Source organism: Molossus molossus, unplaced genomic scaffold, assembly GCF_014108415.1.
Source record: "Molossus molossus isolate mMolMol1 unplaced genomic scaffold, mMolMol1.p scaffold_m16_p_4, whole genome shotgun sequence".
Taxonomy (NCBI): Eukaryota; Metazoa; Chordata; class Mammalia; order Chiroptera; family Molossidae; genus Molossus; species Molossus molossus.
This window is the reverse complement of record NW_023425377.1, coordinates 38,277,885-38,413,750: the sequence shown is the minus strand read 5'-3', so window position 1 is coordinate 38,413,750 and position 135,866 is coordinate 38,277,885. Positions and strand designations below refer to the sequence as shown.

The 135,866-nt window shown below is 40.5% G+C and overlaps 2 protein-coding genes across 3 annotated transcripts; one reads left to right on the top strand and one right to left on the bottom strand.

Annotated features, from left to right (window-relative positions):
* The first annotated feature begins 70,807 nt into the window (after nt 1-70,807).
* SMAD5 (SMAD family member 5) lies at nt 70,808-119,094 on the top strand. 2 transcript variants are annotated; one of them, XM_036240830.1, is made up of 8 exons: nt 70,812-70,914; nt 74,901-74,983; nt 84,828-85,401; nt 91,175-91,426; nt 93,481-93,600; nt 113,611-113,832; nt 116,530-116,786; nt 118,507-119,094. In XM_036240830.1, the coding sequence occupies exons 3-8, from the start codon at nt 84,999-85,001 to the stop codon at nt 118,648-118,650; spliced, it is 1,398 nt and encodes a 465-aa protein (XP_036096723.1). In that variant the 5' UTR covers nt 70,812-70,914; nt 74,901-74,983; nt 84,828-84,998; the 3' UTR covers nt 118,651-119,094. The 2 variants fall into 2 exon arrangements, with proteins under 2 accessions (XP_036096722.1, XP_036096723.1); XM_036240829.1 differs by lacking the exon at nt 74,901-74,983 and having other exon boundaries at nt 70,808-70,914.
* Nucleotides 119,095-132,224: 13,130 nt separating this feature from the next.
* SMIM32 (small integral membrane protein 32) lies at nt 132,225-133,490 on the bottom strand. Its single transcript, XM_036241581.1, has one exon. The coding sequence runs from the start codon at nt 133,065-133,067 to the stop codon at nt 132,756-132,758; it is 312 nt and encodes a 103-aa protein (XP_036097474.1). The 5' UTR covers nt 133,068-133,490; the 3' UTR covers nt 132,225-132,755.
* Nucleotides 133,491-135,866: the final 2,376 nt, after the last annotated feature.

The window sequence follows — 135,866 nt, the reverse complement described above, 5'->3', positions numbered from 1 at the left end:
AACATTCCAGCCCCCTCCCTGCTCCTTTTGTGTCCATCTTAAAATGGCATTGCCATCAAGGGCTAGTGTGGCCATGGCATCATTGCTCCCTAACTGTGTGGCCTTGGGTCTCTGTTTCCTCCTCTGTAATGGAGATGACCGTCACATCCATTTCACAGGTTCATCTTAAGAATGAAACAAGATGACACATTAACATGTTTGGGACAGCATTAGGTATCCTCACTCTCATGCTAACTAAGACTGCTCAGGATCAAAGCAGCTGAGAGCCCTTTTTTGTGTCTTTTCCCAAAGGCAGCCCCCTTTCCTAAACAGGGCAGTCTTGCTCTCCCGCACTTCACTCGGCCAAGGCTGACTCTCTCCAGCAGGCGGAGCTCATTTCACTTAATGGACCCAACGATCTAAAGATGGTGCTGTCTGCAGCACCACTGCTGGTTTGTCCTGAACGGGGAACAGAGCAGTGGCCAAGCAGACAGCCTCCCTTACAGACATTACGTGTCATCCAATAAAGGCATTCATTCCATGGACAGAAGAGAATCATTCATCAGCTAATGGTGATACCACCTGCCTATCCACTTGAGCTCGGAAGGACAGCCCTGTGGTTCTGTACAGATAGTGAAGAAACCTGCGGGAGTGGGGTCCGAGGGATGGGGCACATAGGAGCTCCCAGAGTTGGGAGAGATGAGAGTTGAAAGAGCTAACCTGGTAAGTGGTCAGGCTTCGAGGAAAAGGCTCAGGAGAAGGTGTCCTGAGAGGTGAGGTGTAGCCTGTGTGCTCCTGGCCCATCACATTCCTATGGCTGGGCCTGCTCACCTGACCCAGTGGCCACCCGGGCTCGGGTGCCAGTGGTGGCCTATCTGAACACGGGGTATGCGCAGCTTTAGCCCTCGAAATGTACGCACCTGGACTTTATAAGACATCAGAACCCAAACGATAGCATTTAAAAAAAAATCATCACAGGATTCCTTAAAAATGCCAAATCCCTTCTATCTGTCCCTTTGACCTCTGTCCCGCCCCCACCCAACTTCCCCAACAAGAGGGTCTCCACTCTATTCTCTCAGCTCTCCCCAGAGAGTCTCCCATGTGACTGCCATTGTCCTGCCTTCTCCCAGCCAAAGAGGATCGATTTCCCATTCGGGGGTCCTAAATAGCACCCCTACCCATGTGTTTTTTCTGGAGACTCAGTGGGCTAAGTATAGATGCTACCACCTGGAGATGGACTCCCAGGGTTAAGGGATCAGCCGCTGTTTCGGGAGGTGGATTATTATTGGAGAGAGGTGTGTGCCTGCCCTGTACCCCCATCTGTCAGAAGGCCAGAGGGAGGTTGCCTGGCCTTATCTGAGCCCTGCCCACTGAGCCCCAACGAGCAGAAAGGAGAGAAGGGAAAGGGGCTCCGCTTGTCCCCTCTCTCTCTGCTGTCACTCTGGGACCACCAAACCTCTGGAATGTGAAGAGGACTACAAAAACCCTCAGTACTGGGGTCCAGGACCTCCCAGGCTGGGGGCAGGGGCTGTCTAGACCTGGTCTCACTGGCCAATGACAGGCCAGCTCAGCTATGAGAACAGAGGGCAGGCGTCTGCACCAGGCTATGACCCTAACTAAGGGTATGATCTTTCTATTCCTGACATTGGTCCTGCGAAATGGGTGGGCGCTAGTAGAACTTGCATTTTACTGCTGTGGAAATGGGAGCTTAAAGAGATAACGCTATTTGCTTGGACACAGAACAGGAAGAGCTGGAAGACAGTGCAGGCCATGCAAGCCTGGACCCTACACTCCTACTCTTTCTGCCCCACCACCCAGAGTCCACTGAGGAAGAGCCCAGGCAGCCCTGGGTAGGTAGGACATGAGTGCAGAAAGGACTTAAAAGCCACACCCCTCCTGAGAAGCCCCAGCCAGCCTAGTCTCTGCTTGCACAGCCTAGACCGCAACTTGTTTATATGCTGCTGGGGGAAAACATGGACACTCCAGCCACATGAATGTCAGGAAGGAAGAGAAGGGAAGGGGATTCTCACGCAGAGAAAAATACCTCTGAAACCATAATTCAAAGTCATGCTCTGAGAAGTGCTGTCTGGAATATTGTGCTCAGAAATTTTCCAAAGCCAGGAGAGAGGGTGACAGAATGAGGGATGGGCCCGATGCCCTATGCAGAGAAGTCAAATGGGGCCACTTCTGGCCATCCCTGCCCAGAGGCAGGTAGTTCAGAGAATAAGTGGTGGGGCAGTGGGAATCTGGGACAACCCCTTACACACACACACACACACACACACACACACACACACACTTCTACAGGCCGAAAGCCCAAGACAGCCTCAAGCACGGATAACTCACAGCATCATCTCCACCCCAGCCAGCTGCTTTGTCCCTGAGCTGGCCATCAGTGGGAGCTCACACTGAAACCTGGAGGATGGAGGCTGAGGAAGACAATTTGGGCTGAAAGAACAGTCTGCATAGCCTCCGAGGCAAGTGCTAGAGAGATTCGTGTGACTGGAGTGGAGAGAGTAGAGACCATTCCTTTGGTAAATGATCTGGGAGTCAGACAATGCCAGCTTTGTAGGCTCTGGTAAGAATTTTAGATTATTCTTAAGACAGTGAGAAGCCACTGGCGGGTTTTAGTTGTGTGAGAGAGATGGGGACGGGGGTAACATAATCAGATTGTTTTAATATGGTAAAATATACATAGTATGAAATTTATCATTTTAACCATTTTTAAGTGTACATCAGTGGTGTTAAGTACATTCACAGTGTTGTGCAACAAATCTCCAGGATTCTTTACACACTGCGACACTGAAACTGTATCCATTAAATACCATCTCTTCATTTTCCATCTCCTCCAACCCCTGGTAATCACTGTTCAACTCCCAGTCACTGTAAATGTGTTACTCTTTTAGGTACTTCATATACATGAAATCATACAGTATTTGTCCTTTTGTGACTGGCTTATTTCACTTAGAATGCCTTCAAGGATCATCCATGTTGTAGTGTATATCATAATTTTCTTCATTTTTAAGGCTGACTAATATTCCATTGTGGATATACCACATTTTATTTATTCATTCATTCATCAGTGAACAGTGGATTGCTTCTACCTTCAAGCTAGTGTGACTAATGCTGCTATGAATGTGGGTGTGCAAATATCTGTTCAAATACCTGCTTCCAATTCTTTTGGGTACATACCCAGAAGAGGAATTGCTGGATCATATGGTAACTCTATTTTTAATTTTTTGAGGAACTGCCATACTGTTGTTCATAGTGGCTGCACCATTTGCTTTCCTACCAGCAATGAACAAGACTTCCAATTTCCCCACATTCTCATCAAAGTTGCTATTTTTGTTTTTGATAATAGCCATTCATTTGGAGTGATGTCTCTGTGGTTTTCCTTTCATTTTGTTTTCTAGTGACTAATGATGTTAAACATCTTTCCATGTGCTTATCAGTCATTTGTATATCTTCTTTGAATAAATAAATATTCAGGTCTTTTGCCCATTTTTGAATTGGCTTGTTTGTTGTTGTTTGTTTGTTTGTTTGTTTAATTTTAGGATTTCTTTATATATTCTGGATATTAATCCTTCATAAAATATATGATTTACAAATAAGTTCTCGCCTTCTCTAGGTTGCCTTGTTGCTCTATTGATAGTGTCCTTTGAAGCATAAAAATGTTTAACTTTGATGAAGTCCAATTTGTCTAATTTTTCTTTTGTTCCCCATACATTTGGTGTCATATGTAAAAAATCATTGCCATATCCAATTTGTCATAAAGATTTTCTCCTATCTTTTCTTTTTAAATGTTTTATAGTTTTAGCTCTTACGCTTAGGTCTTTGATCCACTTTGAGTTAATTTTTACAGATGGTGTAATGTAAGGATGAAACTGCATTTATTTGCATGTGAACATACAGTTTTCCCAACATCATTTGTTGGAAAGACTGTCCTTTCCCCCAATGAATTATCTTGACACTTTTGTTGAAAATCACTTGACCATGTATGCAAGGGTTTATTTTGGGGCTCTTTATCCTATCGGTCTATATGCCAGTCTTTATATCAGTACCACACTGTTTTGATTGCTGTAGCTTTGTAGTTAGTGTAGAAATCAAGAAGTGTGCATCTTCTAATTGTGTTCTCCCTTTTCAAGATTGTTTTGGCTATTCTGGATCCCTTGAGTTTTATGAGGGGCTTTTCTCTTTCTATTAAAAAAAATAGGATTTGGTGGGCATTACATTGATATTATATCTTACTTGTGTAGTATTGACATTTAAAATTTTTTTTTCTTTATTGGTTTAAGAGAGAGAGTAAGGGAGAGGTAGAGAGAGATAGAAACATTGATGAGAGAGAACATCGATTGGCTGCCTCCTGCATGCCCCCCACTGGGGATTGGGCCCACAACTTGGGCATGTGCCCTGACCGGGAATCAAACTGGTGACCACTTGGTGCATGGGTCAATGCTCAACCACTGAGCTACACCAGCAAGGCTAGTATTGACATTTTAATATTATATCTTCCAATCTATGAACATGTTTTCCCATTAATTTGTCTTCTTTAACTTCTTTCAACAATGTTTTGTACTTTTCAGTGTACAAGTCTTTCAAAGAAACTTGGTTAATTCCTAATTATTTTATTCTTTTTGATGCTATCATAAATGGAATTGCTCTCTTAAGTTCCCAATATGTTTTTAAAAGATTGTCTTGGCTTCACTGTACAGAATAAGTTATGGTGGAGAATAGGAGTGGAAGCTGGGAAGCCAGCTAGGAGGCTGTTGCAGTCATCCAGGTGAGACATAGTAGAGGACCAAGGTGGTGGCACTATAGATGGAAGGACATGGAGGATTTGAGATATATTTGGAGGTAGAAGAGGCAGGACTTGAAGATGGGGCAGAGAAGTGGTATAAGAGGAAGGGAGGGTTCAAGGATGACTCTAACATTTTCAACTTGAATAGCTGGCTTAAAAGGTGGCACCATTTTTTCTAAAATGCAAAAGAATGGGTCAAGCTTCCAGTAGAAGAAAACTAAGAATTCTACTTTGAATATTTGAAGTTGAGGAAGACCATTTAACATCCAAGAGGGATGTCAAGAAGGCTGTTAGATATCCAAACCTATTGCTCAGGGAAGAGGTCAGGCCTGAGATAGGGTGTTAGGGAATTATCAAATATAAGTATTGTTCAAAAACAGTGATGAGGTGAGACCACCGAAGAGAGAGTGTAGACAAAGAACAGTGCCTGGGACAGAGCCCTGAGCTGCTCTGTCATTTAGAGGCCTGGTAGAGGAAGAGACACCTGCAGAGGGAGGGTCTGAGAAGTTGTGTGTGGATTCCTGGAAGCCAAAAGAGGAGAGCCCTGCAGGCAGGAAGGAGCATCAGCTGTGTTAAATTACTGATGTGCCCATTGGATTTGGCCACACGAGTGTCATCAGTAACATTGGCAAGAGCATTCTCAGGGGAGGCAAGAGGACTGCATCCAGAGAGTGAGGGAAAGAGGGATGAGAAGGATAGATCTAGTGGTTTGAGTGCTTAATGGGTGTCATTTTCAGGGATTGAGAGCCCTGTAGGTAAACAAAGAACTGGAAATAACCTAGCCGTTCAGTCTTACCTCACCCTTTGTGCCTGGATCAGGCACTCCTCTCTCCATCCCTGTGCATCCATCATCACAGCCCTAATAACTTCAGTGCAGTAGTTACCATTTCCTGTTGGGCTTCCCCTGCTAGGGGGTGAGCTGCTCTTAGGTAGGAATCCTGTCCCTTTCCTTTGTGCCAGCGCCTAGCATGGAGCCTGGTCCACAGTAAATGTTCAAAAAGTGTTACCCCGGAGACTGTTTTTCAAAGAACAAATAGCCCCTTCATTCAAGAAGGTGGGCTCAGGCCTCTGGCTCTCTGAAAAGGAAGAGGAGGCTTCCCAGACACTTTGGGGGAACTTTGTGCATGTGGGATGGAGGGAGCCTGCTCCAGTGTTCTCAGTTTGCTTGCAGGAAAGCAGAGTGTCCTTGTAGGCATCACCATACCCAGGGCAGCCTGCCAGCTCTGCTTCTGACCACTTTGACTAAGAAGACTCCCCAGCAGCAAGAGGGCGCCCATGAGTCAGCAGACCTAGGGTCAAAGAGAACACCTGGGTCCAGAGAACAGACAAATGGCTGCTTAATCACACTGCAGAATGGGTCACTTTGTCTTGAGCAAGTGACCCAAACCTCTAGCCCCTTCAGAGAGAAAGTTTCATGCTCAGAGAGTTTTCCCCCACTTCCAGGATCCTCATCGTCCAGCTCTGTTAGAATGAAGAAGGTCTGGGATTTGGGAACAGCAGAGACAGAAGAAAAAGCCATCTGATTAAATATCCTCATTTGGGCGGAAATGAGTTTTTGAATGAACAGATGGAAAACCACTCTCTCCCTGATCACTGGGACCAGTGAATCCCTATGGCTTCTTGGCAACAGCTCCTAAATAATTTGTTCAAAGAAGCCATCTGCATGCAGGGACCTTTCCCTGATGACAGGGAAACAGCGTTGTGGAGGAGAAGGCTTAGTCCCAGGGCAGGGGAGGGAGGGCAGTGGAAAGCTGGATGGAGTGTAAGCACCTTTGTCCTCAGTTCTTCCGTTCTGCAAGGGCAGCCCTCAGCACATGTCTGACGATGGAGAAGGAACAGCCTCTACACTGCCTAGTCGCAGCCTCAGAACCCAGCCCTCCTTTGAGAGACACCACTGAGAGTGGGGATTCCGAATAAAACCTAGGATATCTGATCCCAGCTGGGTAAACACATAGATATCTACAGTGCACGGTTCTGATGACTGACCGTTGACCCTTGAGCCCTACTCTAAATGCATTTCACACAGACCTGAATTTGGCAAAACTGCCAACTTCTTGAGTGCAGCAAGCAAATCGCCTGCCCCCAAAGCATCTAGCTTAGACACAGAGTAGGTCAATAAATATGGAACGAGGAAACCATCAAACCGCAGCACAGTTTCTGAGTCTGCAACAGGCCTCGATGGCACAGTGGCAGCCTGATAGCAAGAGCGGAGAGAGAAGAATCACATCCAGGTGTGACATGGAAAGGCCTTCACACAGAGCTCAAGGGCAGTCCACCTCGGCGAAAGTATCTTGGTGAGAGTCCCTGTGGATGCAAGAGTGCAGGCCAACCTTTGGGCCAGAACACAAAACATTTTCCTTTTTAATTGTTTATTATTATTATTATTATTATTGATATTTAGAGAGAGAGGAAGGAAGAGGGAGAGAGAGATAGAAACATCAATGAGAGAGAACATCAATCGGCTGCCTCCTGCATGCCCCACACTGGGAATCAGGCCCACAACCTGGGCATGTGCCCTGACCAGAAATCGAACCAGCGACCTCTTGGTACATGGGTCGACGCTCAATCACTGAGCCATACTGGTTGGGCTCACAAAACATTTTCAACATGGCAGAATCCATACTGGTGGGAACCCCTGGGCACTTGGGTAACATGGGAACACTTTTATTTGTGGTTTATAGTTTACATACTTGGAATTCAACCAGGAGAAATATCCTATAAATAAAGTAAATCTTTGAAGGTACTTATCAATAGCCTATACCTTTTTTGGAAATTGTGAAATTTATAACAGTGAATAATTTAAAATCATTTTGTCACCTTTCTAACCATATTTTCAGCTTTAGGAAAATCATACTTGTGAATTTAGTTTTATTTCCTAGTGTGCTTATCATTTTCTTGTTAAATCCAATGTGAATGTGGTTTATTCTAAGATGGGAATTCAGAGTCTTATTGAGTAATTTTACCTCCAGATTTTTCTCCCACCTCCAGGAGTTCAACAATTAGTTCCATCCCCATTACATTGTTCTGCTTTCCCGGAGATATGTTTTATTCTTAGTCACATCAGCCTGTGTCTTGGGGCCACATTTTCTGTTCCTTTGATTTACATATCTGTGCTTGCAACAGAACCACACCACTTAAATTGGTGTTAATTTAGTATCTTTTAACATTGCATAGAGTGTGATTCCTTTGCTTTTGAAGACAACTTTTCCCTTTTTACAAAATTAACACTTTCTCCATGAAAAAGCTTTAGAGAATATACAGAAGCAAAAAGAAAAAGTTAAGATTACCTATAATTCTAACAACCAATGACAACCGGTGTCAAATTATCGGAGCTGATTCTTCCAGATGTTTTTGAGGAAAGTGTGAGCATACATAACATATTGTAATCTTTTATTGTGCCAAAATAAATTATTAATAAGTTTCAAAATAAAAACAAGGCAGGCATTGTGGTAGGTGAATTTTAACTTGGCCTCCATGAACTTTGCCCCCTAATTTAGTCCCTTGATGGCAAAAGGGAGATTATCCACCAGGTGGGTCCAATCTAATCACACAGTCCTTCGAAAGCAGATTCCCCCCCTCTCCCCCCAGCGGGTGGCAGAAGAGAAAGTCAGAATGGTCTGAATACTGAGAATAGCTGGATGCAAAGTTGCTTGTTTGAAAATGGAGGGGGCTTCTCAGAACAAAGAGCAGCCCCCTGACAGCCAGCAAGGGAATGCGGACCTCAGAGCCACAGCTCCAGGGAAATGAATTCTACCACCACCCACAAAAGCTTGGAAATGCTTTCTTCTCCAGAGCCTCCAGGTAGGAGCCCACCGACACCATGATTTTAGCCTGGGAGACCCTGAGCAGTCCACCCAGAATTCTCATTTAGAGAACTGTAAAATGATTAATAGGTATTGTTTCAAGCCACTAAGTTGTGGTAACTTGTTGCACAGCAATAGCAAACTAATATAGGCATTCCATCCAGTGCACAATTTTTAAAGCACTTTTATTATCTTTCTAATGGTATTTTCAACATTAGGAAAATTATATTTGGCAAGAATCCTGTGAATTTAATTTATTTCCTTCACTCAGTCTCTGCAGAGGCCTCTGAATTGCCCTCACTCCCCAAAAAGCCCGAGTCCTCCGCCAAGTGGGGTCTCTGGAGCTGGGAATTTAGCCCTGCTGTGTTTCTAGGAAGTGGGGTGATTCCCACCCCTAAAACTGTCCCAGACCCATCAGAGCCCTACTGAGAGCTGGGGGTGTGGAACTCCCACAGATTGGCAATGTCCCTCAGCCACAGACATTCTCCCTGGTGGGCTAGCTGTTGACCAGGGCATCTGCACACACCTGGGCACTACATTGACTGACAAAGGATCGCCAGCAGCTGCACCTGTGAGGCTCAGCGGGCTTTTGGGGAACAAGTGTGTATCTTTGCATTTTAACACGTGTAAAAGTCTGAGAGTTTCTGTCATATAGCAGCCAAGGGTGGCCATAGGGTTGGCTGGTGAGAGAAATTGGGTCACAAAGGGCCCCAGCGTTCTTCCAATCCCACTCTCTAGTACCAGTCATAATAATCAAATTCCTTTCTTATTAAAAGTCTCATGCTAGGTATTTTATACTCACATTCTTATTTATTATCTTATCATTGTTCTAGTTTACAGAGGGAGAAACTGAGGCTCAGAGAGGTTGTGTGATTTCCCCAAGGAGAGATCATTAAATAAGTGATGAAGCCGAGGTTCTGACCCATTTCTGACTTTAGACTCTTCTAACCGCTACCGTCTTGGCCGAGGGAGGCTCGCACCCAGCAACAGCACACACAGCCGGCAGTGCTTCTCAGTCCTACATGTGAGAATCCTGTGGGGCTTTTTAAATTCCTGAAGCCCAGACCTCAGTGCCAGAGATTCTGATTTTAATTGGTCTTAAGGGACTCAGACCTCAGCAGTTTCTAAACCTCCCCAGGTGATGTTAAAGTGCAGAGCAAAGGTTCTCTAACACTGCTCTGCATAAGAGCCCCCTAGGGAACCTTGTTACATATGCAGATTTCTAGGCCCTACACTGTGAAATTCTGTTTCGGTCAGGCCTGGGGGTGGGGTGAGGAGAGACCAGGAATTTGCATATTTGCCCCCTCCCTCTGTGCTTTTCAAATTTGTCAAAATGAAGATTCTGATTTACTAGGTCAAGGGTGGAGCCTCAGATTCTGCATTTTATTTATTTATTTATTTTTATTTTTTTATCCTCACCCGTGGACATTTTTGCATTTATCTTCAGATAGAGCGGGAGAGAGAGGAGGAGGAAGAAAGAGAGAGACATCAATGTGAGAGAGACATTGAGTGGTCGCCACCCACATGACCTCAACTGGGGCTAGGACAAACTGCAACGGAGGGGAGGCTCGTGCCCTTAGCGGGAACGAAACCCGGGACTCTCCGGTTCGTGGGCCGATCCTCTAACCACTGAGTCAAACCGGCCAGGGCCAGATTCTGCATTTTAAACAAGTTTCCAGGTGACACTAATGGTACTGGTCTTGGGGCCACACTTTGAAGGGTAAGTGTCCCAGCAGATTTGGAAGAACTGCCTAGACCAGTGTTTTTCCCAAAGTGTAGTCCTGGATCCAGCAGTATCACCTGGGAACTTGTTAGAAACAAAAATGTGGATGTTCCCCCCTGAGACCTACTGGATTAGAAACTTGGGGAGGGTGGGAGCCAGCAATTTTAATAAGCCTCCCAGGTGACTCTATGCAGGGGACAGTTTAAGAACTGCTATTAGAGGAATGGGCCACATCTGCTGGGCCAGAGCCAGCAGGGGAAGGGTGTCTGGCTCTCAGTCTCTGCTCTGGGCTCCATATCCAGGAGGCCAGGTCAGGTTGAGCAGGAAGCAGACTAGGGTCCTGCCAGCCACATCTGGATCCCCAGCATGAATTCTCCAGTTTCCTGACAAAGTCAGGGGCAGCCACGTTGGTATCATTATGAAGATATGCAAAAAGCAGCATTCTTGGAGGAAAGCCATTGACTTTGTGAATTTAATGAGATCTGGCTCAGCCTTTTCTCCAGATGTTCATTTATTGGTTCACCAACAGCTGCCAGGGAGATGCAGTACAGAGTTTGTTGGGTTGGGGTTTTTCCCCTCAATTTAATGCATCTGTTTCTGGAGCTGAACCACCCATTTCTAGAAAGCAGTGGGATTTCCTTGGCCTGGGGAAATAGGAAAAATTAGCACCTCCCTGAAAGGCATGGGTACAATTATCATTTTGAACATTCATTCCTTCAGTACATGTGTATCGAGTGCCTGTGTATGCCAAACACCGTGCCACAAACTGGGGGTGCAGGGGTGGGTAATTGTGTTAGTTGATGGCATGTTAACTAACATATGTATGTGTTAAAATTTTTTTAACTTCCATGGCTGCAAGTCTTTTTAAAAGAAAGGTTTATTAAGTCATAGCTAGCAAAAAAAGAAAACAAGTCATTGGATATGGAGTCTAAACCACTAGCAGCATGGCTCAGTAGGTAAAACAACATGTCCATCATCCTAGAGTTTTGCAAGCATTTTTAACAGGGAGGAGAAAGAGGGAAGCTATGGTGAAAGGATTTGCATTGTTGTAGACAAAAGGGAGTGGAGACGGTGAAGCAGGGCCAGTCCTGCGACAGGCGCAGGGAGTCTCCAGGAAGCAGTGTTGGCCACTGTGGCCAGCAGAGTGGGAAGTTCATGTGCAAATAGGAAGCAGAGGCCCCTGGGGCTTGATGAAGCCTCCTTGGAACTACTGGCTTCTCAGCAGGGGTCTTTGGGGGCTTCTGAATGGTCTCCTAAATGCAGAGCTCAGAATAGCTGTGCCTCTTTGAGCTGTAACCCCCAGAAGCCTGAAGAGATGGGGTGGGGGTTCAGTTCCAGATGAAGGCAGAAAGAGCAGAAGAGAACAAGAGCAGAGAAGGGGGCAGAAGTGGCCCCTTCTTTCCTGGAGAACAGGCCCAGCCTTCCAGCACTCTACCTCAGGGCTGGGGGGTGGGAGGGTCCATATGAGGCTTACAGTCAGGCACAGCTGTTCTGCCTGGCTCTCCATGGGAGCTTTTAAAAACCAGGACATCGGCAAGATGAGCCACGCCACAGATGCAGATGCCCCACCCCACCCAGAGGTCTCTTAATAGCCAAGGGATGAGCTAGTCACAGAGAAGAGAAGCTGATAACTGTGTTTCAGATCTGAAACAAAGGCAGGATAAAAAACAAACAAACAAACAAAAAACACACTGATAGCCGTGGAAGGCAGAGCAGAGGACAGTACGTCTCCACTTCATCCTCTGCCAAATATATGCCTTTTCCACTGTTCAGTATTTCCTTCCTGAAGATGGGGTGTGTCTCCAGCCATCCTCCCAAGATTCAGATTTAGAGATCCAAGTGAACTCAGATCATCTCCCCATGCTCTTCAGGACCAGCTAACTTCTGTATCCTGATATGACCTCAGTAGCTTCAAGCATTTCCTTACTTTTTTCATAATAGAAAACTGGAAAGGAAGATCACTGTGCTGTGAGAAGAAAACACTGGAGGATGCTAAAAGAAATCAGGAAGCCCAGCTGGATGCTGTCAAGGAGGCTAGTTGAGAGGCACAGTGGGCATGGTAAGTGATTGAATTAAGGATACACTTGAGAAGTAAAACAAAAAGGACTTGTTAGTGGATTAATTTGGGGGAGTGAAGAAAAGGGAAAAATCAAAGATAGCATCCAAATTTCTGATTTAAGCAATCAAGTGGTTGGCACTGCCTTTTTCTGATGGGAAAGACGGGAGGAACTGGTTTGGGTGGGTGGGTGGGGGATCAAGAGTTCTAGTGAATCAGGTTTGAAATGTCTCTCTCTTTTTTTTTTCTTTATTGATTTTAGAAAGAGAGAGGGAGAGAGAGATAGAAATATCAATGAGAGAGAATATTGATTGGCCACCTCCTGCATGCCCCCCACTGGGGATTTGCACTGGCGACCTCTTGGTGCATGGGTCGACATTCAGCCACTGAGCCACACCAGCTGGGCAGGTTTGAAATGTCTAAGAAATTTCAGGTAGGTAATTAGAAATGGAAGGTCAGAAAAGACCTGGCTTGAGATATACACTTGGAAATCATCAGCATACAGACAATTCAATGCCTTGGATTAAATAGGTCTAGACTAGAGGGAGAGAATAGAGGTAGGATAGTCCTATTAACTCTTGAAGGTCTGAAAGAGGAGGAGTCAGCAAAGGATGCTAGTAAAGTGTGGCCAGTGAGTGAGAGGGAAAGCTGGAGGGGCTGAGTTTTAGAGGAAAAGTGTGGCCGAAGTTGCTGGGGTGGAATAAAATAAGGAAAGAGAATGGACCATTAGATTTGACCTGAGGTCACCTTGCTAAAAGCCAGTGGCTGGTAGAGAGAAAAGCCCTTTTGGAGTGGATTGAGAAGAGAATGGAAAGCTAAGAAATGGAGACATGCTTTGAGGTGAAAGGGCACAAAAAGGGGATGTTGTCAGGAGGGGGGATGTGTTGGAGGAGTTATTTGTATATGTTTAATTTGTTTTTGGAAGAGGGAGACCACATTCATTTCCCAGGGATGGATCATAAGGCAAGTATGTGGGCTGATGGGAATAATTCAGTAAGAGGCTGGTGATGCAGGAGGAAGTTAGGGGCTGGGATCAGCAGCCTGGGGAGGGGTGGCCTGCGATGGATGCCTGACATTTTCCCCACTAGAAATCTTAAGAAAGCTAGTGAAGAGCTTAGGATCCTTGCACTGGCTTTGGTGGTGGGAAGGCAAGGAAGTTCTCCTGTGCTTTCACAAATTAATGAAATATAAGGCAGGGCCATCAGTTGGGGAAGAGATCTGAGGAGAGGAAGTATGGAACAGTTGCCCTAAAGTTCTTCTCAAATGCAGATTCCAGCCACCACCCAATGATCCTGACTCAGCTATCTGAGGCAGAGCCTGGGAATCTGAAGTTATAACGAGATCCTGGGGTGATGCCTGTGTGGGGAGGGGGTCTTCCTCCAAACCACATCTGAAAGTGTTGTTAGAGAAATGTGTAGATGGTCTTTCTCCATTGCTAGTGGGAGTGAGGTATCCCTGTCCCCCACTGGGGGGGGGGGGAGGGTCAGGCCCTAACTCTAAAGAACAATAATTTTCTGAGACTTGCACAGGAGGATGAGTCATTATTATTTGTGTGGAGTTACATCCCTGGGTTTATAAAGTCCCATTCCCCTTAATCCAGTCCTGGAAAATGTGCAGCTGGAAATTCAATAGAGCTAGAAACAAGAGTCAAAGTCTAGAACTTCTTTTCCATGATAAAACTGACTCTGGTTTAGCATTAGGCATTGCAGTCTGTTAGTCCATTGTGTGTGGGGTCCACATGGCTGTGGGCCGCGTGGGAAAATACAGGAGCCTGAGGGTCCTGCAAGCCAGAATCAGGAACCAAGAGAGCAAGAGAGAGAACACGTTTGTTTAGAAGCTTAATTATCTTAAATCTTCCTGAGTTTACAGTGGCCACGCCTACTCTAGCCAATGACCTGTTCCCAGGTGTGACTGACAGGCAAGTACCTTCCCTACGTTACTCAGACTTGACTGGGCATGTGTCTATTTGGCCTTCCCTGTGCTCCTTTCCAGTTAATTAATAAATGGGTTAATTACAACAGTATCAGAAGGGTTGTTTTATTTTACATTAAGTAATCTGTGTTCTTTATGGAAAATTAGAAAATGAGGGTTGAGCAAAATGTCAAATGTAATCCCCACCCACTGCTAATATCTCAGCTTCAAAGCTAGTCTAGGTCAAGTTTCCTTCTTATTTAGTTCATTTTCTCTCCCTTGAAAGGTTCAAGGTCTGGCGGTACTGGTGGGGCTCTTCTGTCTGTGCCAGATCTCTTTTCCCCCTAATGAACGTGTTTGTTCAGGGGTGATTTGCTGCTCCTAGTACCCACTTGAGATCCTTGCGTGGGAGCAGAGGGGCTGTGCAGACTCTGAGGGCCTTGTCTGCACCTGCCAGCTGGAGATGCAGCAGGGTGCTGCCTGAGGCCTGGACACCCAGCGTCCAAGGGGTTCGCAGGGTCCGGGGTCTCTCTCTCTAGCTGTGGCATGGCTTCATGGACTGCGGGCCCCCCAGACTTGAGCCCAAGCTGGTGGGCTGAGCAGTATGCAGTGAGGTGGTTGGGGTAGCGCTATCGCCAAGACTCGGAAGCATGAGAAAACGTGACGTGATCAAAAGTGCATGTAGCATCTCCAAAACTAGGTGGGGTGAATCGAAAGGCTGGATAGCTGGTCCGAGATCTCCAACTGGTTTGACCGTCAAGGGCGTAGAGTAGTCAGAAGCTTAGCGGGGTTCCCAGGCCCCGCCCGCAGTGATATGCCCTCTTCCAGGGGCACAGGATTTCCTACCCTGAGAACTAAGGCTGCTCCCCACACCAGACCGACCTTTTGGGAAGGAACTTGAACAGTCTTGACATTGGAACTCCACACACAGGAATCTAATGTGAAAAAAACCCTACGACGTGCTTGATGCGTGGATACAGCAAGGGGCGAGGGTGCCTGCCCTGGTGCGGTTTCTATTCTACAGAGGAACCAGGGTAAAAAACAAAAACAAAAACAAAACATAAAATGTCTGGAAATGTGCAAATGCTGTGGAGGAAACGAGGCCGAGAGAGGATGAGAGATGAGATCTCCTTTATATTGGGAGAAAGGCTTGCTGAGGAATGTTCCAGGTGAGTAAGCACAGGCACAGGCTATGAGCAAGGGGGAGACGTGGGGGTGGGGGGTAGGGGGTGGGGTGGGGTAGGGAGGTTGTTCAAGGACCTGAAAGAAAAATCGAGGGTGGCTGGAGAGTAAGTTAGTACTAGTTATGGTCGAGTGAGTAGATTCTGTGGACTTTGGTGCACGCAAAGAAAATAGTCTCTAAAGGTAAAATAGTAAATAGTAAATGGCAATGATTTTTAATAAAGTTCTGGAGCCTCTCTCCTTGTACTAGTAATAAAATCCAAAAGCCACACCCCGACCTGCGTTTCTGGGGCTCTGACCTTGACTGTGAGTTTCCTGCTGCATGCCTTTTTTTCCCCATGGAGTATCTGACCTTTGCCCAAGAGTACTCAACAGATTAAGTAATTGGGCAAAATCAAGAGCGACAGGGCACATACTTAAAATCCTTAAAGAAAGGGAAATTATACAGAATTCAGAGCAAAGAATTTGGAACAAAAGGGTCAGAAAGCACCCGCGGGTCTCGAACCCCAGGGCAGGGATTAACATCTGCCATGACGAAGTAACCGCTTGAGCTAAAGCCGACCCGGGAAGCAGGTTGCGATCTTAGCCTCTAAACTATAGTGGAGTGACGTGAAGGGGCTGGGCTGCATCTGCTCCACGCCTCTGAGCTATTTGCGTCACCAGTCCCGCCCGCTCCCTGCCTGGTGTCCCGAGAGCTTGTCCGAAGAGTAGGGGAAGGCCTCTGTGTTCCCCTGCTCGCTGAAAGGGACCGGAATGCGGGCGCAAGGGGAAAGCCAAAGTTGCAGGTGAGCACTTCTAGGCCACGGGCCCTGGTCAGGTAACCAGGTGGCAGAGACCTCTCCTAGAAACTTTTTGGGATGTCCCTGAGCAGATGAGAGTAACCCAAGGCCCTCCATAACATGGCTCAGGAGCAGCCAGTGAGCTTTTAAGGGCTGAGACCAGCTCTTTTCATCTTGTGTCAGGCCCTGATCTGTGCCCTGAGGTCACAGGGTTTATGATCAAGTGATTTTGGGGTGAGGAAGTGGATGAATTAGTGAATGATTGTCAGGGCACTGAGGCCCAGGATGGAGCCTGCAGGCTGAAGACTTTAAAGCCTCATAACTCAGGGGATATTCCACTTCAGGGATAAAGTAGGGTCAATGATTCCTCCCAACCTCCTTGTATATACTTCCTTTGGGAGGATTCAGGAGCTGATGGAGACCTTACCTGTACAATTGCAACAAAGTGACTGGCACTGCAAGGATAATAACGTCCCCATCATTGGGCACATACCACAATACCAAGCTCTGGATTAAGCATTTACCTATTTAATGGCCAGAACAACTCTGAATTTGGTAATGTTGCTCTTTTTTGCAGGTGAATAAACTGAGACTCAGTTTAAATAATTGAAATGTTAGAAATGACAAAAAGTGACACAATTACTCTCAAGAAAGGAGAGGAGTAGCCTGGAGGATCTGTCTGTCTGCCTATTTTGCCTTAAAATAAGTCTAACACTGAGTAAACTGCACTACACAGAGCTTGTCCATTTTGTTCTTTGTGTTTCCTTCTACCTAACACAGTGCCTGGTGCACAGCAGACATTCAATACACATTTAAGTGAGCAAGTCACTGACTGGGGAGAGTAGAACAGCATTATACTAGAAACTATGCTTTATAATCCCCAACCTGGGTTGAAGCCCAGCCCATCCACTTCCTAGCTGTGTGACTTCAACCTCAAGCTTGTTATAAATAGTTTTTATATTCATTTTGTGAAACAACCACCACATGAAAAATTAAAACCCATATAGGCAATGAAAGCCACTCTAATCCCAGCTACATACCCAGACCCTTCCCCAGTGGTAACAGCTATTTTTAAAATGTTTGCTTTGTTTCCTTCCAGTCCTCATTCTATAAATGTACATATTAAGGTAAATAAACCTATATAGCTTTATTTTGTTTATGGCTGTGTTTTGTTTGATATCATGGGACTACACTGCACTAGCTTTGTGGTAAATTCTGCAATGTGTCTGGGAGATGTTCCCACAACAAAGTCTGGGATCTCTCATTATTTATAATAGCTTCCCATGAGTACATAGGCTGTGATTTATTTTGCCATTTCCCTGGTAGGACTGGACATCGAAGTTTCTGTTTTTTCCACTAGTTTACAAATAGTGCTCCAATGAACATTTTTATACAAGCCTCTTTATGAAAATGAACAAGTAGAATAAGTATTTCTTGAGGATAAATTTCCAAAAGTGGAATAGCTGGACTGAGTAGCATAGACACTAAAACTGTAATTGCTGAGTTGCCATCCAAAAATGGGCCTACTAGTAGTATGTATGTGATGAAGGCCTGGGAAATTATACTGTAATGATGTACTTCATTCAGGCCAGGCACATAGTAGGTTCAGTAAGCAATTACAATAATTTCCCCTTCTTCTCCATTCCCAGCCTTTGATCTGTCGGAACCCTGGCTTTGGAGCCTGGAGCCTGGTTTAGGACTGAGAACTGGCCAGCAGGAAGGCAAGGGTGCATCCCAGGCACTCCCCCTGGTGGGCAAATATCCCTGGACAGTAAGAAAATCCCCCATCTTCATAAACCCTAACGCAGATCACATCCATTCCTTCTCAGAATGCTGAAAGACCTCTCATTCTTAGATTCCAACCTAGACTCCATTCTCTGGGTGGCCTGGTGCCCCTCTCCTCTTCCCTCGTTCTGTTGCAACCACATTGCCGCTAATGGTTCCACAAGCATGCCCTTTCTAGCTCCTTCACTATTTCTCACATCTCCCCACCCTCCAATCATTCTTTAACACTCAACTCATATGCTACCTCCTTAGAAGGGCTTTCCTTGAACGCTGTCTTAAAGGCCACCTCTCTACTCTCCATACCCCCACCTTCCTCTTTGTCACATTAGCCTGTGTTTTTCAGCCATTAGCAAGTATACACTTAAGTAAACCCAGACATTTTCAAGGGTGGCAGAGCATAGTGTCCTGGGGTAACCTTTAGCCAGAGATATTATCCTTAGTGCCCTGGTGTGGAGATTCATCAAGCAGAGCAGGGCTCCCAGTGGATGGTAACAAGGAGTTTGTTGGTGACTGGCAGGAGTAGTGAGGATGAGGGAGATTCCTGCTTGTTGTGGGGTGAATGAGACGTGGAAACAGTGAGGGTGTTCATCCCTTTCTGGAAGTTGGGCTGTGGAATGAGAGAAAAGGCAAGGGTGGTCAGGGTCTTCAGGTCTGGGGAGAGATTTGTTTTGTTGTTGGTCTCCAAGATAAGAGCCTTGAGCATGTCTAAATGCTGTTGGAAAGAAGGGAGTAGCAAAAAGAGGTTGAAAACTCACTACAAAGTGTGTTTTTACCAGGATGGTTCACACAGGAAAGTTTTTAGGAGGGAGAGAGGTTAGAGTCATATGGACAAGGATTTTAGCTGATGGTTACTCAGGATTCCAGCAGGCTTCATGGAGGTAGTGTGTTTTAGTCCAGGGCCAAAGGGGCCCCTGCCCTATGCCTAGTGCTTTAAAGACCCCTGCCTGCAATGCTCTCCACAGTGCAATAAGAAATTGTTGAGGAACCAAGGAAAAACATACCCAGAGCTCTTCTAGATTGTATTCCAGGTACCCAGAACACTTAAACCACCTGACAGAATAGCCCTGAGGGTCTTTCAGGGTTAAAAGGTACTTTTTTCCCCCAGGGATTCCTCCCAAGAACAGACCACACCCACGGGGAAGCTCCATACTCTAACACTGCACTAGAAAAACTCATTACAAAAAAACACCAGACCATTATCCTTCATGAACACAGACACAAAAGTTCTAAACAAAATTTTCACAAGTAGAATCCAGCAATCTATTAAAAATATAATATGTCATGGCCAAGTTGGTTTTATCCCAGAAAGGATTGTTTAACATTTGAAAATGAATCACTATATTAAACTAAACAAACAAAAAAAATACCACCACCCCCAAGAACCAACAAAAAAACATAGCATTATAACAACAGATGCAGAAAAGTCATTTAAAATTCCAGTATCCATTCCTGATGAAAGAAACAAAACAAACAAAAAACCTCTCAGCAACTTAGGAATAGCAGGGAACTTCCTCATCCTGCTAATGAACACCTACAAAAGGCCTACATCTACAATCATAAGTGTGAAAGAATAACTGGCTTCCCACCTACCCAGACTAAAATCAAGAACCAAACAGAGATGTCAGCTCTTTCCACTTTTATTTAACATTATACTGAAGGTTCTAGTCAGTATAATAAATCAAATAAAAAAGATAGAAATGGGTTACCCTATTTGGAAAGGACGAAGCAAAACTGTTCTTATTGGCCAAGGACACAATCATCTCTGAAAATCTGATGGGATCTACTAAAAGCTACCATAACTAATAAGAGAGTTTAACAAGTGGCAGGATACAAGATCAGCACACAAAAATTGATAGTATTTCCATTTATAGCAGTAAATACCAAAATTGAAAAAAAATTTAAAAATTAGATGAAAAGCACTAAAAGTTATGAAATACTTAGGGATGAAGATGGCAAAAAATGTTCAAGATCCACAGACTGAAAACTAAGCATGGTTGAGACAAATGTTTTGTTGTTGTTAATCCTCACCTTAGGATATATTTCCATTGATTTTTAAATAGAGTAGTTGGCTTCTACATGACCCTGGCTGAGGCTGGGAATTGAACCTGCAATCCAGGTATGTTCCCTTGACCAGGAATCAAATCCAAGGCCCTTTGGTCCACAGGCCGACACTCTAACCACTTAGCTAAACCAGCTAGGGCTGAGACAAGTATTTTTTTTAAAACTTAAATAAAAGTAGAAGCATACCTTGGCCATGGGTCAAAATACTTAATATTATTAAGCTGTCTCCTAATTGTTCTGTTAATTCAATACACTCCCGGTCAAAATTCCTTCTGGCTTTTTAAATTAAAACTTGACAAACTAATTCTAAAATTCATATAAAAATTAAAGGACCTAGATTAGCCCAAACAACTTTGAAAAAAGAATAAAATTGGAAGGCTAATACTACTTTATTTTAAGACTGTAATAATCAAGACGGTATGATAGTGGCATAAAGACAGACAAATAGATCAATGGAAGAGAATAAGGACTCTAAAATTAGCCCCATACTTAAGTAGACAACTGATTCTTGACAAAGTTGCAAAGGCAATTCAGTGGAGAAGGTGTAATTTTTTTTCAATAAATGGGGCTAATGCAATTGGTTATCCACATGCAAATAAAAATTTGAGCTATACCTTTCACCATACACAAAATGGAGTTATAAAACAGACGGACAACCAAACAACAAAAAATAATGATGGCTCATAGACCTAAATGTAAAACCTGAAATCTGCAAAACTTCTAGAAGAAAATCTTTTGACCTTGAGTTAGGCAAAGTTTTCTTAGCTATGTGATAAAAAAGCATGATTCATAAAAGATACAAAATGATGAACTGAATTTCATCAAGATTTAAAACTCTCCTCTTTGAAAGATACTGTTAAGAGAATAAAAGAAACCATGGACTGAAAGAAAAATCTTTGTAATCATATACCCGATAAAGGGCTTATATACAGAATATTAAAGAACACTCAAAACCCAAGAGTAGGAAAACAAACGGGTCATTAAAAGGGAGGGGGGGCAAAATTTTGAATAGACATTTCACCACAGAAGATATATGGATGACAAATAAACCCATGATAAAAAATTCTTGGATTAGTAGTCTTTAAGGAAATGTAAATTAAAATCACAAAAAGATAGCCACTACACATTTATTACCGTAGCTAGAATGAAAAAGACTAACTACTCCAAATGTTGGCAAAATTGTGAAAGAACTGAAACTCTATTACACTGCTGATGGGAACATAAAATGGTCCAACCACTTTGAAAGGAAAAGAGTAGCAGTTTCTTAAAAAGCTAAAAATATACACGTATGACGCAGGCATTCCACTACTAGGTATTTGCCCAAGAAGGCATATATAGAAACAAAACCTTATACATAAATATTCCTAGAACCTTCATTTACAATAGCCCCAAACAGGAAATGACTTAAATATGTATTCATCAATAGGTCACTGGATAAATAATCTGTGTTATACCTCTATAATGGAATACTACTCAGCAGTAAAAGGGAATGAAATATTTGAGCATGTATCCATGCATCAACATGGATGAATCTCAAAATAATTATGTGAAAATAGAGGTACATACTAGTGGTTGCATTTATAAGAAACTAAAAAATGTAAATTAATTTTGACAAAGCAGAACAGGGGTTGCCTGTGGATGGTGGGGGTGGGGTGGGAAGTATAGGAGAGTAGAACTATAAAGGGGGGATCTTTGGGGAGTATTATATGTGTTCTCTATCTGATTGTGGTGGTGGTTTCATGGGTGTATACATATGTCAAAACCTATCATGTATACTTGATTATATGTCAATTCTACCTCAATAAAGCTGTTTAGTATTTAGGCCCATAGTAGATGGGCCTCCCTACTACTATGTCTTTTGCTCCACAAACATTAGGAGCAAGTATAGTGATAGGACATCAGTGGATAAGGGTTAAACATTAAGAAAGGTAAGAAATAGCCTTTGGGAGTGTGTATATGTGAGTGGAAAAGAAACATGACATTTTTCTCAATTGCCCAAGCACCCATAGGTTTCAAAAAGTCACCAGATAATATAATAAACACCAAGTATTTATTTAGAACCACCATGACCCCAGCTTTGAGTCAGATTCTTGACAAATATATACAGTAATCCCAACAAATTTACAGTGTTCTGACAGTGTAGGAAGCTGAGGCTCAGAGGCCTCAAGTCATCTGTTCAAAATTGCACAGCAAAGAAGTGGCAGGGCCAGGATGAGTGAGCCTGAGTGGCTGAGCTTGCTCCCTCTCTCCGTGGACCCCTCCCTGCAGCAGCTCCCAGCTGGGGCTGCAGGCCTCTGTCTGCAGGTGGGCAGCTGTTGAGACAATAGGCCAAGCCTATCCAAGTGTTCAGCCCTCCAAGGTTAGTTACTGTGCATAGAGCTATATATAGCTGACTGTTGGGAAGAAAGAAAAAGTAAGAGTTACTTTTTGGAGGCTCAGATGATTTAGGAAACTTGAAAGGTCCTGAAGGCTTCTGCAGACCAGGACTGAAAGGTCATTGGCTAAGCACAGATGGAGTGTGGTTTCTTGGCAAGGGAAGAGGTGTCCTGGCCCAGGGAGATGTGACACTTTTCTCTGCTCAAAATAGAGACTGGCGTTTCCTGAGTGGGAGACGGCTGGATTTAGGAAAGCTGACCCCGCCCTACTGTTGCTGGCCTTTGGAGGGCCTGAAGCCCTGTTGGAGAGTGGGAAAGGGAGCAAACACCCAGGGCCCCTGGGGGTCTCAGGCTGGGGTTGGAAGGTGGCAGACAAGGGCAGTGAGATGGCTGCTATATTGCTGATGGGGGAGGGGGTGGCTCCCACCTCCGTCTGGGAGAGAGGGGAACAGGAATGAAACTTGAGGACAGGGAAGAGTTTCCAGGGATAGGCCAGTCCCTGCAAATTGTGATCGTGGGGGTGTTGCTGAGGCTGCAAGTTGCTGGGCATGGAGGGAGTTGGTGGTTCCTGTGCCAAAGTGACCAAAGGAGGGTCCAGAAGAGGAGGCAGAGGCCTGACAATGACCTTGCAGTGTCAGTGAGCATTCACAGGGCATTTTCTAACTGGGTGAAAATCAGCAGTGCCCTTGGGTTTAGATCCCACAGGGTATATAGCTCAGTACCGGCTCCATGGTGAGCTAGTTTGCCACACTGTTGCAGACCTGGGTATTTAATCTATGAATACTCCTAACTGGTTGGTAACTATCCACTGCCCAGATCGCCTAAAATGACCCCTCACTGTACAACCATCCCTGCCTCCCTGATACCTCTGTCCTGTGGTAATTTACTTCTCACTTCTACAAATTTAACCACCAAAAGTTTAATGCTTGGCCTCTCTCTGGTTGGCTTTGTGCCAGGGTTGTTAAAAATTTGAATATCACTTTGGCTGGATTCAAAGAGTAGCAGTAGTCAATTAATATTTGCTATGTGCCAGACAACCACTATTCTAGATCATTTATCCACATCTACAATAGCAATAACGATAAGACAGCAACAGCTGACAAGTATTGGGCACTCATTAGGTGCCAGGCACTGTGCAGAGTGCTTTGCACTGATCATGACATGTTAATGCCCACCAATTCACTATAACCCTATGTCGTAGGTTCTTATACTATCCTCCATTTTCAGGGAGAAAAAAAGCTTCAGGCAACTTGCATTGGGTCACACAGTAAGTAGCAGGGCCTAATTCAAGCCCAGGACTTGCTGACTCCAAGGCCTGTGCTCTGGCATTACTCTATACTGCGAAAAATAATACAAAAATGCTCATAAAATTAAAAACCATGGTTCTAATATATAAAACACCTCTTCCCATCCAATCTGACAGTCTAACATCTTTATTAGGCAGTTCCTAAAACTTTGCTGCTTAAGTGTTTCTAATATATCCTTTGAATTTGATGGGTACCATTTTCATACTGTAAAAGAAAACTAGATTGTGCCATGAGCTGCTCAGTTAACCTGGTTGAGCAGTGGCCAAGAAACACCCTGTACAGAAGATACAGGTGAGTCCTAGGTGATGTCTGCAAGACACTAATAGGTCTAAGGAGCCTTCCTCAGCTCCTGCCACCCTTTTGCTTTCCAGAGCTTTTCTCAAAATTCTCCTTCCTGATTTATTTTTTTATTGCTGTGTTTAATTCAAAGCAATGGCCATTAATCTATGCAGTGTTTCGTTGGCAAGCTCATAAAAGATGCCCTGTTCCTGAAAGCAGCTTCCTTCTGATTACGTTCCAGGAACTGCCCAATGTTTTAATGGCTGGACATGAACCTGCACTCATCCATTCAACAATTATCTAGGGAGGGCCAACCATGGGTCAGGTACTATTCTAGATACTGGGGACAGGGCTATGGAATAAATAGATGCTGCCCCTGCCCTCATGGAGAATGTAGTCCAGGGAATGAAAGAGATATTAGACACACAATTATGGAAATACAGCTAACTGTACAATGTTTTGTGGTACATGTTATGAGACAAAAGTAAAGAGCAAAATGAAAGTTGATGTTAGATTTTAGATTGCATTGTCAAGGAAGTAGGAAGAAGGAATATTTCAAGTAATATTTAAGTGAATACATGAAAAGGCAGGCAAGTGAAGAAAGGAGAGAGTCTCAGAAGAAAGTTCTAGCCCTGGCCACGTAGCTCAGCTGGTTAGAGTGGCGTTCTGATATGCTGAGGTTGCAGGTTCAATCCCCGGTCAGGACACATACAAGAATCAACCAATAAATGCATAAATAAGTAGAAATCAATTCAATGTGTGTGTTTCTCTCTAAAATTAAGTTAAAAATAAAAAAGAAAGAAAGTTTCCAACAGAGGGAACAGCATGGGTGAAGGCTGTGGGATAAGGTTAAATTTGGCATTTTTGAAGTCACAAAAGACAAAAACATGGTGTCTGGAGTTCAGTAAGGAGCAAGAAAGTGAGAGAGGATGAGGCTGGACAATGGGAGCAGAGGCAGATTTTCTACAAACAAGGGTCTCTAGTTAAGAAGTGCAAATGAAAAACAAAAAGATCAAGCCTACCTACACCTAAAACAAAAATGCTGGTGAAGATTTGGAGCCTGAAGGGGGCAGCGGAACTATCCCCAAAGAATATCTTTTGGTGTAATAGATAAACCACTTGATGATGGTAAAAGGGAGCCCCCAAATCTCTCTTTATTCATAAGGAGAGTGAGAAGGGTAGTTGCTTTCATAGCAAAATTTGTGTTGAGCTAAACTCATATCATACTGGCAAGGGAAAGCATTCTTAATTAAAGTAAAACCAGACAGGCTGTGTTAGTAAATGTGTCCTGAACTTAGAGGGGCTGGGACATTGCCTTAGTCACAATTCTTTTAGTTAGCAGTGACAGAAACCAACTCTAATTAGCTCAAGTTAAAAAGAGAATATATTGAGCCCTGGCCGGTTTGGCTCAGCGGTTAGAGCGTCCGCCTGCGGTCCGGAGAGACCCGGTTTCGGTTCCCGCTAAGGGCATGTACCTCGGTTGCAGTTTGTCCCCGGCCCTGGTTGGTCGTGCGGGTGGCAGCCACTCGATGTGTCCCTTTCACATCGATGTTTCCCTCTCTCTCTCTTCCTCTCTCTCCCTCCCACTCTGTCTGTACAAAAAATGCAAAAATGTCCTTGGATGAGGATAAAAAAAAAAAAAAAAAGAGAATATATTGATGTAAACAACTGGAGAGACTAAGGAGTAAAGGAACAGGGTAGAAGGGTTCAAACTTGTCATCGGTTGTCTGTCTCTTTTGGTCTTTCAGGCTTTCTTCCTTAGGGATTTACTCTTACATGGCCTTATGCTACTTCAGATAAAAGAACTGGATTGTTGTGTGAATTCTGAGTCTCAACTTGGATCATATACCCATCCCTGAACTGACTGCCAGGAGAACAGAACAGTCTGCCCAGATCAATCTCACCCAACTATGTAGATCAGAAAATAGGAGTATGGAATGCCAGAAGGTAGGGTTTGTTCCCCAAAGGAATACAAACAGACTCCTAGTACCTAAGATATGCAAAACTTGTCCTGCCTCCACATGTAGAATTTTATTGTTTCATTTATTTTTCTAAATTAGAGAAGAAATAAGGTGCCCATAAACCTACTTACCACCTACTGTTAATATTTTGCTGTATGTCCTATTAATCACACACACACACACACACACACACACACACACACACACACACTCTTAGATATAGACATATTTTATTGGCTTTGTTTTCCTGGTAGTCATTTGGTAGGAGAATTTAGCTCAATTGTATTAACTTCTAATTTTTCCAAGGAAACTTAAACTGGTATTCCTCAAATCAGTGATGTTTCACATGAAACTTTTGTTGACATTTCTCTTTGTTAACCTCAGCTTTTAGTCACTTCTATCTTTCTTTACATTTAACACTGATATTAATATCCCCAGTCACCTTCTCATCATTGGTGTCGGATTCAACTGTAAATGTTATTATGCACATATTCCCAAATGTTTTTTGTGTCTTTTAGCTTACCTTAGCTTGCAATCTTTATTTTCTGATTTAAACTTAACCTGGGGTACTTTCCCCCAGTAAACACTAGTGTACTTTGATTCCTTGCATATCCAGAAGACTAGTCTTTGTATATGAATCATACCTTGGCTGGGTATAAGATGCTGGGGATCTGGTTCTTTTCTTTCAAGATCTAGGTGACTATTCCACTGTCTTCTAGTTTCTACTGTTGCAGATGAAAAGTTTAATACCAATCTGATTTATTTTCCTTTGTGAGTAAGCTTTCTCTGTGCCTGGAAACATGTTGAATTTTCTCTTGAAGTTTGAATTCGAGAAACTTCACCAGGATAGTATTAGTTTTTTGTTTTTTTATTTAATGCAAATTGGAAGTTGATAAGACCTTTAGTCCTAAAATACAAATGTTTCTAGAGCTGAGCATTTTCTTTCATAATTTCTTTAATTGTTACTTTTCTCCTTCTATGCCCTTGGCAGTAAGGATCACCTATAATTTGCATTCCAGATCTCCCAGAGCTACCCTTTATGAAGATTGCCTTGTACCCATGATTTGGTTTTTACCTCTGAGTGTCTGTGGTGCTTCCCTCATTTGATTTTCCAGAATACAAATTCCATTGTAAGCAATAATTGTTCTCCTCTTCTAGTTCCTTGGTTTGTTTCTTAACCAAAGTTTCAGGTCATATTTGAAGTTTTCAGTTTTAGCGATTTCTTGCCCTCCAAAGGTGCATAGTACCTGTTGGGGACTCTGCTCCCCTCCTTAAGATGGCTGCAAACTTTCTTTCCTCATACTGATGGTTTTGCTCCATTGTCTTCTGCTTTATGGTATTGTTCAGAAAAAGTTTGACACAGCCTGATTTCTATTCCTTTGTAGGACACCAATTTTCTTTCTTTTGAGTGACTAGAAAGTCATGCTTGTGCTGGTGCTGGGGTAGCTCCTTTCTTTAGTTAAAGAAGGTGACATCTAACAAGCAGTGGACCACACTGAGGACAGGTAGAAGTCCCCCATGATCACTTTTTTCTACCTATGGCTTCAGTAATCGACCTTTGGGATTTTTCTGGACTGTTACTGATGGAGAGTCCTTCTGATGTCTAGACCCACTGCCCAATAGTCTGGTATCTAATATTCTAATGAAATATTCTTATAGTTCTTTATATGTTTGCATGGATATTCTGTGAGAAGATGGTGTGGGGGGAGTAGAAATGATTTCGGATAGTAAATGAGCTTCTTTATTGCAAATGTAAATTTTCTCTCTGTTGTTTTATTTGAAAGCTTTGGGGAGCTCCAAGAATTAATGGACACATCAGAGAAGCAGGCTTCAAAAGCATTATGGTTTTAGTTCACAAACAGATATTCCAATAAATATTTATTGAGTGTCTACTATGTGCCAGGCTTTCATTGTCCTATTTTTTAAATTTTCATCTGTTCTATTACCTTAATTGCATTTTATTTGAAAAATGGCTTCTCTTCCAAAAGAAGTTGAGAAAAGAAAGATTCAGGGGGGCTTTTGAAAACTGTTTAAATTTACTAGTTTGAATATGTTATAAAAGCATTTCCCCCTATTTTAAAATAAGAGACCTAATTTGAAGATAAACATTAAATATGAATATTTGTACATATATCTGTTTTTTTGACAGTTTATGGAACTCAGTTTACTTATTCCCTCTGTACTGTTTGAATTTTTACCCCAAGGATGAATTACTTTTATAATATAAAAAAGTACGAGTTTGTAAAAAAATTTTACACATACACACAGCATGCATGCACGACTTTTCTCTCTGACAAGTCTCCCTTGTTAGTGAGTCTTCTACTCTTTGGAAGTCTTGCCTTCTGCTCACTGCCAGATGCTTCTGTGATCTCCTCTGAACTATCTGCCCACTGGTGCAGGGAGCCGTATCCAACCATTCCGATGTGCTGTTTTCCTTTTTCTAGTGTCCTAACACTGCATCTCTTCCAAAGATATACAAGGGCACGAGGAAGACTGCAGGTGAGGGTTTTAGAGCCATTCAGAGTTCATAGGTTGAATACCTTAATAAAAGCTTTCAGAGATGTTTTTTATGAGAGAAGTAAGTTGAAAACTATACCATGTAGCCCTGGCCAGTGTTGCTCAGTGGCTAGAACATCGGCCCTCACTCCCAAGGGTCTTGGGTTCCATTCCTGGTCAAGGACACATATCAGGGTTGCAGGTTTGATGTGGGAGGCAATCAATTGATGTGTCTCTCTCTCACAGATATTTCTTCTTCCCTTCCTTCCACTCTCTACAAATCAATGGAAAAATATCCTTGGGTGAGGGTTAACAAAAAAGAAAAAAGAAAAGAAAAATATACCATGTCATATTTTCCCTGAGCCCCACTCCTCATGACTGGCATGGAGGGTTGCTCATTGTAAAGCATTCGGTTATTCTGTCTCCTTCCGCAAGTTAATTTACCTCAGGAAGCCACCTTCCTCCATAAAGAGGGGGAGCCAGGTGGGAACAATGGGGTCTTTTACATTCTCAATAGTATGGTGCTCATTAGCTAAATGCTGACTCTGTTGAGCTCTGGAACAGAACATAATATCCTAAAGCAAGGTCATGGCTGTAGCAAAGTGGAAAGAAAGGGGGCCCTCACACCTGTGTCTGAGCCCTGGGTGGGGAAGGAGCCAGGCTGGAGAGTGTTGGGCAGGAGGGGTGCTGGCCAGGTGGCCTCCTCCTCCTCTCTTGGGGCTTGTGCTCAGAGGGCATGATGAAGGAGGGAGAGAGGGCAGCACTTAAACCTTCTGGGCCAGAGGTGCCAGAGTGTTTTACAGACCAGTGCTGTTTGGATCTCCATGCTGTTTTGATCACAACGACCTCTATTAGTAAAAATGTTTGGGCACATCCTCCTTATATAAATTATGATATATTAACTATCTTATAAATTACAAAGTCAACATTTTAAAGAATGAAATTTAAAACTAGATATTAGCAGAGAAATTTAAATATAAATATAAGACCATTTGAAGTAGGGGCAGTCCTACGTTCCCCACCATTCCCAGAGGAATCATGACATGATCCTTGTAAGTTGCAACTTTAAATACAAGAAAGAAATCTCATACCAACCCCTACTTCTAATTTTCCATATAAATATTTGCGAAGGTACAGAAAAGGCCCAAGGCTCAGACTGCATGAAGGACAATCTAGAAACTGAATTCGGGAAGAATTTTCACCAAATACAGGGCTAATGGAGTAGAATGGAGTGGGTGGGGGATGACGATCCTGCTTCCTAGAAAGAAGGCAGAGAGAATCTTTAGCAACCTCCGCTTTTATCCATCTGGGGTTCTGCAACAGCCATAAAATCAGGTAGACCTTTCAGAAAACCAGGAGGCTGCCTCTGAGGAGCTCTGAGGATGATCATTTCTCACTCCCTCCAAACCCACATGCTCTCCATCTATCCAGAGACTGCAAATCACAGAAAGAGAGAGGGCAGGGAGTTTGGGAGTGGGCAAGAGAGGAAGAGGATGAAAAGTGTGGGGCATTTTAAAGGGCTGAGGTCCCAAGGTCAATGCTTTGACAATAAGGAAGAGAAGAAATCTTCACAACAGCACCTGATGAGGGTTTGCGTTCCTCATCTATCCCATCAATTCAACCCACCAGAGGGCCATGAACTGGGACGTAGGAGAAAATTCCCCTTAGGACAGGAGAAGCACATGACAGGAGTGATATTCCGGGCCTCTATTCCTTACTATAATCAAGCTTTTATGATTTTATAGATTTTTATGTTGGAATTTTCTAGTAAGATATTTTTCTGATAAAAGGTTCTGCTGAAAACCATGACAGTTATTCCTAGTAAACATTGGGAATTGGGTCATGAGCTATTATATTATGACCACCTGCTCTACTGGTGACTTCTTGATAAGTAGGGCAGAGCAATCAACCTGCTCATCTGCCTCCACAGTTAGTTCTTTCTGTGCAGAACCAAGTGGAGAAGAGGGAAACTGACAAGGGACCCTAGTGAAAAATATAGGAACAAATAACAAATAACATCTTAAAATTCAGAGGAAGGATGTAACAATGAAAATGATTTATGGCAAAACACAGAAGAAAATTTTAGAAAACTGGAACCTTCATTAAGAATAGCTTCAATAAAAAAAGAAGTAGAAAATCATGAGAAATAACAAGATAAGATGAAAAAGGATATAAGAAGAACAAGGAAACTCATATATTAAAGTAAGATTGAAATCATCTGAAGTAGAGGCAATAAAAAACTAAATGCCCAGAAAATTAAATCATTCACATGTCAGATAAACTTTAGCAACCCTTAGAAAATTCAAAGGAAATGGGAAAAGCAATAAAGATTATGAGAAAGGAAATTATCTACTTGAAGGCTAAATAATAGAGACTGAGTCCAAGAAGTATAGGCTATCCTAAATAGAATCAAAATAAGTGGGTGTAGAACCAATAAAACATAACTGAAACATTGCAGAGATTAAAAAAATTTATGAGTATGTAAATCAAAACTAAAACCATAAAGGAGAAAATATAGGTGAGTATTTGTCTGATGTTATGAGGAAGAAATTTCTAAACAGACAAATAACATCAAAAATAGTAAATATATTTATCAAAATATGAATAGACTTGGTTATATACTTTTTCTAAATTTTTAGAGCATTACAAAATTGAGTTAAATTACTAATTTGGAAAAATGTCTGATAAATATGACCAAGGGTTAATATATAAAGAGCTTTTTAAATAAGAAAATTACATACCTCTTTCAAAAAGAAACTTGAGCAAAAATCATAAATAAAATAAAGACTCAAATAACCAATAAATATTTGAAAAACACATTTAACCTCATTAATAAGCAAAGATATACAAATATAAAATAGTGTTAACATATAAATATTTGATTTTTACACTTGCAGATATTTTTAAAGTTAAAATACCTAAGTACCAAAGGGCATTCTAATGTAATTGGTTTTTGCAAAGCAAAATTTTTTTAAAAATATGTTTTTATTGATTTTTTAGAGAGAGATAGAGACATCAATGTGCAAGAGATACATCTATCAGCTGCCTCCCGCACACCCTCTTCTGGGGATCAAGCCCACAACCCTAGGCGTGTGTCCTGAAGGGGAATGGAACCAGAACCTCTCAGTCCATGGGTCAACACTCAATCCACTGAGCCGCTTGAAGCACAATTTGAATAGTACTGGTCTCCCATTTGAAGGATTCATCTTATCTTTTGGGTCTTAGTTTTACCTTCATTTCTTCTAGGGAGTTTTCCCTGACCACCCAGGCTAGGTTATATTCACCTGTTATATTTTTTTATTGCACCTTATACTCTGTGACTTTTTTTTTCTTTTTTTTTATCCTCACCTGAGGACATTTTCTTGCATTTATCTTCAGATAGAGTGGGAGGGAGAGAGGGGGTAAGAGAGAGAGAGAGAAACATTGATGTGAGAGAGACACATCAACTGGTTGCCACCCACACAACCCCAACTAGGGTCAGGGACAAACCGAGGTACATGCCCTTAGTGGGAACCAAACCCAGGACTCCCCAGTCCTCAGGCCGACACTCTAACCGCTGAGCCAAACCGGCCAGGGCCATTCTGTGACTTTTATCTCAACCATATTATGGCAACGTGTGTGATTTATTCATTCAATATCTGGCACTCATTGTGACTGCAATATAACTAAAGTTTATATTAAGAATTTACTTTGTGCTTTTATTTTTTATCTATTTATTTTTTGTTTTGTTAATCCTCACCGGAGGATATTTTTTCCATTGATTTTTAAAGAGAATGGGAGGGAGTAAGGGAGGGGGAGAGAGAGAGAAATGTCGATGTGAGTGAGACACATCGATTGGTTGCCTCTTGCATGCACCCAACCAGGGCCGGGAATCAAACCCACAACCCTTTGGCCTGCAGGCTGATGCTCTAACCACTGAATCACATTAACCAAGCTACTTTGTGCTTTTGTGTGTTTTATCTCATTTAATCCTCCTAATAACCTTATGATACAGAGTTGTGAATTGTGATTGTTTTAATTTTAGGGAGGAAATTGATGACGTTTAGAGAGAGGATTTAGCACCTTGTTTTTGGTGATGGGGCTGGTTCCTGCCTCCACTGGCTAGAAGCTCCTGCTCATGGTATGAGAGTTCCAGGCATCTTTTCTAAACCTTTTCTGTCCAGACTGATCAAACAGAAGCAAAGCTCCCTTTCTCTAGGAAGAGAAAATCTTTCATTTTCTGAGCCTCAGGCAGCACCATAACACCTTATTCTGAGGCTACACTGACAGATCAAGGTTGCTTCTCAAAGATATAAAGCAAGTGGCTTAATTAGAAGATACTCAGAATTCACTTTTTTTTTTTTTAATTTGTCTCAATAAGCAAAACTTTCACTATGACAATTGTCTTCATATATCAAGATGTCACATTCCACCATAAAGATGCAAAGCAAAGCTGGGGTCACTGAGGAATTCATGACTAAGGGTCCAAATTCTTACTTGGATCCAAAGGGAAATATCGTGCCACTTTGGTATGCTGCTTTGTAAATACCAAAAAGATAATGAGATAAGCAACATTTGTGAAGATATATTAGTATTAAGTCAAGTGAAAATGTGGTGAGCACCCTTCTGTTCACAAGGACAAAGCTGTGAGAAGGGGCTTCAAACTTGAGGGAGAGGAGAGCAGGCAGCTGGCAAAGAGAGAGGCTTTTCTAATTAACACCTGTAACCAGCATGGGGCAGGGAAAGAATTGTTGAAGGCATGCTGTTTTGTAGAATGGTGACTCTTCTCTGGACCTCTAATCTGCCCCAACCCCCTTCATACAGTACTCAAAGCAGAGCGGTTCGGGGCACTTGTTTAAGAACCTGAGTTTTGACCTTAGAAAGGTCTGAGTTTCAGGCCCAGCTCTATAGCTTTCCTGTGGTCCGGTGTGTGTCTTAACCCCACAAGCCTAGCTTTCCCGTATGTAAAATCAGGATAATAAAAGGGACTGCTTCATAGGGTACTTGTAGTGAGGTGTAGGTGACATAAGTAAGCAAAGTGCACAGTGGAGAGCCTGGTCTGTCACTGGCTCTCAGTACATGGTGAGCATTATTATTTCATAGCAGCAACTTGACCTGCCAGCGAAAATGATCCTTTCCTTTGTATCTTAATTACTTTTCTTTAAATTTTAATTATTTTTATAAAAACATTCTCAAGGGAAGTGCATATTTTCCAGGTTTATTAAAATATTTAATATACATCATTGTACAAACAGAAAAAATGCAGGAGTCTATAAAATTGAAACTGCTCCTATTCTCCAGGTAACCCCTCTTACAGTTTGTGGCATGTCCTTCCTGACTTGGAATTTTATGGGAAGTTCCATCAAGTGCTGCTCTTGTGTAGAGCTCTTGTGTAGGGATGCTCTTGTGTAGAGCTATGACAGTGTGTGACAAACTTTGCACTGACAGTAAATGTCCGCAGCCAGCCAGCCCCTTGGAGCCGCAGGCCTACTTCACAGTCTTTCTGCTTCTCGTTTGATGTCAGCCTGTGGCTTTCCCCTGCTGCTCCTTCCCACATTAGAGTGTCTAGTCCCCTTTGTTTAAAAACAAAAAATCAAGTTGATTCTTAGAGTAGGCGATCGGAATAGCCATTCAGATATTTCAGATACATAACATATTTCATATATTTCTGATCTTAGGATTATGCCATAAAAAGAGGAGAGGTATTCCAAACATAGTACTCGTTGAGAAACCCAAAGATTCAATTTCTAGTCCTGACCCTATTATTTAATACCTGCCTGAACCTGGAAAAGTCAGTACACCTTACTAAGCTTTAGTTGCTCCATCTGTTAAATGAGATTCATTTATTAATTCATCAAACTCATAGTTAGTGATTGCTTCCTATGGGCATATTTCTAGGTGCTGTGCACATAGCAGTGAGCAAGATAGGCAGGGATCCTTGGGTTAACATTCCAGAGACGGGAGAAGAGGTGATAACATTTATTCACCTCTCAGATAGGCAATCGGTCGTGTTCTAGCTTACTACCCTATTTCCCAGGGTTGTTAGGCCTCCAAGTAAATTTCATCAAAGGGATTAGTAAACTATAAAGCATGATATAAAATATAATTCTTAGAAAACACCCATACATTTGTTGTACCAACCACCCAGAAGTCTGCCATTCTCAAAGGAGTGGGGCCTCAAAGAAGAGAGGGGCACCTGGGTACATACAGTGGAGAAATACTGCTTTATAATTGAGAAAACACTTATTTGTACTTATCTCAATCTGTCCTCTAAGTTTTCAAAGTGTCTCCCAAATATGGTGGCAGGGAGTGAAATGAGAAAAGCAAGACTTTCTTTTCCCTACCTACAAAGGCCAGCCTTGTAAATTACTTAGCTGGACCCCTATCATCAGCACTGGAATGCTTGTGAACAATGAATTGGAGGGTGCAGTGGATGCTGGGACCTAAGCTCTGCAGTTTCCTTCTGCAGGCAACCTCTCAGGTGTTTGTTTACAGGTTACAGAAGACTTTCATGTAGGAGTAAGCTAAAGCAGAGTGCTCCAACACCACTGAGGAAGATCCGTGAGACATTATGGCGAAGCAAAGCTGATTGATTATATGATATAGACACATTGCCTATCCTGGCTTCCATTTTATTGCACTGGAATCCAATCATTGTCTTGGTGGTTGGCATTACTCTCCACCCTTTATGGAAGAGAAAACTGCGGTTCTTAGTGAAAGCATCCTCCAAAACGTGTTGCTGAATGCACTTCTTGGTTAAGCAGCCACCTTCGGAGTCCCCCAGGAGCTGAGGTCACACGGGTTTTCTTCTTGTGATTCTAGGCCCCATCACACTCTTGCCAGTCTCAGGGCATTTGCTGTTTCCCTCACTTTGCTCATTGTGCTCTCCCTCCTGGCTTCCTTTTCCATCTTGAATACAGATCTTCCTATTAATTTTTCTGTACCATAGCACTTTCAAACATGCTAACTCGTGTATTGTCATGAAGTCAAAGTTCACGCCTGTTTGGTTCACTACTGTATCCCCAGCACCAGGCACAGTGCTCAATAAATAGTTATTGAAGGATGAATGGAAGGAAGACCAATTCACTTTATTTGAAAGTTCAAACAAAATAAAAACTACTCCCCTGATAATGGTATTTTGATATTGTTCGTCCCCTGATATTGTTCTAACGTACAAAAAGTTGAAGTATTGTGTAGTATTGATTCAGCAATTGTTAACATAAATTAAGAGCTAGTGATCAATGTTTATTTTTTTAAAAAAGCTGAATTTAAAAGTGGGTTGGTTGGTTGGTTGTGACACAAACAGGTATTGGACCAGCAATCACTACCAAATACTCTGGGGGTTCTCAGTTACAAAGAGCCGGTTCTATACCATGTGGCCAGAAGAAGTACCTTTGTCAGAAAGCTACAGGTGCCCACACATAAGGCTCTGGCTTTGGTTCCTGGTGACATAGGTATGGGAGGAAAAAGTCTGGGCCTGGAGACCTCATCGCTCATGAGGCTGTGTGATGTAGGTCGAATTACAGTCATCCTTTGAACCACATTGGTTGAATTCGCTGGTGCAAAACCAGAGGATAAAGAGGAGGACCAACTCTATATGTATTTTAAAAAATCCACATATAAGTGGGCCTATGCAATTCAAGCCCATGTTGTTCAAGGGTCACATCTACTTCTCTTCTCTGATTCTGTTTCTTCTTTTGTGAAATGAGAATTAATATCCTGGGCCTGACTCACTCATCCCCCACCAGGATGGGATGATGGGAGTCAGATGTAGGACATTGTCCTTGGTAAAACCACAAAGCACAAGTGTTGTTAAATGTAAGGGCTTATTCCAGCCGGGGGCACATAGAAAGCATCCGGTATCTGTTTATGTTCTTTCTCGCTAATTTGCAACGTTAATGAAGAATTCCAGGTTCACTCCCAGCTTCTATTATCTGGCAGGACTTTGGATCACTGCCCTGGGACTCCTCCTGAAAATAAGGAGCTGGGCCAAGGGAGAGCCTGTAAGGGCTTCTTAGATCCTGGTCACTCCCCAGAAGCTGGATTGCTTTGAATAATGTGCCAAATCTTTTTCCCACTCTTGGAAGATTTGAGCAGAAAGAATATAGGGGTGGTTGTTTTCGCCTGCCCCTTCACCCTCCCCTGACTACAGAATTCTGTCTCACATTTATCCTCTGACTCCCTTTCTTCTCCTCCCTCCCAGACCCAAATTTGTAGGAGACCTTTTGCCCTGAATTTCAGCAGGAAGCACAACCAGCAACCAGATGTCTGACTTTTTCACCCCATTGGCAAGGATTAGCCATCTTCCCTGTAAACTTCCGGCCTTTCCTCTTCCTTAGATCTTTCAGCTTCTTCACGCTCCAGCTCCTTTGGCTTATGCACATGAACGCCCTCCGGAGGAGAAACAAAAGGTGGCTTGCACACTGCTGCAAATGTGCCAAGGATTTATATACCCGACTCAGTGAGCCCAGTGTTGGTGGCTGTTGGAGGGGGTGTGGAGTAGGGGGGTGGAGAGCGGTTCAGCTCTTGGATTCACTTGGTCTATCACCAAATTCAGATCTAATGGAAAATGCTTGGCCTTGATCCAAGACAGAGATAATTAAATTCACAACTTAACATAACATGTAAAAGAAAATGAACGCAAATTCTGTTACCATCAAAGTATTTGGGTGTGGAAAAATAATAGCTAAGGCAGTTTTTGCAGCTTCCAGAGTAATGAGAGACCCAGATCATATGAGACAAAGCAAAAGCCTGGAACTGGGAGAAAGCTCAGAGGACAGCTCATCCAGTTCCTTCCCTTTCCAGGTAGAGAAAGTGAGGCTCTTCTTGGAGGGAGAAATTGTGCCCCAGGTCCTTTGGTTGATGGTAGACTGGTATCCCAGCTCAAGGGCCCACTCTTGGCTCTACTTATACCTCCCCTGAGATGTTTCTGGAAAGGAGGGTGGCTATCACAGGCCTGGGCTTGGCCTGCCTTCTCTCTGCCTCTCATCCTTCTGTTCTTGGAATGCTGTCTGAGTCTCTTTCTCAGGATCATTCTGATCTACAACTCCCAGCCATGAAGCAGCAGCCAGAGCCAGAGCCAGAGGGGTGGGTGGGGCTTTTCTTGCTATCCAATAAACACCTTGTGGGGAGAGAGAAGCAGAAACTTTTCCTTTTAGAAAAACCTAAGAGGAAGCATACCCGCAAAAGACTGGTTTTCAAGTCAGCACTCTTGGACAGGCAATAGGAGCACGTGTTTCCAAAGGAAATGCATGAAAAAGCAAGTGGGGTCATCACAGGAAAACTTTAAACTGAAATTTTAAGAAATTATCACTCGCCCTGGCTGGTTTGGCCCAGCGGTTAGAGCGTCGGCCTGTGGTCCAGAGGGACCCGGGTTTGGTTCCCACTAAAGGCACGTACCTCGGTTGCAGTTTGTCCCCGGCGCTGGTTGGTCGTGCAGGTGGCAGCCATTCGATGTGTCCCCTTCACGTCAATGTTTCTCTCTCTCTCTCCCTACCACTCTATCTGAACAAAAAATGGAAACAATGACCTTGGCTGAGGGAAAAAAAAAAAGAAAGAAAGAAATTATCACTCACCTGGCTGGTGTGGCTCTGTGTGCACCAAGAGGTTACTGGTTCGATTTCCAGTCAGGACACATGCTCAGGTTGTGGGCCTGATCCCCAGTGAGGGGCATGCAGGAGGTGGCCAATCGATGTTCTCTCTTATCAATGCTTCTATCTCTTTCTTCCTCGCCCTTCCTCTCTCTCTAAAATCAATAAAGGAAGAAAAAAAAGAAATTATCACTCAATTACACAAAGTTCTGTGCCTCCATCTTCCCCATATACATCTGTTTACTGCTGTAAATCCCTCTTCTAGAACTGCTAGCTGTGTGACTTTGGTCAAGCCCCTCTCTGTGCCTCAGTTTCCTTCCCTATAAAGTGGGGATAATAGTTCTTCTTTGATATAGTTGCCATGGGGATTATGTAAGTTGAGGGTATCATACCAAGCATGTAGTAGATGTTTAATAAGCTTTAGTTCTCTTCTAATTCTCTTCCTTCTGTAATGGAAGACTATAAACCCATTCCTTAAGGGGTGGGTCTCACCAGGTCAGGAGGGGCCTTCTTCAGCAAGCCCCGTAGCGCTTTGCTTCCTCTTTCACCTGCATCTCTGTTCCATAGTCTCAGCTGCCTCCAAGAAGAAAGATTGATCTGGGCCTTAAAGGCTGTGTTCAGTTTTCTGGGTAACCAGGACACCTCATCCAGGCAGCATCACTGGGAAATGTGCACCCCTTCTGTCCTGGATCTACAACCCTGGGGCTCTATCCCTGATGTTTCTAATTGTTTACTTCACAAAACCTGAATTTTTCTTCTAAAAACAAAAGAAAGAAACCAGGGCCCCCACATTAATGTAAATGACTCCCAAGGGGGTCTGTTAACTGGGGCTCAGAACAATGAGTTAATTGAAAGTGGTAATGAGAAAAACCAGCTGACACTCATAAACCCATGGACCAATGAGCAGTTCAATTCCTGGGCAGTGGGTGAGAGGCAGGGTTTCTAGCCAACCAAGATGTCAATGGCTTCTGAAAATAATTGCCAGAAGAATACCAGGCTGCAGGCAGGAACCAAGCTTGTCTATAGATCCTGTCACCTGGCTGGGAGCCACCTGTAATGGCTTAGTGCCTGGTGCTTCAAACCCTGTGCTTTGAGGAAATACTGGAGACCTAAGGACAGACACTCAACTGAGATGTCATGTAAAAAACCCCAAAGCCAAGGCACTTACTTCACATTCCAGCCTCACCACTCTCATGGGGGTGAAGCTTGAAACAAGGCACGTCTCCAGGCCTCAGTTTCCCCATCTGTCATCTGAGTACATTAATACCTGTCATCTTACCCTCCCAGCATCGCTTATTTGAACATCCAATGAAATGATATATTTGGAATGCTCTCTAAAATAAGAGAAATGTGCAAACAGGAGAGCTCAGGGGAGTGAGATGATGGATCAGACTGCCTGTTTAACTCAGGTTAGACTAAAACAATAACTCATACCTCATAAGATTGATGAGAATTAAGTAAAATTATATATATATATATATATATATATATATATATATATATAACAAAATATATACAAAATGTATTTGGAGCCCTGGCCAGTTTTGCTCAGTGGCTGGAGCATCGGCGCATGGACCAAAGAATCTCAGGTTCGATTCTGGTCAAGGGCACATACCTCAGTTGTAGTTCGATCCCCAGCCCTGGTTGGGGTTGTGGAGGAGGCAACCAATCAATATGTATCTCCCACTCTATCTGAAGATAAATGGGAAAATATCCTTGGGTGAGGATTAAAAAAATTAAAAAAATAAAATGTATTTGGAATGGCAGTTGTTGTATGGTAAGCACTGAATAAGAGTTACCTGTTATCTGTGATGAGTTATATTCAGGGCTTTCTTGCCTTGTAGTGACTAATCCAAGCTTGTGGCTAGAGGCCCAGAGTGGGTTTGTACTTTGCTTCTTTTTCTAATCATTTTTGGTCACGTAGATCAAATGCCCAATCTTCCCAGAGCAGCCCTGCATTATACAAAGAGGTGTGGGCTGAGTAGACAGAGCAGTGGAGAACCTGTCAGTCACACTGCACTGGGAGCTCACTGCATGCTTGTCTACCTGCAGGTCCAGGCAGGGATTGGATGGGATAGACTCTCTAGTGAACCTGGGACCATTTATCTGGAAAACTGATGGAGTCCAGGGCACAGGAAACTGGGAGATGTTTCCCTCTATAACCCTGTGTTATAGAGGGAAACTGCAAAACAGCCACTAAGGAAAAAAAAAAGATATGCTCCTTGGATAAGAGAGAGGACACAGGGTCTCACCAGCTATCTCTCTGCCTGCCCACCTCTGTCTGTTTCTCAGGACTTTCCATCTCAGAAGTTTCCTTGGACCAGTGGTTCTCAACCTTCCTAATGCCATGACCCTTTAATACAGTTCCCCATGTTGTATGTGGGCGCATCTGCATGTGGGCAGACCCACCTGGAGATGGATAGAGGAGCGGTGTCTCGGTTCCTAAGACCATCAGAAATATGTGTTTTCCGATGGTCTTAGGCGATCCCTGTGAAAGGGTTGTTCGACCCCTAAAGGGATCATGACCCACAGGTTGAGAACCACTGCCTTAGACCATCTCATTGCTCACATGCAGCCTCAAGTGGGACTGTATGGCAGGTGCTGAGTGATGTTGCCCATACTGTGCTGAGCTTAAATCCCATGGCAAGTGCAGGAACAAATTCTGTGTACTGTGTCTTGGCGTGCCCTTCAATAAAGCCAAGGACAGCATTAGACCACAACTGAGTGATTCATACAGTGCCGGTAGGAGTGAAAGTTGGCACAACCTTTTTAGAGCTTAATTTGGCAGTATGTTTCAAAATTAGATGCACCTACCCTTTAACCAGCTTGTACTTCGAGAAATCTGTCCTCCAGAAGCGCGCGCGCGCGCGTGCGCGCGCGCGCACACACACACACACACACACACACACACAGGCACTGCCACTGTGGTGTAGCGCAGCAGTAATAGAAGAGAATCAGAAACAACCCAAGTGCCCATCCCAATGCACAGAGATGCAAGGACACTCACTGTGCCAGGTTTGTAATTGCAGAAGAAAAAAAGAGATACAGACATTGAGACAGAAAATGTAAAATGTATTTATAGGAGCTGTTTAAAATACCAGGATGGTTTAGTATATTGATTATAGTGGCATGGAAAGGTTCCAGGTATATATTAAGTGGAAAAGGTAGATTGCAAAATATTAAATGTAGTGAAATATTGTTCATTAGTATATGCATAGAAATAAGATCTGGGTGAATAGACATAGAACTGTTTACAATTGTTACCTTGATGGGGAAGGAAGAATACAGGAGACGTACACAGAGTTCTACAGAATTTATTTCTATAATGCTGACTTCTTCATGATAAAGATATATTAATTTTCAATAAAAAAGCTCATAAGAATAAATAAGAAAATGTACATAAACAAACCTTAGGGTAAATAAATCTAAGGAGCTGAGGTTACATGCTTGGCATTCGGCTAGGTTTGAGTGTAGTTACAAGAATCAGGAGAGGTGGTTTGATTTGGGATCTTTTGTAGAATCTTTGGTAGTCAGTGGTCAAGTTTTACCAGAGCCTACAGCACGGGCAGCTCAAAGGTCTATTTCCCATCAGGGCAGCAGTCACTCACTGACTGGCATGTTCGGAGTTGCCCCCTGGTAGGGAAACTCTGAGCTTCAGAAGAGGGGAGCAGTTGGTCCAGCTGCCTGGACATAGGGACATCCCCTACTTTTTCCTCCCATGGAGCTGGGGCCCCAGAGAGGCTGTGGTCAGAGTTAGCTTCCCCTTGGGAATAGGTCTGGGTCTGAGCCAGCTGGGGAGGAAGGGCTTCCTTAGGCCCCAGAGCATCTCCCAGGCTGGAAACTCTCACAGCAGATCTCCTCTTCCTCCCTTCCTCCCAGGGGCCCCAGAGAAACATTCATGTTTCCCCTTATGACCCTCTGTTTCTTAAAGTTTTGGTTCCAGGCGAGCAGGACAAGAAAGATCTGACTGCATACTGGGTACCATCAGTTCTGGGAACCAGATGGTTGAGCAGGCTCTGCTTGCAGCTTCTCCTGACCTGATGGTTCTCACCACTAAGGGGGCCTCCCCCAGCAAGGTAGCAGCAGCTCTAGAATCCCAGCTTCCTGGGTTTGAGGAAGAGAGCACATGCCTCTATTGGTTCAATGAAGTCAGCTGGACCTATCATGTGGGATGGGAAGTCTTTGGTCCCCTTAATTCTGCCTCATCTGAGAGCTTCCACCATTTTAATGTTATTTCTGAGGAAAAGCCAGAACTCTCATCTGAGGCTTTATGACATTGAGAAGACATGGGTGAGGGGGAATCATGTGAACTACCCTGGAATGTTTAAAAAGCCAACTCACAGGTAAAAAAAAATTAGACCCATTCTGTGGATTTCCAGAGCATTTTACTTCTCTATCAATAGCGGGTGTGAGTTACAAACCAAGGTGGGATACCTGCTGTGGCCCAAGCCCCATGCTAGCTTCCAGGGACACGCTGGTGAACATCAGCAGGCATTTCTAACTTTGTGGAGCTTATAGTCTAATAAGGGAGATGACCTTTCTTCAAATAATCACTGTTCTGAGTATGGAAGAGCAAAGGGACATAGAGGCTCTGAAACAAGTTCTGTGGGAACCTAGAATCGCTCTAGGCATGGGTCAGGAGGCACTTTCCTAAGGAAGTGATGCTGAAATCTGCAAGATTAGTGGGAGTGAACTCTCTTGAAGACCCTCCAGACAAGAGAGGGTAGAGCCGTGAGCTAGGGGGGCAGCAAGGAAGAGAAGAAGAGAAAAATGATTTTTATGGAGATACACATGACTACTGCCACCACTACTCCCCTACACACACACACACACACACACACACACACACACACACAGTCTCTACATATCTCACTTGGAAACAGATGGAGGGTGAAGTTGTCAAGACTAAAGGGCTTCTCACAGGACTGGATCCCTCTCTTTACTAACCAGTTGATCCTTTACTAAGAGAGAAACTCAGAGCTGAATTGACTCAAGTGCCTGCTAATTAAGAAACAATAAGAAATTAAGATGAAGAGGATCTGAAATGACATGATAAAAATGTATACTTGATTGTCTAGTTTGAATCTTCGTTCTTTTTACTGGATGGGAATCTAAAGTGCCAGAGTGTCTGGTTCAATCCTGTGCACTCCTTGTCTGGACTTCTGGGCCTTCTTCCTTCCTCAGGAAACCCAGACTGTTACCCACAGGCTCAGACTCTCAGACCCTTTCCGTCTTGAACCCAAAGTTCTCCCAGCTCAAATCCTTGGGACTTCTCTCTCTGTCAGGTCATCCCACCTTTCTCTCACCTTCACAGACCCCAGCTCCTTCCCTCTGGTTGACTCTGAACACTCCCTTCCTGATAACACCCCACCCAACCTTCAGCATCCTCTTAGCCACACAGAGTCCTCCTCACACTCATGTCATGAATCCTAAGCCTCCCTTCCCATCCCACGGTCTCCTTCCTCACCTGGAGTTTCATTCCACTGTTTAATTTTCTTTGTCCCAAATCCAACTCCAAGGACCCTCTGACTGGAGGCTGTAGTAATGGGAGGAGAAAAGGAAGAACCTGCTCAAGGCCTCTGGGCTCTCACCACCTGCCCATGCCCTGTTCCCTTTCTCTGTTCATCTTCCCCAGTGGCCCAGCTTCCATCAGAGCCAAGAGCCAAGATCGAAAGCGCAGGACAAGGAAGGGTGCTGTGTGCATCTGAAGACGTCCTCTTGGAACTAGACTCCGGAGCTGTGTGGCCTGAGGAGTGGCGCAAGGACAAGGCCGGCCCGGTAGACGTTGCTGTACTGTGAGTGCTGCTTCAAAGGGAGCACATATCTCCCATGGAGAGCCGCCTTCCAGCCCTACAGGAAGTTTCCTAGTCTGTCACCTTCACTCCTGGATCCAGGGGCCCACTGTGTGCCGGCTCTCCTTGTGGGGATGCAGAGATAATCAGACAAGAATGAGGCCATGGTCTTCTGGGTTTCTGGACGATGAGCTAAAATGTGAAGAATTCCTTTCATTAAAATAAGAGGTTCTTAGCTTCTTAGGGATCACAAGCCTTTAGAACAGGTGAAGGGTACTCTCTCCAGAAAAATTTCCAAGTGCAAAAGTGCACAGAGCTCTGCCTGCAGCACCAGGGCTCCACCTGCAAAGGGTCTGGAGAGACCCGCGGTTTCCAGGTGAGCTGAAAGTTAGTTAGCAGTCAGGGCACCTGAGTCCCCCTTCCCCACACCAGAGAGGGCAGGGAAACCTGACCTCACCCTGAGTCCCATTCCCTGGCTGTAGAATGAACCAGTGAATGAGTACTGTCTTTTCTTTTGGGGAACAATCCCATTAAATAGGGGCTCTTCCTCTCTACTGTCATTTAAAGTGAGACTGGAAGGGAAGAATCTTCCTCTAGGTCCAGAGGTGAGCAAAGTGCTATTTCCAGTGCTTTCATATGGAAAATATCTGCAGAATTCACCCTGTGGTCTTGAACCAATCTGCTGGCCCCAGATCGGCCAGCCAGAGCCAGGGGCCACACACACACACGCATGAAACCCACCTCTACAATGAATATTTGTCTGGGTGCCAACCTTTGCTGAAACACTGATCTGGGCAAAATAAATGAAGTCTCCACAATTCAAAGAAACAAACAAACAAAAAAATCACTGTCTTTTAAGAGGATGAGAGCACATTCTACAGGAGCCCTGCTTTAGTTTAAATCTTTGCTCCCCATTTTAAAAAGTTTTTTAAATCCTCACTCAAGGATATGTTTTTATTGATTTTAGAGAGAGAGGAAGGCAGATGGGGGGGTGGGTGGAAGGGCAAGGAGAGAAACATCGATGTGAGAGAGAAACATCACCAGCTGCCTCCTGCACATGCCCCGACTAGGGATAGAACCCACAACCTAGGTATATGCCCTGATAGGAAATTGAACCCATAACCTTTTTGGTGTACGGGACCATGCCCAACCAACTGAGTCACCCAGTGGGGGTTTCGCTACCCATTAATTTTTTTATTTTTTATTTTCTTCATTGATTTTTAGAGACAGAGGAAGGGAGAGGTAGAAAGAAATAGAAACATCGATGAAAAAGAACATCGATTGGCCACCCCATGCATGTCTCCTACTGGGGATCGGGCCCACAACCTGGGCACGTGCCCTGACTAGGAATCGAACCGGCGACCTCCTGGTGCATGGGTCGATGCTCAACCACTGAGCCACACAGGCCAGGCTTCGCTACCTATTCAAAACATAATATCTAACCCGACTCAGAGTATCGATGGGATTGTTTTCCCTGTTAATTTTATGGTGTTCCTCCTAGATTTTCAAGGTACTGAGAGAAAAATAAAATTGCCTTTTGTATGTTTTACATTAGAGTTCAATTAACAAACATTTTCTGTGGTCCTACCGAGTAAAGAATTGGACAGACATGTCCCTACCCCTTCTCTATATCACATAAATAAGTCCAGATGCAGTGGCTCTTTTCACAGGTGCTCCAGGGTGTCTGATCATCTAGGAGTCATGGAAGAGTCCCTCCTGTTCCCCACCCCAGAAAGAAGTGATGTTTAAGACCTGGAAGGGTAAAAGTATTTCCCAGTTCTCCCTGGGGCCTGTATGCCCCAGACATACATTCCCAGCTCCTCCAACATTCCATCTCACCCCTGCCCCTCCCATCAGTTGCTGTGTATATGGGTGGGTCCCTGATCCCTAAAGTTATAGGGTCACAGCAAAACAAGAAAGTGATACAAGGCCTTGGGAGTGCCAGATTGAGTGGGTCTGGAGTGGCTGAGTGGTCCTGGGCTGGCCTTGGATAGAAGTCACAGGAGAACCTGGCCAGTGTGGCTCAGGGGATTGAGCACTGTCCCATGGACTGAGAGGTCCCAGTTTGATTCCCAGGTAGGGCACATACCTGGGTTGCAGGCTCAACCCCCAGTAGGGGGCATTTAGGAGGCAGCTGATTGATGTTTCTCTTTCACATTGATCTCTCTCTCTCTCTCTCTCTCTCTCTCTCTCTCTCAAAAAAAACCAATAAAAACATATTTAAAAAAAGAGAAGTCACAGGTGGGATAGTGATGATGCTCCTGAAATACCGGCGGAGAGCATGTCCTTTGAGTAAACCCATTGTCCTGTCTCCTTCCCCTTTACACCTATACATCTTCTCTGACGCCAGCAGCCTTGCTCCTCACTGGGAAGGCGGCTGCCTGAGGCCCAGCTCTGACCTGGGATGCACAGTTAGAGAAAGTCCAAAACAGCCATCCTGGACTGCAAAGCACTAGGTTGTTTTGCCCACCGCTCCAGGCCCACACCCATCTGTGTTCTCTGTCCAACACTGGTCTTCCCTCAGTTACTCATTGCCACCAACACTTTCTCCTGTACCTGGAGTCTTCACACACACCATTCCCTCCTCTGCCTAGAAGGCTTTCCCCACCCTCATCCCCACCCAAACTTCACCCTCAATTAACTTCTGTTTATCCTTCAGATCTCAGCTCAAGCACCTCTCTGTCAGAGCGGTCCTCCCTGCCCCCTGGTTTTATGTGCTCATTGGCTCATGTTCCTTTTTATACCATGTGGTTATTTGATTAATACCTGTCTCTCCTATTAGGTTATACAATCTGTGTGGGCAGGAACTGGGTCTGTTTTTGCTCACCATTGTGTCTGGCATCTGTTACAAAGCCTGTCACATTGTAGGCTATCAGTACAAATATGATGAATGTTTGCATGAATAAATAAATCAATGACTGCCTTGTATGGGGGAAGTTGTATATGCCAAGCAGATTCCCTGGCCCTCACTTTGTGTGCTGGGCCAGGAGAAGTGGAGTCCAGGAAGCTCAGGTGTCTGCCATACCCACAGCAACCCTGTCAGGAAAGCCACCTGAGCCACTTCATTCCTGGAAATGTGGTTTTGACTTGTGCCATGTGATTTGAGTAGAAGCAGCCCTATAGCTCTGTTCACAATTGCCTAGATGAAGCGTGGTATCCCTGCCAAATTGCAAATGAGCTGGGTGTGAGAGAAGCCAACACTTTTTGAGGAGGCTTGGCATGAAATTCTACCCAACAATTCATTTTGGGTGGTGACAAATTCAGGATTTTCTCTTGGAAAGTCTACCTACCAGGAATTTTGGAAAAGTGCAAAAAGGAAGATCACTTTAGGGTTGGCTGAAACCCCAACCATACCCTGTGCTATTATTCTAGTAGTCCTGGGACCAGAGTGATTTCGTGACCAAGAAAACCACAGTCCTTGCCACCCTGCACTGCCAGATAACTTTGCAATATGCCTCCTTGATCACTGGTCACTTGTGTCCATCTATCTCTTCCTTTCGATTTTAATGAATAAAAACAATCCAAGTGTGAGGATGAGGAATGCAGTTTTCTCTATGTGTTTGTTCTTATTGTATGCCATGCATAAGGAAAAAAAAAAAAGAACCTCTTTGGTTTCTCCTTAAGGCTGCCAAGAGACTCTAAAAGTATCAGCTAGAAACCACTCAGTAAAAGAAACCTGTGTCTAGTGCCTGATTTCCTGATCTGCTCACATGGCTGTGAGGCATTAGCTGCTGATGAAATTATTCATGGTATCTGAGCAGTTCCAGAACCTTTAGGGGTCCTTAAAGTGAAATATTACAACTAGGTGAAGACCTGGCCTATTGGTGCATCAGTGGTAACCACCAGCATTCCGGGTGCTAAATCCTTCAGGAGTCAACGTAATGTGGGTGCTAGGGTGTCTAGGTGCTTTTAGTCACTACAATTTGTTTGTGGCTCTGTCAATGTTGCAAAAATAACATCAAGCAAGGCATAAGTATATTTATTTTCCCAAGATTGGTTATAGACCTCAAAAATGAATTCCAGGCATGTGATGTTGAGATGAATAGCGAGAGGGGAAAATTTTTGCAGTTTAAAAAATTTAGCTCAGCCAAAGCTGATTAAAAGAATCAAGGGGGTGTGTGGGGATTATCTTACTTAGGCAGACTAGAGATGGAGCCATGTATGGCTGTCTTCCTGACTTGATTGCATTCCATGTGAGCAGGGGCCCTGCCTGTTTTTTCATTTTAAGCATTTCCAGTATCTAGCCCAAGGCCTGGTACATGGCAAGCACTCCACCAATGCTTTTTGAGTGAATAAATGAATCAGAAAGGAGGTTTCAAAATCATGAAGCCAGGGGTAGGAACACCGACCTGACTGAAGGAAGAGAGGGAGGGAGGTTCAAGAAGAGAAGTGAGTGTTCTTTTCCACTGATAGCTTTATCTCTGAATATCCTTATTTTCTTTTTTTGTGAATAAATAGAGGAATGTATGGAACAATTTTCTTGCCATTATAGTGCATATAATAGAAACGTATCCAGCAATGATAAGTAAAGTAAATATTTAACCTACATAAATAGATTTCTTTCCTGTGGTCCTGAAAACCAGAAGCAATCCTCAGACAGTTTTTACTAGGACCCCAGAGACGTCATAGCCAGGACCACATTGGAGCTCAGACATCTCATTTTTGACAGAATGACCTGGCAGAGGGCTCTAACTGCTCCATCTGTGACACATTCAGGGCAGGAGACTTTGTTGACTTCTTGCCTCATTTTTAAAACATTTGAATTCTGGTTTTCAGTACCGAGTGCGATAGTGCTCTTACAAAAACAGATCTGCGGAAGCAACGCAGATGGGATCAACACCCCTGTGCTGCTTAGCACAGCTCCTCTCTGCAGTGGAAACATTACACCGCATGACTTGCACAGCCAGAGTTGACTTAGAGGAGCTTAACTGATTTGATTGATCGGTTCAAATCACCTTTAATGTGGCACATTAGTAATGCCACCATATTGTAAATGATACATCCGCAGAGGCATTAGTCATTATACAAATAGAATTAATAGGTTTCACTACACTTCACGATAAACATGTTGGAACAGTAACTCCATTCACTCAGGGCCTTTGGAACTTGCTCAGGGCCCTTACCTGACTGTTAGAATAAATACAAAGTTTTATGACCTACTTGCTCTGTGTGACTTCACCATCACCACACACCACTTATTCAGTTTAAAAATTGCAGTTGTGTCCATTGACACATTTATTTATTTACCCATGCGTTCATTCATTCTCTTACTGAGTAATCTATTGTTTTTTTTCCAGTTCAGTTTACAGAGTATTGTGGTTCCCTGACTATTACTATAGGATTCACCAGAATCATTTTGTTGGGGTAAAAAAGATTAGAATGTCCCAGTGAGAGTGAGAAGGGAGAGCAGGCATTGATATTGTAGTTAGAGCATGAGTTTGGGTGTCAGGCTCATCTGGATTTTAATTCTAGTTCCATTACTGATGATCTGTATACACTCAGAAATTGACTTTGCTTCTCTGATTCTTCATCTCCTTATCTGTAAAATCCCTCACATCTCAGCATCTCTTTTTCTCCTTATGCAGCTTCCATAATTCCAAGCATGAAGAGATGCTCCTTGAGGACCAGACAGAACTTTGAAGAAGTAATTTAAGTTGGCTTGGGAAGGAAAGATAGAACAGGTTGCAGGAGAGGACATTTCCTTCAGAGGTTACTGTGAAAGCAAAGGTGTGTTGATGGGAATGTGATGGCAAGTTGGGAATAGTGGGGACAGCAAAGAGACCAGTTTAATGACAGGGGAAAGGAGGATGGTATAGGGGGATGGTAGGACAAACTGGGACTGGCTTGTGGGAAGCAGAGAATGTAAGATTTTCCAGAATGCACAAGTGAGGAATGGGGCCTAGTGTACAAAATATTTCAACCAAAATCTGTTATATCTTTCAGTGATCAGTGAAGCATTTTGAAAACACTGATTCTTAAAAATACACCCTCCAAGGCAGAATTAGAAACATTTCTTGGAGTTGTAAGCCCAAGTAAGTTGTAGAAAATATGCACATTCACAATAGCTAGTTTATTAATAGCTTGTGCCTTAGTTTCTTCATTTAGAAAAAGATGATAGCCCTGGCCCATTTGCTAAGTGTTTAGAGCATCATACCACGGACCAATGAGTTGCAGGTTCGATTCTGGTCAAGAGCGTGTACCTCAGTTGCTGTTCATCCCTGGCCCTGGTCTGGGTTGTGTGGGAGGCAACCAGTCTATGTGTCCCTCTCACGTCGATGGATGTTACTCTCTCTGAAGATAAATAGAGTGAGGATTCAAAGAAAAAAAGAAAAGGATGATAATGTTTGCAGTAATACCTACATTGTAAGCTTATGGTGGCATTTAATAAAATATATAAAACACATTGCTCTGTACTTACCATAAAATACCTGTTTGATCAATATTAGCTCTTTTGTGCATGGATGTCTATCAAGATTTTACATCAACTTATTGGCTATTTCTGTTTGTGTAATTTTAAGTAATTTTTGCTCTTTTTTTTGCCTTTTATCTATAATTTGAAATTTTCCAATAAACATGCAATATTATTGTAGACTATGAAGCTATTTTTTAAAAAATCCATACTTAGAAATGAAACATTTCAGGAAATGTAGTCTAGAAGGATGCAGCCCTGCCTGTAACAACCTTTCAAACAATTGTACCGAATAGTTTAATCCTTCAGCACTAAAAACTCTATTTCAGAAAAGGGTCTTTGTTTTACATTTTCATGACTGAATGATTTATTATATGTAGGAGCTTTTTACAAAACAAGGGGCTCCTCAAAGGTACCTAGAGTCTCTTCCACTGTCAACACCTGGGCTTATAGCTTTGAAGTGACAGATTTTGTTATTAGAGTCTCTAACTCTTCCATGTCTAAGTGGTCAATAATCTTGAAGACAGAAGACAAGCAAACATTCGCCAAGAGACTGTGAGCTTCCCCAGGGCAGAGCAAGTATCACTCACTTACCTTTGTATTTCCAGTACTTGGCACAGTGTCAGGTACACAGTAAGTACTACATAAATATTTAAGTTGAATGAATAAGTGAATGAATGAGTGCTAAATCTAAGGGCTGAGTTCCTGCATGGGAGGTAGAGAGAGTGACACCCTATTACATATTAAAATTCGATTAGGAAATTAAAAAACAACAACAAAGAAAACAAAGTGATTTTACTAGGAGCCATAATTGAAGCAGAAAATTCAGTGACTCTCAATTGAGGGCCTATGACACTTCAGACCCTGGTCTAAGTGTTGAGGATTCAATTGTGACGAGTTTGATTCTAGTGGGGAATACAGACTTGGGTCAAGTCAGGATATGTGAGAAGTGAGTCCCAAGAGGGAAAGAACTAGATGCTTTGGAAGTGTATAATGGGGACCCAATCGGGGTAGAGGGGCAGGTGGAGCAGAGGTGGCCAGGGAAGGCTTTTATAAAAAAGTGACAATTAAGCTGAGACCCAAGGTTGATGAGAAGGAGTGAGGTACGTCAGAAGTGGTAAGCAAAGCATTTCAAAAGTTACCAAGGTGGAGAGCAAGAACAAGCAGAGGGAACCACATGTACAAAGCCCTAAAATGGGGAAGAGCTTGTGGCATGAGAGGAACAGAAAGAAGGCCAGTGTGGACAAGGAACATGAGAGAACATTGGCAATGGAGGGACCATGTCACTCAGGGCAGGGCTGTGGTGGAGAGTTTGACTTTACCAGATAGGAAGACCTTAAAGAGCTTTAATCTGAGAGTCACCATAACCCTAATTACATTTCTACATGTAATAGCTGTCAGGAGCCCAAGGGATTGGAGCAAGGCTGAGTGGAAGCAGCAGATAGTACAGGTGAGCAAAGATAGTGACCTGGACTAGGACTTGGACCTAACTATGCATAGATAGTAGACATGGAGAGAGTGGATAGATTTAAAATATGGTTTGATGGTAGAACTGATATGATGTGATGCTGGATAGGAAGTGGGAGGGCAACCCGATTTAACCCTGCTTACTCCATTACAACAGCATGCATTGCTCGTCCTCATTTCCATGGTGTCTCCCCCACCCCCACTCATGGTTTTATTTTTCTACCAAGTACTTATTACTATATATCATACTAAATTTTACATGTTTTAAAAAATTGTCTGTGTACTCTAAGAGAGCTGGGAGTGTTGGTCTGTTTTGTTTAATGTCTTTTCCCTGGTGCCCCAAACATACTTGATGTGTAGTAGGCATTCACTAAATATTTGTCACATTATTGAAAGAGAGAGTTACTAAATGAATAAATGAGGGTGAGAGATAGGGATAAGTGAAGACTGTTTTAGTTACATAACAACCAACCCCCAAATCTCAGTGGTAAACACAACAAACACTAACTTTTCCTACTTAGGGGTCTGTGAATCAGCTTGGGTAGCAAAGTTCCTGACTGCACATCCTCTCTACTGTATGTGTATTTTTATCCTCTTTGGACCAATAACTACCTGGGGTCCATTCTTCTAATGGTAGATGGCAAAAGCACAATAGACCAAACCAGCCATCAAGCACATCTAAAGATTATATTCATATCATGTCCACTGGTTAAAGTCAATAGGACCAAAGTCAACATCAAAGGGGCAAGGAAGTACATGTACCTTTTCTAGGAAAAATACTGCAAAGTCACATGGCAGAGGGCGTAACTGTATAATTACACAACTGGGAAGGAATGACAATTTAGGACAATAATTCAATATACCACAGATGACTGCCAGGTATAAGCTACTATATGATGGAGCTGTCATTTATTGACATGGAGGAGATTGGAGCAGGACCAGGTTGGGGAAAAAGAATGATAAATAGTCAGAAGTTCAGATTTGGACCTGATAAACCCAGTTGAGACTGCTAAGTGCAGGTATAATAAATGGTAGAAGCAAAACTAGCCTAAACAAAAGCAGAATCCACAGGCTAATGTAATTGGAAAGTCTAAGGAGGATCTTTAATGCTTCAGGCACAGTTGGATCAAGGGCTTCTCTTTATATCAGCTCTGCTTCTCTCTTTTTGCTTCATAGCCAAGCACACTCCCTCTACATGGTGGCAGATGGTCCCTGGCAGCCTAAGAGTCACCCTTACCTTAGCAATGACAAGAAGAAGAACTTCCTTCTTTCAATATCCATACATCAGTCTAAGGGATGATATGTGTTACTTTGCTTGGGTCATATGCCCATCTACAAACCAATCATGGTGGCCTGGCTAATGGAGAACTATTATAACCCTCCTGGGTCATGTGCCTATCTCTGAGGTGGGCTGTCTGGTACTGTGGTTGATATAGGAGAGCAATGGCTCCACAAAGGATGCAAGAGAAAGGAGATTTGGCAGGCAGACAAAATCCAAAATCTGCAGTCCAGTAGCAACATTAAGAGGGTAGTTTAAGGGCTTGAAGTTCTTTAGTCAAGTCTAAGATGAAAACAGAAATTTGGGAATTATCTGTGATAGATCATACCAGAGGCCTGAGAGTGAATGAGATCACCTATTCAAGTAAGAAGAGAAGAGGGTCTACTCTCAGGTATAATGAATATACGTTTTATGTGACAAATGAATTTGTGAAGAATATTTTAGAAGTTGCTGGCATATCAATAAAAGTACATGTTTTCAAAACAAACATTTATATGGCACTTACTATGTGCCAGGCACTGTTCTGAGCACCTAACAAGTCTGTATTCATGTAATCCTCATAATAATTTTTTCTATTCAATTGATACTATTGTTATCCCTATTTCACAGATGAGGAGACTGAGTCACAGACTGGTTAAAAGCTTGTGCGAATTCGCTCAGGTAGTGAGACAGCCTGTGTTCAAACCAGGAAGTCTGGCTTCAGCGTTCTCACAACCACGATTTATTCATTAAAAGGCATCCTAGAAAACATGAAATTTCTGTTTCCTTAGCCTCTCCTCATTTCCATAGCACTCCCCGATTTTCACCTGCTGCTCTGGATTAGTAGTGGAGTGTGTATGTGGTTTGGCTCTTCTGAGACTTCGTCTCTGATGATGAAAACTGAGAATGTAGAACCATGGAGGTCAGTTGAGTTAACTTGGAGAGTGTTTGTCATCAGGAAGAACAGATGCTGCTTAAGTCAGGAAGGAATGAGTGTTCACTCCAAGCCCTGCTTTAGAAAGCTCCTTTGTTTTACAACTCTGGGTGTAAGTAACCCTTTTAATTTTGTATTTTGGATTCCAGCCTTAGGAGGCCCTCTTTAATGTAGCAGATGGTTGGGGACAGGCAAGTGGGGTTCCTACCGTCTCCATCAAGCAGTCTTCCCTAGAGAGGATTCTCCCAGTTATATTGCTCTGAAAAAGAGAAGATAGCTTAAAATGGACACATTAAATTTATACCACACGTAAAGTAACCACTGCTTTAAGCATCTGCAAACATTTGGAGGTCAGAAAATCCTTTGATAATCTGATGAAAGCTATGGACTCTTTTTGGAGAAAATCTGTACATAGGTATATAGACAAAAATGTGCACATTCATTCTAGGGGCTAATGGAGTCTCTGATATCCATCCCTGAAGCTTCAAGGATCTGTGGCCATGAGATTTTTGTGCTTCTGGTGGAGGCAGCTGTCATTCTTTACCTTTCCTTTTCCTTGTTTCCAATCCAGTAAGATTCTCAGCTTCTGAGCTGTGAAAATAAGGGTCTGTGGGTTATTAAGGAAACATTTCACATCAGAACACTCAGATTTTACTGGAAAAAATCCTTTGAAATATTGGATGAAATCCCTTTAGTGTGTTTTCTGGCTGGTGCAGGACCTTGGCTCCTTCTGTTAAAAACTCTCATGAGGGTCCTGGCCATGTGGCTCAGCAGTTAGAGTGCCGGTTCTAGGATCAGGAGGGTAGCAGAATCATGCAGGCGGCAACCAATTGATGTCTCTCTCTCACATTGATGTTTCTCTCTCTTTCTTCCTCCCTCTCTCCCTCCCTTTCACTCTCTCTAAAAGTCAATGGAAAAAATATCCTCAGGTGAGGATTACAAAAAAAATTAACATGAGATTATTTTGAAAATTGTAACATGACTTTTTTCTTTCTTGGATGGGATCGTGAGTTATGTCTTTGCATATCATTTCTTGGGAGCTCACTCTTCTCACAACATTTCCCAGTTTAGCTCTGGCTCCTGCACTGTTTCCAATATTAAGGATTGGGGGTGGGATAGTTTGGCAGTTGAAGAACATATAGCATTTTCATAACTTGAAAAGGCAGCTTTATTGTTTCCAGGACACTGTCTGGAGGAGTCACACAAACAGATATTTCTTGCTTTGATGCCCACTTGCCATGACTGTCTGAGGAAGTGAGAAGTCTTTGAGGTGTCTACCAGACCCTTTATGAGTCTCCCTGATGTAATTCACTCACTGATCCTTCTACGCTGGGTAATTCCTCCAAACATGATCACATTCTTCCAGTTCTACTGGGTGTGTACTGGTCATTTAGGGAGAATCTTCTGAGCTTCAGCAAAGGGTGGAATCGAGATATTTATTAAGGATATTGAAACCAAAAACAATTTATCTCAATTACCCTATATTTAAAAATTAAAAATTTAAAGTATTGAAAGACTGAGTTAATTATCCTAGTTCTTCATGTCTCATATTTCCTGAAAATTACTTCATTTTTGAGTATGGAAAATTCAAGTGGGGAGTAGGTCATGGACTAAACATTTAGGCTGGTTCTGGCCCTGGCCAGGTAGCTCAGTTGGTTAGTGTTGTCCCTATATTCCAAAGTTGCGGGTCCAAACCCAGTCAGGGCACATACAAGAATCAAACAATAAATGCATAAATGGAACAACACATCTATGGTTTAAAAAAAATTTTCCCCCCTTTATTGACTTTACAGAGAGAGGAAGGGAGAGGGAGAGAGAGATAGAAACATTGATGAGAGAGAACATGGATTGGCCACCTCCTGCATGCCCCTACTGGGGATTGGGCCCACAACCTGGTCATGTGCCCTGACTGGGAATTGAACTGGCGACTTCTTGGTGCATGGGTTGAAGCTCAACCACTGAGGCACACTGGCCGGGTGGTTTTTATAAATTCTCTCTCTTTCTCCTATCTTCTCTCTAAAATCAATAAAAAATAATTTATCCCAAGTCAACATTTAGATTGGTTGTGTCTACCAAATAAATAATTAAAGCAATTACTGGAAAAATTCAAAGAAAAGGCCCATTTTCCCCCCTTAAACATGAACACAATTAAAAAAAATTGGGGGCTTAAATCAAGGTTTGTCCATCTCAGCACTATTGACATTTGGGGTGGAAAATTCTTGGTAGAAGGAGGCTGTCCTGTGTATTATAGAATGTTAGCAGCACCCCTGGCCTCTACTCAGTAGATGCCACTAGCATCACCCTCCTAACTGTAACAGCCAAGAATGTCTTCAAACATTATCAAATATGTGCACAGGCACCCCTGGTTGAGAAGCCCAGGCCTACATTTTCCAAAAATAGGTTTCTCTACAAGTAAAATAAACTTGAGTATTTATCTGATCTTCTTGATCAGATGCATGCTAAACTGAAAAGCAGTTTGTCTATTTTGATGCCCTACCTACTATCTATCTGTTCAGATCATCCAGTTCTACATTTGTTTTTATATCCCATTTGATTGTCCAAAATGGATTTCCTTACTTCATTCCTCTGGTTCTAGCAGGTCTGTTCATTTTCTGTTTGCTATTTTTTTGTCTATATAGATAGTGATCTGTCTGATGTTCTATACCCTGTGAGGTCTGGATAATTTCTCAGTCCTTTGGGGCGAAAGTTTCCATTCCTCTCTTCTAGATTATCATCTTTTTCAATTTAAGACCTAAGCTGAGCCCACATAGCAAGTTGGAGAGTTGGGAGTCTCTGGTTGATTTGATCAGTATATGGACACATAGTTCGGGAAGCAGAACTGTTGGCTTTGAGATTATAAATGTGATTGTTAAAAGGAATCCTGTAATCACAAATTATTCCTTACATATGTGCAGTGACTACAAGACAGCAAACAGTTTGTTTTGGGAAGGATTTTACTATCTGTTTGAACTAAGAAGTGGCTCTAGTGTACAAAACATTTAAACCAAATTGTTATGTCTTACAATGCTCAACAAAGCACTCTACAAACATCAGTTCTGGGGGGAGGGGACGGAAACATCCTTTAAGGCAGGGTTATAGGCACTTCTGGGAGTTGTAAACCCATGCAGACTCCAAAAATATGTGCCTTCCAAGGGCTGGAAAATTTTGAATTAACAACAAATAATCAGTGAGTGTGAGAAAGAGTTAAAGTACACAGACTTTACTTTTACAAAGTTTATGATGTAGTAAAGAGGTTTAAGATGGAGACCTGAGATTGCAAACTGATGGCCAGCAGGCTAAATCAGGACCATGGATTTGTTTTACTTGGCATGTACAGAGTTGGCCTCCTGCATGTCTGAGAGAGAGAGTGAAAAAGAAAGAATGAAAGGAGTTGCTAAACATATAAAACTAAGATTTTTGCATTAAAATCCAGATTTCCAGCTGTTTTTGCAAAATCAGAAGATCTGCCAACACTGATTCCTGCGTTTCCCTGTGGTGACAGTTGACTGGAGTGGAAAAGCAGCTGCTGGCTTTGATCACAGCAGGCACCCTCTGGTTTCCCACCCTGGCCCTCTACGGTGCCTACCCAGGCCTCTGTCCATACTTGAGATGGCCACCCTTATGCAGACTTTTGCAACATCTTCTATCTCTTCACAGTGGAAACAAACAGCTTAAGGAGACTGGAGCAAAATAGCAGCTGTCCACTTTGTGTGTCAGGTGAGATGACTCTGGCTTAGGCAGTGAAGGTGACAGTAAAGTGGTGACAAAAGGTCAGATTGGGATATATTTTGAAGGTCGAGTTAATAGGATTTCACGATGGATTGGATTAAGGTATGAGAGAATTAAAAATGGCTCCAATTTTTTAAAACTTATTTTTATTTAAAAAGGAAACCTATAGTGGAATATTGGAAAATTGGTATTGATTGAACTTTTAAAATAAAAACAATATTTCAAAGCTTTTCTTCACTAGTACTCTCCAAACTGGGTCTCCTGGTGGTACACTATCATATTCTGGGAAATGCTGACAGTTTTGGGAAACTGGAGAGGAATAACATTGAGAAGAATCCCAGGTACTATGGAAAGAGTTAAGACTCTTGCCCCAGGAGACAGAATGGAGTGATACCAGCTTAAGGATGGTCTCTGCACCTCAGTGGCTCCACCTGTCCAGGGGCTGGGTTCCCATGGGATCTCCCCTACCCCTTGCCCCCAGGAAGTGGAGGGGTTGTGTTATCTATCTAGAACTACTTGGTTGAACTCCCTATACTTCAGAGAACTCCAAGTATAGGGCACTGGCTGCATTTCCATATGCCTGCAAGGATGGGGATAGGAGAGGCTCCAAGATTTCCACACAGGAGAGGTTTAGGGCAACATTTAGTAAGAAGCTGTAAGATACTTAGAAGCTTGTTTTGAGGTTACCTTTTCACAGAAAGAGGACACTCTTCATTCAGATTTATATCACAAGTCAATCAAAATAGCAAAGTTGCATCAGACAATGTCTTTATTTACACTTTATACACTTTATCACTGAGAAAAATCTCCCATTGTCCAAGTCGAGGACAATTATTTTGGGTTGATTTGGTTAATGGTGGCTATGGTGGAGGTGGGAGTTAGCCGACAGGCTCACTTCTTTTTTCTTAATCCTCACCCGAAGATATGTTTATTGATTGAAGAGAGCAAGAGGAGGAGAGAGAGAGAATGTGGATCTGTTTGTTGCCTCATGTAGAACCTGCAATCTCGAATCGAATCCGCAACTCTTCAGGTACACGGGAAGACGCTCCAACTAACGGAGCCCCAGCGGCCAGGGCCCCACTCACTCCTGGGCCCGGCCACTGTGGCGAGAACCCTAGGCTGATGGGACAGCAGGGTTTGCCTGCGCGGAGCCAAGCGCGGAGCTTCCTTCAGCCGCTGGGGCGAGGCGGCCCTGCCCACCATCCCGAAGCGGTCACTCGGCTGCAGGAGCGCGTGCGCACACCTCCGCTGGGGTGGGGGGAGGAAAGAGGGGTGCCCTCGGCGCCTTCCCTCCCTCATCCGGGTCCTGGGCCAGCGGGCGCCGTGCGCGTGTCCCGCGGCCGAGCTGCTAATAAAGTTGCACTGAGAGGAAGCGCTGCGACGGCGCGGAGAGTGCGCCCAGACGGCCGGAGAGTGAGTGTGGGGCCCGGGGCGGCCGGAGCGCGCGCGGGAGCGGGAGCGGGGCTGCAGGCTGTGCCCGGACGCGGCTCGCCCTTAAGCCCTCGAGGCCGGACTCGGGCAGAGGTGGGGGCGCTTGGCCTCGGACGGAGCGGAAACCACCCGGGCCTGCGGGCCGGGAGGTAGGCCGAGTCCGGGCCTGCTGGGGTCCAGGCGGGCGGGGATGGGGCAGCGGTTTGGCCTCGGAGGCCTAGCCTGCGGCTGGGGGCGTCTTGAGGCGGGGCGGAGGCAGGTCCTGGATCCAGCTCCGGCGTTACCACAGGACTCTAGAGGGAGGGACGCCCCCGAGAGGGATCGTCGGCTCCGCTTCTGTCCGGAGGATCGGTGTGTTCGTCCTCTTCTAAGCACCACCCTGGTACGATTGCCGTGCTCGGGGAGCAGCCTGGTCAGCTACACTGCAAAGCTGTCCACTGGCATGAATCCGTGCTGCTGTCGCTTTGTGTTTCAAAGATAAGGATCCACCTTATCGGTGGGAATCACACTCTAGGCAGTTGTGACCTGCTGCTACACTCAGCTGGGTGTTAGACCTGGCTTCTGCCACTTGCCATGCCAGTTTTCACCCCTGCAAAGGTTTCTCTACTTCATGTGAAACTTCTGCATAGTTGCAAAGAGAATGCCAAGCACTGTGATTGCCTTCATGGTATTCAGCCCCTCTCCGGGTCCTTCACTTAAGTGTCAATATTCAAGACTTATATTCTGCTTTCTCCCTCTCCCACTCCCTTTTTCCTCTTTTCCCTTTTCAGCTGATGTTATTACGTGGAGTTTGGAGCCTAAGCTTTGAAAACTCCCATGTGGCGCCCTTCTTAAGTTGGAGCATGCTCAGTAGCCAAAACAGATTTTGGTTGCAAAAAGAACTAGGACGAGGATAGTCGGGTATTTTGGATGTTCGCCCACTTCCTAACAAAAAGTTCCAATTCTGGTTTTGATGGCATTGGAGAGTGGAGCTGTAGGCCAGCCTGGAGGTGAGGAATGCCTGAACACTCTGGGCCAGATTTCTATCTTGATTGTAGAGACATTGTTTCCTGACCAGCTGGAGGTCTAGAGAGTGGGGAAAAAGCATTCCTGGCCGCTTGTGCGTGGAAATGGGTGTGGTGCTAAGTATATCTTGTTTACCTTATCTTTCTATGGAAAAAGTTTTCAAGTCTGGTTGCGTTTGTCACATTACGCCTGTTGCCTAGCACTACCAAAAGTGTTCTTATCTAGCAACAAAGACTGGATAGGTGGAGGTTGTGGCTTGGCCTCATAAAGTTGAGAGGAAAGGGTACTTGAGTTGCTGTTTTTTAAAATTCTTTTAATACATTTTTATTTAAAGTAGAGTACTATACTCGAATTTCCTTCGCGTACTCAAATTGCCCAGAGTGAATTCGTTTTTAATGTTAATTTGAAAGCCGAAAAGTTGAAAACCCAGTAGTTATAGTGACATCTAAGTAGCTTAAAATTTCTAGTTGATACCAATGCTAGAGTTTGTTGTGGAGAAAACAATAGTTAGACACAATGTAATAATTTCACATTTATTGGTCTGAATATTGTTATGAAGTTATTGGCTTCCAAATTAAGTAAGGAATTATTTTTAGATTTGAACAAATTATTTTAAATTTCATTTTTACTTCTTTGCTAGCTCTTTTTACTCAAAAGTGAACCAGGAGATTGCAAGAATACAAAACACCTCTTAAGAAATAAGTTAGTATGTAACCTTCATAAAAGTTGTACATATTTTGTTTTGATTTTTTAATTTAATTTTTGTTTATGATTGTTTGCATGATTGTAGCATCCTCCTTTCCTTCCCTTTCTACATTGCTGCACCCTCAGTGTGCCTTTTTTTTCCCACACAGCTGCCATTATGGCATAAACTAGCTTCCTTTATCTTTGTTATAAAAATCCATTCGTTATTTATATTTCTGTTTCTTTCAGATCGTAGCTGAAATAGGCAGTAAAAGTTAGATGAAACTTCTTAACTGACTTTCCTCTTACATTTAAAATGCATTCATACGAGATGATCTGATTAAAAGGAGGAAGAGAGCAGGGAACTGGAAATAAAATTTTTTTTGTAGAATCTGTGTAGGTTTGGTGGTATTATCTGCTTGTCTGGTTCACTGTGGTAGGCGCCACAGAAATGGGTAGATTGATATGTGAGGCATTTCTTTTCCCTCTGGCAAAGTCAGCTATTAATTTCAGTGGGAGACAGTGGCAGAATGTTGTTACTAATGAGATTTGAATCAGATTGTTGTTTACTGTTGGTTATGTAACATGTTGCTGGGAGTATTATTAAAAGTTGCCTTCTGTTGCAAGGTAGAGAGTAAATTCTCCTTACCCTCTTCACTGGGTTTTAATTCTTGGCTGAACCTGAAGGCACATTAGACTATAACCATAATTATACCTGGGCAGCCTGTCTGTTTCCTGTTTTCATCATGAACCCAAACATGATTTGCAGTGGTGATCTTTTTGGCTTTTGCGTTAAACAGAGGCAATATGTTTTTCCTCTCTACTGAAAACAAATTTGTAACTTGTTCAAATCAAAGATGGTGGCTTCTTAGTCTTTTGAAGACTAGGCAGTAAAATACCAAACTTTTTCATTTCTTAGTAACTAAAATTAAAATACCATTAAAAAAATCTATATCTCAGAAATTGCTGGTTGTGTTTTATGTAAATTTTAATTTTAGTGTTACCAATAGTTTGTAGAGTCTTTGAATTAAGAAAGCCTTTTTGTTTATGACTTATCAGTGCTTATTATTACCAGATGTATATATTGGTTTAGGCAGTGAGCCACACATTTGGGTGAATTTCAGAGCTGACTTGAGTACTTTGTAGGATATAGTTGCCTTTATTCCCCTGGTTTATCTGTGTTCCTTGTTCTCTTTACTTCTAGAGGGTCTCTTCCCCCCCCCCCCCCATCCCCTTCCCTTCTCTCTTTCTCTCTCCATACTAAGCACAAAGAAGCAGCCAAATAGTTTATTTGTTATAGGCATCTTATATCCTATGGATTTGCTAGTCTATAAGGTCAAAGACACAGGAGATTTCCTTTTATAGGGAACAGTAGCAGCCTGAGGGATGGTTCTTACCTTCACCAGCCTGAATATTATGGAGAAGAGTATCTGGGAGGTTAGAACTCAAAAAGGCTGCACAGAAATGGAGTGCTTTCCCACCAAGGAAGATTATGCATGATTCCAGGAAGCAAGCCTATTCATGTCTTTCCACTTTCAAAATTAATAGAATAATAGGTTTCGAAAATTTTAGTGTTCGATTATCTAGTTTATTACCATTGTCTAGAATTCTGAATCTGAGAGTTATGTTTACTAGTTGGAGGGTTAAAAGAAAATCCCTTTTGAAGAACTACTAAAAAAAACTTGGTTAGGACCAACTAATTTCCCAACCTACAGGTCACCTTCATATTCTGACAGCTTTTGTCATTCTACAACTTTGAAAAAATGAGGTAATTACAGAATTATTAGTTTTTTTTTTTTCATAAATTATCAGCTAGTTCTGGACTCTTTGGTTTTGATATATTTTTGCCTTTGTCAGCTAGGTGGGAAGATTTTTGGCTCCATTCTGGTGGTTTCAGAAGAAATTTATTTTTTATTTTTCATTGAATTTGTTGGGGTGACATTGGTTAATAAAACTATATAGGTTTCAGGTGTAAAATTCTGTAATACATTATCTGTATATTATAGTGTATATTCACCACCCCAGTTTAGTCTTCTTCAATCACCATTTATCCCCTTTTTACCCTGTCCTACATCTTCTCACCCTCTTCTCCCTCTGGTAATCTCCATATAGTTGTTTTGCTCAATCCCTTCACCTTTTTCACCCAATCCTCCAACCCCCTCTCCTCTGACAGCTGTCACTATGTATCTATGAGTCTGTTTCTGTTTTGTTTATTTTGTTTATTAGATTCCACATATAAGTGAAATAATACGGTACTTGTTTTCCTTTGACTGGTTTATTTCTTGCTTTATATTATGGCATAATACTCTCCAGATCCATCCATGCTGTCACAAAAGGTAAGATTTCCTTCCTTTTTGTGGCTGAGCTGTATTCCATTGTGTAAATTACCACAGCCTTTTTTTTTTTTTTAATTAATTCTTCTATTGATAGGCACTTGGGCTGCTTCCAAATCTTGGCTGTTGTAAATAATGCTGCAATGAACATAGGAGTGCATATATTCTCTCGAGTTAGTGTTTCGGGTTTCTTCAGATATATTCCCAGAAGTTGAATTGCTGGGTCATAAGGCAGTTTCATTTTTAATTTTTCGACATAACTCTACTACTTTTCACTGTGGCTGCATCAGTCTGTATTCCCACCAACAGTACACAAAGGTTCCCTTTTCTCCACATCCTCGCCAACACTCGTTGCTTTTTGATTTATTGATGCTAGCCATTCTGACAGGTGTGAGATGATATCTCATTTTGGTTTTAATTTGCATTTCTCTGATGATTAGTGCCTTGGAACATCTTTGCATATGTCTATTGGCCATCTGTATGTCCTCTTTGGAGAAATGTCTATTCAGATTCTTTGCCCATTTTTTAATTGGATTGTTTGTTTTTTTTGTTGTTTAATTGTATAAATTCTTTTTTTTTTTTTTTTTTTTTTTGCTGGTATGTGCCCCTAGCAGGAACCAAACCCGGGACTCTCTGGTCCACAGGCTGATGCTCAACTGCTGAACCAAACTGGCCAGGGCTAATTGTATAAATTCTTTATAAATTTTGGCTATTAACCCCTTTTCAGATGTATCATTGGCAAATATGTTCTCCTGTTCATTTTGTTGATGGTTTCCTTTGCTGTGCAAAACCTTTTTAGTTTGATGTAGTCACATTTGTTAATTTTTTTGTTTGTTTCCCTCGCCTGAGGAGCTACATCAGGAAAAATTCTGCTACATGTAATGTCTGAGATTTTACTATGTTTTCTTATAGGATTTTTATGGTTTCAAATCTAACATTTAAATCTTTAATCCATTTTGAGTTTATTTTTTGTATGGTGTAAGAAGATATGGTCTAGTTTCATTTCTTTGCATGTATCTGTCCAAATTTCCTAACACCATTTATTGAATAGACTGTCTTTATCCTATTGTATGTTTTTGCCTCCTTTGTCAAATGTTAATTGACCATAATGGCATGGATTTATTTCTGGGCTCTTTATTTTGTTCCATTGGTCTATTTGTCTGTTTTTATGCCAATACCATGCTGTTTTGATTACTGTGGCCTTGTAGTATAGTTTGATATCAGGTAGCATGATTCTTCCAACTTTATTCTTCTTTCTCAAGATTGCTGTGACTATTTGGGGTCTTTGGTGGTTCCATATTAATTTTGGAATATTTGTTGTAGTTCTGTGAAATATGCCATTGGTATCTTGATGGAAATTGTGTTGAATTTATAGATTGCTTTGGGTAGTATGGATATTTTATCAATTCTTACTATCCATGAACACGGTATATGCTTCTACTTATTTGTATCTTCTTCAGTTTCTTTCTTCAGTGTCTTACAGTTTTCTGAGTAGAGGTATTTCACATCTTTGGTTAAATTTATTCCTAGTTTATTTTTATTTTTTGATACGATTGTAAATGGGATTGTTTTCTTAGTTTCCCTTTCTGATAATTCATTATTGGTGTATAGAAGTGCAAAGTGATTTCTGGATATTTATTTTGTATCCTGATACTTACCAAATTCATTATTTTTTGGTGGAATCTTTAGGTAGTTCTTTATATACAGTATCATGTCATCTGCAAATAATGACATTTATACTTTTTTCTTTCCAATTTGAATGCCTTGTATTTTTTCTTCTTGTCTGATTATTGTGGTTAGGAGTTCCAGTACTATGTCGAATAAAATTGGTGAAAACCGACATCCCTGGCTTGTTCCCCATCTTAAACACTTGTAATTTTTGCCCATTGAGTATGATGTTGGCCATGGGTTTATCATACAGGATTAATATGTTGAGGTATGTTCCTCTATTCCCACTTGCTAAGAGTGTTTATCATAAATGGGTGCTGGATTTTATCAAATGCTTTTTCTGTATATTGATATCATCATGTGATTTTTATCCTTCTTTCTGTTTATGTGATTTATCACATTTAATGGATTTGGGGATATTGTACCAACCTTGCATCATCCAAGGACTAAATCCCATTTTATCATGGTGTATGATCTTTTTAATATATTGCTAGATCTGATTTGTTAATATTTTGTTGAGTATTTTAGCACCTGTGTTCATCAGGGATATTGGCCTATAATTTTCTCTCTTTATAGTGTCTTTATCTGGTTTTGAATTAGGATAATACTGACCTGATAAAATGAGTTTGGGAATCTTCCCTCCTCTTGACTTTTGGAATAATTTGAGAAGGATAGGTGTTAGTTCTTTGAATGTTTGGTAAAATTATCCTGTGAAACCATCTGGTCCAAGACTTTTGTTTGTTGGGAGTTTTTTTATTACTGCTTCAATTTTATTAGTTGTAATTAGTCTATTCAGATTTTCTGATTCTTCCTGATTCAGTTTGGGGCTATTGTATGTTTCTAGGAATTTATCCATTTCTTCCAGATTATCCAATTTGTTGGCATATAGTTGTTTATAATATTTTCTTACAACCTTTGTATTTCTTTGGTGTCAATTGTTATTTCTCTTTCATTTTTGATTTTACTTATTTGGGTCTTCTCTTTTTTTCTTGAGTTTGGTTAAAGGTTTGTTAATCTTGTTTATCTTTTCAAAGAACCAGCTCTTGATTTCAGTGATGTTTTGTTTTGTTTTTTTCTTTTAGACTATTTTGTTTATTTCTGCTCTGATCTTAAGGAACTTTTTATTAGACAGTTCTGTGTGTGCACTACTGTAATTGTAATTCACTTTTGGAAGCTAGTTGTTAAAGTACATTTTGTAAACAAGTATTTTCTTGAATTCTTTGGTACACCAGTCTCTGCCTATAATGTATATATATAATTTATAGACTGGTATATTTCATAGAAATTTGGAAATGATTTAATCTGTCACTAGATTTTAACTGGATTTTTCCCTTTTGATTTCCATATATATATATTATTTTGTTATTACTGAAAATAATAGTGAGAAAAAAATGGTGTAACCTTCCAGCCTTTCCAGAGCAAAGCAACTGGAGTCCTGGGAAGTCACACTCTTTTTGGATTTAACTATGATCTCAGAATGTGGCTAGTGCTGTAAAAGCAAGTTTTGTTTTGTTCAAATTTGTTTTCATGATGTGTTAGGATCTGCCTAGCATCTATCTGGTAGGTTGTATAACTTGAGATCTAGTTATTCTGGTTTTTGTGTTCCCAGGAAATGGGGGCACTGCAGAAGTATTTCAAAGCTAGCCTTTCATTTTCTTTCCCCTTATTCACATCTTTCTGATCACTTAAATGAGTTTCTGCTTAATTCACTAACCTCTTTGGAGTTGAAAGTATAAATTACAGACAGGAATGCTACCCAGAGCCATATTTGCTCCCTTTTTTTTTTTTTATCCTCACCTGAGGACTTTTTTTTTTTTTGCATTTATCTTCAGATACAGCGTGAGGGAGAGAGGGGGGAAGAGAGAGAGAAACATCGATGTGAGAGAGACACATCAAGTGGTCACCACCCACACGACCCCAACCTGGGCCGGGAACAACCTGCAACCAGGGTACATGCTCTTAGCGGGAACCGAACCCAGGACTCTCCGGTCCGCAGGCCGATGCTCTAACTGCTGAACCAAACTGGCCAGGGCTCTCTCTTTTCTTTAAGTAGGTGACTTGAACTCTGGGTGCACATGAGGTATCTGGGGAACATCTTCATAAAATATTGGAATATTTCATATGTACACAAGTTAGTTCTTTGTGCTCCAGAGACACGTAATGCAATGATTTGGTATCTGCCCTTGACAATTTTATAATTTAAAGGAAGGAGCTATAAAGATTGGCCAGCTCTGTGTCTTTTCCTGTGCCTACAGGCCTATACAAGTATACTTGAATACATCTGGTAGTAATGTAGGGAGTCTTGCAGGCTGTGTGGGGGTGAGTGATACATCTAGATCAGGCTCTGCTTAATTAGAGGACTTAGAGGAGCAGGTGAAGTTTAAAGAGTGATTAAAAACTGGGAAACAAAAGTCTGGATGTGGGAGATAAAAAAGTATAGACTTGTGTGGGCACAAAGAGAGGCAAGGCAAGAAGATTATACCATGAAAAGTGTCAGGGACCATGAGTTCAGCTCCTGAATAGCTTTGAGTGGTTGTCATCTACTATGAGAACTTTTGATGTCTTTGGAAATTGGGAGTTACCATTAGGAAAGATTTAAGTGTTTCTCTAGGAAAATGGTTTTGATGCTCATGTGATTATATCCCCTCTTCCTTATAAATATTCCCATAAAGAATAAGATTTCTGAGTCTAGGAGAGCTTATGGGTAAACTTACTCTTGGTTTCTTTATCTTCTTTGCCTGCAGCAAGGTTGTGGCTTACATGTTTTGTCATCATTGTAGACCTGGGTCTAGGATTGGTTTGAAGGCGGGTTGGGGAGGGGTGTTTTCTCTTGCAAATACTTGGTGACTACTGTTGGTATTAGAACTACAAGGGTAAGATATTTTTAAAGTTTTACCCCCATTAACCACAGGATTTAGTATATAGGCAAGTGACTATTTTCTGTTGTAGGTGATTCTAAGGTACTTGGTTCTCAAACCTACTGCATAACCTGGGACTCATGTTAAAATGTGGGAGATAGGACCCTACTTTCAAACCTAAGGAATCTGAATTTTGTGGTAATGAGAAATTTGTTTTTTTGAAACCCCAGTCTGTAATTTTTCTGTACAGGATTGTTTGAGATGATGGCAGGTTGTGACCCATATAGGCATTTATTTTATGGGTTGATATACACAGGAGATTTCATTTTGGCTAACAGTGTTGGGTGAGATTTTTGGATTGGTTTGTTTGCCTTTTATTTTGGATTGAAACAATTAGAGAGATGTTGGAGCAGAAAATGAAGTAGCATGAACATAACAGTCTGAGGAATAGGGTAGGCCCAGAGACATGGAAGTGGGGTACAGACTGACAACCCTCAGAAGAGGGGGTGATGGGGGAGGGGAAGAAATAAACCACAGAACTTATATGTTTGTACGCATAACCAATGGACATGGACAACAAAGCCGGGGACTGGGTGGGGGGAAAGGGGAGAAGGGTGTCAATGGGCTAAAAAGGAGAAACATCTGTAACAAAAATAAAATTAAAAAAAAAAAAAGAAAATGAAGTAGCTGTTGCTGTGAATTTACCTCTGAAGTTTGGGCATGAGCAATATGTGTCTCTGTCAGCCTGTGTGGGAGTGTTGAGGGTAATTTGTGTGTGTTTATGGGAGTTGGTCAGGAGGTCCTACTCGAGAACCCCAAGGTAAGAACAGGACTTTTGGGATCTTGATTATTAATATGACTTCATTTGAATTAGAAGCCTGGTAGAAGGTTAACATTTTATTCATACATTTAATGTAAGTAAAATATAACTCCTGATCTTCCTTCAGCTTCGCTGTTAGGCTTCCCCAAATTGGTTGATAACAAATCCCATGCTTTCGGCAGCCTAGGCCCACACCTTAGAATCATTGTTAACTCCTCTGTTTTTACATTCCTCATCTATTCTATCAGGAAACCTATTATCTCCCAAAATATATGTGAAATTGCCTATTTTTCACCACCCCACTGCTATTACCCTGATCTAAGCCATCATCATCTCACCTAAATTACCGCAACTCTGAACGACCTCCCTGCTTTTACCCTTGCTGGGTACCCCCCTCTCCCAGTTTATTCTCAACATATCAGCCAGAGTAGTTGTCTCATATATAAGTCAGAAAATGTTATGTTTCCATTCAGAGCTCTTAAATGGCGTCTGAATTTCCCTTATAGTGAAGACCAAAGCCCTTATCATATTCAACATGACCAGTTTGTGTCTTTTACCTTTTTGATCCCATTCCTTGTTTTCTCCTCTTTGTTCACTTTGTTCCCAGGCTACACCAGTCTTGTAGTAACTTGAGTGTACCAGGCAAGCTCCCACCTTGGGATCTTTGTGTTGCCTATTGCCTTTGCCTATATGGTTCCCCCTCCAGGTAACTGCTTGTCTCACTTTTATTTCCTTAAAGATTTTACTCAGTTGACACATTCTCAGTGAGGCCCAGTCCAACCACCCTATTGAAAATTGTATCTGTTCCATAGCACTCCTCATCTGCTGTCCTCTGCTTTATTTTTCTCCATCACACTTTTTATCTATCAAACTCTATTATGTTACTTATTTATTGTATTTTGTCTGTCTCCATCCAATGGAAAGTGAGTTACACAAAGACAAGGGTTTGTCTCTTTTATTCACTTACATATTCCCAGTTCCTAGAATGCTACCTCAATAAGTATACTTTTGAATGAATAACAAGTTCTCTGAATATGCTTAATACTGCTTCTTAAGGATTACATTCTAGTAGGAGATATAAAAATCAAGTAAATCAAGAGATAATCACAAATTGATTAATGCAGTGAAGGAGATGAATATAGTATTTATGTAGGGTTATGGAGTGGTCAGGGAAGGTCTCTGGGAAGATAGCTAAAGTTGAAGCCTGAATGATGAGAGAGCTAGAAATTGGTGGTTGGAGCCTGAGGAGAGTGGTCCAGGCAGAGAAAAGCATTTATAACATCTCTGAGGTACAAAAAACATTTCAAGGCAGGAAGAGAAATGCTTTGGGGAAAATGAATTCTTACTAATATTTATTCAGAGCAGAAAGTCTTTGCTCCTAGTTTCTAATAGATTTTTCTTAAATTTCAAGTTCTAAACTTGTATAACCTTAAATATAATGAAGATAATTCTTTTGAAATATGAATGACATTTGTAAATCCTCTTTAGTAAGTGTTCTAATATGGCTGAGGTACAGTTACACTGGTTTTAAAATTGTTTTTTCTCTGACTATGCAAAAAAATACGTTTGTTTGTTTATTTATTTTTATTACCCCTTCCCCCAACAGCAGAGCGCTGGGGCGCGCGCACACACACACACACCCCTGCACACAGCCACGCCCTCGTGCAGGCGTATGTACGTGGGTACATACACACTCATATACACATGCGCCCCCGCGTTCTCTCCTACCTCCGTCCCCAGCCTGCTCCCGCTCCCACCACGCTCTAATACATGTTTACTTTAAGAGGTACAGAATTGTATGAAGCAGAAAGAGAATGGTGCCCCTTACCCTGCCCCAACCCCACCACTAATGTCCTTTCAAAAGCTCTTCATGCAGAATCTCTTTCATTTATTAAACAAATAATTACTGAGCATATCACTAGGTTTATAATGACCAGTGAAAACAGATATGACTCCCCTCATTTACATTCTTGAAGAGCTGGACAGATAAATGTAAAAATATAGGTATGTTAAGTGCTACAAATACAGGTATGCGATGTAGTAAGAGTGTATTATAGAGGAATTTCACCTAGGCAGGATGCTCTGGAAAGGCTTCCCTGAAGAAGGAATGCTTGAGCTGAAATAGGAGACTTTTTGTGTGAGTGTGTATGTTTTATAATGTCATATATTCTTTTGCAATGCATGTTATCTCTTAATTTTATAAGGTTTTCATTTATAGCAGAGGTATCACTGCATTTCTTTGGATTTTCAAGGTACTGTTCTGTTTTTGTTCAATTGATAGTTACAGTTTTTCAGAAAAATTCAGGGAACCTAACACATATAGCAATTTCTAAATCTTACAATTATCTCAGTTTTCTTTCTAGCTGAGGTCATTTCTCTACAAAATGACAAAACATATCAATGAGAGGGTCATCCCATCAGGTCTTCATAAACCAGAGGTAAACTATACAAGGCCAAGGAAGGTAAGAGCAGATAATGGGTTCATAGTTATTTTCTTAAGTCCCTCTGGGTTCTGATGTAAGAAGTAGCACATATACCTATGTTTTCAATTACTGGTCTTCTGGGCTTGCTGCACATATTTTTTGTACTGTATTTTTAATGCCCTGTTTCAATTGGCTTCTTATGGAAGTAAATCTAGAGTGAAACTAAACGATGTGCTAAACAGTATATGAAGCTCTTCATCACACCTTCTCTTTTTCCCCATTGCTCTTTAAGATCTTTGAGATTGTAGATAGTGTTCTTTAAACCTGAGTTCCTAGCATAGAGTATTCCTGGCTTATTAGGTACCCAATAAATTTTGAATAAATCAAATATCTACTCTCAGAGATTTAACTCTCACTTCTGTTGATATGACCCCCCAAAATCTATGTATTTATTCCTTTTCTCTTGAGCTTTAATTTCACATCTCTTTGGGGCTGCATCAGTGCTTGCTTCCTTGTATCCCATCCACCATCACCTTCTTGCCTCATCTTGACTTTAACTATAATTCCTCTTTTTAAGTAAGTGGTATCTTTATCCTTTCAGCTTTTATACCTTTACCATTTTTGCTTGCCCCTGTTTCTATTCTAGGTGGTCACCAAGCCCTATTGATTGTTTATTTGTAATGTCCCTCTTATCCCTTCCTTATCTGTATCTCTACTATCACCACTACCTTGCTCTGTGTACCACCACCCTTGTGTGTCTTCCGGTCACAGTTGGGATTACTGCCATGTTTTCCATCTTCCCTCTCTGCACCACCCCCCCCCCCCCCACCTCCTCCTCAAGTCTCTTACTTGATCATGTGCTGTTACCATTTTTGTCTCCTTTAAATGTCTCTCTGAACATATCTTTCTGCTTGGATAGAACTATGCATTGCATATAGGATTACTTCCAAGAGCCTCACTCCTTAGCATTGAATTCAGTGTTTCCTTATTTGGCATTCATTCTGTGGTGGTGCCTTAACCTTTTGCTTCACAAACTGGCTAATTGTTTCCTTAACTCAGTCTGTCTTGCCTCATTTGGCTTAAATGATACTTGGTTTTCCTTGTTCCTGCTCTTTATTACCAACTGGACTGAATTGTAGATTGTCATATTCCTATTTGAGTCTTGTGATTGTTGTTCCACAAATCTATGCTAATATGATGAGCTGATATTCATGCCTCATTCTTGCCTTTTATTCACCTCAGTGTAGTGTGTGTGTTTGGGGGAGATGGGACTTTTCACAGCTTGTTTTTTTTTTCCTTTCCTCTAAACGAGTTGGTTTAATTCCAGGTGGTACAGAATATTGGATAGAACAAAGACTTAAAAACACACTTTGACAGGATTCTGGGCTGGATTTACTCTGACCTCATAGCTAAGGTTGAAATGGCAGAGTGAGAAGAACTGAATAGATGAGCCACTGCATGAGGATGATCATGATGATGATGATTTTTACAAAAGTTTGTTCTTAAATGTACAACAGGCTCCAAGACAACATTTCATTCTAGCTATAGGTGGCAAGAAAAGTTATGACAGGGAACCCAGAACTTAAAACAGGAATGGAATTAAAGATCACCATTGCCCCAGGCACAAAAAAACAGCTCACTTTTTGCCAGATTTCTTAATTCCACCTGTGGCCAAGGGGCCCTTCCCTGAGGCCTTTGGGCCTCCTCTTTTAGCTCCTCATATTTCTTCTGCTCCTCTTTTTGCTTCTGCTTGAATGCCTTATTGTCCTCATCCATCTCCTTGGCCTGCTTCTTGGACTGCTTCAGGGGCTGCTTCTTACTACCTTCACAGCTGGACATGGTGCTTGCCGCCCCTTCCCACACCCTCCAGAGCTTGGTTTTTTGTATACTTGCTAAGCCCTCCATTTTTTTTCTGTCACTAGTCATTTTGCACTACAGTTAATTTTTCTTAAGCAATCTTATTCACAAGTATATAATCTTTTACCTTTTCTTCCTCCATTTTAGTTATATTGGGATAATTCCTCTTCCATATTTTCTATTTATAGTCTCCCTAAATAGATCTAAGTGTGATATGATAATGTTTGATCACTAGATTGAATTATATTCACTCAAACTGCAATATTGATAATTGACTGACTCACCTTACACAGATTGTCCTGTGTATTTATTTCTCAGTGGGATTTTAGATTTTTGGGGAGCTTCTCTGGTTTTCATGGTAGAAATAGAAATACCATGAAATATATTTTGGGCACAGTTCAGTTTTGTTTGTGTTTTTAATGGCTTGGTTAGCCACTATACATTGTTACAACAAGACAAATAATAACACACATATGTTATTCCCAATGGTGTACTTTAGGATAATTTTATTTATTTTTTTTATCCTCACCCGAGGATACTTTTTCATTTTTTGTTCAGATAGAGCAGGAGGGAGAGAGAGGAAGAGAGAGAGAGAGAGAGAGAGAAACATCGACATGAAGGGACACATTGAGTGGCTGCCACCCGCACGACCAACCAGGGCCGGGAACAAACTGCAATCGAGGTACATGCCCTTAGCGGGAACCGAACCCGGGTCTCTGTACCGCAGGCCGACGCTCCAACCGCTGAGCCAAACCGGCCAGGGCTAGGATAATTTTAATATGTTAGTAACCCAGGATGAGGATGGCAGAGGCACAAGTAGGAATTTGCTCAGAAGTCAGGTTTTCCTGTCTCAAATATCTGGACTGCCAAATATATCTTCTCTTCTACGAAGAGAACTTGGAGGTAAGAAAGCCCTGGAGCACATGAAAGTACCAAAGATACAGATTGTGCACTGTGTGCCAATTGGGTCCTTTTGGAGATAGAAGAAAAGTGCATTTTCATTAGTTAGTTTATACATCATTAGGTAGTAGCCAAGTTTCTCCAAAACAGACACTGATGAATGTGGAGGAAGCTATGAGGAATGGACAAAGAGGAGGCAAGAAGTGAGGAGAACAAAGGAACAAGAACAAAAGAAGAGGAGAGCAATAGATACTGGTGGGAGGTGATGGGGATCATCAGACAGGACTTTGGGAAAGGAGAAAAGAAAAGCTGCAATTTTTTCACCTCATATCTCTGAGTTAAGTGTTTACCTCATTTAATTCTCAGAACTGATATTCACTATGTCATATTAGGAAAAAATGGAGATTTAGGTATGTTAGATCCAGAATTTGAACCCAAATTCATTAGAATGCAAATCTGGTATTTATGTGTTATAGTACATATATTAATATCCCTGTGATAGATTAGCCTTATATATTTTAGCCAATTCTCTTGTTCTACCACCTGTGCTCCAGCAAATTAAACTGTAGTTTTCCCACTATCTAGTAGATAAAAACTCTCTGGTTTTCTGTTTACTCACAATAGCTTTTTAAAAAAATCCTCATCCGAGAATATTTTTCCATTTATCTTCAGATAGAGGGGGATGGAGGGAGACAGAGAGAGAGAGAGAGAGAAAGAAAAACAGAAACATCGATGTGAGAGAGACACATCGACTGGCTGCCTCCCGCACGACCCCAACCAGGGCTGGGGATGAACCGCAGCCAAGGTACCTGTCCTTGCCTGGAGTAGAACCCGAGATTCATTGGTCTGTGGGCCGATGTTCCAGCCGCTGAGACAAACCAGCTAGGGCTCGCAATAGCTTTTATGCCTAAGATATAGCTACCTCGTGCTGCTTATCTTCCTCTATTCTCTTCCTCAAAAGGCCATCCCCTGAATTTCTTTTGGCACCCTGTATTGTAGATAGGTATGGGCACATCTTAGTTGTTTATTAACTTGTAATTCTTTAAAGTTAAGATCTGGACCTGAATTATCTTTTAAACCATATAGCATCTAGCTTAGTGGTTTGCCATTTTTAAGAAGATTTTTTTTATTAATTTTTTTTTTTTTAGAGAGATGAAGGGAGAGGGAGAGAGAGAAAAATATCAATGTGAGTGAAACACCAATCAGCTGCTTCTTGTACACCCCCAACTGGAGATCAAACCTGAAACCCATATATGTATCCTGACCAGGAATCAACTGGCAACCTTTTGATGCACGGATGACAACCAATCAACTGAACCACAACAGCTAGTGCGTGCTTTGCCAGTTTTAGGTACACTAAGTAAATATGTTTTGTATAAATAATATTATAAGTCTGAGATTAAGTTTAGTACTATATATTTGTTAATAAAAATGCCTCAGTAAACCCTGAAAGCGTTTATAGAAAGGGAATAATAAGAGATTCAAAATTAAGTCCTTCGGTTACTAGAAAACCTAATAATACTATTATTTTCAAAGGTATTGCAAATTCACTTGGGGCTCATATTGCATATGCTAATATATGCAAATAAAAGTGTAGTACCTTACTCTATTTTTGTATACAGAATGAGAAATTCTTTCATAACCAAGGACTTTTGTGAGGATAGTGAAATAAATTTATTGCTGTATCCCACGTACTTTTATTTCAACTTGTGTACCAAGGTGTATTTTGAATATTATATATTCTACATAAAAGATTACAGGAGAAAATTGCTTTATCACATGGATACTATAAAATGGTTTTAATCCCAGTATAACAATTGCATTTTGAAACCTAAATGTTAAATATTAAGAAAGTGGATGAGTGAAATATGGTTGGGCCATTAAAAGCATATATATGGCAATTTATTGTTGTATTAAATGAAAAATGCAGAATACCAAGTAGTATCATGGCATACCCTCAGTCATGGCCAGAGGTGGGGGAGACTATAATATATAGATAGATATGTATGCAGAGAAAAAATATATAAGTAAGTAAATATACCAAATGTTAATGAAGTGATTGTGGTTAAGCATATTTTATAATTGGAAATTTTATATTTAGAAAAAACATTTAAAATACAGTAGTGCATTGTCTTATCATTTCTGAGATAATTATGTTCTAGTGATGTGTGACAAAAATGTCCTAATGATAATTGGAGCTTTGTAACTCCAAAAGAAAAAGCTGTCATACTAAATGTAAATTTTTATACAATAATAGTTAAACATTAGATGGTCTTTTCATACCTACTGACAGACTTAGCTAAACTGAGAGAAAAATGGACTAAAGTAGATAAAGACGATGAGAATATGTTAAATGGTATTAAAAAATCAACTTTTAAATGAGCACATTGAACTGGATTATTCTTGGTCTCTGAAACCATATAATCTTATTTTATAATATATAATGATTTGAATGTTTTGGAGAAGTCAAAGAGATATGAAGAACAATAGAGAAGGTCTTTAAGGGAAGAAAGTTGCTTGGCAGGAGGTTTTCTTTTTAGGTGGCAGTGTGTATAGTGGTTAGGAGTATAGGTTCTGAAACTGTGCTGCCAGGGGTTCATTCCTGACTTTATTTCTTCTATGTTAGTAAGCAAATTACATTTAGTTTCCTGTTGCCTGTTTTCTCATCTGTAAAATGAGAATAATGGAATTTACTTCATATGGCTGTTTTGAGATTTTAATGATTTTTGGACTATAAAAATAAGGTCCTTAACAGTACTTGGTCTAGTGAGTGCGTATTCAATAAATGTTAATGCTATCATCCTTCTCTTCCTTTTCCACCTATTCCTCCTCTTCATCAAAGGAATATTATTATCTTTGATTTAGCAAGTTATTTTGTAGAAAGGAAGTTGTTAAGATCCCTGAATTAGCTATATTCTTTTGAGAAAGTCATGTCTGAAAGTCTAGCTATATAAGTAACTTTTCAAAGTCATTTATGCACTTGCGTCTATTCAGTCAGTAACAATGCATCTTATTCTCCATGCTTTCTATAGAAGATTTACAGCACAGCACAGGAATAGAGGTTCATAATGATAACTAAGTCATCAAGAAAAGCTCAGGTTACATTTAGGTCTTTGTGAGCTAATGATAATTGGTTTAGAAAAAAGCCCATTTAAAATGAAACCACTTAAAATGCAGATCAGTATTTCATACTCAATTGTGACTTTATCTTGAAAAATTAAAATTTTGGAAAAATATTAGATTATAATTTTAAACATGCATAAATTGTTATAATGAACAAAGGATGAATCAAATGTGAATGGATAGGCTTACAAAATATTTTAGTAAGTAGCGTGATGTAACATCCTTCATGCTTGGCATTTGTGGCGCTAACATTAAGAGGATTTTTATTTTTATTTTTGTAAAAATATATATTGCTTTTCCCAGGGACCTTTGTTAGTCCTTTGATAATCAAGTTATTCTTTCTCTACAAACAACAAGTTTGCTTACCTATTAGTACAAAAGTGATGAATTCCTGAAGCTCATTGTTCCTCACTATATGCAAACCCACTATATGAGTACTATCCCTTTGGGCCATAGTGCATCACTCCCATAGGTTTTGGAAGCAAAGGGAACCTCAAATCTGATGCTGATGCTGTTTGCTATGCCATGAGTAATAAAGTCCTTTGTCTCTGACCCAGGAGTCTCGTGTCCTTTGTCAGTATCTGTAAAACAGTTGCTAACTTATATGCTTGTAGTGTAGTAGGGAAGAATTAAATTCAAGACCCTACATTGTTTGCCATAATTTTAATAATCTTTGTGAAATCTTACAGTTATTGCACATTTGCGATTTCACTCATGGCTTATGATGAGGGAGATGCTAGTGAATGTTAACTAATTTTATAGGTGATCAATTCACTAGTACATTTTTTGAAGTTCTTTTTTTATATTGAAGTATATCTTATAATAAAGTATATAAATATTATATGTATAATTCAAAGAACTTTTACATATGCATACATTTATGTTGTCACTCAAATCAAGATATAGAAAATTTCTAGCTCCCCAGAAAAGTCTCTCTTGTCTCATCTTAATAACATTATTGCCTCTAATAGGTTAGTTTTTCTTCTTTTTTGAGTGTCATATAGATGGAATGATATAATTCCATCTGTATCTGATTTCTTCAGTATTGTATCTATGAGATTCATCATGTTTTTTAGGAATGGAATTGCTTGGTCATAGGAATCTGTGTTTAGTATTAGCAGATATTGTAAAAATATTTTCCAAAGTAGTTGGGCTAATTTATATTCTTCCTAAATATATTAAGAGTTCCAGTTGTTCTGTGTCGTCTTTAATGCTTACTCTTTTTATTTTTTTTAAGTCTAGCTATTCTGGTAGACATGGAGTGATATTTTACTGTTTTCTTTTTGAAAATTTCTCATAACTGTCCTGGCCGGTTTGGCTCAGCGATCAGAAAGAGACCTGAGTTCGGTTCCCGCTAAGGGTGTGTACCTCAGTTGCAGTTTGTCCCTGGCCCTGGTTGGGTCATGTGGGAGGCAGCCACCCGATGTGTCCCTTTCACGTTGATGTTTCTCTTCCTCTCTCTCTCTCACTCTATCTGAACAAAAGATGAAAAAACGTTCTTGGGTGAGGATAAACAAATAAATAAATAAAAATTTCTCATGACTAATAATGTTGAGCCCATTTCACCATCTGCTGTACCTGATCAGGTCTTTTGCTTATTCACTAGTGGACTTTTGTGATGAATTTGGTTTTTAACTTAGTAAGTTGAGACTTATTTAATGAGTATTTGGATTACTTTGCACATACCACTTATGTAATTTGGAAATTTATATTTTTAGAAAGAATTTCTTTAAACATGTTTAAAAATGTTAATCATTCTATATGTAAAGAGTTGAATGTAAAATTTGTCTCTACCTCTTTCCTATAGCTAGTTTTTTTAATTCATCTTTATTGTTGAATGTATTATAGATGTTCCCTCCTTTTTTCACCATTGACCCCCTCCTCCCCAATCCTGCCCCCCTCCTGCCTTCCCCACACTATTGTCTGTGTCCATTGGTTATGCATATATGCATAGAAGTTCTTTGGTTTATCTCATCCCCCTTTCCCTTTGAGGTTCATCAGTATAACAACCAATTTGTACTTCTTTTTTTTTTTTTTTTTTTTTATCCTCACCCGAGGACATTTTTCCATTTTTTGTACAGACAGAGTGGGAGGGAGAGAGAGGAAGAGAGAGAGAGAGAGAGAAACATCGACGTGAAAGGGACACATCGAGTGGCTGCCACCCGCACAACCCAACCAGGGCCGGGGACAAACTGCAACCAAGGTACATGCCCTTAGCGGGAACCGAACCCGGGTCTCTCCGGACCGCAGGCGGGCGCTCTAACCACTGAGCAAAACCGGCTAGGGCCCAATTTGTACTTCTTAATTCCTTTGTCTTTTTCACCCATTACCCCAACCCCCACCCATCTGGCAAGCAACAAAATTTCTAAGTATATATGAGTCTATTTCTGTTCTGCTTGCTCATTTTGTTTGTAGATTCAGTTGTTGATAGATATGTATTAATTGCCATTTTATTGTTCATATTTTTGTTCTTCTCCTTCAAGACCCTCCAACATTTCATATAATACTGGTTAGGTGGTGATGAATTCCTTTAGCTTTTTCTTGTCTGGGAAACTCTTGATATGTCTATTGATTCTAAATGATAGCTTTGCAGGATAGAGTAATCTTGGTTGTAGGGCATTGCTTTTCATCACCTTGAATATCTCTTGCCACTTCTTTCTGGCCTGCAAAGTTTCTTTTGAGAAATCAGCTGACAGTCTTATGGGAGCTTCTTTGTAGGTAAGGGACTGCTGCCAAAGGTTAAACACAAAGAGAGAATCCTAAGGCTAGTTTTAAGGAAACACTAATACTCAGTCTTGGGTTTTAAAATCTGACACTCATTCTTTCTGAAGCCAATCTCTTGAAGTCTAATGACATCGCCATTCACCATTCAAGAAGTCATTAGCCTTTTCTTTGTTCACATTCTTTTTAAACTCTCCCTGTGTTTAATCTTCTACAATGCCATTGTATCTAGTTCTAAGATCTTCCTTTTAGTGATACTTGATCAGTAACTCTCCTTTTTCCTACCAGTGAATGTTCCCTAATATTCAGGTATTTACTTGCTGCTCTTTTCATTCTGTTGAAAACCTGCATTTTCTTAATATTTCAGTTTTTTGTGAAAAATCTTAAAATCCTGTTTCTCATCTTTTCTTTGCTAAACCTATATCTTCAGTCATGCCCCTTTTCCAATAGAGTTAACTGTCTTCTCTGCTGACTGGCTAAGCCACTTTCTTAGTATCCTTAATTCTATTAATGGAATTGTCATTAGTCACCTGGGTTTAAAATTTGGAGTTATCTTTAATTGCAAGGTACAGTTGATAGAAAAATCAATAATCATTCATTATATACTCCCTTAGTATGTGGTATGGAACATGGCATAGTGCCAGGTGCTGAAAACTTCTTCCTGGGAGGATTTTGTACTCCAGCTGGGAAGTTAAGATATGTTTTTATCATTTAAGAGAACTTATATGTATATATGCATAACCGTGGACACAGACAATAGTGTGGTGAAGGTGGCAGGGAGCAGGAGCAGGAAGGAGGGGATCATTGCGGGGGGAAGAGGGACATCTGTAATACTGTCAATGATAAAGATACATTGAAAAAAAAGATAGTATTTAATTATAATAAATGGCCATAACCTCTTTAGAGTGGGGTAGTAAAGGACTTCTTCACAAAAGGGGATGGATTTGAGCTTATCATTAAGGGTGACTCAGATTTCTCTTGGAAGACACAGATGGGCAGAGATGCAGGGATTTGGGTTGGATCAGAAAGTGTGTATAGTAGTATTGTGGTAGGTTGAGAATAGACCCAACCAGCCTTTGAAGTTTTGAAATAGCACTTTTCAGTTTGTAAAGCATCTATTATATGTGTGTGTGTTCCTTCTCATTTATATACATACACACACTATTTTATTACTTCTTCAGTTCAATGACTTAGGAACCATTATACCTACAGTGCAGAAAAGTTAATAGGCTTCGAAAGAGTGATACCAGTCATGGTCATATACCTAGTAAAGGACAGAATCTGACCTTCTGGTTTCATTATACTACTTTTAAAAAATAAAAATAGTGAATTTTTTTGTTATGAAATACATAAACACAAAAAAAGTAGAGAAAATAGCATCATATGATTTGCCAAATTTTCTTCAAATCTAGTTTTAAAAGGAACACAGCTGGATTTTTTTCATTCTTGCTTTATCCTTCTTTCCTTCTTTCATCAGAGGCAACCCAGTCAGTTTCAGTATCTTGAGGTTGGTATGAATCATTTGCATGCATACTTTTCTTTTGTCTGTACCCGAGGACATTTTTTTTGCATTTTCTTCACTTAGAGCAGGAGGGAGGGAGAGAGAGAGAAACTGACATGAGAGAGACACATCGACTTGTTGCCACCCACACGACCCCAGCGGGGGCCAGGGACTAACTGCAACCGAGGTATGTGCCCTTAGCGGGAACTGAATCCAGGACTCTGGTCTGCCGGCCACCGCTCTAACACTGGGCCAAACCGGCCAGGGCTGCATACATACTTTTATTCTGTTACTATATCTGTGTTTATCCATATATAACATTTTTTTGTTTTAGTTTAAATTTAGTTTACAGTTACTTGCAAATTTGTTTTTTTGTTTTTACTCATTAATAAATAGGCACTGTTCTAGGTCTAGGGAATATGATGGTAGATAAGGAACATAAGGCTACCTGACTACTAACATATCAGGGGCGAAGACATATTATAAATAGATAAAATTGATAATGTAATAACAGGTTAGAATAAGTTCCATGAAAGAAAATTGAGGAGCATCAAAGGATAGAGAATGATGTGGGAGTGGGATGTATGCTATTTTAAATAAAACATTCAGGGAAGTCATTTTTAAGGAAGTGATATTTGAGCAGTTAAATTAATTGAGAGAATAGGCCATGTTAATCTGGGAAAAGAAAATTCCAGGGGAGGAACATCAAGTGCAAAGGCCTTCAGATTGAAATGACCTTGGAACTGGAAATGGAAAGAAGTCAAGCATGGTTAAGTGCAAAGTTAGGAGAATGGTAAGAAATGAGTTTGGAGGAGAAGCCAAAGGATCATGTAGATCCTATAAAGTGTTATTAAGGAATTTGAATATTGAGTATAATGGGAAGCCACTGGATGATTTTTGAGCAGAGGAATGACATGATGGTTCGATGTACTTTCAAGATTACTTTTACACTGGGATTCTGTGAATAATGTGGAAGCTCTTTCTGTATTGATAGGGGAAGCTCTTGAAGATACATTGTTGATAAGTTTTCTGAACTGGCTTTCTTTTTAGTATACCACTACTTATGATACACACACACACACACACACATACACATTATATATATACACACATACATACACATATATATATTATATACATATATACATGTATATATATATATTACTTGTGAGAAATCGTAGTTTTAAATCGTACAAAAAAGTGTACACATCTTAGCTATCCAGTGAGCTGAATTTTCACGAACCGAACTCTCCCATTTAATGACCCAGAGCAAGAAGCAGAACTTTACCAGGATGGCAGAAAACCTCAGGTTTCCTTCTAGTTAGTACCCCGACCCTTCCCTTCAAAGGGTAATCACCATACTGACTTGTAATAGCACACATTAGTTTCTCCTGCTTTTTGTACCAGCACTCTTAACCCCATTCTATTCATCATAATTTTTTTAGATTACCTACTGTTTTTATTTTAGTATTATGCAAGTAATACATTAATAGATTCCCTTTGTTAAAAGGTTAAAACAATAGAGACGTATATAGAACAAATCACACAGGACTCCTCTCTGTTGCCTCTCCCCCATTCCATGCCTCTCCCCAGAGGTAATGTAACTTCCTTTTTTTCTCTTTAGTACATAATATAGTTAGTATTTAATAATAATGATGATGATGATATGATGATACTAGATTGGTAGTTAACATTTATTAAGCACTTTGTAGTGGTTCACTACTATTCTAGTATCTGGTCTTTAAGCTCCACTCCTTTTGCCTCCCCCTTCCTTAACATGTCTCTCCATTGCACATATATACTCTCTCTCATACACATGCACTACCCTGTGTGGCCTCCATTATATTCCAGTATTGCTGAATAAGATCTCACTCAGCCAGTCCTATCTCCTCTCTGAATGCTCTATTCATGTCTTCCTATATATTTTTTTGCTTATATCCTTTTGTCTTTGAAATTTCCCTGCTCATCTCATACAACCAAATCATGCCTTTACTTTCTGATTCAGATGGCTTATATCCTATGTTCTGGATGTAGCTACAACTGAGGTCAGCCCTTCTTAAAGTTTGTTTAGCACATACCACTTTATAATCTGAGACCTGTTGCTGAAAAGTGTGCTTTCATTCTCTTGTTATATATCTGTAGTTTAATGTAGCCAGTTTTACTTACCTGGCAAAAATTATCCTGTGTAGGGTTGGGCATGTTTATTCATACATAAGGAGTATACCTTCACTTCCCTGTACCCTTCTCCCCATGGTTCTAACATAGCAACCTAGATAGCCACTATTGCTTGGTCAGTACCAGGAACAGTGCCTGGCACATAGTAAGTAGGCTCTCAGTAAGTATATGCTGAATGAATGAATCAGTTGGCTCTGAAGATGAAACCTATTTGGTATGGCTTTTTTTTTTTTTAAGCACCATCATGGCTATTTATAATACATGGCACATAACAAGCAATCAATAATTAATTGTTGAATTTAATTCAGTTTTATTTTCCTTATGTTTACCTGGGTTTTAACTGAGCACGTATATTCTTTTCTGGGAAGATGCATCCCCAATACAGAATAGTCCTGATGCTCGAGTTTGTCACAGGCAGAGTTGTAGCAGTATTTGGCAATTTTAAGCATAAGAAAAGAAGCATCTTTTATTACTGACATCTTTTTTTCCAGACATTGTTCCTGCTACTTCACTAGTTGCTCATTGTCTGTAGTTGGCTGTGTAGTCAACACAGGGAATCGTACCCACTCTTATCAGTAGAGTGCTACTGCACATCATTTTCTCTTGTCATTAATTCCAAGAGCTTCTTAATGGTGCAGAGTAGTGGTCTGCCTGGAGCAGGTTCATTAATTTAATATACTCAAAATATCACAGAAGGCAATGGGAATTATAAAATTATAAACTGTACTTTTTCAGGGTTAAACTTTGAAATCTTTTAAAATTTATTCAGCATCCTTAGTTTTAAAAATAGATACTTTCCATTTTTCTGGCAGTTGTGTGTGTTAGGATTTATTTAAGAGTTTGGTACATCTTATAACAACCATTAATAAAATTTGCTTCTAATAATGTGACTTGAAGAAGACCATGGCTTTTGCCCAAAACTTGTAAGTCTGTGAAACATTTTAAAGCGAATGATGGCCTGGCTGGTGTGGCTCAGTGATTGAACATTGACCCATGCACCAAGAGGTCACCAGTTCCATTCCAGGTCAGAGCATGTGCCCAGATTGTGGGCCACATCCCCAGTGGGTGGCATGAAGGAGACAGCCAATCGATGTTCTCTCTCATCGATGTTTCTGTCTCTCTCTCTACCCCTTCCTCTCTCTCTGAAATCAGTAAAGAAAGAAACAACAACTTGTGACTCTTTATAAAATGGATATTAAAATATTTCCTTAAAAAAAATAAAGCAAATGATGATCATGGGGAAGAGCTAAATTTCTCTTAAGACTTTTGTTCAGATCAGACATATGCTCAGAATTGACATAGCATGTAATGTGGATTTCAATGAAGAAAAGTACTTCAGAATCAAACCTTAGAAGGCCATTTGGGGGCTTACTTAGCCTGACCAAAGGACTTAAAATCTAGAAGCTGTATTTTTTGGATAATACGCAGAAAGTAGAGCAGCCTGTTTTTGCTTTTGGTTATCATTTTGCTTTGCCTATGATTTATTTGTTCATATTAAGAAGAAGGAATTGAGTGGTCACAGGACTTTAAGTTCTTTCTAGACAGATTTTTTTTTTGTTTTACTTCGTAATGCTTTTCTGCTCTTATTTAAGAATAACATACTTTTCAATTATATTGATTTTAATTGCATTCATTTAAATTAGGGATCTTATCCTTTTCCCCCTTTCTCTTTCAGGACTTGAACCAGTGAAAGAAGCTTATGACACTTACGAAGATAAATATTTCTCTTCCCTTTTTAATTGGAACTTCAATTTAGGACCTATATATATGACTTTTCATCTGTGATCTCTTCTGTTGGTAGCCGCTGACTTTGAGTTGCAGGAAGGTCTCTGAAGATTTATATCAAATGACGTCAATGGCCAGCTTGTTTTCTTTTACTAGTCCAGCAGTAAAGCGATTGTTGGGCTGGAAGCAAGGTGATGAAGAGGAGAAATGGGCAGAAAAGGCAGTCGATGCTTTGGTGAAAAAGCTAAAAAAGAAAAAGGGTGCCATGGAGGAACTGGAGAAAGCCTTGAGCAGTCCAGGACAGCCGAGCAAATGTGTCACTATTCCCAGATCTTTAGATGGACGCCTGCAGGTTTCTCACAGAAAAGGCTTACCCCATGTTATATACTGTCGTGTTTGGCGCTGGCCTGATTTGCAAAGTCATCATGAGCTAAAACCATTGGATATTTGTGAATTTCCTTTTGGATCTAAACAAAAAGAAGTTTGTATCAATCCATACCACTATAAGAGAGTGGAGAGTCCAGGTAGGTTTTATTCCTTTAAGAAGAATTTTAAAAACTTCTCTTTTCCTGATTTGCATTTAACTGGATTTAGTAATTAAAAGGTTATATTAGCCTTGTGTTTTCCTTCTTAAAGATTTTAATCTTGGAAAGAATACTGGATTTTGAATTCAGCTTTTTATATATAGATGATATAGCTCCCAAGTGGCTTATTTTAATTCATTGTTCACTGTAAGGAGTCAGTTATATATACACTCATCCATTCCTGTGAATGACTGTCTCTATTTTATCTGAGGCGTAAGCTCCATGCGCATATATCCCACTCCTTTTTGTCTATTTAAGAACTTTATTTCTATAATTATCACCCCTTTCCCCAGCATTATATTTTTCCTCCCTACTAGACTATTTGTGAGAGCATATAAACATGTCATGATACTGCCCATCCAAAAATGAAAGTTAAAAAGAATTCCTGTCTCAACATCATTTATACCTCCTCACACCCAATCTTTTGCACTATTTCCTCTAGTTCTTTTAGAGGAGTTTCCATTTTTATTATCTTCACATTATTTTCTCCAATTTTTTCTTGACACCCTTTCAGTTAGTCCTTTTTCCCTACCATTTGACTTGTCAAGATCACTAGTGACTGCCTTTTTACAGACAGAGAGGGGTTATTCTCAATCCTCATCTTATCTGTCCTCCCAACATCATTTGATACAGTTGTTCTTCCCTCCCACTCAAAACCTTTTCTTTATTGGCTTCTGAAACACTACAGTTTCCTGGTTCTCCTGCCTTACTGGTTGTTTTTGCTTAGTCTCTTTGTTGGTTTATTTTTCTGTTTTCACAGGACTCAGTCTCTGGACAGTTTCTCCCTCTATATCTTTCCTCTTGGCTCTCATGCTGTCACATCTTAAAACAATCTATAAGCTGACACTAACGTTTATAACTCCACAGAGTCAACTTTTCTTTTGAGACTTAGACTTTTGTATCCAGTTGTCAACTTGATATCTCTGCTTGAATATGCCCAATAAACATACCATATTTAATGTTTAAATGGGACTTTTCATTTTTTCCCCAAGTCATTTATATCTCCAGTTTTCCTTATTGAAGTAAGTGGCATCAGTATTCATGTTATTGCTACCTAGAAGTCATCTTATTTTTCTCTCTTAAGTCCTGTATTTGAGCTATGAGCAACTGCTGTTTGTTGTACCTTCAGAATATGTTTTTATATCTTGATAATACCATTTCTCACTAACTGTAACATCACTGCTCCAGTACAGAACATCATCATCTTTCACCTTCAGTAGTCTTCTAATTGAGATTGCTGCCTATTTTGGTATCTCTCCAACCCATTCTGTTTTCCCCATAGGAGCCACAGTGATATTTAAAAATATGTATCAAGTCATGTCAGTCCCTGCTCAAAATACTTTAAAGGTTCTCTGTCCCACTTAAAACAGTTTTCTGTAAGACCCTACATGACCTTTCAAACTTCCTCTGTTCTTTGTACTTGCCATACTCCTGCACCTAGGCTTTTTTCTTGCTGTTTTCTCTACTTACAGTGCTTTTCTCCCAGGATCTTTTCATGGCACATTTTCTCACTCCATTCAGTCCTTGCTCAAATACCCCCATCATTACTTGACACTATGTTAAACATTTATTTTATTTATTGACTGAAGTGAGCAGGACCTTCCTCTGTCTCATTCTGTATTGCATCCCCCATTGCCTAGAACACTATTAGTACCTGGCACTTTATAGATGGTACTTAGTAAATACTTTTTTGTAATGAATGAATTCTGTAAACTGAGATACTAGCTAGGTACATTAGTTATCTATTGCCGCAAAATAAATTACCACAAGCGAAATGGCTTAACACAGTTTATTATCTCACAGTTTCTGTGGGTCCAGGCACAGCTTAATTAGGTCCTTTGTAATGCTTTAATCAAAGTGTTGGTCAGGGCTTGGATCTCATCTGAGCCTCAGTTGAGGAAGGATCTGTTTGCGAGCTCATGGAATTGTTGACAGGATTCCATTCCTTGCAGGCTGTTGGACTTCTGCTAGTTGTTAACTGGAGGCTGCCTTCGTTTGTTTGCTACATGATCTCTTCATAGGTAGCTCACATTTATGACAGCTTACCTCTTTGAAGTCAGTAATAAAGAGAGGGTCTTTTTGCTAGAGGGGCATTATATTCTTATAGAATGTTGTCACATACATACTGTCACTTTTGCCATATTCTTTTGGTTAAAAGCGAATCACAGGTAATACACTCAAAGGGAGGGGATTATGCAAGAATGGTACACAGAGGTGGGAATCATGGTGGTTACCCCGGAGTCTATGTGCCACACTGGGTTTCATATGGAGATAATATAAGTCTAGTATGGTAAAAAGGCTTTGAAATAACAATGGATGTGGAAACTAGCAAAAAAGAATAGCAGTGATGGTGTTGACAGGGAAAGTTCAGTTTAAGGGCTTTAGAGCTGCCAGTTGGTATTTGAGGTGATTCTTAATTTTTCACTGAATCCAAGGCAATCTGGAGCCTGAAGGAATTAAGAAAGGAAGGTGTGAGGATTTAATAGAGAAGTGTAGTTTGAAAAACTCCCTAGCTTGATATTTTCTAGGAGTTGCTGAAAAAAATTTAGGAATTTAGTGTATTCCATCATAGCCAGGGTTTGATTTGTAATCCCACTATAGGAATGTCTTATTTTTTATAATCCATTTTTCTTAGCTATAATTCATTCTATAGAAAAGACTGGGGGCATAGTTCTGGTGTGCTTCAACAATTTAATCAAGCATCTGTAATGCAGGATAGATCACTTTATGTTACTAATTAATAAAGTAGTAGTAGTAACTGTGATCATAATGAACATTTATTGAGCACTTATGGTCTAGGCACTTCTTTATTACTATGAAGTTATTTCTTCATAGAGTTAGAAAATGTTACTAACATTTTAAAACCTAATAAATTTATAGGTAAGAAAACAAAGGGAAGTAATTTATATAAGATCACATTGCTTATATATAGTGGAGCCAGAATGTATTACAAAAAAAAATTAAAAAAAAAATTAAAAAATTAAAAGTTGGAAAAGAAAAATAGAGGGCCAACCCAGGTGGTCCAATGTTTAATAGGCAGTGTTGACTAGTGGTTTAGACTAGGTTCTGGAATCCTGATCTTATTAACATACTAGTGTGACCACAGGCAAGTTACGTAACCATTCTGTGACTTAGTTTCCTCATCTGTACAATGGGAATAATAATACTGACTCCATAGTTTTATTATGAGGATTAGGTGAGTTAATGCATGGAAAGTGCTTAGATTAAAACACTAATTGGTTCAGAATGAGTTTCAAGTTAAATATCATTCTAATAAAATAATAATCCTAGAAATAGACCATGGCAGAGAGAAAATTATCAATGAAATACTAGTAGAACAGTTTCCAGAACTGAAAATTGAAAGGGCCCAGTGACCGAATAAACAGCAGAAGGGATAAAAAAAGAGCCAGTCATGGCATTTTAGTATATCACAGATAAAAAGAACATTCTGAAAACTCCTAGAAGAAAATACAGGACACATACAAAGGACTGGAAATGAGAATATTGTATTTCTCAGTGCAATTCTGGATTCTAGAAGAAAATGAAGCATTATCCCACAAATTCAGAGAGCAAAAGGTACCTATTCTGGAATTTGTTTGCTGACAAAGAAAAGGCGAGACTTATTGTATATGCAAGGACTCAAAATTTATCTTCATTATACACTGTTTCTTAGGAAGTTAATGGAGGAAGATGAGGTCCAGGAAGTGAGATTCAACAGGAGAGAAGAGACTTCAGATTTGTGGGAGACTTAAGTAGCAACCAATAAAGATTTTAGCAAAAGGATGGAGGATCCAAGGGAGAAAAACAGAAGCAGTAGATTTTTTTTGTTTGTTTATTTGTGGCATCTGGAAAATAATATTGATAGGAATTTAACTGATTTGTTTGTAGTTCTGGATATATTAGTGGTAAATGTGATTAAGCACATGAAGGAACAAGGCAGTTATTAACTGTAGTAAAAGCATTCTTCACAAAAAAATACAATTATAGGACATACTTCAACAATGAATAATCTTCCTATGTAATATTAATTTAACCAAAAAAAAAAGTTTTAATGTAACTTTATTGTGGGGGAGGAGAATTAGAAGTGGGATAGAATGATATAAGAAAGCTATGTCATTTGCCATAACAGCAAGTCTACAAATAATGTCTTTAAATCAATAATAGTAAGATAAACATATTATTTAGCAGCACATAAAGTATTAGAAAAAATGACTGAGAGTTTATGTTTTTTTGTCTCTGGAAGCTGTATGGGAGGAGGCTTAGAAGTTGCTGTTTTTATAATCTCTTGTGGTATCTATCTTTTTAAATTATTCATGTATTATTTTGGATGAAAATAAAATAATACTAAAAAATGTGTATAGATATACAAGTAAGAGAGAAGTCAGTCATTTTAGCTCTGCCTTAAAAATAAGAAAGTGCAAAAATCCTGACTAGATTAAATGCCGAAGTAGTTATTTTACTAAGTCTTTCAGATTGCTAGCTACCTAAACTCAGAAATTTGTAATGCCCTGCCTACTCTCTGGTGGCAGCTGACCCATCGTTCTGTAAGGGGGGACAGCAGTTGGTAGTAGAATAAAACAATTGAAAACAGATGCTAACCACATAATTACAACACTAGTTCAATAAAATAAAAAGCGACAAAAACAAACAAAAAACAGTACAAATAAGAGCCTCTGCTTCCTCAGGTACATCCCTGCTTCTGGGAGGGGAAGTATGACCTAGTTAACTTAAAAATAAATTGATTTTATTGATGCTGAATGATGTCAGAGTCAAAGAAATTTTCAGAAGTGAAATTACATTGACAAATATAGGAAAGTTGTAAAGAGATGAATTGGTACAGTAAGAGTTTAAAGAAATTGGGTTTGATTCTGTTTCCTATAGGGAAAGGTAATCAGGTATTTGTATGTGCTTGATCACTTGGGTCTTTAGAGAAAGTGAATGTTTGAATAAAGTTTATCTTTTAAAAAAATGTATCTCTTAAAATGTTTAGGCTTTGTTGTATATCTATTATGGTCATTTTTAGAAAACTGATTTTGATTGAAGACTTCTACATAGGAAAGACTTCTACATAGGAAAGGTTATTATTTTGAGTTGGGAAAACTTAACTTATGAACATAAATTGTGAGATCTCTCAAACTAAAAAACATGAAATGTTAAAAATTGGAAACATAGAGGCTTTGGGGACATCTATATTGCTGACCTCAACTTCATTCTGTCAGTCTTGCTTCCTAATTTAGTGGCCAGGCCAACTGTTTATCCTTTCTTATATCCCCTTCTCCTCGATTATTCCTACTCTTAGCACTCCTCTGTGAAATCCTCCTAGTTTTTAAGGTCTAATTAGATACTGTCTTTTTCATAATATTTTGCTTGATTCATTACCAGCTGGAAGTACTCACCTTTATTTAACTTTCATTGCATTAAATTTTTTTTTACTGTAGTTTTAAAATATGCCTTATCTCCTATAGAACAAGAGTGGTATCTTTTCTGAGTTTGCTGTCTTCCACAGTACTTTTATACATGCTAAATGCTTAGAGAGTTCTTGGTTTAGTTATTGTGTAAATAAATTTAAGGTTCTACAAAGCATTCCTTCCTAAAAGTGAATTATTTATTAGGTTTATAGACCTACCTGAATGTTTTCTATGTACCTTTTAATATGCATGGGGTATTTGCTTTAGTCATTGCTGACAGATGACTTTTGGTTTTTGTCTTTCAGTCTTACCTCCAGTATTAGTGCCTCGCCATAATGAATTCAATCCACAACACAGCCTTCTGGTTCAGTTTAGAAACCTGAGCCACAATGAACCGCACATGCCACAAAATGCAACTTTTCCAGATTCTTTCCACCAGCCCAACAACACTCCTTTTCCGTTATCTCCAAATAGCCCCTATCCCCCTTCCCCTGCTAGCAGCACATATCCCAACTCCCCAGCAAGTTCTGGACCAGGAAGTCCATTTCAGCTCCCAGGTATGAATTTATTTTATTAATACAAGAAAATAATCCCTAAGAATCAGCAGTTGTTACACTGCTGGCCCTCTGAGTGAACTGTTATGTGCCAAGAGTTATTTTTGACTCTAGTCTTTGGTAATTGTTTCATTTACAGAAGAGTTTTGGATTTTATTTTGCCAAATACCATATGTTTATATATTTTCATGTAAGTTATAACTAAGACCCATTTATTGAGTGCCTTTTATGTAACTGATACTGTGATTAAAGATATTACATTAAGTTCAGACCAGCATGAGAGATAGATATTGTTCCTGTTTACAGATGGAAAAAGAAATTGATACAAACTCTAAGAGTTAAGTACCTTACATCATGTTGGACAGCTAATGAGGGTTCAGACCCAAGTTTCTTTGACTTCAAAGTCTATGGTTTTTAAACTTTACTACATTGTAAAGTTTGCCTGTCAAATCATTTTAGACTTTGGAAGGTTAAATGAATTCCGGTTATCTTTAATTAGATAACTGATGAACTGATTTGCCTGTAGAAAGATAAGCAGATTATAATGTATAAGGTTTCGAACTGTTGTTAATGTCATGTCATGTCCGGACACATCTTATGTCACTCTGTCAAATATTTGAATGCCTACTGCAGGCAGAGTCATATGTAAGTATATTCTTTGTGGCTTCTCTGAAACAAAATATCAATTGATGCAGGTTTTTGTTTTTAATCCTCACCCAGGGACATTTTTGCATTTATCTTCAGATAGAGCAGGAGGAAGATAGGGAGAGAGAGAGAGAAACATCTATGTGAGAGAGACACATTGAGTGGCTGCCACCCACAGGACCCCAGCTGAAACTGGGGACAAACTGCAACTGAGGTATGTGCTCTCTGCAGGAATCAAACCTGGAACTCTCTAGTCTGTGGGCCAATGCTCTAACCACTGAGTCAAACCAGCCAGGGCTGCAGTTTTTGTTTTGAAGAGGAACAAGTATTAACCATTTAACTGCTGTTAGGTATGTGTTCAAAAGCTAGTATTCATACTTTGTCCTAGATTCATTTTTATATTTTTAATTTTTTTTTTTTATTATTATTATTATTATTATTTTTTTTAATCCTCACCCGAGGACATTTTTCCATTTTTCACTCAGATAGAGCGGGAAGGAGAGAGAGGAAGAGAGAGAGAAACATCGATGTGAAAGGGACACATCGAGTGGCCGCCACCCACACGACCCAACCAGGGCCGGGGACAAACTGCAGCCAAGGTACATGCCCTTAGCGGGAACCGAACCCGGGTCTCTGTGGACCGCAGGCTGACTCTCTAACCGCTGAGCCAAACCGGCCAGGGCCCTAGATTCATTTTTGATTGTAGCTTTGCCTCAGAATATATCTTCTACATATCTTCGGGTGAAAGACAAATCATATTCAGTGTGTATAGTTACAGAGACAAAGAATTACAGCTGTAGCTTTTGAGAAGGATTTTAACCATGAGTGTTGGAACCCAACAGATTTTCTAGTTAGCATTCAGTTTCCTGAGAGAATTACCTAGCCATTTAATAGGGCACTACAGCCATTTTAGGATGTTGCAGAAAATGAGACAACTGCTCTTAATATTTATGGCAAAATTTGAAGGAGCATAACTTTATTTTTCAGTTTTAAATAACAATATACAGTATGTGGTAAGTTTGATAATTTAAAAGTATTTGTAGATACATACCTATACTAGGATAATTGTGTCTTTCAGATTGATTTCCAGAGGTTGCAGATTCTCCGAGCATATGATTCTAAGCAAATAAAGGCAAAATATTGACCTTGAATTCTATTTTAGTGAATTTTAGCACTGATCTTTCTATCCTGGATTCCTCTTACAGTAGGTTTTCAGTCACTAATGGTTGTGCTGTCTTTTTTTCTTTTCACTTGCTCTAAGATGGCATCCTACATTTTTGTGTGCCTGTGATATTTATTAATGAACCCTGCTGGGAAAGTTATGAATTTTTAAATGCTTTTAGAATAACTTTGAGAAGGATGAAGACTTTATTCTTTTGGAATGTGAACTTGTCTTATTTTCTTCCTCTTAGCTGATACTCCTCCTCCCGCCTATATGCCACCAGATGATCAGATGGGTCAAGACAATTCCCAGCCTATGGATACAAGCAGTAACATGATTCCTCAGATTATGCCCAGTATATCCAGCAGAGGTAAGAGAAATACCATATTTATCTTGTTGGTTTTGCTCTTTTGTGGTTTGCTTCTTTTAACTTGGCTGCTTTTTAAAAACAGCTTTTTTTTTTAATTACTTACTTAATTTATTGTTGTTACACATGTTTCTCCTTTTCCCCACACCGATTCCCCCAGAATTGTTGACCATGTCCATTGTTCATGCATACATGCATATAAGTTCTGTGGTTTATATCTCCCCCACAAACCCCTCTTTTGGGGATTGTCAGTCTGTACTCCACCTCCGAGTGTAAAGGACTACCCCATTCCTCAGACTGTTATGTTCATTATATTCCATGAATAGGTGAGATCATATGATACTTGTCTTTCTCTGTTTTGCTTGTTTTGCTTAGGATAATACTCTCCAGGTCCTTCCATGTCGTCTCAAAGGATAAGAGATCTTTCTTTCTTATGGCTGCATAGTACTCCATTGTGTATATGTTCCACAGCTTTTTTATCTTTTGTCTACTGATGGACATCTGGGCTATTTCCAGATCTTAGCGATTGTAAATAGTGCTGCTACGAACATGGGGGTACATATATTCTTTCTGATTGGTGTTTCAGGCTTCTTAGGGTATATTCCTAGAAGTGGAATTACTGGGTCAAATGGCAGTTCAATTTTTAATTTTTTGATTTCCATAGTGGCTGCACCAGTCTGCATTCCCACCAGCAGTGAACTAGAGTTCCCTTTTCTCCACACCCTCACCAACACTTATTGTTTGATGATTTGTTGATGGAGACCATTCTGAAAGGTGTGAGGTGATACCCCATTGTTGTTTTAATTTGCATCTCTCTGATGATTAGTGATGTTGAGAATTTCTTCATATGTCTTTCAGCCATTTGTATGTCCTGTTTGGAGAGGTGTCTATTTAGTTCCTCTGCCCATTTTTTAATTGGGTTCTTTGTCTTCCTTTTGTGGAGTTGTATGAACACTCTCTATATATTGGAAATTAACCCCTCATCTGATATATCATTGGCAATTATGCTCTCCCATACAATGGGTGACCTTTCCATTTTTCGGTGGTTTCTTTTGCTGTGCAGAAGCTTTTGAGTTTGATGTAGTCCCATGTGTTCATTTTCTCCTTTGTTTCTGTTGACTTAGGTGATGTATCAGTGAAAATTCTGCTGTGTATGATGTCTGAAATTTTGTTGCCTACATTTTCTTCTAGGATTTTTATGGATTCATGAGTCACATTTTGTCCATTTTGAGTTTATTTTTGTGTAGGGTGTAAGTAGATGGTCCAGTTTCATTTTTTTGCATGTAGCTGTCCAATTTTTCCAACACCATTTATTAAAGAGGCTGTTCTTACTCCACTGTATGCTCTTTTCACCTTTGTCAAATATTAATTGAGCATATTGCCTTGGGTCCATTTCAAGGTTCTCTGTTTTGTTCCACTGGTCTATGTGCCTGTTCTTGGTCCAGTACAGGCTGTTTTGATTATTGTGGCTTTGTAGTATAACCTGAAATCTGGTAATGTGATCCCTCCAACTTTGTTCTTCTTTTTCAAGATTGCTGTAGCTATTCGAGGTCTTTTTTAGTTTCATATGAACTTTTGAAGTATTTGTTGTAGTTCTGTGAAGTATGTCGTTGGTATTGCATGATGGGGATTGCATTGAATCTATAGATTGCTTTGGGGAATATGGACATTTTAATGATGTTAATTCTTCCAATCCATGAAGAAGGTGTGTGCTCTACTTTTTTATATCTTCCTCTATTTCTTTTTTCAATGACCTTTAGTTGTCTATGAATAGGTCCGTTATTTCTTTGGTTAAGTTTATTCCTAGGTATCTTAATTTTATTGCTGTGATGGTAAATGGGAGTGTTTATTTAGTTTCTCTTTCTGTGAGGTCATCATTGGTTTATAAGAATGCCATTGATGTCTTGATGTTAATTTTGTATCCTGCTACTTTGCCAAATTCATTTATTAAGTCTAGTAAGTTTTTGATGGAGTCTTTGATGGTTTCTAGTATCATGTCATCTGCGAATAATGACAGTTTAACTTCCTCCTTTCCCATTTGGATTCATTTTATTTTTTCTTCATTTCTAATTGCTGTGGCTAAGACTTCCAGTACTATGTTAAATAAGAGTGGTGAAAGTGGGCATCCTTGTCTTGTTCCTATTCTTAAGTGTAATGCTTTTAGTTTTTGCCCATTGAGTATGATATTGGCTGTAGGTCTTTCACATATGGTCTTTATTATGTCGAGATATGATCCCTCTATTTCCAGATTGCTGAGCGTTTTTATCAGAAATGTTGATGGATTTTGTCGAATGCTTTTTCAGCGTCTATTGATATGATCATATGATTTTTATCTTTCATTTTGTTTATGTGGTGTATCACATTTATTGATTTGCGAATATTTTACCAGCCTTGCATTCCTGGGATGAATCCTACTTGGTCATGGTGAATAATTTTTTTGATATATTGCTAGATTCGATTGTGTGTATTTTGTTCAGGATTTTGGCATCTATGTTCATCAGGGATATTGGTCTGTAGTTTTCTTTCTTTGTAGTGTCTTTTTCTGGTTTTGCAATTAGAATTATGCTGGCCTCATAAAACAAGTTTGGAAGTCTTCCTCCTTCTTGAATTTTTTGAAATATTTTGAGGAGAATGGGTATTAGTTCCTCTTTGAATGTTCAGTAAAATTCCCCCATGAAGCTGTCCGGGCCTGGGCTTTTGTTCACTGGGAGAGTCTTGATTACATCTTCAGTTTCTTTTGTTGTTATTGGTCTGTTCAAGTTTTCTATCTCTTCCCGGTTCAGTTTTGGGAGATTATGTGTTTTTGGAAATTTGTCCATTTTGGTTACATTGTCGAATTTGTTGCTGTATAATTGTTCATAAGATCTGTTAACAATCCTTTGTATTTCTGTGGTGTCAGTTATTATTTCTTCTCTTTCATTTCTGATTTTGTGTATTTGGGTTCTCTCTCTTTGTTTCTTGGTGAGTCTAGCTAAAGGTTCATCAATCTTGTTTATCTTTTCAACGAACCAGCTCTTTGTTTCATTGATCCTTTGAATTGTTTTTATCTCCATGTCATTTATTTCTGCTCTGGCCTTTACTCTACTTGCTCCTTTCTTCTACTTGCTCTTGGGTTTTCTCTCTGTTTGCTTTCCAGTTCTTTAAGTTGTGAGATTAGATAGTCTATTAGAAATTTTTTTTGCTTCTTGAGGTAGGCCTATAGTGCTATGAACTTCCCGCTCAGAACTGCTTTTGTTGCATCCCATAGATTTTGTGTCATTGTGTGTTCATTTTCATTGGTTTCCAGGAAGGTTTTCATTTCTTCCTTGATCTCCATGGTAACCCATTCATTGTTCAATAACATGCTATTTAGCCTCCATGTTTTCAAATGTCTTTGCATGTTCTTGTTGCAATTGATTTCTAGTTTCATGCCATTGTGATCTGAGAAGATGCTTGATATGATTTCAGTCTTCTTGAGCTTCTAGAGACTGAGTTTGTGACCTAACATGTGGTCTGTCTTTGAGAATGTCACATGTGCACTTGAGAAGAATGTGAATTCTTTACTTTTGAAGTGTAATTCTCTGTAGATATCTATTAAATCCATTTGATCTAGTGCTTCATTTAGAGTCTGTGTTTCCTTGTTAATTTTTTGTGTAGAAGATGTATCCAGTGATGTCAGCAAGGTACTGAAGTCCCCTGCTATGATTGTATTGCTGTTGATTTCTCCTTTGAAGTCCTCCAGTAGATTTTTAATACATGTTGGTGCTCCTAAATTGGGTGCATGTATGTTTACCAAGGTTATATCTTCCTGTTGGATAGATCCTTTCAATATTATGTAGTGGCCTTCTTTGTCTCTACATATGGCCTTCATTTTGAAATGTACTTTATCAGATATGAGTATTGCTACCCCATCTTTTTTTGCTTTCCGTTTGCTTGAAAGATTTTATTCCATCCCTTCCATTTCAACCTCAGTATGTCAGTCTTTTGTTGTGAGGTAGGTTTCTTGTAAACAACATATATGTGAGTCATGCTTTCTTATCCAGTCAGCTACTCTGTGTTTTTTTATCGGAGCATTCAGACTATTCACATTTAAGATGATAATTGATATGTACTTATTTATTGCCCTTTTTGTTTAGTGTGGTTCTATTTTTCTTCCTATTTCTTCTACTAATTACAGCAGTCCTTTTAGCATATCTTGCAGTGCTGGTTTGGTGTTAATATATTCCCTTAGTCTTTTTTTTGTCTGGAAAGCTCTTTATTTGACATTCTTTTTTGAATGATAGCCTTGCTGGATAGAGTAGTCTTGGGTTCAGATCCTTGTTTTTCATGACCTTGATTACTTTATGCCACTCCCTTCTGGCCTGTAGTGTTTCTGTTGAGAAGTCAGCTGAGAACCTTATGGGGTTTCCTTTGTAGGTAACCTGTTGCTTATCTCTTTCTGCCTTTAGGATTCTCTCTTTGTGTTTAATTTTTGGCATTTTAATTACTGTCTGTCTTGGTGTGGGCCTGTTTGGGTTCTTCTTACTTGGGGCTCTCTGTGCTTCTTGAACTTGAATGCCTTCTTCCTTCCCCAAGTTAGGAAAGTTTTCTGTCACTATTTATTCAAATATATTCTCTAACCCTTGCCCATTTTCTTTCTCTTTGGGGACTCCTATGATGCGGATGTTATTACATTTCCAGTTGTCCCAGAGTTCTCTTAAGCTATCTTCCTGTTTTTTAATTGTTTTTTCATTTTAGTTTTCTGATTGGTTGATATTTTTCTACCCTGTCTTCTAATTCACTGATCTAGTTTTCAGCTTCCTCTACTGTGCTTGTTAGTCCTTCCAATGTGTTCTTAATTTCTGCTATGTCATTCTTCATTTCCATTTGCTTGGTTTTCAGTGTTTCTGTATCCTTACTCATGGTACTGATGTCCTTACTCATGCTGTTGAGCTTCCTCAAGATCATGGCTCTGAACTCTACCTCTGATAATTTGCTTAGCTGCGTGCCATTGATCTCATCTTCGATAGAGTTTCTTGTTCTTTCATTTGGGAGTTGTTTCTTTGTCTCACCATTTTGGCTATCTCAGTGGGTTGTGGAGCCTGCCAAATTTCCCCTGTGGGTGTTGGTGTTCTGCTGTCTGTGGCCCCCTCTATTGGGATGATCCTCAGTGAGCCCACATTAAACACCACTGTCAAGTCTTACTTTCCTGGGTGGATTTGTAAGCCCAGGAAAGGTTCAGTTAACCCCTAGCTATTTCCTGGTGGCTAGTAGTCTCAGTTACTCAGTGCCTTGGAATGTAGCCCTGGTATTCTGTTTAAGAGGATTTCCAGAGGGTGGGATAGATGAGCCTCAATTTGCATTTCTTTGCCTCACCTGAGAAAGGCTGAATCTCTGAGCAGTGGCGGGGGTGGGGTGTGGGGGGTGCTGCTGCTTTTTCCCATAGCTCTGGGAAGGAGAATACTGGCCCTGTCCTTTGTGGCTGCAACTCAGCAGAAAGTCTGAGTGATCTCCAAACCCCAGGTGTCCTTACAGAATTCCAGCCCATTCTGCCCTCCCTCTGCTGTAGCCCCCAGGTGAGTGGCTGTGGATATTTTAGTGCTCTGTTCTGGCTCTCTGCACTGCGGAGCGGGCTTGGTTTTTATTCCCCAAGGGTGCTGTTCACAGCTAAGACTGCTGCTGTCTGTGAGCTCCCAGCCCGCCACCTTCTCGTGCTTCCACAGATCCTACTAGTGTCCCTGGTTATATGGTCCTGGCCTGCTGCTTTTCTGTTGCTTTTTTCTGAGGATTTGTCTTTATTTTACATGTAATTCCTGTTTGGTCCTGGGAGGTCATCTGCGTAGCTTCTATTCACTTCGCCTTCGTTTTTTCACATCCTCTATGCCTATCTTGTGTGCAGCTGTGTCACACAGACCTTTCTGGTGCCCCAGCACCCTGCAGGTCCCACGGGTAACTGGATTGCACAGTCCCTTTGGGGACCCGGCTCTATGCCTATGTCATGGGCTGCTGGGTCGCACAGGCCTTTGTAGTGCTTCAGCACCCCCAAAGGTTCTGCGGGTAACTGGATGGCACAGTCCCTGCTGGGTTGCGCAGACTTCTCTGGTGCTGCAGCACCCAGTAGGTCCCGTGGGTAACTAGATCACACAGTCCCTGCTGGGTCACACATGCCTCTCTGGTGTTTCAGCACCCCACAGTTCCTGGGGGTAACTAGATCACACAGTCTCTGCTGGGTTGCACAGGCCTCTCTGGTGCTCCTGCACCCTGCATATCCAGAGGGAGGGCAGCTGGATCACACCAGTTTCTCTTGGGCTCAGGCTTCCCACTGCTCTTGTGAGCTACTGGATCGCACAGGCCTCTGTGGAGCCTTAGGTCCCGCAGCTGGCGACTGGGTTGTGCTGCTGCCCTGTGGGGCTCAACTCCTGCTCAGCTTTTGTTGTAGTTTTTGTGGTTGGGTCTCAGCTGCTGGTCTGTGCTTCTGTTGCCTGGGGATGGATGTCTCTAAAAACAGCTTTTTTGAACTATAATTTATATACCATAAAATTTATTCATTTTAAGTCTATGATTCAATGGATTTTGTTAATGTATAAAGTTTTACACTATCATCACAATGTAGTTTAGAGCATTTCCATAACCTTTACAAAAAACCCTTGTGTCCACTTTGTAGTCTATCCCAACTCCCAGACCATCTTCAAAGACCCTGTAATCTGTTTTCTATATCTATAGATTTGCCTTTTCTGAACATTTCATATAAATAGAATAACATATTGTATAATCTTTTGCATGTGGCTTCTCTCACTTAGCATCATGTTTTCAAGTTGCATCCATGTTGTTGAATGTATTAGTAGTTCCATTTTATTGTTGAACAATTATTCCATATGTGGCTGTACCATATTTTGTTTATTCATTCACCAGTTGATGAACATAATGATTATTTCAGGTTTTTGGTTAGTATAAACAATGCTGCTATGAACATTTGCATATAAGTCTTTGTATGGACACTGTTTTTCTTCTTCTTGGGTAGATACCTAAAAGTGGAATTTCTGAGTTATATGGTAAGTTAAGTATTTAAGAAAAACTGCCAAGTTTTTCCAAAGTGGCAGCACCATTTTCCATACTTACCAGTAACATATGAGGGTTCCATTTCTCCACATATTCTTTTTTTATATATATATTTTGTTCAGATAGAGTGAGAGAGAGAGAGAAACATCGACCTGAAAGGGACACATTGAGTGGCTGCCACTCTCACGACCCAACCAGGGCCGGAGACAAACTGCAACCAAGGTACGTGCCCTTAGCGGGAAACGAACCCGTGTCTCTCTGGACCGCAGGCCGACGCTCTAACCGCTGAGCCAAACCGGCCAGGGCTCTCCACATATTCTTAACACTTGTTTTTAAATTTTTTTATTTTTTGCCCTTCTTGTGGGTGTACAGTGCTATCTTGTTGTAAATAATGATGTTGAATATTTTTGTGTACTTATTAACCATTTATGTATTTTCTTTGGTGAAATTTTTATTTAAATCTTTTGCCCATTTTTAAATTGCATTGTTTGGAAGGTCCTCCCTGAGGAGCAAGGGGTCCCCATCCCACACCAGGCACCCCAGCTCAAGGTTCCTGTGCCAGGAAGAGAAGTTCCTATAACGTCTGGCTGTGAAGACCAGTGGAAATTGAGGCTGAGGGAGGCTGAGGCTGCTGGAGTCCCAGGCAGTTCCTCTTAAAGGGACCATGAATGGACTTACACAGACGCCATTCCTCTGAGTTCCAGCATGGAGGGGAGGCAGCTTGAAAGGCACCAGAGACATACAGTGAAGAACTGAGTTGTTTGGCATCAGGGTGAGGGCTGGAGAGGCATCTTTCTTCTGGACAGATGTGCTGGTGGAGGCAGAGGTTCCTTTGTTGAGCCTTTCCCCCAGGAAGCCACCAGACAGGTGTCATATCCCGGACTCCAGCAACCTGGCTTACAGTTTGTTCTGCCCAGGTGATACCCTGAGGCCCTGCCCCAAGCTGTTTCCAGTGGCTTTATCATAGGATTGGCCTGTTTTGGCTCCTGCTTCAGATTTTCCTAAATTCTCTCAAACAAGCAGCATCTGGCCACAGAGAGCCCCATACCTCTCACTACATGGCCCCAGGCCTGGCACTAGAAGCATCCAGCCTTGGTTCACAGCTTGGCTTGGCCTGGACACCTCCAAGCCCAGCACAAGAAGCAGCCATCGTCAAATCACTTTGTAGCTTATGTTTGGTGGCCCCCGGATCGAATACAGGCAGTGGCTGACCTTGCCTCAGAGCTAGTAACCCAGTGGACAGCTTCAGACCACATCGAAGCACCACCACCCAACCACCTCCACAAGTGACACACTCAAAGAATGGACTCAGTGGATACCAGAGCCCTGCTGAAGTAAGTCTTGCTCTTTGTGGTGGGACCCTGCACAGCTGATCATCCAGGGTAATCACAGGTCAGTGGATAGTGGGCACGGCCAGTCAGTCTGAGTGAAACCTTCCCATTGACCTGCCAACAGCAATCAAGACTCAGTTATAACAGAAGGGTGTAAAGTCCATATGAGGGGTGCACCTCGAGGGTCCAACAGGGTGACCAGGGAGGCTGTGCCACTGGATCCTGCAGGACACCTACTACAACAGGCCACTCTACCAAGCCTAGGAGACAGAGCAACTGTACCTAATACAGAGAAACAAACACAGGGAGGCAGCCAAAATCAGGAGACAAAGAAACATGTCCCAAATGATAGAACAGAAAATTCAGGAAAAGAACTAAATGAAATGGAGGTAAGCAATCTAACAGATGCAGAGTTCAAAACACTGGTTATAAGGATGCTCAATGAACTTAGTGAGAATTTCAGGGAACTTCATGAGAACATCAAGGAACTTAGTGGGGACCTCAAGAGCATAATAAAGGACCAGTCAGAAATGAAGGATACACTAACTGAAAAAAAGAATAATTTACAGGAAATCAATAGTAGAGTAGGTGAAGCCAAGAAGCAAACCATCGATTTGGAATATAAGGAAGCAGAAAACACCCAATCAGAACAGCAAAAAGAAAAAAGAGTCCAAAAAAATGAAGTTGCCTGTGGGACAACTTCAGGTGTACCAACTTTCATATCATGGGAGTGCCAGAAGGAGAAGAGAGAAAGAGCAAGAAATTGAAAACCTATTTGAAAAAATAATGACAGAAAATTTCCCTAACTTGGTGAAGGAAACAAACATACAAGTCCAGAAAGCACAGATAGTCCCAAACAAGATGAACCCAAAGAGGTCCACACCAAGACACATCATCATCAAAACGCAAAAGGTTCAAGACAAAGAGACAGTCTTAAAAGCAGCAAGAGAAAAGCAGTTGGTTTTCTATAACGGAGCTCCCATAAGACTCAGCTGATTTCTTAAAAGAGACTTTGCAGGCCAAAAGGGAGTGGCAAGAAATATTTAAAGTGATGAAAACCAAGGACCTACAACCAAGATTAATCTATCCTGCAAAGCTATCATTTAGAATTGATGGCCATGTAAAGAGTTTCTCAGACAAGAGAAAACTAAAGGAGTTCATCACCACCAAACCGGTATTATATAAAATGTTGACGGGTTCTCTTGGAGAAAAAGAAGACAAAAAAATATGAACAATATAAAATGTCAGTAAATACATATTAACAACTGAATCTACAAACAAAATGAGTAAGCAGAACAGAAACAGAATCATAGATACAGAGAACTTTTTGATGGTTGCCAGAGGTGAAGGGGGTTGGGGGAGGGGTGAAAAAGATGAAGGGATGAAGAAGTACAAATTGGTTGTTAGACTGAGGAACCTCAAAGGGAAGGAGGGAGGTGGGGGGAGAAGAAACAAAAGAACATATATGCATAACCAGTAGACACAGAGAATAGTGTAGGAAAGGTAGGAGGGGTGTGGGAGTGGGGATAAGGGGGTCAAGGAGGGAAAAAAGGGACATCTGTAATGCATTCAACAATAAAGATAAGTTTTTAAAAAATGCGTTGTCTTATTAATTTATAATTGTTCTTTATATATTCTTGATAGAAGGAATATTTTCTCAGTCTGTGGGTTATCTTTTCATTTTTTTATTGGTATCTTTTGAAGCACAAAGGTTTTTAATTTTGATGAAGTACAGTTTAACAGTTTTTTTCTTTTCTGGTGTAGCATCTAAGAAATTTTTGTCTATCCCACAGTCATGAAAATTTTCTTATGTGTTTTCATCTAGAAATTCTATATCAGCAGTTCTCAACCTGTGGGTTGCAACCCCTTTGGGGGTCGAATGACCCTTTCACAGAGGTCACCTAAGACATAACAGTAGCAAAATTACAGTTATGAAGTAGCAACAAAAATAATTTTATGGTTGGGGGTCACCACAACATGAGGAACTGTATTAAAGGATCGCGGCATTAGGAAGGTTGAGAACCACTGTTGTATATCATTAGTTCTTACATTTAGGTGTATGATTCTTATTGAGTTACGCTTTCTGTATGGTAAAGGTCTAGATTCATCTTCGTTCATATAGCTATCCAGTTGGTTCTAGCACTGTTTGTTGAAAAGAGTACCATTTCTCCATTTAATGATTTGGCATTTTTTTCAGTAATCAATTGACTATAAGAGTTAGCATTATCTTGGCTGGTGGGGCTCAGTTGGTTGAGCATCATCCTTTGTACCAAAAGGTCACAGGTTTGATTCCTGGTCAGAGCTCATGCTCAGGTTTCAGACTTGATCCCCAGTAGGGGGCTTGCAGGAGACAGCTGATTGATGTTTTTATCTCTGTCTTCCCCTTCCTCTCCTTCTCTCTCTCTAATACCAATAAAAACACACACACATAAATATATATAACATATATATAATAAATAAATAGTTTAATATATTAAATATTAATATTTAATTATTATTATATATTAAAAATATAATTAAATATTAATATTAAGTTTAATATTAAATATATTAAACTATTTATTATATATATGTTATATATATTGTTTAATATATATATTAAACAATTTAATATTTATTTTAGGACTCTAAATTTTACTTATTGATCTGTATATCTGTACCTTATAATCTTGATTATTAAAGCTATATATGGGTTTTGAAAATAAGAAACATGAATCCTCCAAGTTTTTCTTTTCTAAATTGTTCTCTTTTATTCCTGTTTGTTGAGAAATTTTATCGTGAATGGATGTTGGGTTTTCTCAAAAGCCTTTTTCACATCTGTTGAGGTGATCATACGGTGGTTTTTTTTTGTCCTTTTTCCTAGTAATAAGGTGTATTACGTGAATGGATTTTCTGATGCTAAACCAGCCTTATATTCCAGGGATAAATCCCACATGGTCAATATGTGTAATCCTTTTTTAATGTTGCTGTATTATATTAACTGATATTTTTTTTAGTATTTTTGCTTGTATATTTATAAGTGATATTGGTCTGTAGTTTTCTAATGATGTCTTTGACACTGGTATCAGGGTAATAATGGCTTCATGGAGTGAGTGGGGAAGTGTTTCCTCCTATTTTTAGAAGAGTTTGTAAAGTATTGGTATTTTTTTAGAATACTTGATAGAATTTACCAGTGAAGCCATTTGTGCTTAGACTTTTCTTTGTGGGAAGATTTTAAAAACTGATTTAATTTTTTTATGTGTTATATGGGTCTATTCAAGGTCAACGTTTTTTCTTGAGTCAGTTTTGGTAATTTGTCTTTCTAGAAGTTTGTTCATCTCATTCAAATTGTCTAATTTGCTGGCATAAAGTTTAGCATGGTATCCTTTATACTATATTTCTAACTTCTGTAGGGGTTGGTAGTTATATCTTCAATCCTGTTTTTCTTGGTTGATTTAGCTAAAGGGTTGCTAATTTTGTTGATCTTTAGAAAGAACTGATTTTTCTTTTTTAATTTATTTCCACTCTAATCTTTATTATTTCCTTTATTCTGCTTACTTTAGGTTTAGTTTGCTTTTTTTTTTTCTTTATTGATTTTAGAGAGAGAGATAGAGAAACATCCACGAGAACATTGACTGGCTGCCTCCTGCATGTCCCCCACTGGGTATTTGGCCCACAACCTAGGCATATGTCCTGACTGAGAATCAAACCAGCGTAAGTGGACGTTCAACTACTGAGCCACACTGGCCAGGCTTAGTTTGCTTTTCTTTTATAACTTCTTAAGGTGGAATTTTAGGTTATTGATTTGTTTTGTTTTTGTTTTTTATCCTCATCTGAGGACATTTTTCCATTTTTGTTCAGATAGAGTAGGAGGGAGGGGGAGGGAGGGAGGAAGGGGGAGGGAGGGAGGGAAGGAGATAGAGAGAGAGAGAGAAAGAGAAAGAAACATCGAAGTGAAAGGAACGCATGGAGTGGCTGCCTCCTGTACAACCCCAACAGGCCCTGGGACAAACTGCAACCGAGGTACATGCCCTTAGCAGGAAGGAAACCGGATCTCTCTGTATGGTGGGTTGATGCTCTAACTACTGAGCCAAACCGGCCAGGGCTGTTTCTTCTTTTTTAACATAGCTGTTCAAAATTATGAATTTCTCCTCTAACCACTCCGTTAGTTGTATCCCACAAACTTTGATATGTTTTCATTTTTATTCAGTTCAAAATATTTTAAAATTTGCCCTGTTATTTCTTGTTTGACTCTTGGATTATTAAGTAGCATGTTAATCAATTTCCAAATACTTCAAAATTTCTTGAATTTCTTTCTGTTGTTGATTCTTAATTTAAATCCATTGTGGGCATTGAATTTACTTTGTATGATTTCAGTTTTTAAACATTTATTGCAACTTGCTATATGCATGTTTTTATACGCCTGTGACCTAAGAATGGTTTTTAGATTATTAAGGGTCGTTAAAAAAGAAGACTGTTGTGACAGAGATAGTATGTGGCCTGCAAACCTAATATGTTTGCATTCCATTTGGTAATGGCTATAATCCTTTTTGTATGTTGCTGAATTTGGTGAGCAGAAAACATTTGCCAACACCTGGCAGAGCATATGGTCTACTTTAGAGAATATTCCTTGTGCATTTGAAAAAACTTTATATTCCAAAATCATAGTGTCTATGGATTTCAGTTAAAACAAGTTGGTTGATAGTATTGTTCAAGTCTTTTGTCTTAATTTCTTTCTAATTATGTAATCAATTATTGAGAGTGAAAGATTGAAGTTCCCAACTGTTACTATTGAATTATTTATTTCTACTTTCAGTTCTGTTGATTTTTGCTTCATGTACTTTGGGGACTCTTGTTAAAGTATACAATTCAGTAACATTAACTACATCCACAGCGTTGTACAACCATCACCATTATCCATTTCTAGAACTTTTTCATGATCTCAAATAGAACTCTGTACTCATTAAAGAATAACTCCCCATTTTCCCATCCTATGCCTTTTGGTCACTACCATTCTGCTTTCTGTCTCTGTGAATTTTTCTATTCCAGTTCCCTAAGTGGAATCAAATAATATGTATTTGTTCTTTTGTGTCTGGCTTATTTCACTTAGCATAATGTTTTCAAGTTTTATTCATGTTATAGCCTATATCAGAATTTCATTCCTTCTTAAGGCTTAATAATATTTTATTGTATGTATATACCACAAGTTGTTTGTTTATGTATCACTTGATGGACATTTCGATTGTTTCTACCTTTTTGCTACTCTTCATAATGCTGCTGTGAACATTGATGTACAGGTATCTTTGAGTGTCTGCTTTTTAACCCATTTGGTATTACATACCTGAGAGTAGAATTGCTGGATTTTATGGTAATTCTATTTAACTTATTAAGCAACTGTCAAACTGTTTTCCAATATGGCTGCACCATTTTCGTTTCCACCAGCTTTACATTAGGGTTCCAGTATCATCACATTCTTGTCAACATTAAAAAAAAAAATAGCCATCCTAATAGGTATGAAGTGGTATCTCATTATGGTTTAAAAGCCACTTTGTTTTGAGACTAAACTCCTTAGTTTGTCACAAGTTTTGAAGAAGATACTGCTATTTCTTAAAATAATGGTGTTTTTTGTGTGTTTATGTGTTTGTGATAATACCAAAAGACTGTATGTCACATTTTGTTTTTCCAGGAGCCCCATTTTTAAAAAATAGTTAAATTTTGGCTCCCCAATAGTCTTGTTAAGGTCTAAATAATGTTTTTGCTTTTTCAAGGCTTAGAATTTACCTAAGAATTTTGTCATACTGATTTGCTTAGGGTAGCTTTTTAAAATCTCTAAGCCTGAGTTTCCCCATTTGTAAAATAATTAGAATATTTACAAAAGGATTATTAGTATATATGATCTTAGCATACAGCATCAGATAATACCCAATAAATGATATTATCATCTTCCTTCTGAAAATATGCATAGTATTTACCCTAGCAATTATTTTCCTTTTCTTCTTTCTCCCAATTCTCCAGAGATCAGACAGTGCCGTTTAATAGTGTGGTGGTACGTTAGGTGCTCCTTGGAATACAGTTTATCTCAGCCAAACAACTGAGTCCCTTTAGAGGAATTTGGCACTCAAGTCTTCTCACCCTCAAAGATGTCTTTTTTCATCAAATTTCTTCTAATTTCAGTTATATTTTGTGTTTTTTTCTTTGGCAGACAGGTAACAAAAGGAAAATCAAAGTTAAACTGCAGTGCCATGAGTCACCAGTTAACAATATATCCTGTGCCTTAAGCAGAGCAAAGCTTTTCTTTTTCTTCTTTTCATGCTAACCAAAATTGTCTTTTTAGTTTTGCTTAGCAATTTTTTCCTATAAGCTTCTGCTCATTCTTGGCTCTAGCTTTTCTAACACTATTCTTATAACTTCCTGTTATTCATTTGTATGTGTCTTTGGTTATGGGACCCTCCTTGTTCCATTTTTGTATAAACTTCTTTAAAATCTGAGCTTTTAGGATTTCTCTCTGTGGGTCCATATTGATTTGTTTCCTGTTTCTCCTCATCTGAATTCTTTGCAATTGAATAATCAGAATTAAAATGTAAGGCTAACCAATTCTTTTGAATTGCTTACATAGGCCACGTGACCACTCTTAAATTTTTCTTACACGTTTATTCCTGCTTTTTAAAAAAAGAAAATTGAAGGTACATGACTTCTGCCTGATTATAGCTCCAAGACAAGACACCCTGCTAGCACATGTCCCTCCCACCCACTGTATCCATTAGGAATTGTTGACTTTTACACAAATAAGAATTTGGTCAGTACAGTTGCTCCTTGACTGAAAATAAACCCACTGAAAATGGAAAATATCTTAAGTCATTTAATATACTCAACCTACAAGACAGCATAGCTAAACCATCCTTAAACGTACTCAGAACACTTACATTAGTCTACAGTTTGTCAAAATCATCTCATACAATGAATACACCCTAGAGTATCAGTTGTTGACCCTTGTGATCATGTGGTTGACTGGGATCTGTGGCTTGCTGCCATTGTCCAGCATCACAAGAGAGTATCGTACCATGTATTGCTAGCCTGGAAGGAGATAAAAATTCGAAGTACAGGTTCTACTGAATGGATATGGCTTTCACTCCATCATAAAGTTGAAAAATCTTAAGTTGAATTATCATAAGTAGGACCATCTATATTTTTTACTATGTATCAGTCTTTTTTCATAGTCAGCTCTGGCTCTTAACATTTAACATTTAAAATGTATACCACCTTTTACTCAAAGATAATGCTCACTTAGTTGTTGTTGTTTTTCTTTCTTTTTTAACAGACTTCATTTTGTGAATCGGTTTCAGAGCTTCAGGTTCACAGCAAATTTTAGTAAAAAGTACAGAGTTCCCACATACTCCCTGCCTCCACAAATACACAGTCTTCCTCACTACCAGCATCCTGGTAAAAAAAAAAAAAGTGGAACATTTATTACCAATCAGTGAACCTACACTGATACATCGCTGTCACCTGAAATCCATAATTTACATTAGGGTTCATTCTTTTATTGTTGTTAATCCTCACCCAGGATTATTTTTCCATTGATATTTTAGATAGAGTGGGAGAGAGGGAGGGAGAAAGAGAGAAACATCGGTGTGTGAGAAAGACATCAATTGGTTGCTTCACATTCTTGCTGTTGTATATTCTGTGGGTTGTAGCATATGGATAATGACATGTATCTACCATTACAGCGCTAAACAGAATAGTTTCATCCTCTGTGCTCTGCCTGTTCATCCCTCCCTATCTCCTAAGCCCTGGCAATTGTTGATTGATTGTTTTTTTAAAATCCTCACTTGAGAGTATTTTTCCGTTGCTTCTTTTTTAGATAGAGCAGGAGGGAGAGAGGGAGGGAGGGAGGGAGGGAGGGAGGGAGAGAGAGAGAGAGAGAGAGAGAGAGAGAGAGAGAGAGAGAGAGAGGAATGTCAGTGTGAGAGGGACACATTGATTGGTTGCCTCCTGCACTTCCCTAACTTCCCTAACCCAGCTGGGGATCGAACCTACAACCAAGGTATGTGCTCTTGACCAGGAATCGAAACCTTTACTCTCTGGATTAACCACTGAGACAAACCTGCCAGCGTTCATTGATTGTTTTATTGTCCCCATAGTTTTTTCTTTTGCAGAATATCATATAATTGGAATCAGTATGTGTAGCCTTTTCAGATTGACTTCTTTCAGTTAGTAATTTGCATTTAAGTTTCCTCCATATCTTTTCATGACTTGATAGCTCATTAGTCCTGAATAATATTCCATGGCCAGGATGTACTATATTTTATTTATTCATTCACCTACTGAAGGACATCTTGGTTGTTTCTAAGTTTTGGCAATTATGAATGAAGCTGCTGTAAACATCTATGTGCAGGTTTTTGTGTGGACATAGTTTTCACATAAAATACCAATGAGCACAATTGCTGTATTGTATGCTAAAAGTATGTTTAGTTTCATAAGAAACCATCAAACTGTCTTCCAAAGTGGCTATACCATTGTACATTTCCACCAGCAGTGATGAGAGTTCATGTTGCTCCACATCCTTACCAGCATTTGATGTCAGTATGTTGGATTTTGGCCATTTTAATGAGTAGCAGTGGTATCTCATTGTTATTTAAAATTTTTTTTATCCACACCCGAGGACATTTTTGCATTTATCTTCAGATAGAGCGGGAGGAAGAGAGGGAGGAAGAGAGAAACATTGATGTGAGAGAGACACATCAAATGGTTGCCACTCACAGAACCCCAGCCAGGGACTCTCTGGTCCCTGTGCTGACAGGGCTCTCATTGTTATTTTAATTCGCATTTTCCTGACGATATGTCATGTGGAGCATCTTTTTATATGTTTATTTGCCATCTGTATATCTTCTTTGGTGAGGTGTGTGTTATGTCCTTGAACCATTTTTTAATTGGTTTGTTCATTTTCTTGTTGAGTTTTAAGAGTTCTTTATATATTTTGGATAATAGTCCTTTATCAGATATGTCTTTTGCAAATATTTTCTCCCAGTCTGTGGTTTGTCTTCTCATTACCTCCACATTGTCTTGCAAAAAAACGTTTTAGTTTTTAATGAAGTCCAGCTTATTGATCGTTTCTTTCATGATCATGTTTTGGTGTTGTATCTAAAAATTCACTACCATATTCAGGGTCATCTAAATGTTCTCCTATGTTATCTTCTAAAAGTTTTATAGATTTGCATTTTACATTTAGGTCTGTGATCCATTTTGAGGTTATTTTGGTGAAGGGTGTAAGGTCTGTGTCTAGATTAATTGTTTTACATTTGAATGTCAGTTCTTGTATCATTTGTTGAAAAAACGTACTTTTCTCCATTATTGCCCCTGCTCCTTTGTCAAAGATCAATTAGTTGTATTTATGTGGGTCTATTGATGGGTTCTCTCTTCTGTTCTTTTGATCTATTTGTCTATATTTTTTAATCCTCACTCAGGGATATGTTTTTATTGATTGTGTGTGTGTGTGTGTGTGTGTGTGTGTGTGTGTGAGAATGGAACCTGTGACCTTTTGATGTATGGGACTGTACTATTTTTCTTTTTTTTGAGGGGGGGCATTAATCCTCACCTGAGGACCATTGATTCTTAGAGAGAGTGGAAGGGAGAAGGGGGAGAGAGAGACATCAGCTGCTTGCCTCCTGCACATGCCATGACCAGGGCGGGGATTGAACCAGCAACATAGGTATGTGCTTTTGATCTGGAATTGAACCCAAGATCCTTTGGTGCTTGGGCTGACACTCTAACCACTGGGCAATACCGACCAGGGCTATTTTTCTGTTCTTTTGTCAGTACCACACAGTCTTGATTGCTGTAGTTTTATAGTAAGTCTTTCAGTTGGGTAGTGTCAATCTTCTGATTTTGTTTTTCAATATTGTGTTTGCTTTTCTAGGTCTTTTGCCTCTCCTTATAAACTTTAGGATCAGTTTGTTGATATCTACAAAATTATTTACTGGGATTTTGATTTAAATTTCATTGAATCAATAGGTCATGTTAGGAAGAACTGACATCTCGACAATATTGAGGTAAAATGGTTCTGAAGATGGAATGGCTATTTAGTTCTTTGATTTCTTTTATTAGAATATTATAGATTTTTCAAAGATCTTGTACCTATTTTTGTTTGATTTTTACGTAAGTATTTAATTTTTTGAGTGCTAATGTAAATGATAATGAGTTTTTTTTTAAATCCTCACCTGAAGACATATTAATTGATTTTTAGAGAGGAGGGAAGGGAGAGAGAGAGAGAGAGAGAGAGAGAGGAGAGAGAGAAAGAAACATTGATGTGGGAGAGAAACATTGATTTGTTGCCTTTGGTCTGCACCCCGATCAGGGATTGAACCTGCAACCTAGGTATATGCCCTCACTAGAAATTAAACTTTCCACCTTTGATTTTTCAGTGTATGGGATGACACTCCAACCAACTGAGCTACATTGGCCAGGACAGTGGTAATGAGGGTTTTTTGTTTGTTTGTTTTTTGTTAATCTTCACCAGAGGATATTTTTCCATTAATTTTTTTTTTTACAGACTGGAAGGGAGTGGGGGAGAGAGAGAGAGAGCGCGCACGAGCGAGCACACAACATCGGTGTAAGAGAGACACATCAATTGATTGCCTCCAGCAGGACCCCAACTGGGGCCCAGGATCAAACCCACAACCCAGGCACATGCCCTTGACCGGAATCGAACCTCAGACCCTTCGGTCCACTGGCTGGCTGATGCCCTAACTGCCAAGCCAAACTGACCAGGGCAATGGTAATGAGTTTTTAATGTCAAATTTCACTTGTTCATTGCTGGTATATAGAAAAGTGATTCACTTTTGTATGTTAACCTTATATCCTGCAACCTTGCTGCAATTGCTTATTAGTTCCAGGAGGGTTTTTTGTTGTTATTGTTTTAGTTTTTGTTTTGTCAATCCTTTTAGTTTTTCTATGTAGGCAGTCATGTCATTTGTGAAAAAAGACCGTTTTCTTTCTTTTTTTTTGAATGTGCCCCTAGCGGGAACCGAACCCAGGGACTCTCTGGTCCACAGGCCAATGCTCCAATTGCTGAGCCAAACCGGCCAGGGCCTGTTTTATTTCTTCTTTTCTAATTTGTATACCTTTTATTTATTGTACTTGTCTTACTGCATTAGCTAGGACTTCTAGTACGATGTTGAAAAGAAATGGTGAGAACATCCTTACTTCATTACTACTAATCTTAGCAGGAAAGCTTCTAGTTTTTCACCATTAAGTATGATGTTAGCTTTAGGTTTTTGGTAAATGTTCTTTATCAAGTTAAAGAAGTTCCCCTTTATTCTAATTTGCTGAGTGTTTCACTTTGTTTGTTTAGTTCAGATTTTTGTTTAGTATAATTTTATAGATAGTGGTATAGTTAAATCTTTTAGGCTGCTGAAACCCATTTGTCATTGCAAATTTAAACCTGGATTAAAATGTGATGTTGGTTATCCTTGTATTTGTATAATTTTTAAAATTAAAATATTTAAGGCATTTAGAACTTGTTTTCTGGATACAGACTCTAAGCTAGGAAGGACAGTGAGACCAAGTGAAATAACTGAAAATTTTCTTTTTATATAGTGCTTGATTCGAATTAAAGGGAATCACATAAAGAATCTGGAATGTTGGGCAATTAATCATTAAACATTTTTTCTGTTTGGTTTGTTCACAGATGTTCAGCCTGTTGCCTATGAAGAGCCCAAACATTGGTGTTCAATTGTTTACTATGAATTAAACAATCGTGTTGGGGAAGCTTTTCATGCGTCTTCTACTAGTGTGTTAGTAGATGGATTCACAGACCCTTCAAATAACAAAAGTAGATTCTGCTTGGGGTTGTTGTCAAACGTTAACCGTAATTCCACAATTGAAAACACTAGACGACATATTGGAAAAGGTAATTTTGTCATTTTCCTACATTCACTTGAATTCTCTTTGTCGTGCTTGTTGTGTACCATTCATCGTGAAAGGTTGTGTACCACGCATTGTGAAAGGTGCTGGAGCATACAAAGCCTGAGGCATAGTGTCTGCGCTCAAGTTGCAGGTGTTGAAGTAAAGACATAAACAGTCCTCTTTTCCTTATCCTGCTTAGTTGTTTTTCATAGTACTTAGGATCTGAAAACATATTTCTTCTTTGTTTATATATGTATTTTTTTTACCCTCACCCGAGGATATTTTTGTATTTATTTTCAGATAGAGCAGGAGGGAGAGAGGGAGGAAGAAAGAGAGAAACATCGATGTGAGAGAGACACATCAAGTGGTTGCCACCCACACAACCCCAACCGAGCTGGGGACAAACTGCAACCGAGGTACATGCCCTTAGCGGGAACTGAACTTGGGTCTCTCTGGACCGCAGGCCGACACTCTAACCGCTGAGCCAAACCAACCAGGACTTTGTTTATATTTTTAAATATTTTTCTGATGGGAATATAAGCTTTACAGAAATTTGCCTGGTTTACATCTTCAGCAGCTAGAACAGTGCCTGACTTATACTAAATTTACAACAAATATTTGTGGAATATATTAATGCTGTGGAAGGATTAGGATTTTATAATTATGATATTTATGAAGTATTTTGGGTTGAGATGATGTATAGGAATTTCCATTATGTTGGAGGAGAAGGGTTATAGGTAGGAAATCCAATTTGAGTAACATAAATCTTCAGTAGCCTCACCATCATCCCTCCCACCTTTTAATTCAGGTAATAGGTTTTATTTAAAATTTGTCCTGTAAGACAGTTGCCATAACAGAGAACTTCTCCCACAGCAATGAAATGTCAGAGTCTCTCATATCAGGTGGTCAGGAAAGATATCTGTCCCAGGTAGAGTGTATTGCCTGTTTCTTAAGAACTTTTGTTTTTACCACTTGCTGCTTTTTGCTTCTTTTGACTTGAAAAAAATCTTAGTCCAAATACTGAACAAAAGGTAAATAACTAAAATTGTAATGCAATTTCATAACAAGAGATTCAGAAAAATACTATGGCCAAAAATAAATTGAAAAGAAAATTTCCATTCTCTTTTGACTTTAGCCAACTTGATTTTTTAGGTGTAATGCCTCACTTCTTTGCATTGATTTTCTCACTGTATTAGAATAATTCAAGAGAAATCCACTTGATGAATTCTTGAATTCTATAATCAGTGTTCCCCTTTCCCCTCATCAAATATATTTCTAGGACTCTTTCTTCTATAGGTCATTTTTATTTGCTCAGAAAAAAAATTTTTTTTTAATATCACAGCATAATACAAGTCTGTGAGTCATGTATGTGCAGAGGTATGTATGTACAAGGATGGTCTTTGCAGTAGTAAAAAGTTGGGAACAACTTCAGCTTTAGCTATATAATTTGAATTTTTAATATTGTAACTATTCATATTTATTTGTATATATTTTAAATACCAAAACATTTGTTATATTTATTTATTTTATTTTTTAAATTTTCACCTTAGGATATTTTTTTCATTTATCTTCAGATAGAGTGGGAGGGAGGGAAGGAGGGACAGAGAGAAGGAGCGAGAAAGAGAGAGAAACATAGATGTGAGAGAGACACATTGACTAGCTGCCTCCCCCATGACCCAACCATGGCCGGGGACCGAACTGCAATGGAGGTACGAACCCTTGACTGGAATCAAACCTGAGACTCTCTGGTCTGTGGGCCAAGGCTCTAACCTCTGAGCCAAACTGGCCAGGGCTATTTTAATTTTTTAAAATTTACTGGTTTGAGAGAGAAACATCAATTTGTTGTTCCACTTATTTATGCATTCATTGATTGATTCTTATATGTGCCCTGATCATATGCCACAACCTTGGCATATGAGGTCGATGCTCTAACCAACTGAGTTACTGTGCCAGGATCAAAAAAACATTTTTTTTTTTTACTGGAAAGTAAAAAAACCCTGCCATTTAAAGGCTACTTTTGTGACCTTAATTTACATATGTGCCTTAGGGTTTTTGGTTTTTTTTCCTTTTTCATGTTATGCTTTCCTCCATTAGCAAAAGGAATGCAAAACTCTTTGCCAAATGACAATGTATTATAGTAAGCATTCCTTTGTAAAGGGTTCATCATAAGGTGGTGTGTGTATGTGTGTGTGTGTTGTGCCATTGCTTTCTTTCATAAGATGATAAATGATTATTGGAAAAGGGGCAAAAACCCCAAGAACTAATAAACTAGTATTTTGCCAACTTGAGTGTTAAGTCTTAGTTATTTGAGGACAATTTTAAATTTAGGTTTAGATTAACCTTTTGATTATCTTTGACAGCAAAAGGCCATCTAGTGGTACCTTCTATCTAAAGACTGTGAGGAGTTTGCTATACAATCGGCTCTCATTTATTGCGGTTAATCCATTCCAAACTCTACCCCCATAAATGAATTTCCGTGAAGTAGGATTTTTTATTTCCATACAGTCGTCCTCGCCACATTGCTAGATGCTCGACTTTGGCGGCTTCACTCTATCACGTGATAGAGTGAAGCCGCCAAAGTCGAAGTGCGAAGTGGTGAAGGATGACTGTAGATTGGTGGGTGTTCTTGGTTGCATTTCATACAGACTCTTTGTTTTCATTATACTGCTTTGTTGACTCTTGTAATGCCTGTCTTTTTAAGGTGTTCATCTGTACTATGTTGGTGGAGAGGTTTATGCAGAGTGTCTCAGTGATAGCAGCATATTTGTACAGAGTAGGAACTGCAACTTTCATCACGGCTTTCATCCTACCACTGTCTGTAAGATTCCCAGCAGCTGCAGCCTCAAAATTTTTAACAATCAAGAGTTTGCACAGCTTCTGGCTCAGTCTGTCAATCATGGATTTGAAGCAGTATATGAGCTCACCAAAATGTGTACAATTCGAATGAGTTTTGTCAAGGTAAGTGGGTTGTAACCTGTAGCTTAATTTGAGTCACTGTAAATATGTATATTATATATCTGTAGGATATAATTTTTTAAAAGCCATTATTAAATGAAAGGTGGCAATTACTTTTGACCTGATTTAATAGGTTTTTAAATGAAATTCTTAAATCTATAATTTTAACCACATGATAGGTCTATGATTTTATTTTATAAACCAGACGTTATAAAATGTATGATACTGATTTTGATTTTGAATAGGGGCTGAGCTTATAAAAAATTTAAGTTAAAGACTAAATTGCTAGATGCCCGGCTGGTGTGGCTCAGTGCTTGAGCATCGACCCATGCACCAAGAGGTCACCAGTTCGATTCCCCGTCAGGACACATGCCCAGGTTGTGGGCCCAATCACCAGTGGGGGGCATGCAGGAGGCGGCCAGTCAATGTTCTCTTTTATCGATGTTTATCTCCCTCTCCCCTTCTTCTCTCTCTCAAATCAATAAAGTAAAAATAAATTTTTAAAAAAGGCTAAATTGCTAGAGAACATTTAATACTAACATTTTTTTTTAAGTTCTCTAACTTTAGCAGTTTCAATTATTATTAGATCCCATTAGAGTAACTTAAAGGATTTTTTTAGGATACTAAAATTATTTTCCTTGTATCTAAGTTCTGTTATTGAGAATTTTTAAAGTTTAAAGAACTTTTAAAATTTATTATTTACTCTTGACCAGACTTTATTGGCATTCCAAAGATGATGGTTCATGAGCAAAATTTGGAAAGAATTTTAGTGACATATTTAAGCAACCTGTACTTGGTCCTTATGGATTTAGCCCAAGAAGAGCAACTGTCAAATGCTATGTGTGGGTGTTTTCATTTTGGCATTCAGTCTCATAGTTCAATGCTTCCTTGCTGCTTTGTTATAGGTCTACCATAAACATCAGTTTATGAGTAGCCTTGAAGTACTCATTCCCTCCCTTCTGAGGAAATATGACTTTAGCATATTTAATCTTTTTTCCCCCATCCCCATCCTGTCCCCCTGTGTGTCTCTCAGTCCCCCACTCCTACTCTGCTGGCTCCCCTGCCTAATTTTCCTGGGCCAGGACTGCTATGAACAGTAAAGCAGAGCTTGATAAATCCAGGCAAATAAAAGGGGGGAAAAAATTAATCTTGTCTGCAGTTTTAGGATGAAGTGTTCTAGCTCAATTATCCCACTTTAAAGGATAATTGATATGTGATTGCCACTTAAATTATACTTGCATGCATTGTTCAGATCTATACTGTCTTATCTTATATTTAAAAATAAAAACAAAATCCAAAACCTGGAAGCAAAAAAAAGTATGTTAACAAAATCTGATGTGAATTTATATGAGGCTATTTATTTATGTTTTATTTATTCTATTAAGTGAGAATATATGTCACTGTAGAAATACTGCTTTTTAAAGTATGAGATTTTACACTTTATAAAATTAAAAAAAGAGAAATCTGAAAGAGCTTGCTTCAAGGGTTTCTATTAATGGAATTATATGTTATTAAACATACATATGCCTTTCAATAATGTAGCCATTGTATTGCTTTTAACTCCATGGTGAATGCTAAGATTGATTTTGTGATTTTTTTTTAAAGTACATTATGCATATATCTACTATGAATGTATCTTTTTGTTAGTATACTAAAATTGGTTTCAACTGGTTGACAGTTTAAAGAGGTATTTGCTATGTATGATATCTGTTCATTTTTGTAGGGCTGGGGAGCAGAATATCACCGGCAGGATGTTACTAGCACCCCGTGTTGGATTGAAATTCATCTTCATGGGCCTCTTCAGTGGCTGGATAAAGTCCTCACTCAGATGGGCTCCCCTCTGAATCCCATATCTTCTGTTTCATAGTGCAGAAGTATTCTTTTCAATTATATTATTAGTGGACTTATTTTAATTTTAGGGAAACTTCCAGTACAGATACTGTGAGCTTACATGGAAAACAGCTTATTTTTTTTTTCTACATAATTGTGACCAATACATTTGTATTTTGTGATGAATCTACATTTGTTTGTATTAATGTTCACTTGATTAACTCCAAAAAGTGTTGTGAAAAATGCAGAAAAATTACTGTGCCCCAGTTCAAAAGTATGGCATTAATCTTAAACTGGAACATACTTTTGCATTGTTGTCTCAACAGATTATTTTTTATTTGTTAAAATTTTTTTGAAAACTTAAAACAACACATGATGAAAATTTATAATAATATAAGAGGGTATACAGTGAAAAGTTTTCCCTTTGACTCTTGGTCCTCAAGAAGCTATACTTTTACCAGTTTCTTTATCCTACCAACTTTTAAAAAGTCTAATTCATTGTTCTATAAAAGCATATGGTAGGGGCTTAAAAGAAACTATAAAAAAAAAATCTTCTATTTGAAGGAACACTATGCACTGCTGTAACAAGTAGTATCCAGTGAAAGCAAAGTGATAGTTTTCTAGACATAAAATTTACATTTAATACAGCTAAATGTTTGTCAGTGTATTGTGACTTCACTCAATATGTCTTTTGTAAAACATTACCTTTAAAAAAAAATTATTGCCAACAACAGATCTCCAGGATGTCATTCACTCAGAACCTGTCATAAGTACTACTTTATAGCTGGTGACAGTACACGCATGGCCTTGTTGAGCTGTTTGCTGTTTTGGCCAGTGTTGCAAAAACTCTAATTTTGACATGCATTAATCTTTTATTTTGCACTTTGATGGGTGACAGTTTTTAGTGTAACCTTTTGTGAAACACACTCAAGTGACTTGGACTTAGATGCTCATCCTTACTTTCTTGGTACCCCTTTTGTATTAACAAACACTGCAGTTTATAGATTACAGTTGTAGGAAGTTACGCTTTTTCTAGCTTTTGTTGTATTTTCAGTCTAGATTATAATACTGTTATTCTGTAGCTCCAACTTAAGGTGCCTTTTAAATTCCAGTTTTATGGATTTTATTAATGTAGGAAAGTCATGTACTTAATCCCATGCAAGGACCTGTGTGTTGTAGCCATAGGAACCTCTGTAGTTTGGACCCAAGGTGGGGTGCTGGTTTGATACTTAAATGTATCAGCAGTGGTTGTTGAGATGGCTGATTTTAAAACATTCTTGTATCAAGGAATACAGACTGTTCTGTCAGTTACCATGCATGCTCTCTTTACTTTTTTTTATAGCATATATGTGAATGCTAGTTACCCAGGACATAATCCTCAAAAAGGAAAGACATGAAAAACTCCAAAATATCCATTTAATCAATCATGCTTAAAGGCTTTGGGTAAAAGACTCTTTACCCCTTTTTCTATGGAGCTGTCAGATGGACTCTTAGTTATGGCATGAGAACAAAGACATTATTTTGAAAAAAGTGATCTAATTTACCTATCAGATGAAGCTTATTTTCTGGTACCTTTTGTAAGTACTGTATGGAGCCATATCAGTCTTGTGTTAAAATGTTATTTTGGTTTGACTTTCTACTTGCCCTTTTTGTTTTTGTGAGGAAGTAAATGCATTTTTTGAGGAAAGGAGAATGTGATTCTTTTTGTTCTCTGTGACATTATTTATTGCTTTTACAAAGTGCAGCCAATGGATGGTTTAGTTCTTTCGGATGAAATTCCTACCATGTGCTTCAGCTCACAGCCCTTTGCTGGGTGAAAGGATACTTTCTGACAGTCACCTGAGTCTTAAACATATGTTTTCCATGACATGCCTTATCAATCTTTCATAATTGTGTCAGCCATCTGAAAAAGGATATTATTTTATTATTTGCTTAGTGATAGAATCATTTTTATTTACATATTTTTTTTATTTACCAGGCTCATGGCATGATCTTTGGAACAAATTTGTAGAAAAAACCCACCCAGGTTGAATGAACAGATATGTGTAATCAACTTCAATGGGCTTGAGCTGAGGGAAACTATTGAATTGTTTTATTGATACTTTCAATTGAGTTAATTAAACATTGTTTTTATTCATGTCATAGCTTTTAGAGTTGGGATTTTATATGAGTGGCCTTTCCTATGTTTTCTCTGAGGAGCTGTGTCTCATGAATGACAGTACTGAAGCTAACTAAGAGTTTCATGGAGCAGTATAAGCCTGTTGTAGTTCCTAAAAGTTGTCAATTCCACGCCCCTGGATTTTAGATGAAAACTTAATCTAACTGCTTCTATGATTCCTGAGGATGTCCATTGTCCATGGATGGGAAATAAAAATTGCCAGTAAGATATTTAAAAACTAAGTAAAATTCTGACCAACGAAAAGAAAGTACCTCAGAAAGAAACCATTTCAGAAAATTACAGTTTTAAATGTTTATTTAATCTCTAGGATGGTTTAACACTATTAAAATGATCACATTTTATAGCATGTACAACATATTAATATATGCCGTCTGGAAACAATAAATTACAACCAGTTTGGTAAATGCAAAAAGAAGAGTACAATCAAAATTTCTTTCAAAAATGAAGTAAAGCAACAAAAAGATGTTGATTGGAGGGAAAAACAGAACTTAAGAGGTGCATTTGAGTAACATCACTACATAATAGATATTATGGTCTGGTTGGTATTGCCTGACTTAAGCTGTAAAATGAAAACTAGTAGGCATGTTATTGGTCTATTGAGGCTAACATTTTTTATTTAGAGAAAATTTAAGGGCAACATGCACCAAAATGTCAAATATATACATCATAATATACATAATTTTTCACATTTTGCTGTTATAGAAGAAAACTGTGATAATAGAATTGGCTGGGTTTCTGAAGTGAAATCCACTGTAAGATTACTAGGTAGTTCAATAAGCTACACCTAGTAGTACAGAAAGAGGATATTGCCATATATTCTTCATACATTTGAGAGCAAGACATCCTTTTAGGATGTAAAATGATCAATAAGTAAGATATTTAAAAACTAAGTAAAATTCTGACCAAGACAGAATTTGGTCAGACAGTTGTCAAGACAGTTATAAAACCTTCTGTATTTGAGGGTGCCCATGGGAAATGGTTACCCTGTAATAGTGTCCTGCTGAGGGAGAAAGTTTTTACAAAACATCAAATCCTACCAATAGCAGAGAGACTCTAAAAAGTTGTATGGTACCTGTTTAAGTTCTGTGCTTCTGTTATAGAGAGCATCTAATATACCAGTTTGGATCCATTTCTTCAAACTTTTTCTAGTTTGCTTAATATTACTTTGTATCATTATCTCTTTCCCACTTAGAATACATTAATGCCTTTTATACTTCCTGAAGAAGGAAGAATCTTTTGATAATTATTGAATTCAACTTCCAATGATGATTTAAGTTTTGGACCTGTTAACTTTTAAGAGTCAGAGCCCTTCTTTGTCTTCTTAATTAAAGCCTCACTAATCTCTGGTAGGAATGTAAATGTGTCTCCTCTTCATACTCTTCAGCTAGATAAGCACAGATCTTTTAAGGTAGTAGATAGCTTGGTGGTTTTAGAAGTGTTTGGTGATTTTTATGGGAGTGAGTTTTCCTGAACATTGGTTTATGAATGGTCTCCTCAGACACTAATTAGGGTAGCTTTTTGTGGGTAATCTCAGGTTTGATGGCTGTTTTTCCCCTGAACAGCAGCATTTTCCTCATTGATGCAGATAGGATTCTGGGGAGGTTTTCTTCTCAGAGAAGATCCGTGTGTAGAAAGTGAGAATTCAAGGCATCACTTTTGCATAAACAATTTTACCTGCTGCACAGAAACTTGGACAGTGCTTTGGAATCCACTGGATTGCAGTTCAGGTTCAGCATGTCCTGACTACAAGAGGTAACAGTGTTTATCAAGCCTTTGTTATACTGGATTATTCATAATAGAAACTTATCTTCTAAAATACAACTAGGTTATAATTGAAATATTACCTGACAATTGGATGGTTTACAAAAACCAATGAGAAAGATTTTAAATACTGTTTTTTAAGTAAGAGCTTATGCTGTAATATTAGCTGGTAGCATTTGCTATAAAACCAGTGATGAAGTGGTTTTGTTGACAAGATCCACTCAGAGCAAGATTCTTCTGTCATTCATAGCAGACTGAAAAAAAATTTGTGTGATTCTTGTATAAATAATTTTGTACTTAACATTCTTAAAATCATCATAATTGTCCTTTAAGATTTCATTTGAAGATGCTGTTTATAAAAAGTTCAGATTTTGTGTGCAGGTATATTTTTATTCCTGTTATTAGGTAGGTAGTGCCTTCTTAATACCAGTTGGTGTTAGCTATAACCAAACTCTAGTGAGGTCAAACAATCCCAGGTTCTTTATAAAAGAAGAAATCTTTTAGAGTCAGATTTCCCATTGCAGATGATGTTTCTTTGATTCATTCATAAAGTCTTTTGACTGTAGGGACTCTTGAAGATAATAGTTGGGCAAGTGGTTTTCTTCTTAACCTTGTTGGTTAAGTTGCTTTTTGAAAGTCACTTATTTTAGATTGTAATGGAAACTGGATGTTTATATGTACCTGCCCATTTTTCTTAAAATGATATTTTTATGAAGATGATGAAGACCAAACCAATGGCTGCACTATAGGTCTGCTTCTTATATGTACTTGTTCTACTTCTGTTTATGTTGTAGAAAGTGAAATTCTAGCAACATGTTTTATTCTGTTATCTTTTTGATACTTATAAAAATGTATTAGGTTTTACTATATATTGTGCTTTTCAAAGCCATAACTCTTAAGAACTTTGTTTTTGCATATTGTTTGCTAATACTTTATTTTAATAAACCTCAAAAACTGCTTGATGTGTGTGTGTGTTTCTTGGTGCTCTGTTTTGACTTAACATGCTTCATTGAGTGGAGTTATAAAAATGAGAGAGGATTAGTTTCAGTGATCGCTGTGTTTGTGTACTAGCAATAGAAAATGGAAATATCATGCCTTTCCACTCAGCATGAGGTTTGCTCATAATGATTAATATTTTTTCATTCTGTCTATAAGAGAGTTTATGTGTTTTTCTTTGTTAGTTTTATTCTGTTTTGGAAAATATTTTGGATCTGGAGGCTGGGGTGTTTAACCACTTCTCTAGATCCATCTATAAATGAGAGGTCTTGACCCGCCAGGGGAGGTAGAATAGCTCTTAGCAGAGCTGGCTCTGGGGGCTGCCTGCTTGCATTTGAATCCTAGACCGCAGAGTTTTCTTGGCTCTGTGCCAATTTAGCTTTGCGCTTAACTTTTCTGTGCCTCAGTATTCTGATATGTAAAGTAAAAGTCTATCTATTTTATAGGATTTGGGAAAGATTAAATAAAATAATAAAAATAAAGTATTAAGAACAGTGCCTGGCATATAAGACCTCATATTTTTATTATCGTCTCTCATACTTCTTTGACTCATAGGAATCAAAGAATAAGATGCTGCTTGATCAACCTTTGATTATCCATCTTGTGAATTTGCTTTGTTTTTCCTTTTTAAAAAAAGTTTAAAAGCACAAATTAGTTTTATCATCCCCACTATAAGTCCATGCTTTTTCCACATCTGTGTTGTATACACTAGAAATGCAAACTCATTCTACTTGGGAAGAGACAGTGAAAATCCATGTGCTCCCATAGAAAAGTAGAAAAATCCAAAATAAATATTTTAACCCAAAATAATAAATGTAAAAACTCTTATTATTCTCTTTAGAGAAAAACTTCATCAAAGGAATCAAATTCTTCAAATCAGTTCCTTATGTCTTTTTATTTCAAATATAAGGCATTTAGTAAAGTATTTAGTCTCAAGTTCACTTGCTGTTTTAGAAGGATATTTTTAAAAGCATTTGTTCTGGCAAAAGATTTTAGTGATCAGTGAGAATTGTTAGGCCTCTCTCAGATTTAAGATAATTAGTTTTCAAATTGCTGTATCCAAAATACTGCAATGATGAGGGGATCAGTTGTGACATATGCTCCAGTTTTAGACATGAGACTCAATGGCCAGAGCTATTCCATATCAAAGTAGGTTTGCTGCAGTTCATATTGTGTAAATATTTATAAGTATCAGTAGGCTATAAGAAAGTACTTTCTCAGAGCTCTGTAGTATATATGATTCAAAGAAGGAAGCATTTAAAAAAACTTTATCCCCATTTAACATTTTAAATATTACTGTGATTTTGGTTGTTGCTGAGTTTGTAAGCCTATCTTTAATAAACTGACTTTTGTGGGGGGAAAACCCTGTGTTCTTTTTATCTAAATCATGTTTGGTGGTTGTATTTTAAGGGAAGGGGAATGAGGTTGTAGGGGCAATGCAAAGAGCAATTGTTAGCAGTGTGCTTAACCATCTCCATCTTCTGTCGGGTGGGAGGTGGAGGGGAGATTTAGATAGTGGTTAACACTCTTTCATTATCCATAGTCTATCAAGTGTATAATTCATGAGAGGTGTTTCCTGGGGCAGTGTTTTGAAGTTTGGGGATGAATTTGAAAGCTTCCTTACGCGTTGTCTTACTCTCCTACCCCTTTCCCAACCCAATAAAAACTTCACCTGTTGTTTCATTTTTAATACTTTTACCTGAGATAAATGTGAAGAATTTTAACCTTACAGAAAACTACAGACTAGCTAACCACTACACTTGTGTGTGTGTACCCTTCTAACCTGTTCTGGAAATCACTCTACACCAATCCTTTCCTTTCTTTGACAAAAATTTAGCTGATTATGGGTGGAGTTACATGGCTCCTCTTTTGAAAGGGTTCTCAGAGTAATCTGTTTGGGTCTAAAGTGTTTTTTGAATTATATATACCCAAGAGAGCATTTGCTATCTTTGCGCTCTCACTTATGTTCAGTGGCAGACCTTTCCAAAATGTGTAGCATGAAGCCTATCTATCCAGATATTTTACTGAGATTATGGAAGTGACCAAAAAAAAAAAAAAAGCCAATTGGGATTAATGTAGGAGGACTTTCAGAAAGAAGGAAAAAAGACCTTGTATATTAAGGAGAAGGAGGAAAACAGTTTTTCACAACATTTATTGCCATTTAACATATTTATTTACTCTGTTTATAGACTATATTATCTCATGGAAATTTCAGCTCTATGAGACCAGAACTGTGTTCCCACTGCCAGAACAGTTCTTGGTACTTTGTATGCATTCCAGTATTTGTTGAATGAATGAGTACTAGAATTCATCTTTTAAATCTTTTAACGAGAATTCTTAGTCTACTGGATTCTAGCTCATCACTAACTATTAGATCTCTGTTACATGCCTCATAAGAGAAGAAAGGGGGAACTCAACTAAGAAACTAGAACACTTATACCACATTCTCTTTGAAATTTTGGACCTTTGCCCCTGAATTATCAGGTTCCTGGAATTATTGCTTAGGGAACCTAACAAAATAACATTAATATTTTCCCAGAGAAAGGACATAGTTTCTTTGATGAATTTGACAAGAGAAAATAACCAAAACAGTATACTTTTTATTTTATAGCTTACAGGGGATGGCATTGTTAAGAGCCCTATAGTTTGATTTTAGCATCCTGGTTTAGATCCCATAATATCATCCCCAACTGTTGGGAATGAAGGACAGGCATTCAGGTGGGACACCAAAGTAGTGCCTTTGAGAGACAACATAGTGACCTATATTTGTATTTCAGAGTAAAAGATTAATTTTACTGAAGACTGTGTGTGGTTGGAGGATGGGGGGAGCAGAGGGGGTTTGGGTTATACCACCATTAGTTAAGATTAATTAAACATTCCTTGATTGCCTTTCACATAAAATTCTGTGAATTTTACAGAATTTGTTCAGACTAAGTGATAGCAGTGAAGATGATTTCGAGCACAAAGTAAGTAGTAAGACTGAAAAGATGACCATCTGAAAAGAACGGTGCTTTGCTTTTATTGTCTGTTTAATGAGCTGCTGAGAGTTTACCAACACCCATTCTCCCCTTTCTTAATTACAGAGCACCTTTGTCCAGCTGCCTACTATATTCCCAGCCTCTCTTTCATCTAGGTACAGTCAGGTAACTAAGTTGTGACCAATGGGGTTTGAGCAGAAGTGATAGTCCTGTTTTGACATATGCACCAAAGAGTAATTAATGTTCTTGCTCCTTTTCCCTTTCCAGTAGTTAGAATACAGGTATGATGGCAGGAACTAGAGTAGCCACCTTGAAGCAGACTTGGAAGCCAGGGGATGAGGATGATAGAGCTGTGCTACTCCTGGAAGGTTATGTGCACAAGAAACATAGGGATGGGGAGGGTTCTTTGTTACAACAGTTCAGACTGTAAGCTAATTAATACTTGTTCATTCACTTAGTCTCACCAGACCTTTATTGAGTATTCTCTGCAAGTCAAGCTTTGTGCTGGGCAGCAGAATGGGAGCAAGGAAGTCACCTCCTGTCCTCATGAAAAGTGAAGCTGTAACATAGTTTAGTGTTTTCAGTTTCTATCTAGTTAGAGTTAGTCAATCAAGTTTGGAGGGTGGAGAAAAAGCAGGAACAGAGAAGAGGGAGACTAAAAATAGACTCTACTTCTGTTTTTCTGACTATTTTTTCTGGTCCTGAGCAGTATTAGATTGTTTGCTCATTCATTCAACTAATATTTGAGGGCCTATTAGATGTCAGGCTGAGGATAAACGGAATAAAACAAAAATTCTTTCCCTCAAGGAGCTTTATTCTGGTTACAGAAACATAAGCTAAGTGAAATGTAGCTTAGGGTAGTGGTAAGTTCTAAGGAGAAAAAGCAGGAAAGGTAGATTTGAAATATTGGGGATAGAGGGAGGAAGGCAGTTGAACTTTTAGGTCAAAGAGTCAGGGAAGGGCTCACTGAGAAGGAAATCTTTGATCTAAGTCCAGGAAGAGGTGAGGAAGTTGGTATGTGAGGTAGTGATTTAGCTGATTCTTTGTCAAAGCATATGAATGATACATAAAGATCTCAATGTCCCTGCAGGAAAAGGTGGTAATTCAAGCAGAAATAGCTAAAGGAACAAACTTAAATTGTATGTCCTTTTAGTCTCTGCAGGGGATACAGTAATACCTGAGGTGTTACACAGATGGAGACGAAATGTCAGTTGCTAATGACCTGGCGGATTACCACCTCCAGAGTACTGGCCACTTGAAGGACCAATCAATAAGGGGAATTCAGCTCAATATTTCATCTGATACAGGTTTAGTTTAAGCAGAAAATAAAGGTGAAGAGTTCAGAGGACCATGGACAGATTTACCTTGATCTCTAGTTCTGCCTTTCCACTATTCTGCATTCAACAAGCACTTCATCATTGCCTCTTTTAGTGTTTAACATAATGCTAGACTTTGAGAAAGCAGCAGTGAACAAGATGGTGGTTGTCCCTGACCTCAGGAGGGGAGAGACATTAGGCTGTGACTTATATAGTTATTTAATAGGGAGCTGTGATAGGGAGCTGATTGGGGGCTATGAAAGAATGAAACTGATCTGAGAACTCAGGTAAGTCCTTTTTGAGGGAGAGATATTTAACTTGAGACCAGAAGGATAAGAAGGCATTAGCCAAATGAAGGATGAAAGATAATATAGGCAGAGAGACCTGAGGGATTGAAAGGCCATTGTGACGAGTCTATATTACAAGAGGAGCATGAGGAGATGAGTCTGGAGAGTTTGTTGAGGGTCAGATGATGCTGGGTCTTGTAGCCAAGATTAGGGTTTTCATTTCTGAGAACCAGGAATGTAAATGGGGGCTGGAGGCTAATATAGGATCACATGTATGCTTTGATTGGAGAGAAGCAAAAATGGATGTTAGGCTTTGAATTCAGATGGTGCTGGTGGAAATGGAGGGGAGTAGATGGAGCAGAGTGGTGTCTAGGAGGTGATGGATTGCATGTGGGAAGGATGAAGAGCAGTTTGGGGTCAAGAATGACCATCATGAAAAGGAAAAAAAAGAATGACCATCCTGTATTTCTTTGGGCAGCCAGATGCAATTGGCTGAGATGAAGACTAGAGGAAGATCTAATTTATATGAAAAGGTGAGTTTTAGACATGTTGAGTTTGAGGTTCCCTCTGAGATATCCAAATGGAGGTGTTGAATGGGCTCAGGGTTATCAAGGTCTGAAGAGAGTAATTTGAAAAGCACCCAAAGCAACGTGAGTGGATTAGCTAGTTCAGTGGAAAGCACAGTGAGAAAGGACCTAGGACAGCTGCCCCCCAACTCTGGGCATACCTGCTGCGAGAAGTAGCAGACTTCATTTCTGTTCTGTGATAGCACATGCCTTTTGATTTTTTGTTGTTGTTGTTTTTTATCCTCACCCGAGGACATTTTTCCAGAAACATCGACGTGAAAGGAACACATCGAATGGCTGCCACCCGCACAACCGACCAAGGCCGGGGACAAACTGCAACCGAAGCACGCGCCCTTAGCGGGAACCGAACCCGGGTCTCTCAGGACCCCAGGCCGACGCTCTAACCGCTGAACCAAACCGGCCAGGGCAGCACATGCCTTTTGAAAAGGGACTGCAAGTCACTGAGGGGAAGCAGTTGCTGTTTGTTTGTGTTACTGCAAATATTTCTGGAATGGTCATCCTGTTTAGTAAGAATGATAGCTCACATGAAGAAAAATTACTACATGTCAAACATGAGCTAAAACACTACCTACAGTGTCTCATGCAATGTTGAAAATCCTATGAGGCAGATACTATCATCTCCATTTTACAGATGTGGAAACTGAGGCCCTCAGACATGATCCAGAAACATGATCAAGGCATAGAGTGGATGGCCAAGCTCAGTTTACCTCACTCCAGGTTTGAGGCTCTTGGTTACTACAGTATGCTGCTTCTCCTGCTTCCTGGCATCTGCAACCATCCTTTCTAATTTCCACTCCCACCCCTCCCATCAGAAATATGTTATCAATCTTCTTGCCTGCTACCAGTGGCACTGCAGCCCAAACACCTACGCTATGAGTCCTATCGTATTTTTAGCCTGCCATGCCAAACTCTCTAAAGGTGGTTCCAATGCATCATGGGGCTGCAGAGGAGCAGAGAGCGGGAGGAAGTGTATATAGACCTGCCTCTTTGATATCTATCTAAATGTCCAATTACCGTACTATAGTCTACTTACCTGCATATCAGTAAAGGGTAGACATGAATACCACCACATCCCTGGAGCTAGGTCCAACATGAGAAAGGGACCATTACTGCTCAACTGGTCTAACACTAGCCTAGAAAAGGGAATGAAATTATTTAGGGTCATAGTGCTGACAAAATGCAGAACCTTACACTAGTTCCTCTCAATGACCTTCCCCCCCACACCCCCACCCCCATTTCTAGATTCCAGCTCTGCAGGCCCAGTTACTTAGGAGTTTCTTCCAGAAATGTCTGTTAATTTTAAGTGCTCATGTTTTTGGTTTCAATGACTGAGACATCAGAGGGATGCTTTCCAAGTTGTCTCTATGTTAGCATGTTATAGCTTTAACCTCGGTGTGCCTTGGGCCATTATTTTATTAAGGGATCCCAACAGCCTCCTGAATCAGTCTGACTTCAGCTGATCCTGGCCCAGAAACTCTAAGTGACCACTAAACAAGTCATCCACTCATATTCTCCCCTGCAAGAACCAGCCCTTGTATTTGTGGGCACATTTGTTTATGGCCCCCAAGAAGGCCACATCCCGTTTTGGGACCATCTTCTCTCTATTTTTAAAGAATAGTTTATCGATTTTTAGAGAGAGAGAGAGAGCAAGGAAGGGAGAAGACAGAAACATCGATGTCAGAGGACATCAATTGACTGCCTCCTGCACACCCCTTGCTGGGGATTGAGCCCAACATTAATTGACTGCCTTCTGCACACCCCCTACTGGGAATTAAGCCTGCAACCTGGGGCACCTGCCCTGACTAGCAACCTCTTGGTGCATGGGATGATGCCTAGCCAATTGAGCCATACCAGCCAAGGCCAGCTTCTCTAGTGTTTTGGGTGCTAGCATGTTACATTGGTTATGTGTTTAGAGCTGAGTGATATAATACTCATTTCACAGATGAGGAAATAGGCTAAACAGATTAAGTAATTTGCACAGGGTCACATTGCCAGTGAGCAGTGGAGCTGGGATTTAAAGCCAGACAGTGATACTCCAGAGTGTATGCTGACCACTTAGCACACTGCCTTCATGTCTATCCACAGGAGATGTGGAGGAGGAATACTCCACCTCTACATTACCTCCTACCCTTTGGAGCCCCCAGATCAAGGCCTAAGGGTCCCCCCTATCAGCATTGTGTGACTTCATTATACTAGCCAGGGGTCCTCATATTTCCTTACATTTATTCCATTTAGTTGTCTCTGCAACCAAGGATCACACAGATTAGCTGGGTTACCCTTACTTACTGTTGGCTGGAGAGGTCTGGCTACATTTCCAAAGACCAAACTAAAATGTTCTGTGAGGTTATCACGGAATTAGCACCATGGGGGCTTGGCTGATGTTAGCTCTCCAAGACATGGATAATTAAGGCAAAGGTGAAATGTCTTTTACTTGTCTCTGCTGCTTTGTGGGATAGGAGCCAGGAGGGGCTCTTGGGCACAGGCTAAGAAGTGGTGGTGAGGAGCCCTGGCCTGAGACTCCAGCCCTAGCATGCATTTTCCCCAGCCTTAGCTGCATCCTTAGACAGGTTTCAGTGTCTGACAATCCTCACCCAAGGTCTGTAGAATTGTGTGCCTGTATGCAAGTGTCCTTAGCATTCTTCAGATTCTCAACAACTCAGTGACCCCCAAACGATTTAGAGCACTGGGTTAGATAATCTACCAAGTCCTGTTTTAGTCAAACATTCTCTCAGCTCTAGTGCCCCAGAACCAGGTGACTCCTGAAACTATTTTAAACCCCCATAAACTCCCTAGAATTAGGTTCATTTTGAAAATGGTTGAGGTTATCACAAATCTTTCTTTTCCCTCTCAGGTTCTTTGAGATTGTTTTCTGGTAAGGTTCACTCATCCATTGCTTTCTCTTGTGTTCTCCAGAGCTGGCTTCCTGCCTAGTTTGGGAAGAAGTGCTGAGCAGCTATCCCCATCGCCTGACCCTTAAACCCTTCCTTCACTAGCTGGTTCTGGTATAGAAATGGCTCTTGGAAGTGTTCAGGCCCAGGGAGGCTGTGAGAGCAAGAAGAGGACAGGGAAGAGAAGGGAAGGTTGTCACTGAGCCCCTTTTCAGGGAGTATTTTTCAGCAGATGAGGCAGGAATTCCTCTTTGAGACTGACTCTAAAAACACTTCCCAGAGCAAGTAACTGACTGACCACCTGGGAAAGCTGGAGAAGAAGTATTAAAACTAATCTGGGACACAGCAAGGCAGGAGGCGGGCATCGGCTACCAGGTTGCTTATAAGGATGTCTTGCCCTTATCTGACTTTCCAAAGTGGCGAAAATAAGGACCAGGGTGTTCTCAGCACTGGGTCTAACTCAGTGAGGTTTTATTGTAGAAATGCATTCCCTAGAGATGTGGAACATGCGTCCCCACCACAGTGTGTTGCTGGTGGGACCCCGTGCCTTTAAACTGGCTCCTCGCCACCCATCCATGCCCGTAGAAAAAACTGGGTCCTCGGACCCAAGCGGGACCTAGTGAAACTCCCTGTCCCCTCACTTCTCCTGGAGCACGCGGTCATTGAGGGCCATCATTCCACAAAGTCAGGCTGGCAGGGTCCTAGCAGGGTCCTCGGTGCTAAGAACTGAGAGAGGTGGTAACAGCCGCGGGAAGACAGCCACAGGGCCAGCGAGTACGAAAGGCAGGTCCGGGCTAGATGTGCTCTCGCCATGCTTGCCCTTAATGTGCGCAAAATGAGGAAGTCAGCAGGAGGCGAGCAAGGCGCTTAGGTCCCGCTTTACCTGCTGGCCCAGGGAAAAAAGGTTCTGCCAGGGTATCAGAACCTTGGTACCTCACCGTTACTAGGAGCGGGAACCTAGGCAGGTCTGACGCCTCGGACTCCCTTTACTCCTAGGTTGCCACTCAAGGTCCGAAAGGGTGTTTGGGTCAGAGCGTAGTGTGCCCTGGGGCCGGCCACCCCCAGGGGTCAGGCCCGCCCTGTCTGGTTCCCTCCACTGCTCTTGGCGAGAGCTGGACATGGCCCCTGCAGGTCCTGGCTCGCTGCTCCGTTACACCAGCCGAGTCTTCCAGGGCGCGCGGGCATCCCGAAGCGAGCGGTCGTGGGGCAGCGCGGGGAAGGCCGAGTGGCGCAGCTGGCAGCCAATGAAGAGGACAACGAGCGCCACGGAGAGCAAAAGCAGGAAGAAGAGCAGCAGGTAGGTGGGCAGGTCAGGCTTTGAGGCCGCGCTGTCCCGCATACCGCGCGCGGTGGCGAGCTCCAGAGGCAGAACGCCCTCCGCCTTGACAGTGGCTGCCAAGGCCAGCGCGCTGCCCACCGCCACCTCGGGGCCGCCGGTGGCGTTGAACACGTCTCCGTACATGGCCCGCGGGTCCCCGCTGACCCGCTCACTTCGCCTCTCGTGGATTGGCGCTGCTCGGCGCCTCCATGGCGCACCCTCGCACCCTGCTGCGCGCAACTGACCAGGAGTCAGAGCCTTCAGGGCAAATGGGGCGACCGCGGCAGCTCCCTCACCTCTGCGCTCAGCTGTCCTCTCTGCGCGGTGGACAGCCCCCGGGCTTGCAGCAAGGTGGCTTCTCGCCCGCGCCCCTTGGTCTTTACCTGTGTCTCCCTGTTGTCACCTGCAGTGCCGAATCAGGATCTCAAGGTTTCACTGCCACCCTCTAGGCTCTGAGCCCCATCTCCAGTGAGCTCCGCGCTCCAGGGCGCCTGTGGGCTGCAGCGGCCGCAAGAAGTGCCTGCTGAGCTGGTCAAAACTCTGGTCCCTGCTCGGCGCGGTCTGGAAGCCAAGTGCACCCAGAATGAAGGTGGGGAGTTCTCCGCGGCTTCTGGCGCTGCCGCCGCCGCTGCCGTCGCCGCTACCGCTGCCGCGGAGTCTCAGAACAGCCCTTGCAACCTCGAGTCCCTGTCCAGATGCTGAGTGTGCGAGGAGCCTGTTCCACTCGCGTGGGCTGCTGCACTCCTGTCTTGTGCAGGAGACTGAGCGCTGAGACGCCTCTGAGTGAGCTTAGGTCCCGGGTAGGGGGCGGGACTGACAGAGGCCGTCCCTGGGATGCAGCTGAGAACCAATGAGGGTGAGAGAGGACAGGACTGTGACTGCCCCTGCCAGACCTCACATCATTCACAGACAGAGGGACACACAAAGAGAAGGAGGGAGAAAAAACACAGGGTCACAGAAAGATCGACGGACAAAGAATCGGGTACAAATTTAATGGAGACACAGAAAACAGAGACAGTTGTGAACAGCAAACCGACTCGGAAACAAAGTTCAACCAGGCATGGACACCTGCTTTCATCCTCCTCTTTGACATCTTCCTCCCAGCCAAGCCTGGTTGGCCCAGAGCCCCACTGGCTGCTAGATCTCTCAGGCAGGACACACAGTCTCCATGGGAAGCCCAGGGGCCACTCCCAGGCAAGCTGGGACTGGTTTGGCCGCTCAGGCAACTCCCTAGCTATGTCTTAAGGGTACATGTGCTTCCCCCACCAGGAGCTCATTCACTCAGCTCCCTGGCCTGGCCTGGCCAGTACCAGCACACAGGGAAGAAGAGGAATGATGTTGGTGATGGCCCACCTCCCCTTGGCAGCCTTGGCAAAGACTTGGTAGCTAGGACAGAGGTGAGCAGTCAGTGGGACTGAGGGAGGAAAAAAAGGGGGCTGTCTCTTTCCAGGGATCCAAACTCCTCACTCCTCTGAGAAACCTTCCAATCCTCCTAGACTAGGATGGGAACCACTGCCCTGACCATCACTACCCCTGCACTTCTCAAGTAACTCCAACTGGCCCTGGCTGGAAAGGTTAGTTGGTTAGAGAGTCCCAATATGCCCAGGTTGCAGGTTCAAGCCCCAGTAAGGGCACATAAAAGAGTCAACCAGTGAATGCATAAATATATGGAACAACAAATCATTGTTTTTCTCTCTCTCCCTTCCTCCCTTTCTCTTTCTCTTTAAAACCAGTAAATACATAAAAAAGAAAGAAACAACGACAATCCTGGACTGTCACTGTCTTGCAGGGCCAGAATTAGGGGGAGGCAAGTGAGGAGCCGAGGGCATGAAACTGAAGTGTTTGCCCTTAGGGTCCTGCAAGTCAGGAGTGAGTGTGCCTCCTTCCATGTGGCACCCTTGGCACCTCACCACCACCCTAGTCCCAGCTCTGTTGTCTGGTCACTTGTCTGAGAGCCCTATAGGGTCAGCCAAGTTCACAGCTATCTTCCTTCCCCCATGGAGGGGTGTAGTGCATGGGGAGAGCTTGGTGAGCACTGGCTGAAGGAACCGGTGGAAGCATAAGTTAGTTATTCCCCTCTCCATCACTGCACCTTACACTTGGCGACCCTGGTGACATGAACAACCAAGCTGTGCAAGGCCATTTTTAGCCACAGCTCATTCCCATTAATCCCAACTCAGCCCAGGACAAACACCTCTGTGAGCTCTTTGTCTGATGTTGAAATTGTGGTTCTAAGTCCTGACCCTGCAGAGTGTTTGACTGCTGGCTGAGTGAGGTGCAGACATGCTCCAGAAGCCCTCTTCAGTGTTTTCCTCTTAGTCCCATGGACAGGCTTCTGGGGGCCTCCCTGGACTGGAAGAGGGCTGTGTGTGTGTGTGGATGGGGTGGGCAGCAAGACCTGGCAGGACTCAGCACTGCCCCTCTGCCCACCTTGGTCCTGGAGAGCTGCCCAGTGTGCTTCAAGGGCATCGGACCCTGAAACCCCTATGAATGGCTGCTGCTTAGGCCAACCATTCCTTTTCCAGATAGGAAAGCTGGCTCCAAGAGGGGCAAAGCATATCCTTGTTAGCGCAGGACAGCCACCATGGAGCAGTGACACTGCAGTCACTGAAGTGAGCCACTCGAACAAGGGACCCGTGTCCCTTTCTCTGAAGGCCTGATCTATTTTGAACAGCATTTTACTCAGCCAGCAGGACCCTAGGTGACATGATGTGAAACCAGAACAGGCCTCCTGACTGACACTGTCAGCCACAGGGAGGGCAGAGGGGTTGGATGGAGGGGAGTTTATCCTGGTGAAGCCTCGGCTGCCGGTAACTCCCTGTTAAAGCTTGACTGCAGGGCTTGAGGGGCTTGGTTTGGAGTCTGGCCCTGTGTTTGCACGGGGAATAACATGGTCCTGCTGTCCCCATTTTCTTTGCACTCCACCCATGGGATCAAGTAAGA

Excerpts from the sequence above, each read along its gene's own strand:
- SMIM32 (XM_036241581.1), bottom strand. The coding sequence starts at position 133,067 with ATGTACGGAGACGTGTTCAACGCCACCGGCGGCCCCGAGGTGGCGGTG.
- SMAD5 (XM_036240829.1), top strand. The coding sequence starts at position 84,999 with ATGACGTCAATGGCCAGCTTGTTTTCTTTTACTAGTCCAGCAGTAAAG. Across the intron at positions 85,402-91,174 it reads TAAGAGAGTGGAGAGTCCAG|TCTTACCTCCAGTATTAGTG; the intron begins GTAGGTTTTATT and ends TTTGTCTTTCAG. Across the intron at positions 93,601-113,610 it reads GCCCAGTATATCCAGCAGAG|ATGTTCAGCCTGTTGCCTAT; the intron begins GTAAGAGAAATA and ends GTTTGTTCACAG.